The 144,179-nt window shown below is 47.1% G+C and overlaps 1 protein-coding gene across 1 annotated transcript; it reads left to right on the top strand.

Moving 5' to 3' along the window:
- Window positions 1–41,932: 41,932 nt before the first annotated feature.
- Window positions 41,933–139,325, top strand: LOC126535904 (glucose dehydrogenase [FAD, quinone]-like; the record flags this gene model as incomplete). The annotated part of the gene is made up of 11 exons (XM_055072245.2): window positions 41,933–42,145; window positions 56,368–56,557; window positions 70,178–70,309; window positions 77,944–78,068; window positions 78,974–78,994; window positions 84,199–84,366; window positions 90,087–90,231; window positions 92,968–93,131; window positions 100,670–100,847; window positions 109,584–109,800; window positions 136,839–139,325. Coding segments are annotated over 11 exons (1,866 nt in total), but the record flags the coding sequence as incomplete, so codon positions are not given.
- Window positions 139,326–144,179: the final 4,854 nt, after the last annotated feature.

Raw genomic sequence — 144,179 nt, 5'->3', positions numbered from 1 at the left:
CTGTGGAGGCGCCGGCCATATTTCGCGTCATTGCTGGCATCGTGACACATCATTTCGACCTCTTCGTCCGTGGTCCAATGGTCGACGTGCAAATGACGACGCCATGCTACGCCGCAAGGACGCTGCTTTTCAGGGACCCCCAATAGCGCACCCGAATGACGAATCCATGCCCAATTATCGGTCCGATTTCGGCCGTCGGTCGCGCTCTCCAACCCCTCCACGTTAGATGGCTTCATCTACTGGACGTACTTTTTCAGAGCTCCGAGGACGAAGGTCGCCCAGCGTCCGTCGGGGTAACTGAAGGCGGCGACCTCTGGGGGCAAGGTTGTACGCCCGCCGCAAGACACTAAAAAGCCCCCAACATTCTCGCTGCAGAACGACGTGAAGCCGATAAACACTGAAGAAATTTTGAGCGCCGACATTGATGTTTTCGTGGATGGGCAGCCAGTGACAGCGTTAGTCGACACTGGTGCCGACTTCTCTATAATGAGTCAGGAACTCGTCCTCCGCCTGAAGAAAGTAAAGACGCCATGGACGGGACCCCACATAAGGACGGCAGGCGGCCAATTTCTGATGCCTACTGGAAGATGTACTGCTAGAGTTAACATCGGGGATTCTTCTTTTGTGGCCGCTTACATCGTCCTTCCTGTATGCTGCAAAGATTTGATTATTGGAATGGACTTCCTAAAAGAATATGGCGCCGTAATTAACATCCCGGACCGCATGGTGACGTTTTATAAGAGCTCCGGTTTAGTCCATTGCTTATCGCCGCAACACAACTCATTTCGTCTAGCAGAAGACGACGTCGTCATTCCACCTCGATCGTGTGCCCTTGTTTTGGTAGCATGTGACATACCGTTCCGTTGCGAAGGAGTCGCCGACCAAATAACCACGTTGTTGTTTTCTCACGGTATCTCGGTCGCACGAGGAATCGTGAATGTCACTGACGGGCGCACAAACCTGTTGCTAACAAATTTTAGCACAGAGCGACGGCACCTTCTCAAGGGCACGGCTGTGGCTTATTTTGACGCCGTTGCGGATGCTCGTGGCTGCTGTTCGAAGAAGCGCCTACGCCAGACCCAGCTCCCGTACTTGACGTTAGCACTGCTTTGTCGCAGCACGAACGAGAGCGCCTTCCTACGCTATTGGCCAAGTTCAACGACTGCTTTGCGTCGACGATCAGCGTCGGTCGGACGCCTCTAACAAAGCACGGAATAATTACTGAGGATACGGCAAGACCAATTCACCAAAATCCATATCGTGTGGCTCCTAGAGAATGTGAAGCCATACAACAAGTGACAAAAATGCTTGAAGATGACGTGATTCAACCATCAACGAGTCCCTGGGCATCTCCTGTAGTTCTGGTCAAGAAAAAAAAACAGCAGCTTGCGTTTCTGTGTGGACTACCGAAAGCTAAATAAGGTGACAAAGAAAGACGTATACCCGCTTCCCCGTATAGATGATTCACTCGACAGCCTTCGACAGGCACGTTACTTCTCTTCAATGGACTTAAAAAGCGGATATTGGCAAATCGAGGTAGACCCGAGAGATCGTGAAAAAACTGCTTTCGTGACGCCAGACGGCCTATACGAATTTAAAGTCTTGCCTTTCGACTTGTGTTCTGCCCCTGCTACGTTCCAACGCCTCATGGATACTGTACTTTCGGGTCTGAAGTGGAAAACCTGCTTAGAGTATCTCGACGACGTCATCGTGTTCTCCGCAACGTTTTAAGAACACCTCGAATGGCTTGAAGCCGTTCTGCAGTCCATACGGTGCACCGGCCTCACCCTGAAGCCGCAGAAGTGCCACTTTGGCTTCGTGGAACTGCAGTTTCTCGGTCACGTCGTCAGCCACGCAGGCGTCCGGCTGGATCCTGAAAAAATTGCAGCCGTCGCACAGTTTCCTGTACCATCCGATAAAAAGGCTGTCAGGCGCTTCCTCAGCCTCTGTGCCTATTACCGGCGGTTTATTGCAGACTTTGCACGCATTGGGTCGCCGTTAACTCACCTGATGAAAGACGACGTTGCATTTGTATGGGGCGACGAAGAGCAAGGTGCATTCAACGACTTGCGGCAAGGTCTCCAGACAGCTCCAGTGCTTGCTCACGTTGATGAGACCGCTCCTACATTGCTCCACACTGATGCCAGCAATGTTGGCTTGGGAGCTGTTCTTGTGCAGCGGCAAGACGACACAGAAACAGTGCTTGCCTATGCAAGTAGAACACTCTCACGTAGAGAGGCTAATTACTCCACAACTGAGAAAGAATGCCTTGCTGTGGTATAGGCGGTTATAAAATTTCGCCCATATTTGTATGGCCGCCACTTCACAGTTATCAGCGACCACCATTCGCTATGTTGGTTGACAAACCTTAAAGATCCTTCTGGACGATTGGCGCATTGGAGCCTAAGGCTGCAAGAGTTTGGCATGACTGTCTCGTACAAGTCGGGGAAACGACATACGGATGCTGACTGCTTGTCTCGATCGCCGATACAGTCACCTGCTCCGCCCGAAGAAGAAGACTCAGCATTTCTTTGTGTTATGGACACATCCGCCATCGCGCAACAACAACGGAACGACCCTCAGTTGCTTGAACTAATCAGTTACCTGGAGGGAAGATCTCCGAAACTACCTAGAGTTTTCACAAGAGGACTGTTGTCGTTTTGTTTACGGGCCAAGGTCCTTTACAAAAAAAACTTTTCTTCGACCGTGTCCCCCTATCTGCTTGTCATTCCTGCAGCTATTCGTACGGAAGTACTTCAAGCTTGCCACAACGAGGTGACTTCTGGTCACTTAAGCTACACGAGAACATTAGCCAGAGTGCAGCAAAGGTACTACTGGCCGAGACTTACCACCGCCGTGAAACATCACGTTCGCACTTGTCTCGACTGCCAGAGGCGCAGTCGCCTCCGACGAAATCAGCCGGCCTCCTACAACCCGTCCAGGTCCCTCCAAGACCATTTGATGAAATTGGAATGGGTATTTTGGGCCCACTTCCTACATCTACTGCAGGCAATCGCTTTGTTATCGTCGCAACCGACTATCTCACACTTTACGCTGAAACAAAGGCAAACCAGAGTAGTACAGCAGCCGAGGTGGCGCGCATTTTCATTGAGCATGTGGTGTTGCGAAACGGCGCGCCAACCGTCGTAATAACAGACCGAGGAACCGCATTTACGGCTGCACTTTTAGATCACGTCTTACTACTAAGTGGAACGGCCCATCGAAAGTCAACCGCCTACCATCAACAAACCAATGGGTTAACAGAGCGCCTAAACAAAACCATTGAAGACATGCTATCAATGTACGTGGATGTCGAACATAAAAATTGGGTCGACATCCTACCGTATATCACCTTTGCATATAGCACGGCGAAACAAGAGACGACGCGGATGACTCCGTTCACCCTTGTTCACGGACGAGATGTACGAACGATACTGGATGCGATGCTTCCACGCGACTTTGACGACACTGATACGCACGCCGATGTGTTTACGCAACGCGCAGAAGAAGCACGGCAGCTCGCGCGCTTACGGATCTGCCAGCAGCGAGATTACGACGCAGGCCGCTACGATCTTCACCGTAGAATAGTTACCTATAAAGTCGGCGACAGAGTATGGGTTTGGACACCCATACGGAAACGAGGCCTCTCCCAGAAACTGTTAAGGCGATACTTCGACCATATCGGGTATTGCGGCGACTCAGTGATGTCACCTACGAGGTCGTTCCCGATAATCCCAACTGTACGCGGCGCCGCACACACCGTCCTGAACTTGTCCACGTTGTCCGCATGAAGCCGTATGTGACCGAATAACTATGCTAGCGGCCTTTATTTCCGCAACTGACATTTCTTGTCTAGCATCGGGACGATGCTCTCGTAGGCAGGGACAAATGACGCGTGTATTCTATGCAGATGAAGACGACCATGAGGGCACTAACGGACTCCGCCTAGTGGGTCAGAGTGAGATTGGGTGATGACGAAGAAGATGTGTCTCTGCTCTGTTTGGTTTTGAACAGATTGTCCTGTTGTTCGTGAAGAACGTCTCCCTGTGTTCTGCCTGCGCTGTACCGCGACAATATTTAACTAGATTCAACAACTACATTAAAACGATTTTTTCCGAAGTGGCGAAGCTTAATCCACATCCACTTAATTTCTTGCCTGTGGATGCAACCTTTTGCTATGCTAAATTGAGCCTATGGCGCGTCCCTTGTTTATGCGAAAGGTATAAACAACTGTTCTGCTTCAAGCTGACTTTAAAAGGTTTTCCTCCACATGCAAACATCGACAACAGCGACGTCTTTTGTGACTGAAGACCTACAGCGACATCAAAAGGCTGCTGACAATGACGAAGTGTGTTGAAAGTGATGTGGAGAACATAGGGAGGAAGGTAAGACAAGGACCATTATTTGTGTAGCCCCCAGAAGTGAGAAAGACAACAATCACCATCATCAACCAACGTTGACGACGTAGAGGAAACATGTAATTCTCATGCCAGCTTACTTATAATTTTTTTATGGCTGTTATATTGAACTACCAGGTTCTCGGCCAATCCCGCAGAGTGGGTATGTGCCACTATACAGAATCTACGTCTAGCTTCCGCGTCTGACTTAATATTTTGTCATTTTTACCCTGCTTATGCAATGATGAAAATAAGTACCTTGGAGCGGGAAGTGGCCGCGGCTGAATGAAGGTCTCCGTGCCTATTTCGTATAAAAGAGCCAATGCCGTTTATAAAAGACGTGGTATAGAAGGAGACAAATGCAATATCTCTCGGCGTTCACTTCTGCATAGCAGGTGCGAATAATACGTCGAAAACAAACAGGAAATAAAGGTGCAGATCTATCAAATATATAGACAATGTAAGCGAAGAATTTCAGTCTGCATGGTGCTGGACGCAAAAAAAAGGAGTCGTGCGTTGCTAAGAGAACATTATCAGGGATGCACCAAGAGATCTCGCTTTTTGGGCAATACTTAATATTTAAGCTCGACTGTGGCAGATGACATAATTCGAACCCTTGTGCTAGACCACTGGAAGCCGAGGACATAACCTGCACAAGAAATTGAAAATCAAAATGCATAATCAACTTACTACAAGTTCACCAATTAAACTTTTTAAATAATAACTTCATGGCACATATTGCAATTTACGCATTTCAGCCAGTGAATTCTTGGAAGAAATTTTAACGATGATATCAGTTTCGGCCTATTCATTCCTACACTGTCCAGCGCAATAAATGGGCGTTCCAGTTACTCATGTGCTGCAATTCGTAAAACTGCGGTTTGTTAGAAAAGTAAGTGGAACAATGGTGTACTTTTACCCCAAGTTTCACGCTGCATATCTCGAAACCCATGCGATACCTAAAGTTTGTTTCGAGTATATACGTCGTGCAAACACACCAGTTGAAATTATTAACTTCCGACACCCGCCATAAAATAATCAAATAACAAATTAGTGAAGTCTTCTTAATTAGTCGATTATGCATTTCAGTGTCTTGTGCGAACAATGCCTGCTGCTTAATTAGGGAATAAGATTACGATACCTGCCGCAGCCAAGCTTTAAAGATTCTGAGTGATCTAAAGAACACATCGCATTTTTTTCAGCAAGAATGCTTTGGCGAAGGCCAAAACGTTCGTGAAACCCAGTGCACTTAACATGCACGTTGAACAGGTCCAAGCACGCAGTATCTGTTACCATTTTTGAATGTCTTCGGCATTCACTAACGGGTGGAAGTGTGTGCAAACAAAATATTTCCTGCGAAATTTTAATTTCACACAGGACATTATCTTTTTCGGACATATATAGTTTACGCTCTTATCAGCTTCTGGGGAAAAACAAGCTCCCCGACGCCGTATTTCCCGAACGTCTAATCACGCACAACAGGACTTAAGAGATTTGTGTAGGATGTAGACTCTGTGCATCTCGCCAGTCAAGGTGTCCTTTGGCTTAGAATCCTTCGCGAATTCTCTGATGGCCTGCTTAATTCCTCAAAATGCGTGGAAAATTATTTATCTGATGAGGGAACCTCATGGAACAAAAAATGAGAATTTCCGAAGATCGTTTTAGACGGTCATGGCAACACTTTGGTGTAACGCATGAACACACAGCACAACCTTTGTTTATGGCCTGGGTACCTGAGGTACATGTTTTGACGACGTAACTTTATCTTGGAGACAGCTTGTGTTTTGCTATTAAAATATGACGAAAACCGCTTCTCGCCTAAAACAATCCTTTAGCGAGTCATGATCAAACGTACATATTTTAATGAACACAAAACTACAGCACCTCATCACTGTGCAAATTTTGTGCATGCACCGAAAAATTAAAAACAAGTATACATATATAGAAGCAAGAAATCATTGCAATATCTAAAGAAATCAAAATATCCAGTGAGGAAAAGGGAGTCAAATGTATGCGACTAGCTGTAAGATCCCTCATAAGGGACTGATTGGGTGCGACGCAGCCATTCTCCAAACAAGTCTTTCAGTAGTAAAACTCTTGCTTGGGCTAGTTAGTTCATGCTTGAATTAGTAAAGGCAAGGCGCAGAAGACCAGGACTCAAGAAGAAGAACACAAACGACAGATCCTGTCGTTTGTGTCCTTCTTGAGTCCTGGTCTTCTGCGCCTTGCCTTCACTAATTCAAGTCTTGCAGAGCCAACGTAATTCAGGTGAGGAACGCATGAATATATCACACTGTGGAAGGCATTCGCTTTTTCCACTTCGATTCCTCCATCAGTACAACTTAAGAAAAATGGAATGTGCATTTTCGCCGGAGAGATGTACACTTAAAGTTACAGATGTTGAAGTTCTCGCTAATTTTCGATGACTTAATGAAAGCCTTGGTAGCATGACCATATCGCCAATCAATAAATTTCTATTGCTTAAGTTATGCTAAAAACATTTTGAAACTAGTTTAGTAATTGTTCAGTGAAATCATGGACGTCGTGAATAGGCACTGCATTTCGCTAAGAACATTGACTATCTTCGAGACATGTTGTCGTGTGTTTGCGTAACCTATGCATTTTCTTAGTAGCATTGCCCATGAGACGTGATTATACATTAGATTATGGGGTTTTACGTGCCGAAACCACGATCTGATATATGAGGCATGTCGTAGTGGGGGATGCCGGAAATTTAGAGCAGCTGGAGTTCTTTAACGCGCACCTCAATCTAAATCCATGTGCACGTTAGAGAACTCCAGCTGCTCTAAATTTCGCATTTCGCCACCATCGAAATGCGGCCAGCGTGGCCGGGATTTGATCCCGTGACCTCGTACTTAGCAGCCAAACAACACAGCCATGAAAAGTAATGGTTATTTAAATGCAAAATAATGGTTGGTATTATAGATTTTAAGAAAAAAACGCGTAACTTATTATAATGTGAGCCGTGAAAGGAATTCTGCAATAAATAATTGAAACACACTGTTATCTAACACTTCCTGAGTAGATAAAGATGTTGAAAAATTTGGTAACAGCGACATCTCTGGCTCAAATCCTGACAGAAGCCAGTCCGGTCGAGATGATACATAGTAAAAAGAAAGAGGCCATGACAAAGACCAAAATATATAAAAAAGCTTTAATCTTCCGGTTCTCCCACGGGAGTCTTGTTCACAGTGAGCGAAAACCGGCACAATGCGCCATTCTGACGTACGGCGCCTGGTATGATTAATGCATCTGGCATACAGAGGTGGAGATTGCCTTCATTGCGATTATAGGTGCATGCAACGGTTTGGATGAATGACTCCACATAAAGGCATGAAGATTTATTCTTGTCCTTGGCAGTCAGAGGTTATTCTGCCTAGCTGATAGTGTGTGACGTAGTTGAGTAGGTGTCAGCGATGGCATTCGACACTGCGTGTTGATTATTGACGTCGTTCATGTGCTGTTCGCGCCATGTCCTGAAATTGTCTGGTTTGCCTATTTAAGCATACAGGCAATCCGACCATGGTAGGAGGCAAACAACGCCTGGTAACTTGTCCGTGTCGGTCACGTTGACGAGCTCGTGTCTTAGTTCCCGGCCCGGAACGTGAGCTGTCTGCGCGTCATGTGATCGCAGCACCCGTGTCAGGGTCTCACTGACGCCTGGGACGTGCGGGATTGCGGCCAGTGTTTTGTTGCATCTATACTGAGCAGGTGCTTCACGAGCTAGCTGGCGTCCAATATAGAGTCAATAAAGTCAATTACAGAAGCAGCTACATTACAGACTGTTTAGCCACAAAGGATAAGCTCGAACCATCTACGACCTACAGAAAAAAGACAAGCCCGACATTCCGTTACACCCCATAAATTACTTCCCCCGGTCTCCGCTTCACAAGGTGTCAGATTGTGCACGTAAGGTCATCTCGCCACTCATAGGCAAAGGTTCTACCTATATCCGCGACGGTCTTCTGTGAGAAAATTAAACATAGAAGGGTCAATCCCTATGGCGCCTTAGTTTTGTTTAATGTAATATCACTTTTTTCAAGTGATATTGCTGATAGACCTGGCTGTGGAAGTTGGCGTAACCGCTCTCGACAAATTAAGATACCACGCTGCCAGAAAGATCCGTCATCGAGGTGCACGGTCTAGGTAGGCTGCTCAAGTTTTACTGATCGCGCACAGATTTCATATTCGAGCCGTTGTTTTACCGGCAAATTCACGGTGCGGCAATGGGAGCGTCAATTTCGGTAACGGCCGCTAACCTAATGATGGAGGCTATCGAAGCTCAGACGTCGTTCTTAGTTCGCACCAACGCCAAAAATATTTCTTCGGTACATTGGCAAATGTTACAGCATTCTGTTTACCTATTTACGGCTCACTTGAACAGCATACATGCAGCTATAAAAGTCACCATGGAAGCGGAATCTAATAGCCAGCTACCGTTCTTGGACATTTTCGTGATACGCTATGGGCCTTTTTTTGCTCTGTTTTATTTTCGAAAGCCGACTCCCACTGGGATTCTGCTTTCCTCCTGCGGTCCCACTGGGAGAAGACGGCTCACAATGGACACCATCTTCACTAAAATTCGGTTCACTAAATTCTGCAACAGCAAAAGAAAAGTATCGGTTGTTGGCTCACTTCTTCGTCGGGCAGACAAAGTGTGCAGAAGAGCGGAAGTCATCGTGACAGACTCATACGGCAGAAACTACCAGCTTTTGGGTACCGTGGATACTTAATTATCTACTCTATTTGCAGGCTTCGAGTGACACCTGCCACCGGCGAAAGATGCCGAGGGCAAGTGGGGCTATACTAATCCAGGTAGAAACAAATTAGGAAGGCCTACAAAGCTTCAACAGCACACTCCCTCACCAGAACAGGATTTGCCCTCTGTGGTGCAGTATTCGGCCACCCCCTCCCAAATGGCTCACTCAATTACCCAATGGCCCTCAGTCCCCAATAGCTGCGCAGCACCTGACCAAGGCGGTTGTCAGACCTGTAACGCTGCAGAGGGTGCAAAGAATCTCTCGGTCCGGACAGGCCGCCAATGGAAACTGACGCTTGTAACGTTTAACAACGGAACCCTCTCGAGTGAGGCTAGCTTAGCAGGACTCGCTGAGGAAATATCAGACGTTGTTTGGGCTATCATCGGCATTAGTGGGATTAGAAGAACTGGTGAATTGCTGAATAACGGACATGTCCTCTGCTATAGAGGTGTCCCTGATAAGGAGCATAAGGAGTAGGATTCCTAATTCATAAGGACATAGCGGGCAACATTGACGAATTCTACAGCATTAATGAGGAGGTAGCTGTAGTCGTAATAAAACTTATTAAGAGGTATAGATTAAAGGTAGCCCGAGTCTAGGCTACAACATCCTGTCATGATGATGAGGAAGTAGAATAGTTCTATCAAGATGTTGAATTAGCAAAGAGAAAAGTGCAAACTCAGTATACTGTAGTAATGATTGACTTCAATGCATAAGTGGGAAAAAAGCAGGTTCGTGAACAAGCAATTGGCAACTACGACGTCGATTCTAGGAACGCTAGAGAGATGCTGGTAGAATTCGCAGAAAGGAATAAGCTTCGAATAATGAAAACCTTTTATAGGAAGCGTAACAACAGAAAGTGGACCTGGAGAAGCCCTAAGGGTGAAACAAGAAAGAAAGTTGACTTCATACTTATTGCTAATCCCAGCATAGTGCCGGATGTAGAAGTAATAGGTAGGGTAAAGTGCAGTGATCATAGGTTAGTGAGGGCTAGGATTAACCTCAATTTGAAGAGAGAAAGAGAAAAATTTGTCAAGAAGAAACCGGTCAACCTAGAGGCAGTAAGGGTAAAAGCAGACAAATTCAGGCTGGTACTTGCAAACAAATATGCAGCCTTGTAAAAGAGAGATGATGATGACATAGAGCTCATGAGTGAAACCGTAAGTAGGTTGGCTTCAGAGGCAGCAATTGAAGTGGGAGGCAAGGCACCAAGGCAACCAGTAGGTAAGCTCACCCAAATAACAAAGGACCTAATAAAGAAACTACAAAAAATTAAAGTGTCCAACTCAAGAGATAAGATAGAATTGGTGGAACCGTGAAAAATCAACACGGCGAAAATAAGTGATAGTCGAAACTATAACCTGAGAAACACTGAAGAAGGCGTAAAAAATGGACGCAGCGTGAAATCAGTGAGAAAAAAAGTTGGCATAAGACAAACCAAAATGTATGCACTGAATGATAAGCAGGGTAATATCATCAGCAAATCTCGAAGATATAGCAAAAGCAGCGGAAGAATTCTATACTGAACTCTACAGTACCCAGAGGAGTCAGGATTCTTCGATTAGAAACAGTAATGAACAGGATACAGAAACTCCTCCTGTAACTATCGAAGAGGTAAGGACAGCCTTGCAATATATGAAACGAGGACGAGGGGCAGCAGAAGATGGAATAACAGTCGATTTAATCAAAGATGGAGGAGACATAATGCTTGGAAAACTGGCGGCGCTTTATAGGATGTGTCTATCGACTGCAAGGGTCCCAGAAAACTGGAAGAAAGCAAACATTATCAATTCATCATGACCATCAGCCTGGTTACGCCCACTGCAGGGCAAAGGCCTCTCCCATACTTCTCCAACTACCCCTGTCATGTGCTAATTGTGGCCATGTTGTCCCTGCAAACTTCTTGATCTCATCCGCCCACCGCACTTTCTGCCGTCCCCTGCTACGCTTCCTTTCCCTTGGAATCCAGTTCGTAACCCTTAATGACCATCGGTTATCTTCCCTCCTCATTACATGCCCTGCCCAAGCCCATTTCTTTTTTTGATTTCAACAAGGATGTCATTAACTCGCGTTTGTTGCCTCACTCAATCTGCTCTTTTCTTATCCCTTAACGTTACACCTATCATTCTTCTGTCCATAGCTCCTTGCGTCGTCCTCAATTTAAGTAGAACCCTCTTAGTAAGCCTCCAGGTTTCTGCCCCGTACGCGAGTACTGGTAAGACGCAGCTGTTGTACACTTTTTGCAAACGTTATACTAATCCCCAAAAAGGTAGACGTTAAAGAATTGAAAAATTATACGACCATTAGCTTACTCCCAGTATTATATAAAAGATTTACCAAAATAATCTCCAATAGAATAAGGGCAACACGGGACTTTAGTCAACCAAGGGAACAGGTTGGCTTCAGGAAGGGATACTCTACAATAGATGACATCTATGTCATTAATGAGGTTATACAGAAATGCGCAGAGTAAAATGAGCTTCTCTATATGGTTTTCATAGATTACGAAAAGGCATTTGATTCAGTAGAGATACCAACAGTCATAGCGGCATTACATAATCAATGTAAGGTAAAGTTCAAAGTTCAAGTTCTCGAAGTTTGCGGAGAAATGCAAAAGGCAAGGAGTACAGAACGCTTACGTAAATACCTTGGAAAATATCTACAGAGGTTTTACAGCTACCTTAATTCTACACAAGAAAAGCAGGAACATACCTATAAAAAAAGGGGTCCGACAGGGAGACACAATCTCTCTAATGCTATTCACTGCGCGCTTGGGATTATTCAAGCTATTAAAGTGAGAAGGCTTAGGAGTGAAGATCGATGGCAAATATCTCAACAACCTAGTTCAACGTAGTCTAAGGTCCAGGTATTGTAGTTCATCGTCTTTTGGTTGCTCCGAGGTTGAAAGGAAGGTGTACAATCAGTGTATTTTACCAGTGCTGACATATGAGGCAGAGATTTCGAGACTGACAAAGAAGCTTGAGAACAAGTTAAGGGCCGCGCAAAGAGCTATGGAACGAAGATTGCTAGGCATAACGTTAAGAGACAGAAAGAGAGCGGTTTGGATCAGAGAGCAAACTAGTATAGACGATATTCTAATTGACATCAAAAGAAAAAAATCGAGCTGGGCAGGTGGCCTAATGCACTGGTTAGATAACCGCTGGACCCTTAGGGTTACAGCATGGGTACCAAAAGAAAAGAAACGCAATCGATGACGACAGAAGACTAGGTGGAGTGATGAAATTAGGAAATTCGCGGGCGCTAGTTGGAATCGGTTGACAAAGGGCAGGGGTAATTGGAGATCGCCGGGAGAGACCGTCGTCCTGCAGTGGACATAAAGCAGGCTGATTATGATGATGATGATGATGACACTTTATTGACTCTGTTCGAAGGCAGCTGGCTCGCGAAGTATCTGCGCAGCTGTCCAGCAAGAAAGGGACCGCCATCCCGTACGTCCGGGGCGTACAAGGCACGGGTGCGGTGATCATACGACGTGCTGAAACCACACGTTGTGTCCCGTTAACTCAGACACAAGCTAGTCAACGTGAGGGACCGCCTCAACAAGGACACTTTCCCAGGCATCGTATACGTCATACCGTGTGGACATTGACCGTGCGCGTGAATAAGCGAGACCGACAACATCATTCCCCACTTAGAGAAACAACACGCAACATGGAATACCCTGGGACTGCGCAACTACGTAATATGCTATCAAGTGTACTCCGTTTCATACACATGGGCAACGCTGTGGAAGCTACGCAAGAAACAAATGCGGTCACCAAAATTGATCCCTCTGCGTGTTCCATCTATGCTTCGCGGCAAGCCAGGAGGCGTTTGCTCGGGTGAGCATGCACGTGAGGCTGTCACGACGTGCTGCAAATAATAATAAAAAACAAAGCAAATTGACACAACACAAATAATTAGCAGTCATATGAATACATGGATTGTTCGTTTCTAAGGGTAAACTCTTTTTTTTTCATTCACAAATAAGCTTATATAAAGAACATTTTCACAAGACTCACTGAAAAAAATTGGCTGTGACTTAGCTCAACTAACCCTCGATATGCAAATCGAAAGCTTGGTTTAGCCTGATTAAGTCTTGGTTTCAATTCGTTAAGCTTTCATTTAGCAGTAATTAATATGCTTAAGTATACAATCATCGTTAATCTAGATATGACGCAGTGCCTCGGTCGGTGGCTAGAGAGGACTGTGATTAGGCTTGGGTAGACACGCATCGTTCAAAGGTGCGACGCTTGTTCTGCCACAGGGAAAGTGCAAGTGCTAGACATGCAAAGAGACGCCGCGAACATGCATAGCGTCGAAGCACAAGCGCACAGGGCACGAACGCGGTGGCCACATTGATCTCGACGCTGCGACACCTGTGATATCCGCTGGGTGGTCAGGCGCCGCTTGGCGACGACGACTCAAAGCCTCCCGCTCCCGTGCAACGCTCAGAATAGACGCCCTCGCCGTCATCTATGGCCAAGCCAATGGCCAAGCTCGCGCCGACTAGGCGAGTGCGGCGCTACTTTTAGGAAGGCGCGCGGCGAGTCACGTGGTCAAGTGGCGACCCAGCTACGGAGAGCGCATGCGCCGAGCTGGCGGCGGGGGCGGTGGAGCTCGGCGCTGCTAGTCACGCGGTGCGTTTTCAAGGCTGCGGCGCAGCCGCGGCCAAATGAAGGTGAAATTGCTGGTGACGGCGAAGTTCGGCTCGACGCGGCTAGTAAAGCTTTCGCTTTAAAAGATCTAAATATTTCCAAGTATGAACGCAGCCACTGCAAGAAAGTATATCTAGCCTCCATATCCTCGGAAGTGATGTATGAAACGGAGTATAAGGAGAAGAACGTGTGATGACCAAAGAGAAACATCTATCCTCACGCCTTTATCTGGAATAATTTTTCATCAAGGCCATGCCGCACACCTTTAATCGCAGCGACGACAATCTTCTACCCATTTATGCTATACGCCCTAATTATGTCACGCACCGTACATAAGAAATCACGCAGTTTTCCGTTTTTTTTTTTCAAGGCTCACGTGAGGGAGCCGAAACGTTGGAGCGCTTTCAGACCTTTTTGGCATGTGTGCTGGCCCCTTTCTTTTTAATATTTCTCTGGCTCAGTGCAAAAATAATATCGGTACACTTGAATAGAACTCACGGGAGAGGGTGGCTTTGACCGGAATATTCTTTTTCAAATCTATGTGGAGTGGAGAGTACCTGCAATTAGGCTACAAGTTGGCCTAGTGGAACGAACTCTCTCGCTATTTAAAAAAAGTGTCCGACGATTGCGGTGCTCCTTAATGCCAAATTTGAGCGCAGATCGATACATACTCTTATTTCGCGATATATTGTGGCAAAGAATGTGAGGCTGAAATCACCGCACCAACTGGCAGTGGGCCAGTGCCGTCAGCGCCATTACAGTGGGAGGGGCGGTATGCGAACGCTGGCATGAAGAGCGGCCTCGGAGCCAGTGCAGCCCCCGCACACTCTCAAGTTCAACAAATGGCCACAGTGGGCGAAAAAATCGACCGCGCGCTGCTGCTAACAAAACCAGCATAGTAGAATCACTTCGGGATGCTTACGTTAGTTTCAAAATTTTTCGCTAAAGGCGCCGTGATAAGCGCAATTTTATCTTACAAGCTTTCTCTCACAATTACCGAAGCATGTTTATTACATAAAGAAGAGGGAAAAATTATCATTGCTAATTAGATATTGTACTCTTTGTAAGTAAGTTTATTGTTTCTTTGTCACTATAAACGCAAATAGCGTTCAGCATCATCGATCTCTCACGTGACCTATTGCCTGGATTTAAAATTTTTACCGGTATTTTCAAGTGCATGGCGGCACGGATTCATTCGTTCGCGCACTCAGTCTAGTTGCTTCTGTTTTGCTAAAACTAGTTTAGTGCGCTTCGATGTCTCGCGTTATATAACCTGTGGTGGAGTACGTGTTTGCAAGCGGACATGTGGGCCCGAAAGTTGGGTTTCGGTCGTGAGCCATTCGGAACACGTCTGCATCGAAACTGGAGCAGGATTCTGCTACGGCTGACAACGGCATTAACGGTGAGTCGTTTAACACCGATGCTTGAATCTTTATATAATATTCGTCTCATTACCTTCCAGGCGGAGACAAGTTAACGAACTAGATCCTGCACAACATACGGCAGTCGGGATCCTCCGTTGCTGTTTCCTAAATAAACCGTTACTTGCGAGGCTGTCATTATACACGCACAATCGGGAAAGAAAGAGTGATATCGGAACGCGCGTCTCGTTTTTTTTATCTTATTGTAGCCGTGGCCATAGGTGACTGGATAGCCTTAACAATATACATATAAAGCTGTTTTTTTTTTTTATTCCGCCGGCAACTTCTTTCGTCCACAAAACCGAACAATCATTTGGTAAAATGATGTGAAAGTGCAGAGTTTAATGTATTAAACAGTTGCAAGCGTGATAATTCACTCATATTTCCTATTTCTTGGTTCCAAATGTTGTTGCTGTTCAGTTTGGTTTACCGTAGGGCATTTATTTTTACACTAGTGAAGCAGTGCATCACGTTCGTGCAAAAAATAATGCAACAGTTCTAATAGCTTCATGACGTTCATGCATTTGCTTGTGGAACCAGCAGTGTGATCTCTTCCAGTGTATAAATGAACGCAAAAATGTTTTCATTTGTGATCTTAATAATACTTAAGCTGTTTAATGCATTGTATAGTTAGGCAGACATAAATTTTATGGACAACAGCAATATTTATTTAACGTGCTGCTTAAGCCCCTTCGAACAGACGGTGTACATTTGCATGTGTTCTGTAGTCGCAAACCATTACAATATATATGTCACACCTTTTTGCATTTCATATTGCAAAATTGTGCTTTTTCAATTTCTGATTCAGCAAAATTTCTGTTCCAGACATGCAGTAATGAGGATGGCACCAGTATAAAGCAACACACTCTACGCACTAAACAGAAGCTGATGCCTGCTACAACAAGGCCATTGTGTGGACGTCGGCTGCTACAAGGTAAACAACACGTGGTTCAGAAATAAATATGCCTGATATATACTGTATTGGCTTGCTAGTCTTGAGATACATGTCATTTGTTTGCAGCAGGAATGAATGTTTGTTCATGTTTATGGTTCAGTATAATTGATTCGAACATAAAAGAAAACACACATGAGTTTGGCTAATCTGTGCTGTATCTCATGTGTCACCGTTCTGCCCCAACAGTCCATGCCAAGCATATCTTGGTCATCACAGGAGTCCTATCCACACCAACAGAAAGGGGCTGGAGCCGTATTTGCAAGGCTTTTACACCACGAACAAAGAAGTGCATGCAGAAGAATTTGCATGAGATATCAAGTCTGCAGAGGACTGTGTCAAGACTGAAAAGGGTTCAGCCACCATTCCACCAGCACGGACAAATTGGCTGAGTCATCCAGGTAACTCAAAAAGGACTTTATGGAAATTCTTCTTCTTCAAATGCAGCTGCACTTTCTGCTCAAGCACGGACGACGCTGGCCAAAAGAGTTCCGTCAGTTTGCCCTTAATCAGCTTCCTGGCCATATCAATTCTATTTGTGCCAAGTGTAATTTTTCTTCTATAAATGCAACCTTTTTCATTGCCGATTCTCGTTAGAGATCATTCATCCTCATCCAAACGTAAAGGTCAACCGATTCTTCGCTGATACTTAATACCAGTCTGTACATATCTGTGATACATATCTGTAGCAGTACCTCTTAGTGTATGTTGTCACGCACAATTCCTCTCCTGAAATAGCTGATGCAACATCGACATGTGTCTTGCATTAACCTACGCACCGTTTGCTCTGCACCATTTTATTTTCTTGATGTTTTTAGCCTTCAATGCTTGCGGAGCAGAGTGGCTTGTCACTTGAATGCAAGCTTTCTCATTTTCCATATTGCTAGTCTCGTTGATGATTGCTCTTCTTCCTCGATAGGCTGGGTCTTTGCGCAAGCTACACTGAATGATTGATTGTAGAATCTGGTTTTTCTGCCCCACTTGGTTGTGGTCGCCGTGTTACATTTCTCAGATGTGGGGGCCTGGTCAGTTGCATTGGTAAGCAGTCTCTCGAGGTAAGCATTTGCTCGTGCAGTCCGCACAGCGACATAGACTCCCAGTATACACGCACCGTAGCTGGTGCTCCCGTTCGTTCTTTCCTGCTGCAGCCATGGGCAAATTGTACTTGTGGCCTACCTCGGCCATGATTTGCTCAGAACGGAGACCAGCATATGTGCTTACATGGTTCGAAGTGTATGAAGTTGATAGCCACATGGGTGGAAAGGCCCGCAAAAATTGCTTCCGAAGGTGATGCCCACGAAAGCGACTTGTCCATATTGAGACAAAGTGGGACACCAAATGTGAGCCACACATTAGCGGCCCTCGACAGAAAAGAAACGTGCAGGTTGGAAATGAGTTAACGCTAAAATGCTGGATAGTCCAGTTCGCTGTGCTGGTTGCGGTAGCAGATGCCTGAATCACCTGATTGCTTCGCAGTGGAAGTTGCTCATCTTCAACGGCAACTGTCGGTTCAAACAGGTGCGACGCTCTGTCCAATCTGTTTGTACTGCTGGTTGTCACTCATTACCAGACCACCACATGCAACGAAGGCAAGCATTATGCCTGTAAGTACGCGGCTGAATGTATCGTAAGAGACCCGTCGATGTGAATGCTGACTGTTGCCATATGGTTCGTAGCCAATGTATAATGTATTCTCTGAACCTCATGCATTGATTGAGTGCCGTTTAATTTCGCTGTTATCTTACTTGGTTATGGTCGCCGTGTAATGTTTTTCGAATATGGCGGCCAGGTCAGTTGTATTGGGAAGCAGTCTCTCGAAGTAAGCATTTGCTCGTCCAGTCCACACAGCGACAGTGGCTCCCAATTTAAACACACCGTGATTCGTGCTCCCCGTTCAGCCTTTCCAGCTGCAGCCATGGACAAATTGTGCCTGTGGCCTTTCCCGGCCGCGATTAAGCACGAACGGAGACCAGCATACCGGCTTACATGGTCCGACGTGTGTGAAGTTGGGTGCAAAGACCCGCAATAGTGGCTGATGGAGGTTATGCCCAGGATAGCGACATGTCCATATTGAGACAATGTGGGAAACCAAATGTGAGCCACACATTAGCGGCACTCGACAGAAAAGAAACGTGCAGGTTGGAAATGAGTTAACTCTAAAATGCTGGATAGTCCAGTTCGCTGTGCTGGTTGCGGCAGCAGATGCCTGCATCACCTGATTGCTTCGCAGTGGAAGTTGCTCATCTTCAACAGCAACTGTCGGTTCAAACAGGTGCGACGCTCTGTCCAATCTGCTTGTACTGCTGGTTGTCGCGTGTTACCAGACCACCACATGCGACGAAGGCAAGCATTATGCCTTAAGTAGGCGGGTGAATGTATCCTAAGAGACCCCCGTGTATGTGAATACTCACTGTTGCCATATGGTTCGTAACCAATGTATAATGTATTGTCTCAACACTATGTGGTGAATGATTGCCGTTTATTTTTGATGTTATCTCACTTGGTTACGGTAGCCGTGTTATGCTTATCGGATGTGGCGGCCTGGTCAGTTGCATTGCAAAGCAGTCTCTCGAAGCAAGCATTTGCTCCTGCAATCTGCACAGCGACACAGACTCCTAATTTACACACCGTGATTCGTGCCCCCCGTTCACCCTTTCCTGCTGCAGCTATCGGAAAATTGCGCCTGTGGCCTTTCTTGGCTGCGATTAAGCATGAACGGAGACCAGCATACGTGCTTACATGGTCTGACGTGCATGAAGCTGGGTGGAAAGGCCCGCAAAATGGCTGCCCAAGGTGATGTCCACGAAAGCGACTTGTCTGTATTGAGACAATGTGGGACACCATGTGCGAGCCACACATTAGCGGCCCCCGAAAGAAAAGTAATGTGCAGGTTGGAAAGACGTTGACACTAAAATGCCGGGTAGTCCATGCCGCTGTGTTGGCTGCGGCAGCAGATGCCTGGTTCACCCGATTGCTTCGCAATGCAAGTTGCACATCTTTAACGGCGGCTGCCGCTGCAAACAGGTGCGGCGCTCTGTCCAATCTGCTTGCGCCGGTGTTTCTCGCTCGTTACTAGACCGCCATGTGCGACGACGACGGTGAGCCGTTTACGAGCTAGCGTCAAAGATTCCAGCGTATCTCGACATACAAATTTTATTTCTGCTATTGCACGAGAATGTACACTGCTTGTCTTCTGCCAATAAAGTCGCACGTTCTGTTGACTCACTTGTGGCTTGTTTGTATGGGCGTCGGCAGAGGCTCTTTGGTCTCCTGGCAATTAGAACGCACCGGCTACGCGTCAGCCGAGGCATCGCGGCATGCCGCAGGATGGACGTTGAATCCAGGATGGACGCTGTGGAAGGAGAAGTTATTACTCAAGAAGAGGCATGCGACGCGGGATGGAAGGTGGCGTACGACCGCCGGCCCGGCAGGCGCAGGGAAGAATATTCTTCGGCTCAAGACGGTGGAAATACGAGTGGCAGACGGAGGGATGGCGACCGCACCGCCGCATCACGCGACACGATACAACGCGTCACCGCTGCTTCCAGGCTGCCTCACTGCGGAGGGGACACTTTTCGCATCATTGTCAGACCACGCGACGGCCTGAATGTAAACAAGGTCAGTAAAATACGCTTTGAGCAAGCCTTGGCCATGGCGGCATCCTTGGCTCCGGCCGCAATCGAAGAGGACACGATGTGTCCCAATGGAGTTCAGAACATTTTTGTGGTGTGTACTCCTCACGAGAAAAACGCGGACGCGTACGCCCGAGTGCAACAAATCAGGCTCAGTGAAGGCACGTTTGGGGTGGCAGCGTAACTGGCCCCACCCGAGAATACGTGTAGAGGTGTCATAAGAGGAGTCGACGTGGAAGTCAGCGAGGCTCAACTCGGGGCGAGAATTGTTAATCATCGGAATCCGGGTGCTTTGGAGGCCAGGCGGATCAAGAACACTACAGCGGTGGTGGTACTTTTCGAGGGAAAGAGGGTGCCAAACTACGTGGCATGCGACGCGTGTATATTTCGCTGCACACTTTACCGACACCACACGGAAGTCTGCTACGCTTGAGGAGTACTGGGACACCGGGCTGACGTGAGTCCCAACCCGGGAAGCAAGTGGTGTCGCACCTGCGGCAAACGATCGCCGGCGGAAGATAGCCAAGCCAAAATAGCCAAGCACTCTCCTCTGATAGTTGCCGGGGGCTTTAACGCCCCTCATAATGCATGGGGCTACGTAAGACGGACTGCAAAAGGAGAGAACCTGGCGAGGATCCTCGATGATCTCGCGTTTTCCGTAAACACGAACCCAGGGTTCCCCACTAGGCTGGGCACGTCAGTTACGCGAGACACAGCACCTGATTTGGCTTGTGTAAGAAATGTAGGTAACGTAACGTGGGCCAATAAGCAGGAGAACCTGGGCAGTGACCACTTCATAGTAGCAGTATCTTTAAGTGTGTACGCCCGACCGGCCAGGGTATTTCGAGTCGCGGACTGGGAGGAGTTCAGGAAACTTAGGAAGGAGCGAACGAGCACATTTTCCTCGTTTGGCGAGGCCATCGAATCGCTAACGGAGGACGTCGAGAGGGCTACTAAGGTAGCACAAACGGAAGCGGAGGTCCTAAGAATGGATCCGCACCTAGCGCACCTGTTGGAGGCGAAATCGTCAATTCTGATCAGGTGGAAAACAATGGTTAAATCGCAGGCTGAGAAAAAAGGTTCCGGAGCTTAAAAGAGAGATCGAGAGATATTGCGCGGAGCTCAATAGGCTACAATGTGACGAGGTCTGCGGGGCAGTAGACGCGTCCATGAGCTCAGGAGGGAAGTGGAACCTCCTCAAGCACCTCCTGGGTGACGCACAGACAAAGCATAATCAAACGCAAACACTTAGTAAAGTCATACACCGGCCCAAACTGGAGGGAGGTACTGAAGAGTCACTTTTGAATGCGATCGCGGATAGATACCTTCCTATAGGGCTGACGCAGGAAGAGGATTATCCGCAAATGGAGTGTGCGACGGTAGAGGAACTGAACGCGCACTTCACAGAATCGGAGATCAGGGAGTGCTTTACAATATAAACAGCAAATCAGCTCCGGGTCCGAATAAAGTTTCTAACAGGCTATTACGAAACCTGGAAGATAAGGCAGTGGTACTAACTAAGGAGGTCAGCAGGGTATGGGAGACAGGCCAGGTGCCTGACGGATGGAGCTCGGCTATAGTGACACTCATCCCTAAACCAGGAAAACCCCTTCATTTGGACAACATGAGGTCAATATCACTAACCTCGTGCATAGGCAAGGTAGCTGAGCACGCAACCTTGATGAGGGTTTCCGGGTAGATAGAGCGCAGAGACCTCTTCCCACATAATATGGTCGTTTCCGGCCCGGCCTACAGACGCAGAAGGTTATGCTAATGCTAAGGAAGGAAATCTTCGATAGTGGCACCCGGGACGTGAGAGGGATTCTCGCCCTGGATCTCACTAAGGCGTTCGATACAGTGTTACATAGATACATTCTGCAGGCCACGGCCGGCATAGGCCTGGGAGTCAAATTCCAGGCTTTTGTCAGGTTCTTTCTCATGAATAGAACTGCTACTATTCAGGTGGGGCAGATTCAGTCGAGCGTGTACAGATTGGGTGCTCGGGATACCCCTCAGGGATCAGTCATATCGCCACTGCACTTCAATATATTCATGAAGGGTCTATCATACAGGCTGGGCGGCCTCAGGGCATAGGTCACGCACTTTACGCAGATGACATCATGATCTGGTGCCAAGGGGGCTCCCTAGCTGAAATGAAGCAAGCTCTACAAGCGGCCTTGAACGAGACGGAGGCTTACAAAAAAAATTATGGGGTTTTACGTGCCAAAACCACTTTCTGATTATGAGGCACGCCGTAGTGGAGGACTCCGGAAATTTCGACCACCTGGGGTTCTTTAACGTGCACCTAAATCTAAGTACACGGGTGTTTTTCGCATTTCGCCCCCATCGAAATGCGGCCGCCGTGGCCGGGATTCGATCCCGCGACCTCGCGCTCAGCAGCCCAAGACCATAGCCAGTGAGCAACCACGGCGGGTACGGAGGCTTACCTCGCGGACACGGGTCTCAAGCTGTCTACGAGTACATCGGAGCTGTTACCTTTACAGACCCGCAAGGCAAGGGGTTAGGGGTCTGACACCCCTCAACTAGCTACCCGTGGTATTATACGCGAATAATGGGCAGAAAATTCCTAGAGTTGACTCAGTTAACATCCTTGGCCTGCTCATAGACGCGAGGGGCTGTAATGCCAGAACAATTACCCACGTTACACCCAAGACGAAGAATGTGTTGCGGTTAATTGCTAGGGTGTCCAGCCGAAAGAAGGTGTTACGTGAAGACAACCTCCTTCGGATGTACAACGCGTTTCTCATGAGTCATATTAACTATGTGGCGTCAGCTCTAGTATGGACAAAAACGGAAAAGACCAAATTAAATACACTCAAGCCTGTTTCACATGATGCGATTTTCGTCGCACCGCAAGTGCGATTTCCGTCATTTGCGATGAAAATCGCAGTCGCAGTGCCGACCCCCCGATTTTCGGCTGCGACCAACCGGTTGGTCGCACAGTCGCACCGTCGCACCGATCGCTGCGATTTTCCGTCGAAATTGCGCGGAGAGCTGTCAACGAAGCTATTTCGCTGGTTTGTTTTGGAAAATGGCCTCTCGCACAAGTGCAATGCACGGAGACGTGGATTGTCGAACTCGGTACGTACGCGAAGGGAGAATAAAAAACTTGTACCGCATATTCGATTCTCCCATTTATGTACATTTGTCGACACGGTACGGAGCAAATAAAGTGCATTTTCACATTTGCTTCGTACGCCTTTGTGAGTTGTCAGTGCTAGGAGGCGTTCGATCCCCAGCAGACGACGAGGTCGTCACAATTTTCTTTTGTTGAGTAGCATGCAAAAATCGCGCTTACGGAGCAGCTTGAATTATTTCAACCTCGGCAAGGGCAAATGACAAGACAGCAAAGTACCCGAAGTTTCAACGTTGCGCTGAACGCGGTACCGTTCAGTTGCATTTTCTTGTCGGTTTTCAAGCATGAATTTCCCGATGCATCTTGAAAGCTTATCTTGCCTCTTATTAAATTTGACAGAGCAAAAGTGTAAGCTATCGTAATGAATTTGCTACGATAGCATTAAATCCGTGGCTTGAATAAAATATTACATGCGCGTTAAGTTGCACCTCTACTCTTGAGAATTTCTTTTTCTTGCACAGAAACCAATAAACATTGACTATGTTGCGGACTTTGTATCCTTACTGCATCTGTATGAACACTTGCTCTGCAACGTAATTAACTGTACACCTAGTAGATTAAGTAAATTGCTTGCTATAGTGGCACAGTGACAACGTACCCTCCTGCAGAATCATGTAGAACTTGTGCAACAATGCGAAAACCAGGCAAACGGCCTGTTCTTGTGGGGATAAAACAGTATAAAACGACACCCTGAGGAAAAGTAAATCAAAAGTGTGCAGTGAAGTCAGCCAGTAGAAGCAGTATTCGCACGTTCACAGCTGATCAACTGTGCAGAAACATTCATGCCTTACATGTTTCTAGTAAGTTTCTAATAAGTTTGTGATCACATATATTAGTGTGTAAACCCATGTAACGATATCCGCTGCGATTACTATCTTTATAAGTAATAAAATACCATGCTACTTGCAAGAACATATATCACCCGAGGATTTTAGAACAAATGTCTGCATTTTAACTATACACAATATGTGGTTTATTCAATAAAAGACCACAAACTGGACTTTTTTGCAATGACAAACTTATTCCAAACTTTACTTACATACAGGCAAGAAAAAAAATTATAGACAGACATATCGTTCTTCAATTTGTTCACCTGCCACTGTGGCTAAGCATTCTGCTGCTAACACAAGGCGAGGGGTTGATTTGCCAGCCATGGAAGTTGCATTTCGATGGGAGTCATAGGTGAAAAAAAAGCTCTTGCACTTAGATTTATATCATCACCTTTTATTGAACCCTTACACTTCGAAATACTATTGTAGGGGGGCATGCTTATGCACCAATAGAAATCAAAGGGCAGAATTGTAAAACAACCATCTTTCGTGATAATTCGAGTGTGTAAATATTCATTGGATCTATATGTATTGTTCAACAGCACTGCACAAATAAGTATGATGAGGTATAGCAAGTAGGAAGCTGGTTCTACAGATGTATAAATGTCAAGGCATGAATGCTCATACTACGTCGCACACATAGCACGAAGAAACCCTTTTTCAAGAGTTGTCCCTTCTCGCAGATATGAGTGGGCCATAAGCAGCAGAAACTTTTTTGCAGGACATTGTGTAATACCGCTTATGAAGGAATGAAGAGAGTGAGGAGGCTTTTAACAGCAGTACCTCATGCTACTCTAATAAGAAGAACGATGAGCAAAACCATTTCTGGTAGAGCACTTAAACAGTAACTTTCTGAAAGACAGAAAATTCCAGGTGAGAGTTGGAGGTACATTTGGCCCACACACGCCAATAACGCGGGCATACTACAAGAAACACTACAGCCTATGGTGTATTACAGTCTGTGGGAAAGCCATCTTATACAGAAATCAAGAATGATGCAACAAGCCCTCAACAAAACTGCAGACTTTCTTGGCCAGTCTGGCCTCTCGCACTGATAAGTCAGCTCATATCGACGGCGGGAAAAAGAAGACTAGAAACAAGAACTGCCCCAGATTACACATTGTGATCCACATAGCTGGACCAATATGCCTGCAAGTCAACATCCACAAATCCTCAGCTAGTGTAAGCCCATGACGGCAGAGCCAACACGTGGGTGAAACAATTATGCAATGCCTGGACGCAACTTCCACACCTGGTGAAAAAAATAATCTCGAAATAATGGGGGTGTACGAGTGGATACTATGGAAAATCACAGATGCTGTGCTTGTGTCCAAGGTATAGTACGCTATGAATTACCGGCAGCACACAAAAAAGACAACTCATCGAATACAGGCATCAGGTAGTAATAATAGGTCTTTCCAACTTTACCATGCTTGAACACCTTTATGAGAAAGACCTAACGAACAAGCACCTAGACAGGGTAGAGTTGCAGCCTGCAGCAAAATTCTTTGTCTGAAGAGCTCAGAACCTCGTCCCAACATACTATGCCAACTATCATATGAGATGCAAAGATGACTACCCCTCCCTTCAGAAACACAACCTCGGGAGTACCTGAACTTGAAACACAACAGGCCCATACCGTGAAATATGGGGGCAAAAAATTAGGCCAGGAGACTATATGCAACTGCCAAACACACAGAGGAGGTTGCTAATCATGAAGATGCAAGCAAACATAAGGCACATATACACTGATCTGGCAATAGCAGTGTAACAGTAGTATGGCACTACATAAAACTAAACCACATATAAGTGAGTACCATTCCAGGTCATCGTACACCTAGAAAAGCTGAACTGAAAGCAATCAAAGCAGCACTTGTAGTGCAGATTACACCCTGTACAACACCCTGCATGGATTTACCAGAAACTGTCTGGGCCTGCACATCACACAAGATTGTCAGGAAAATCAGGAGATTGTCACGCGACTTGCAAGCACATGGCCAGAAATTAGATTACAGGATACATAGCCATGCAGATATTCCAGGACACAAGCGGGCTTATAAGCCCGACATGATAACTGAAAACTAGATGAGTTTGTGTGTATTTATTATTAACTAAAGTTCAACAGATTTCCCCAGAAAAAGAAATACATCTTTGAAGGATAGATAAAAATTGGTGCTTGATGCAGCCAAACATAAATAAAAATGCTACAGAAAGAAAATAGAGAAAAATTCCAAGTGCAATAAATATCACTACAATTGCCAATCCTGCATGCCAGCACCTTTCAAGAAACACTGTTGTTATTCCAATAGACAGACTGACAGCTTGCTGATGCAAGCACATTCTTCCAGTTCCATGCCATTGGGAAAAAAAATGAGTTTCCTGGAAGGTAGCCACATGCACACTTGGTGATCACAATGTTTTTTTTTTCACTGGACTTGTATATCTATATGTATTTTCTCCCTTTCCTGCTCTTATGTTTGGCTTCATCAAGCACTAGTCTTTATCAGGTTTTATTGCTGTACTGCTTTGTGGTAGCCTTTATAGATCACTGCATTTTCACAGTAAACCTTTTAATTAGAAGTTAACGTAGCCTGTTATTACTGCTTCACACTGTACAGTCTTGCTACATTGGCCAAATAAAGGATTTTATAAGGTATCATGATGGCCATTAAAGTGACTCGTTGCAGTCTAAAAGAAATATGAATAGCCTGGCTGCAAATGGCACCAGAGAACACATAGGACGAACAAGAAAACCGAGGTGATCTAACAACCAAAAGTTTAATGTACACACCGAGTAAATGCTCGCTGACAAGCAATAGACTGAACATACACAAAAAGGAGAAGCAAAAATTCATGTGCGTTTCCTGACAGGAAATGCATCCATTTCTAACGGAGGCCGTGCTGACAAGATTAACCCAGCATTTTTAGATCTACAGCTTCCGTAATTTCTCTAAGCAGCCGATCTGCACAGAATGCTAGCTTCTTCCTCTACAATGCACGCTCAGATGTGGAGAGTGCATTGTAAAGGAAGAAGCTAGCATTCTGTGGAGATCGGCTGCCCAGAGAAATCATGGAAGCTGTAGATGCAAAGACGCTGGGAGAATCTTGTGTCAGCATGGCCGCTGTTACACTTTCAGAGATGGATGCGTTTCCTGTTGGGATCTGTATGGACACACATCAGATCTTGCTTCTGCTTTTTGTGTAAATTCGATTCATTGCTTGTCGACCAGCATTTACTCGGCATGTTCAATAAATTTTCATTGGTTAATACACCTCATGATTGTCTTGGTCTCTAGCAGAAAGGTGTTCATTCTTTTTACAGTGAAGCTGTATATGCCTAGGCGAAACACTAGTGGTCCGATCCCAAAAACCCTACTGTAGGGGTATGAGCCATTGTTTAAAGGGGTGTGAGCCATTGTTTTCGCCTTGCATGATGGACAGAGAAATTTCTTGTTGGGTAGACATAGAAATGCTTATGCATTTCAAACATACATTTATCTACGTATTATTGCAGGGAAGGGACACAGAGGGGGATGGGGTTAAGACAAGATCATGATGTCATTATTATCTCGCAGCATAGGTATGGTGGGCCATTGGCTAGACCGATAGTGACGTCGTTTCTCTCTAGCAACACAGCGTGCGTGCAGCAGTCTCTCTCCGACTTCCCAATAGGTTCGAAAATGTGTCCCTGTATTTAATTAAATGAAATGTGCAGCCCCGGTTTTCACTTGGTAACTACAGTGCATAACTGAGTCATAAACATTATGATTAACGCATTACAAAACACAAGTGCGTAACATAATTCAGAAAGACTTTGATGGGCCCGCTGGATTAACACAATGAACCACTCATTGCACTTTCCATGATGGTGATCTTGCAAAGTGCAATGTGTGGCATTCCAAATAAACAATGTGATAAACCCAAGACAAACATGTGCATAACCTCATTAAGAAACACAGACATAACCAATAATATAGAAAGACTGAATAAACCATTGGAATTAACCCAGTGATAAACACCGGGGCCGCACATTTCAGCTTCGCTGGTTTACCGTCTGTACAGGGTGCATGGGCAGTAACTTTTTCTGTCTTTGGTTGTTAAGTATTGTATAAAGTTGTGCCAGTAAAACACGTTGGGCTAGTTGGTGCAATGTATTGGTACTGCTTTTATTGCTGTTTTTTTTTCTTAATGTTGTGCCCTTCTTCCTTTTGTAACAACTTTTTTATTCCCGCTTGCATAATACTCCAACCTTGCAGCCTGCGAGGTATATAAATAAATAAGTACACAAGCACGTCATTCATTCATCTGCATACACCTCGCACCATTCCTTGCTCAACAAACGTCACTGTGTTGACGTCTCGCAGCGGGCATGTACATTAACTGCCGTTTGCATTTCGGTATGGTTTGTGAACAGTGTAATGCATAAAGATTACATGACATTAAGGTTGTGACCTATGCGGTGCATAAGCAAACCTTGCAAAAGATGACATGTTGGATGTTGAAAATAAGACAAATTGTATATATTGACACGTGTACTTGTCTTTATCGGGCGACACGTTTTGCCGCCTAACAAATGTTATCGCACAGCGCGGGACGCGCATGCATGTATCCGAAGTTTCTGGAAAGTTATCGATGCTTCTATCTGCTGTCTGTTGTCGCCGAACCTTGTGTTATCTGATTTCATCGCTTGACACGAATGGTGTGGATCTTTGTAGAAGGCATGCGGGTCCCAACGCTTAGTCTGGAACATTCGATGACTGCTCTATAAAAGCCGACGCGCTTGACCCGCTGATCAGATTTTCGACGATCACCGACCGTGTTCGCTGCTATCGTTGTACTATAAGTGTAGCCTCTTTTGTGGGCACAGGTTCGCCCAATAAAAGTTAGTTTTGTGTTCCACAGTATTGCTATTGTGTTCTTTGACGTCACGACCACGTGACATCTGGTGGAGGTGCTTTACCTTCATGTACCGGACGCCCCCGACAAGCCGTAACTCAAGCCCGGACCGCAAAGACAACACCAGCGCCGTCCCGGAACATCGAGCAAGCCGCCGTCTTCAACAGCTGCCCCCGGAGCACGGACTGTTACCTGAGACCAACAAGATTGTGCCCAAGGCAACTCCAATGGCAACCCCAGCGTCCCCCATCGTGCTGCAGCAGCCCAGGGAACCACAGACGTTCCGCGGTTCCACATTTGAGGACCCGGAAAGCTGGCTGGAAACGTATGAAAGGGTTGCTACGTTTAACAACTGGGCAAGCGACGACAAGCTACGACATGTCTATTTCGCATTGGAGGACGCCGCCAGGACGTGGTTCGAGAATCGAGAAGCCACCTTGACGACGTGGGACCTCTTCCGAAGCGGCTTCCTGCAAACATTTACAAGCGTCGTGCGAAAAGAGCGAGCCCAAGCTCTACTGGAGACCAGAGCGCAGCTGCCGAATGAGACGATCGCGATCTTCACTGAGGAAATGAATCGTCTGTTCCACCACGCCGACCCGGAAATGTCCGAGGAGAAGAAAGTCCGCCTGCTGATGCGTGGTGTAAAGGAGGAACTTTTCGGCGCAATGATACGAAGCCCACCGACGACCGTAGAAGAGTTCCTTCGCGAGGCCACGAGCATTGAGAAGACACTCGAAATGCGGAACCGGCAATTCAACCGCCGCACGAGCTCGACAAACTACGCCGGAATTCAGTCACTGGCCACCGACGACCTGCGCGAGACCATCAGGGCAGTCGTACGAGAGGAGCTTCAAAGGATCTTCCCTTCATCGCAACCTCAAGTGGCCACAGTCGCCGAAATTGTCAAAGAAGAAGTTCAGCGATCGCTCGGAGTTCCCGAGTTACAACCACAATCATCGCAGCCCCAGCCAGAAGCGATGACCTACGCCGCTGTCGCCCGCCGTCAAGGTCCCCCTCCACGACCGCGGCAGGGTCCTGCAACGCCGCAATTCCGTCGACCACCGCCGCCGCCGCCAGCGCGCCCACCCGTCGCCCAGCGCAGCTACGCGAGAAAGACAGACATTTGGCGAGCCCCCGACCACCGCCCACTCTGCTATCACTGCGGAGAAGCCGGCCATGTGTATCGCCGATGCCCATACCGCGACTTGGGACTGAGAGGGTTCGCCGTCAACGCGCCGCGTCCACAGCTTGGAGAGCGCCCACGTGACATCGCCGACTACCTCGCCGCTACTCAATGTAGCCCTCGACGACCGTCCCGTTCGCCGTCACCAGGCCGCTACCTGTCGCCGCAGCGCCGACCATACACTGGCCCAGCCCGGGGTCGTTCTGCGAGCCCATATCCGGTAAACTAAAAGCAGCAACCGATGGAGGTGCGGTTGCTGTTCGTCGAACTGACGAAGATCCTCCGCCGCCGACGAAGACGACGAAGAAACCATCTCGACGACCTAATGACGACACGCCGCCGTCCCGAAGAAGTCGGGAAGCCAAGACTACACCGACGAAAGACGACTTCACGACGCGACGTTCCAGCTTCAGTTCAACGCGACGCAGCCGTGATCCGACGCCAAGACCCAACTGCAACGCCAGACAAAGAACCACCGACCTCGACGTGCTTCTCGACGGCCACGCAGTCACTCCCTTAGTCGACACAGGGGCCGATTACTCCGTAATGAGTGGACATATCGCCGCCCAGTTGAAGAAGGTGAAGACTGCATGGGAGGGACCCCAAATTCGGACCGCTGGAGGACACCTCATTACGCCGACTGGAATCTGCACGGCAAGAATTACCGTTCATGACCGGACTTACCCTGCCACCTTCGTTATCCTCCAACAGTGTTCGCGAGACGTCATTCTCGGCATGGACTTCCTGAACCAACACGGCGCAATCATTGACCTCAAGTCGAAGTCCATAACGCTGTCGGAAGATCGAGCGATATCGTCGGAGAGCTCTAGTAGTCACCGTGATTTAAGTGTGCTCGAAAGTCAAGTCAGCATCCTGCCTCGCTCCAGCATTGTCATTTCCGTAGGCACCAAAACGCCTGCCGACGTAGAAGGCGTCATCGAGGGTGACCAACGTCTACTGCTAGACCGTGAAATTTGCGTCGCAAGAGGGATCGCTCGACTGCATGGAGGGAAAACTGAAGTGTTGCTGACAAACTTCAGCCAGGAGTTCAAGCACATCAACAAGGGCACGACGATCGCGTACATCGAGGAAATTCTGGAAACCAGTAATGCGTTTGTCCTCTCGGATTCCGCCGCATCTACCCCGACGACCATGGTTTCGAACCAGACTACGACATTAATCCAAGTCTCTCCGTAATTAAGCAACAGCAGCTCAAAAGTCTGCTCCAACGATACAAAGGCTGCTTTTCGACGTCATCGAGGATTCGACAAACACCAGTCGCCAAGCATCGCATAATAACCGAGGAGAGCGCTCGACCACTCCGCCAGAGCCCTTACCGAGTTTCGCCGCAAGAACGTGAAGCTATACGACAACAAGTCGACGAAATGCTGCGGGACGACATCATCCAGCCGTCGAAAAGCCCGTGGGCATCCCCTGTTGTCTTGGTGAAGAAAAAGGACGGCACCTTACGTTTCTGCGTCGATTATCGTCGACTGAACAAAATCACAAAGAAGGATGTATACCCCCTACCACGGATAGACGACGCATTAGATCGGCTCTGCAACGCAAAATACTTCTCCTCGATGGATCTCAAGTCTGGCTACTGGCAAATAGAAGTCGACGAGAGAGATCGCGAAAAGACCGCCTTCATCACGCCAGACAGCCTCTACGAGTTCAAGGTCATGCCATTCGGACTCTGCTCGGCGCCTGCAACATTCCAGCGCGTCATGGACACGGTGTTAGCAGGATTGAAGTGGCAAACCTGTCTCGTTTACTTGGATGACGTCGTCGTCTTCGCCGAAAATTTCGACGATGACCTTAGGCGGCTTGCGACAGTACTAGAGGCCATCAAGTCATCAGGGCTCACTCTGAAGCCAGAAAAGTGCCGCTTCGCTTACGATGAGCTTCTGTTCCTAGGCCACGTCATCAGCAAGTCTGGAGTTCGCCCCGACCCGCAGAAGACAGCTGCCATTGCAAAGTTCCCGCAGCCCATCGACAAGAAGGCAGTGCGTAGATTTCTTGGCATGTGTGCCTACTACAGGCGATTTGTCAAGGACTTTTCACGTATCGCTGAGCCGCTGACACAGCTAACTAAATTTGACGTCGAGTTCAAGTGGGAAACGCCGCAGGCCGACGCATTTCAAGAACTCAAACGACGCATGCAGACGCCGCCCGTACTTGCGCACTTCGACGAGCACGCCGATACTGAAATCCACACTGACGCCAGTAGCCTAGGCCTCGGTGCCGTGCTAGTCCAGAGAAAAGATGGTCATGAACACGTGATAGCTTACGCTAGCCGGTCGTTGTCAAAGGCGGAAGGCAATTATTCTACAACCGAAAAGGAATGCCTCGCCATCGTTTGGACTACAGCGAAATTTCGCCCGTACCTATATGGCAGGCCATTCAAAGTCGTCAGCGACCATCACGCTTTGTGTTGGCTAGCGAATTTAAAGGATCCTTCAGGACGGCTAGCGCGGTGGAGCCTAAGACTGCAAGAATATGATATCACTGTAACCTATGAGTCCGGACGAAAACACTCAGATGCCGATTGCCTATCACGCGCCCCCATTGACTCGCCGCCGCAAGATGACGAAGATGACGACGCCTTCCTCGGCATTTTAAGCGCAGAAGACTTCGCTGAACAGCAGCGAGCAGACCCGGAGTTGATGAAAAACCTCATCGAGTATTTGGAAGGGCACACCGACGTTGTCCCTAGGGCATTTAAGCGAGGGTTACCTTCGTTCTCGCTTCAAAACAACCTACTCGTAAAGAAGAACTTCTCACCAGTGCGCGCCAACTACCTTCTTGTTGTCCCGTCAGGACTGTGTCCAGAAGTATTGCACGCCCTACACGACGATCCAACGGCTGGGCACCTTGGATTCTCCCGGACGCTGTCGAGGATACAGGAAAGGTATTATTGGCCGCGCCTGACCGCCGACGTCGCCCGTTATGTCAGAACATGCCGAGACTGTCAGCGACGCAAGACACCACCGACAAGACCAGCCGGATTACTACAGCCAATCGAGGCTCCTTGCCGACCATTCCTGCAGATCGGGATGGACCTGTTGGGACCCTTTCCGACGTCAACAACCGGAAATAAGTGGATCGTCGTGGCGACGGACTACCTTACGCGCTTCGCTGAAACTAAAGCACTGCCGAAAGGTAGCGCCGCCGAAGTAGCGAAATTCTTTGTCGAAAATATCCTGCTGCGACATGGCGCCCCAGAAGTCCTCATCACCGACAGAGGAACGGCCTTTACAGCGGAGCTCACGCAGGCCATTCTGCAATACAGTCAGACAAGGCACAGGAGGACAACTGCCTACCACCCACAGACGAATGATCTTACGGAGCGGCTGAATAAGACCCTCGCCGACATGCTAGCAATGTACGTCGACGTCGAACACAAGACCTGGGATGCCGTCCTGCCGTACGTAACATTCGCTTACAACACGGCGGTGCAAGAAACAACACAGATCACGCCGTTCAAGTTGGTTTACGGCAGGAACCCGACGACGACGCTCGACGCCATGCTGCCGCACGTAACTGACGAAGAGAATCTTGACGTCGCTACCTATCTCCAGCGCGCCGAAGAAGCCCGACAGCTCGCCCGCCTGCGAATCAAGAACCAGCAGAGGACCGACAGCCGACACTACAACCTCCGACGACCCTTCGTCGAGTACCAGCCCGGCGACCGTGTTTGGGTATGGACCCCGATACGCCGACGAGGACTCAGTGAGAAACTACTGCGACGCTATTTCGGGCCCTACAAGGTCATCCGACGTATTGGCGCACTGGACTATGAGGTCGTGCCAGACGGCATTTCCCATTCACAGCGACGTCGCGCACGACCTGAAGTGGTCCACGTGGTGCGTCTTAAACCGTTTTACGGACGCTAACGAACTTTCCTTATTTTTTTTTTCTTTGCTACGAGTGCTTATTTATTACTTTCGTTTGTTTGCAGCATCGGGTCGATGCTTTTTAAGTGGGGGGTATTGACACGTGTACTTGTCTTTATCGGGCGACACGTTTTGCCGCCTAACAAATGTTATCGCACAGCGCGGGACGCGCATGCATGTATCCGAAGTTTCTGGAAAGTTATCGATGCTTCTATCCGCTGCCTGTTGTCGCCGAACCTTGTGTTATCTGATTTCATCGCTTGACACGAATTGTGTGGATCTTTGTAGAAGGCATGCGGGTCCCAACGCTTAGTCTGGAACATTCGATGACTGCTCTATAAAAGCCGACGCGCTTGACCCGTTGATCAGATTTTCGACGATCGCCGACCGTGTTCGCCGCTATCGTTGTACTATAAGTGTAGCCTCTTTTGTGGGCACAGGTTCGCCCAATAAAAGTTAGTTTTGTGTTCCACAGTATTGCTATTGTGTTCTTTGACGTCACGACCACGTGACAATATTGCAGTTACTTTAACAGCATTTAATTGACCACTTGACAAAAACTTCACTTCGCATAGATTCCAACACGTACACTGCATCTGCAGTTCTTTTTTTTTTTGCTTATTAATGTGATCGTTACTGCATGGCCACTTGCAGATTTGAAAACAAAGGTAAATAAATTTGTTGCAATATAACAATATGCGTAGATCACTGCGATTGCAAAACCAGAACTTGATACAAACATGCACACTATAGGATGCAGACAAATGCCCAGGACAAACTCCAGAATGTTTGCATCCTGATACTTATGAAAGTGAACAGTTTCATTCCATGGCTGTCAATGAGAGGGAGACAGAAAACTTAATTGTGTTGGTGGAACAAAAACGCATTGATAAGCTTAGAGATATAGTAATTGCTTAACACTCTCGAAATGAATAATTATAGCTTGCTATCGACTTTGAATCAGCCTTTCAACAGCACGAAAAGGAATCAGTTTTTCCAGCTCTGAACATTGAATTGCAGGAAGTGCAAGCAGGCATAAAATTCTGCCACTATAATCTGTTTAGGAATATTAAATTGGAATAAACATTGAGACTTGCATTTGTACTTTCTCTGGCTGAGCAACCTAGTTTGAAATGACTCCCATAAGCATGTCGTAACAATGTTGATCTAATACATGTTAAATGCATGACTAGCTTAAGAAATCTGGATGATTGCTATAAATTACAGCGAAGCAACTATAATGTTTTATAACATTAATAATATAATAATAATATTTATTTCCACAAAACAGGCTAACCGTGAGCGGCGTGCGAGGCTGAGCAGAAAGCCGAAAAATTCTACGGCAAGTGCGCCTGCCGTGGGCCTACGATCCTGCATTGTGAATACCGCGTATTGATATGGTCTTCTTGTTAGAAGTTCCGAGTATACTACCAGCGCGAGACAAAAAGTGGACGAGAAGCGTGTCTTTTATAATGCTGTGTTACAACGTACAATTTCCTGTCGGTCATTTTTCTACATTCAAATACAGGCATCGGTGCCTGCATTTCGCAGCCCACAATGAACAGCGCTACAGTGGGGGTGAATTTTACGACGTGCACCGCAAAGACATTGCACTTGGCCGTGTGTTTGCGAGCACTTCGTCTCGGTGCTCGTGAAACCCGTGCCCAGTGGCACAACGGTTATGGTCAAACATTGCGCATACACACGACAAAAAGTGCTTTCTGTCTTTATGGTTATTCACTGCCCTAGGCTTTACATTGAGCGTTCTCGCAGTATTTTTTCAACCTTTACATGGTGTTCCACATTTGATCTTATGAGACGCGATAACAATTTTTCTGATAAGCGAGTGTTGGAGGGCTAGTTTTGGTGCATTTGTATGTGCAAAAGTTTGTCTCGCCTAGCTTTCTTTTGCGATAGCTGTCATCCCATATTACGAGCCTTCTTGCAATGTTAACCTGGTCAAATTTCCTTTCAAGGTCTTTTTATTGGGGGCTTATTCTACATGTTTATATTTCCATTGCTTTCTCACTGTCCGTTCTTCTGAAGATTATTTGTTCACAGTGTGGCGAAAAAGTTGTACAGAGATTTAATACCAATGTTGTTCCCGCTGCCGTTTTAGTGATCAGTATACAGGGTGGTTTAACGAACACCAAAAAAAAAGTTTAAAGGATAAAAAAAATTTATTTATGGGGTTTTACGTGCCAAAACCACTTTCTGATTATGTGGCACGCCGTAGTGGAGGAGTCCTGAAATTTCGACCAGCTGGGGTTCTTTAACGTGCACCTAAGTCTAAGTACACGGGTGCTTTCGCATTTCGCCTCCATCAAAATGCGGCCGCCGTGGCCGGGATTCGATCCCGCGACCTCGTGCTCAGCAGCCCAACACCATAGCCACTGAGCAACCACGGCGGGTAAGTTTAAAGGTTGCCTCTCAGAGATAGCATCATTCCAGTTCGTGAGCTGGTCTGCTCTAAGAGGTGGACATTACTTTCACAAAAAAATATGCATAATCGCCTAATTTGAAATTACCTTAACTAATTACCTTATGGCTCATATTGCAATTTGCAAATTCAAGCCGAGCTATTCGCAAGGTGGATCCACCTGTACCGAATTCTCAGGATGACACCAGTTTCGAGACATTAATTCCCGAACTTTGCGCAGAAATGCACTGGCGTTCTATTTACTTCCTTAAGAAAACGTCGTTGCACGCATTGAAGCACAAAAGTGGAACGCCAATGCTTCTCTCCGCAAAATCATTGAAATAGCATCTCAAAAGAGGCGTCATCCTGAGAAATTGTTCTAAGTCGATTCGCCTTGCGAATCATAAAAACCTCATAAGTTAATTTCTGTTAATTAGTTGATAATATATTTCACTTTTGTAAGAAATGTTCGCCTCTTCGAGTCGACTAGCTCATAAACTCGAATACTGCTATCTGCCGCATGCAACCTATACACATTTTTCAAAGTGTGCGCTGAGACAACCAGTATGTCAGATTATGCGAACATAACGTACATGCAAAATGCCTATTCCCCCTTCTACAAAATCCTTGCTTTTTTATGAATTGCACACTGAAACCTTGCCAGTTGGGACAATACTTGATTGATAGAGTTTCACGTGCCGAAACCACGATATGATAAGGGACGCCGTAGCGCAGGACTAGGGAATAATGAGGACCACCTGAGGTTTTTTAACGTGCACCAAATGTACGGAACAGGGACATTTAGCACCTATCAGAATGCGGCCGCCGCATCCCGCGTGCTCGGGCTTAGCAGCGCTACGAAAATGCACTACGCGCCCACAGCGGCTATTTAGAATACGTCTTCGCAAAAAGGCCATTTTCGTTTCTTCAACTGAATGTTGCCTTTAACGTCATTGAACCTAGGGAATACTGCTTTATTGATTGTAAAGATATTATTTCATACTGGGGTATTTTTCATAAAAATGCGCAGAAAGACTCTGATCTAATTTTCAGTATCCGATATCTCGCTTTGCCGCGTGAACACTTACCATTCTATATGTTTTTGCTGATAGGCCTTGCATAGCCTACACAAAGCTTGTACGCAAGACCGAAATGCCGAAAATCTAGTTCCCTCAAGTGTACATTCTCCTGAGGTGATTATGCAAACGAAGGAAATTTACGATCAATATGAGAGACAGATTGATAGACACTTTCTTTGTCCGTTTAAGCTTTTGTTGGGATTGTGACACCCCCTTGTGGGGTCTTTAAGGAAATAAAGTGAAGTGAAGTGAAGTGAAGGTGTCGGTTTGTATGCGCTGGTCGTTGTCCTGTAATTGGTTATGACCATGTGGTGCTGATTATACTTTAAATAGTTTCTGCACATACACCATTTCATTTATTGAAGTAAGCACTATCAAGACAATTTGGCGATTCCCTTGTGCTCAGTGTGCTCGTCTTCTAATTGCATACTGCTTCATTAGCGTGGCTTCGAATCTCGCTGGAATGAAGGAGCTTTGTTTTTCTCTACGCTGTGGGAGAAACGATGGCGGGAATCGCGAGGTTGCCTAGAGACGACGAAAGAATCTGTTGTGTGTCATCGATGACGACAAGAATCATTTGCAAGGTGCAATAGGGAACTTAGGCAGCGTAACCGCGACCGAAAAGCCTCAAACATTTTGCTGAGCTTGTTTTTTTAACTCTCTTGACCTTCCGCGAGAGAAAAACGCATGAAGGCAAGAGGGAGAACCTAGTCTCAGTTCTTTGGACATGGAAAAATTATAGCACTTTCACTTCACGGTAAAGCATTGTTAGCGATTGCAACACGAGCGTTTATATGGTCAGCCATAATTAAATTGTTTAGCGCAAAACAACGGACACAAGAAAGACGGCAGGACCAGGCGCTACTCTCAACTGACATAATTTCATTGCCTCACTCCTTTATAGAGAGCAAAATCTACAAGAACATGCGCAGTGAGCACCATGTGCAGGAACCACTAACCACTACCACCACCAACCACGATATTGAAAAAGAGCCGTGATACCACTGCTCAAGAATTATCGGGAGTCCTATCTGTCTGCTTCTGGTCTCTGTCCGTGTCACTTCGCGCTACAATCCAAGACCATGTTACCGTACCAACTCGCCCAACTCTCTATCCTTTTGAATTATCGGAAGCTTTCTTCATACAGTCATTGGGGTCACAATGCATTAGTGTGCCTTCTTTAACCTTGTACAGTGCTGAACATGTTTTTTTTTTGGATTCTGTCGCATGAGTGCGCTCTGGTGATCGGATGTTGGTGGTTCCTGCACATGGTGCTCACTTGCCTACACTTGCTTCGACATATGTATGTCTTTCGTATGCCTTGAAGGTAAAATCCGCTGTGGGTCATCCATGTCATTAAAATATTCACAACTCCTCCACGGCCAGGCCGTTCCGTAACCGCCCAGGTGTACGGCCTCCTCTGTCCCTCCAGTTGGAAGCACTCAGAAAAAAACAGGGGTCCCTCTTTTAGAGAATGTCTTAATGGCTCCCACTCGGCTTCTAACGCCTTGGGAGTGTCAAACTATCCAATGCAACATATCTCTCTTAGAAATATCGAAACGAGCACCTGAGGCTAACATACAATCACATTTTCTTGAACCTAAAGAGAAGTATTCTTGTGACAAATTTTACACAGATGCTTCGAAGTGTACTGAGGGTGTTGCTTACGCAGCTCTCGACCCTCATTTTCAACATTTGGGGCATTAAGCCGACACATACGCTGTACTTTCGGCTAGTAAACACATAGGGCCCATAAATATCGCCAAGGCGGTTGTCTTTACAGACTCATTAAGTGTCGTGAGAGCCCTAATTAGCTTACGAAAGCATAAGAATTCCGTTTTGAATTAGCTGTATAGCTTGTTGTGCTCCGCATATATGTGCAACCAAGCGATTATCCTATGCTGGGTACCTTGCCATAAAGGTATAAAAGGCAACGTAGCTGCTGGCAAAAACACTACGTCATTGAGTTTTAGCGACACAGATGGAAATATCCCCATCCCTGCCACATACCTATAGCCCTTTCTCGGCCGTAAATTGAGGAATCATTGGCAAGCAGAGCGGGATACACAAACATTGAATAAGTTACGCATTATAAAACGAAAACTGCGGAATTGGGTAAGTGAGAAAACAGCATGGTACAAGGAGTACTTCTTTGCCAATTAAGAATAGGACACACTTACAGTACTCACTCCTACATCTTGACTGGGGGGGGGGGGGGGGATTCTTTTACTTGTTGTAGCTACGGCGATAGCCTGACAGTCCTCCATGGTCTTATCCAGTGCCCTGCAATAGAAACAGAGAGGAAAAATGATTTCCCTTCTGCACCTCGGCTCAGCATGGGTTCCGCTCTGGTTTTTCGTGCGTAACACAACTAGCCGAATTCACTCACGACATTGCACTCGGCCTGGACCATGGTGAACAAAGATTCACTCTTCTTAATCTGCGGAAAGCATCTGATGTCGTCCCGCACCATCTACTTTGCTTAAAATTATCATTCCTAGGCATTCCTGAACGTATTATCGGCTCGATAAAGGATAATTTGCACCTGCGCAAATAGCAAGTTGTTCTTAATGGGGTGCCATCGGCTCCAATGCACGTGCTATCGGGAGTGCCGCAGGGCTCTGTGCTTGGGCCACTTTTGTTCCTTGTTTATATTAATGATTTAGTAGTAGGCCTTAAATTAAGCATTAGACTGTATGCCGACTGCGTAGTGTATCGTACAGTGAAATGTCATGCCGATACGTCTGTCTTACAGGACGACCTTGAAAAAGTGTCTATCTGGTGCAAGCGGTGGCAGATGACACTGAATACTGGTAAATGCTACCACGTGCAGTTTACAAAGAAAAAGAAAAAATTCCCCAGTTCCTATTTCGTAAATAATATTGCACTCAGTACCGCTAAGGATGTTAAGTCCATCGGAGTTACGTTTTCTGAAACACTTGACTGGACTAATCATATTAACTCAATAAGCGCGAAAGCTTACCGTCTTCTTCACTTTCTCCGACGAAATTTTAAGCATTCTCCTTCATCACTGAAGGCAACCTTGTATTTACCAAACGTCAGACTTATTCTAGAATATGCATCCGTTACCTGGGATCCATACACTAAAAACCTCACAGACAAAACAGAACGCGTCCAGAAAAAAGCAGCACGCTTCGAAACAGGAAACTATAATTTTACTACCAGAGAATCCGGAATAACGCGAAGGGTTGGGTTGGAAAACTCTTTCTTCACGTAGAAAAATCTTAAGATTGAAATTCCTTTACAATATATATAAAAGTAAAACTGGTATCGACAAAGCACTGTTCATCAAGGAGCCCCATTACGTTTCATCTAGGAGAGACCACGCTAACAAAATTAGAGCTTATCAGTGCCGTACCAATTTGTTTAAGTATTCCTATTTTCCTAACACGATTAGCATTGGAATGAGCTCCCTAATGAAGTGTTGGCAGCGTATATTATTGAAAATGCTATTGAGAGCCATATTCTTTGATTGTTCTGTTATTCATCTCTACACATACGCTACTTCTTTTTTGCTAGTTACTTTGTTAGTTACTTTGTCACTTTCTTTGTTTGGTACTTTGTTAGTTTGTCTTCCGCTTTTGCGAAGTTCAGTGCTTAAACAATGTTGTATTTACTGATGTATTCTTTTGATGTTGCTGAATGTGTTTCCATTGGGACCACCTGTATTTTAACCCCCCCCCCCCTACGATAATGCCGCGGAGGCGATATAGGTATACCGAATAAATATCGGGAAAACGTACATCTTCACGCTCAATTTTTTCTTAGCGATCGACCTATTCTTAAACTGTAAATAGTCTTAGATTTCTTAGCCGAAACCGACACTGTGAAAATAATTTGGCCAGGAAATTTTAGCACCTGATTACCAGCCCTTGTATTCGAGGACCGTCTTCATGCTCTAGTGTAACTGTTGTGTTGTTTTCGTATATTTTTTACCAAGCCCAATTGTCATCGTCCACGCCCATAGCTAATCAGTGTCATTATTTTAGTAGCTATATATTCTACGCCATATACAGCGAAAATTTTTAGGCCCTTATACAGCTGTGTCACATCTACCGTGATGAATTCACTGTCCACGCTATTCACAATAAATTCTTAAAATTGCCATTTGTCATGGCGCTCTTCGGCCATAACTGGCCCTCGCGCCATTAAAGAACCGCACATCGTCAGGTACAGCTATTCTTTTATTGTGTAGTTCCGTAGACAACAAAAGCGGTCACCAGAACGCCTGCAGGGTAAGCGCAGATGTCAATGAAGACTGATTGATTGGTACCGCAACGGCTGCGTCATTTACTCGGTGAGAAGCGCACTCACACACGCCGAACCTCTCACTGTCACAACATGTCTATAGCACATCAGCTGATCTTAAGCCAGAACCACTATTGCCAATAAACAAGCCGAAAAAAAGTATTAAATGAGCTATCGCTTAATATTTGATCCAGAGCATCTAACCCTGCTCCTCTGTTGGTTTGGTATATATGGTAAAATGTTCCAATAACTGCCGGGCTCTGCCCTTCAAATGTTTGTTTTGCTTTGGCATAGCTGTGCTGTGTAAAGTATTTGGCTTGACAATAAAATTTCATCGCTCGTATTAACTACACAATTTTCTTCTCGCAGTGGGCGGTGGCTCAGCAGGCTCTGTGTTGGCCAACCGCCTGTCGCAAGACCCCTCGCACCGGGTCCTGTTGCTTGAGGCCGGCGGCGTCGAGGACTCGGTGACGGACGTGCCTATGCTGGCCTCCGTCAGCCACCACACGGACATCGACTGGAGCTTCGTCGCCGAGCCGCAAGAGGGCTGCTCGTTCGCACTCAGGGAACAGGTGGGCGCACCTGCTCCTCCAGCATTCGTCGGTGGCGGGGGATACTAAGCCATATTTTTGAATAAAGGAAATTAACGATGACAGGCGATAATGCTGACGAAATTTCAGCGAAATAGAATGTCATTATTCTTTTATTTCTGCGCAAGAACTGCAATTTTCGACGCTCTGCAAATGTTTTATTTCGAATATATTTGGCTGGACGCTCAAAAAGTTGCAAATTATGGAGAGAAAGTATTGTGAATAGAGTTGTCTTCTAAAAGACGCGTAAAAATTTACAAAGGCGGCCCTATCTTCGAACTTGCTGTACAAAAACCAAGTTTGTCATGTGTTTGTTTTTTCGTCGCACACTTTAAACTGAATTTAATTTATTTCTATTGACAATGTTCACAGTTACCGGTATAAAAATTATGAAAGCATGATTGCGATGTTTTCCCTTCGGGCCGCTTTAGTAAAATCTTGTTGCCAACGAATAAAAGAAACCTTTGCCATCAGGTAACAAGATTAGCTTCAGTGGGATTCCCGGAACGCATTATAGTCAGAGCGTCCGAAAAGGTAATAAGAATAGTAAAGGGTGTATAACCCACACATTCAAGGAACAGGCTTAGCACGAACAAAAAGCGCCTTGCAGTTGTACCTTACGCCCATCATTTTTACCATGGGCTAAGGAATGTTGCCAGCCGGTATGGTGTTGAAGTGGTTTTCAGCGCTCCTAACGAGGTGCAAAAACTCTGCCAAGCTATTTCAAATAAGTTTGACAATAGGGCAAAAAAATGCAGCTGCCGTCTTAAAGAAGATCAAAACTTCACAAAATACAGAATAGGTGTTGTGTACCGGCTTCCATTAACCTGTGGCAGCGTGTGCATAAGACGAACCGGTCGGTGCATAAACACACGCCTAAAGGAACATGAGCGTTCTCTTGGTAAAGGAAACTATTCGCACTTGTCGAACCACTGTAATCTATGTCATTGTGATCCGGTATTTTTTGGCACTGGCATTTTGTTTCCAGATAAAAACAAACACGTGAAATCACAGAAGTGTTTCATATCAAAAAGTGTGCTGAAAAATGCATAAGCCAACCATCGGTTGCAATCACTGAAAATGAATTTGCCTTTTTAAATACTGATTGAACCTTCTTAATCTGTTTTTAATCTGTTTCTCTTTTACTGACGACTCTTGTTGCCCATGCTCAGAGCTGATAGCTGGCGTATATGTTCGGTAACTTTCCGCAAATAAAACAGTTGTGAGTAAGCGCTCGTGCGGCCCCCTTCACTGTGTCCTTGTCAATTGTGCGCGCAAAATATTTCACTTTGAAGACAGGACCCCTGGGCTGCCGCCAGAAGAGGCACGCTTGTGAAGACGTCAACGGGGCAAGAGAGCAACCACCACTATCCACAACCAGACGCCATTTCTACGAACTGTCAAGCTCTACAGGAGAACTTCCGCGAACCAACGGTGACGGACGTGCCTATGCTGCTAGAAGAAAGGATCAAGCCGCCCCTCCCGGACCTACAGGCTCACTGAAAGTGAGAGCCGCTGCAAAGCCACGACGAGGGCTTACCTCGTCAACTGGGAGAATAGACCAGGCGCCCTTTCCGCGAACTAAAGACGCCTAGAAGAAAGGAAAAACGCCTCCGATAGCGAACCTGGGGGCTTGGTAACTGCGGAGGCGGGCCCGTACCGGCTCACTGAATGTGGGAGACGCCCATTCACAAACCAGACTCAGTGCCTGGCACGTGACGTTGACGTGAGCAAGATCGCGCCTACGATTTTAGAGAGCCCATTTAAAGGGGCTCTGCAAAGTACTTTTACACTTCATCCTCTTATCATCTCTCACCAACCTTTGAATGAACAGTGCAAGTTTCGCACTAGAAGTCGTCTCGTCCTTGCCTGGTCGCCATGGTCTACCGTATGCCTGCAGCCTGACGACAACGGCAGGCTTACCCAATAGTAACGTCGGTGCAGCTTCGATAAACAGATGTCGCAACAACTGATCGGCAGCGGTGAGGTACAGTACCCTGCGATACGCACAAACTCGTGGACAACTTTCTGCGGCTATGAAGTTAAAACTGCGGACGCGTGGCTGCTGCTCATGTGTTCCGTGCCAAGTAATCCGGCAGAGTTTTACAGTGCTTTCGATTGCTCGGAACCAAGTCTTAAAGCTTGTTTGCTCGGAAGAGAAGCAGAATCGATGTAGCTTCCACGTGCGGCAGTTTCGCGTTTCCCCAGAGGCGGAAGGGAAAAGCCGCAAAATGAGTAAACCTTTACACTCTGTGATGCGTTCAGTCTTAATTAACTGATGCTAATTATTTGTTTACGTTTTCTCTTCTCTAGCCGAAAATAACGTGTAGTAAAGCGCGGGACTCTTCGGAGAAACGCTCTCACTTGTGAGTGCTTTGTCTCCGTAGCTTTGCCTTCATTTCCCTAGAATGTTGTCCGCGAGTATAACAAAATTAACAAGCATGGTGTCACGCGTGCACAAGCCAACATGAACACATCTCACTCGATGACTGAGGAAACTCGCTGTGAAAACGATGCAGTGAGTAAACCCGGCAGCAGCAGCGAGCGCATTGACCTTCGTGCAGCCGCTCGCATCAACGCGCACTGCGCCTTGAAAACACAGCGCGGACTCCTGTAGCAGATGCCCATCGCAGATTGCTTTCAAGACACAGCGTCGGGGGCACGCGGCTATCGGGACGCATTTTTACAACGGCTAGTAGGTACAGCGAAGCGTGGTATTTCTCGCCGCGATTGAAGTTTCTGCGCAGGCGCAAGTAAGAGCAGGTGCGAGACAGAAAGTCTGGGGGCCTTTGTTCCTTGAATATGTGACTCTGCCTAGGCACTACGGTGGAGAGGTTTCCTTGCGCGCGTAGCGTGCGTTTGTCCTAAGCGGGCCGGCATGGCGGAGGGCGGTCGAGTTTGTTTGCGCTCGGACGCTGGCTGCCGGCGCGGTGAAACAGGTGAACCAGTGCGCACTGACAACCCATTTGGTGATCGCTGTGTCTAAAGGTACGACGGAGAGATTTTGCGCACTTACTGCGCTGGTGTTCAGTCAGTCATGCCGGATCATAAGTTGGTCGCGCCTTACGGCACTCTACCGTCAAAAAAAGGAGAAAAAGAAGAACACTCATCTTCCCGAGGGAGCTATAGGGGCCGTAGCAGAGGCCGGGCCTGCTCTCCTGGATTTTTCAGGAGCATTTTTTAGTGGTCCCCTTTGAATGAAAGAAACGCACAGCGCCTTAGCAACCACGGTTTAACACGATTGCCTGATGTCACGCTGTGAAGATTATTGACCTTGCGTCTCGTCCACGTTAGGTTCGGTCAGCTTAGGTTTAGGTTAGGTTAGCGTGGCGCAATGTATTGTCACAGCGGTTACGCCGCGCGTATTATTGTCTTTGCGTCTCAGCCACGTTATGTTACGTTAAGCTAGGTTAACGTTGGTTAGGTTAGCGTAAAACGCGTTAAGGGGCGTGGCGTATTTTTATAACGGACGGTATACAAATTTAAACAAACCATTTAAAGCCATTTAAACACAACAGCACTTGTCTGTGTCGTGTCTCCCTCCTTGACCCTGTCAAAATGCGCTGTTGGAATCTCGGCGCTGACACCCGTTGTTGCAAATGGGTCGCAAGCCCCAAGGGTAGCGTTGGCCTGGCGGCCTGGGGCACAACTGGAAGCATCCGAAGGTCCCGGCAAAGCATGAGTCGACTGGTAACAGAACTTGTTTATTATAGCATCGCAAAAGAGCAACCGGTCAGGTCGACCGAAGTGGAGAGACGGGAGTGCACGTTACTCAACAGAAGAAATCGGAGCCTCTCTCTTGGCGTCCGGGGGCAGCTGCTCTTATACTCTCGGAGTTGAGGGCAAGAGGGAACGTCTCAGGAAGAGGCCACGTGACTGCGGGGCACGGACACGCTGAGAGACACGTTGGGACGAGTGTAGTGACGCATCCGCCTGGCGGGCGCCGGTCAGACCTCCTCGCTTCACACTTGGGGAGCTCCCCTCCCCGGCTGCCGCGCTTTGACAAGCGTGGGCACCAACATGCACACACACACACACACGCACACACGAAGACACGTGGCATTGAAACACGCCTGGACGCGCTTGGCGGGGAGGCGTTGCGGCGGCGTCGAACGGGCCAAAATGTCCGCCGCTTTGAACGAAGCCCCGGCGTCCGTTGCATCCGCGCCGGCTATACCGCGCGTCGTAGGCGAAACGTAACAGACCGCCCCGCCGGGGGAAGGAGATCCCGATGGTCAGGGGACTGCATCCGCTGTCCGGAGGGATCTCGCTCGATGATGCTCATAACCGAAGTCGGTCGTCCCTCGGCGTTTCTTGAGCGCAGCGCACAGAGATGGCCTCGTTCTCTCGTTCAGGTTCACACAGGACACTGCAAAGTGACTTCGGGAGAGTTGACATATTTGTTCTCGTTCCCGGCAAGCGTTAGAACTACGCCGAAACTCAACCGCTCAGTCAGCAAGCACGAAACAACCCTCACCAAGTCCTGCCAGGCTCTTTCCCCTTTTATACCACTGCCTAGTTCCTTACAGTAGTCTAGCAGCACTCGGAACTCTTTCCCGTTCACGAGGAGGTCTCGCATGTAAGGCTCGAGAAGCTTCATGTTCTCGTCAGTGCTGCATAATGACAAAAACACGACTTTTGTTTTTGTTTCTGGACACTGCGCCGAAAAGTGACCCGGCTTCTGACACGCATAACACACGCGCACTTGCCTCGTCTCGAACCGCTTTCTGCGTTCGGCTTCGGCTGCCGCCGTCTCCTTACGTTTGGTCGGACTGCTTTCACTCGCATCCGCACTACGTGTGTCCCCCTTTGCTCTCATGGGCGTGAACTTCGGCCTCTCAAACTTGGAGCCAAATTCACCCTTTTGACCGTCCTTAGCTCCACGAGCCCGACGCGTCACAAACTCTTCGGCTAGCTCAGCGGCTCTAGCCACCGTACTAACGTCTGGCCTATCCAAGACCCAGTACCGCACGTTCTCAGGTAACCGACTATAAAACTGTTCCAGCCCGAAACACTGCAGAACTTTCTCGTGGTCACCAAACGCTTTCTCTTCTTTGAGCCACTCCTGCATGTTTGACATAAGCCTGTAGGCAAACTCTGTATATGACTCACTTTTACCTTTCTCATTTTCCCGAAACTTCCGACGGAACGCCTCCGCTGACAGCCTGTACTTTTTTAGCAGACTCGATTTCACTTTGTCGAAATCCTCTGCCTCTTCTCTATTCAAGCGAGCGACTACGTCGGCCGCCTCGCCGGGTAACAAAGTGAGCAAGCGCTGTGGCCACGTTTCCCGAGAGAACCCCTGCTTCTCGCACGTTCGCTCAAAGTTCACCAGGAACAAACCAATGTCCTCTCCAAGCTTAAACGGCCGCATCAGGTCAGTCATTTTGAACAATACTCGTTCTCCTGCACCGTGTGCCTGACTTCCATTACGAGCGCGTTCCATCTCTAACTCGAGACGCTTCATTTCCAAAGCGTGTTGACGGTCGCGCTCTCTTTCTTTCTCTTGTTGCTCTCGTTCTATCTGTTCTTTACGTTCACGCTCTTGTCTTTTTGCCGTCTCCCTCTCCTCAATGGTCTCAAGGCATTCCGACAGCTCGTCATCCTCAGCTTCTAACTCAAGAATAGCCCTTAGCAGTTCTGGTTTTCTGAGTTTGTCTGAGACATCCAGACCCAACTCTCTTGCAAGCTCCAGCAATTTCGGTTTGCGCAACGACTTCAAATCCATGGCTGCTATGAATGCTGCTTTCTCTACTGCCTACTATTGTCTTGCCGCAAACTAACCCGGCAGCAATGACAACCGCAATTACCAGCTCTGTTTATGACACTAACAAAAGCCTGGCAAAACTCAGAAGAAGAAAGTCCCGCACTCACCAAACCTCGCAGCCAAGAATTCAGCGCAGTCGTTCCGCTGCAGGCAACCAGTCATCACACAGGGCTCGTTGCGCTGCTCCCGGATGGTCGTTGTGCTGCTCAGCATACAGTCAACTGCATATCTTCGCTGCTGGCCTCCGTTGTCGCGATCTCACCGCTGGCAGACAGTTGTTGGAATCTCGGCGCTGACACCCGTTGTTGCAAATGGGTCGCAAGCCCCAAGGGTAGCGTTGGCCTGGCGGCCTGGGGCACAACTGGAAGCATCCGAAGGTCCCGGCAAAGCATGAGTCGACTGGTAACAGAACAACTTGTTTATTCTAGCATCGCAAAAGAGCGGCCGGTCAGGTCGACCGAAGTGGAGAGACGGGAGTGCACGTTACTCAACAGAAGAAATCGGAGCCTCTCTCTTGGCGTCCGGGGGCAGCTGCTCTTATACTCTCGGAGTTGAGGGCAAGAGGGAACGTCTCAGGAAGAGGCCACGTGACTGCGGGGCACGGACACGCTGAGAGACACGTTGGGACGAGTGTAGTGACGCATCCGCCTGGCGGGCGCCGGTCAGACCTCCTCGCTTCACACTTGGGGAGCTCCCCTCCCCGGCTGCCGCGCTTTGACAAGCGTGGGCACCAACATGCACACACACACACACACACGCACACACGAAGACACGTGGCATTGAAACACGCCTGGACGCGCTTGGCGGGGAGGCGTTGCGGCGGCGTCGAACGGGCCAAAATGTCCGCCGCTTTGAACGAAGCCCCGGCGTCCGTTGCATCCGCGCCGGCTATACCGCACGTCGTAGGCGAAACGTAACAGCGCCCTGTTCTGTTTAAAAAGAAACGTATTCTTATAGCGGTTGCGGGGCCGTTGAATGTCGCCGACACCCTTTCAGCCGCTCGCGTTCAACCGCAGTTGCTAAGACGCTGTGCCTTCTGCATTTTCAATATATGCGAATTGGCATCTTCCACGGTCCCTACTTTCCCACGGAAAGATCTGGGATGTTATCACCTGTTTCACCACGCCGGCAGCCAGCGCCCAAGCGTAAACGAACTCGATCCCACTTCACGACGCCGGCATGCCTATGGACAAACGCATACAGCAGGCGCTAAGAAACTCCTCCGTAGTGCCTAGGCACACTCATACATTCAAGGAGCAAAAGCCCCCATATTTTCTCTCTCGCACCCACTCTTACTCGCGCACGCGCGCCAGCGTCCGGCGCCTCCGCAAGTGCGACGCCCCGCTGTACCTACTAGAAATTGTAAATATACGTGCCCGGGTCGCCTGAGTAGAAAGCATGCCCCTCCCCCCCGCTACCCTTCCCACGAGGCCTTGCGCGCGACGAAAGCCGGCGAGTTTTCTGGATGCTTTCTGCCGTTGCGTACGCGAGAGCTGTGATCGCCAGCTCACCCTCGCATGCTTTCACTCGCACATACACCATACGGCGCGTGGCGACGAATTTATCACTCATGGACTTTATACGGAGCCTCACGGCGACACCTACGCCGACAACAGAAATGCGCCTTGAGTGTCCATTTAATTGCTACGGCAATAAAAGCAGTTCACACTCGAGCGTTCTCTGCTAACCGAGCCTTGTGGCGTTATCAATCACGAGTAAGGAGACTGTCTTTTCCGTTTTGGTCAGCGCACTCTAATTAAGCTGGTTAAGAGAATAATCATCGGTCTGAGCCTAGAAAATGGTCATAAGAAATTGTGGGGCCACTTCCTCATGGAGGCCCTCTAAAGTCAGTCTTCTCGTCTTTCAGAAACGTACTATCCTTTGCGAATTCAGGTGTCATTCGTAGAAGGTCTGATTAGCAAGTATCCCTACCATCATCAGGTAAACTTTCCGAGAAGTGTGGACGACGGGAAGAAAATATTTTGTGCCATACTCGCAGAAAACTCGCACAACTTAATAAGTCTCGCAGAAAGCGCATACGATAACCACCGTGGTTGTTCAGTGGCTTTAGTGTTGCACTGCTATGCACCAGGTCGCGGGAACAAATCCCGGACGCCGTGGAAGCATTTCCATGGAGACGAAATGTTAAAAGGCCCGTGTAGCGTGCATTGGGTATGCTTTAAAGATCCACAGGCGGTAAGGATTGATCAGTAGTCCTCCATTACGACGTGCCTCGCAATTAGATTTCTAGTTTTGGCGCGTAAAACCTCAGAGTTACTCATGCGTACCCCCGGGAACAGCGACACTCAAGCTTGAAGCACTAGGAGTCCATAATACTATAAGAGAAATTATAGACGCCCACCTCACAAGCCAACGAGAACGACTAGCCCTCACGCCAACAGGAAGAACAGTCCTAGCGCGCCTAGGCTACCCCACACACAGCAAAGGCCACGAACAAGCAATTCATCTGGCCCCCAACTTCCGAGAGCACATCAAGGTAGCCCCTATCCCCAGAAGCATGCACCCGGAACATCATGCCGATCGTCGCCAAGCTCGCGCAAAAGCTCTACAGACAAGATATGGCAGTCTCCCTACCACACTATACACAGATGCCGCGCAGTACCCCCAAAAAGCAGCCATGACGGCCAGCGTTGTCGACTATAATCTACAAGAGGTGGTCTCGATGACTGTCCGCACTGCCAGCGCCCTCGTAGCGGAGGAGACAGCCATCGCCTTGGCCATCACCTCTAGTCTGACCAACGAGTACATCACAATTATTACCGACTCCCAGGCAGCTTGCCGTAGCTACGCGAGAGGTCGAATATCTTCAATCGCCCACCGACTCCTCAAACAGGCCTCCGCATTCCCGGACGTTGAAATAGTGTGGACTCCAGGACACGAGTCCCTCCGTGGAAATCAGCGTGCGCACGCTGTAGCCCGAGCTCATGCCTCCCGGGCGCCACAAGAGAGGGATACGGACGCATTCATGGAACCCGTACCTTTACAATACAACGCCATACTACAACACCACAGATTGAACAGACGACAATACCCACCTCCACACAAGACTCTCTCACGTGAAGACGCCGTAACATGGAGACAACTACAAACCAATACATACCCACATTTAAGCAGATTACACGCAATCCACCCTACACTATATTCATACAAATGTTCCCTTTGTAATGATTACGCCTCCCTATATCACACCACATGGGCGTGCCCCAACGTGAAGGCGGCCCCGCAAGTACCCAACCCCACACCCGAGCAGTGGGAGGCCGTGCTGACTAGTTCGGACCCTCGTAACCAGCAGCAACTGGTGCGGCGGGCCCGGGAGACAGCAAGAGCCGCAGGAGCCCTGGACTAAGGGTGCCTCCCGCACAAGCAGAAAGACACCTGCTTGTCCTTTCTTTTTTTTTTAAATAAATGTTTCTCCTCCTCCTCATTTAGCGCGCTAACGTTGAAGTAGTTTTCTCAGTCAGTCTCATGCAAGTTGAAATATATTTATAAGATGCCAAATCCGACACTGGATAAGATGAACGCCTGCATAAAGCGTCATAGGACGTAATTTGTGAACTACAGGTAAGCAGGTGCGTAACAGACACATCTTTCCTGCAGTAACGTAATATCTCGGGCAGACGAGCCGCTGCGGGATTGGCAGATTAACAGAGCATTGTAATAATATCAGGAAGGAACGCGATGTGTGGCTGCCATTATATTGTAGCATATGTAGATGCGAACCATCTTTGTCAAAAGGCCCTGGTTTTATCGACATATCTCTATGTGTCGAGCTAACAAGATTATTAATAGAAGAAACAAAAAGTAAATTTGGGCACTGAGCGTGCAAGGACTCCGGTCCTTCTCTTTGTTCGAAGTAGAAATACCATTTGTGAATACATCCTTGTGTGCATTTCATAGTGTGACAGGGTTTGTGTGAATGTATAAATTTGTTAAAGGCCGAAAGGAGGCCATAAATCTGCGCCAGGTATTTTTGATAGCGCGTGGGTGTCGTCAATGTGCCTCCGCTTGAAATAAACCATCTGCCGACAGTTACAACTCGTCCTTTTGAAATGCTTTACGTTTGTTGCTCTGCTATGACAACTACTTTAGAACGTTCGAATAGGCTCGGTTCAGACCGATCGAGTGATCTTAGCTTTTTTATAAAATTTTCGTTGAAATGAAAAATAGACGGGGCCCCTGTGTTTTCTTTACACACACTCCTTTACACTTTGCTATTTTTCAACAATACAAAAGAAAACACGTTCACATTTTCACCAATTAACCTGCCTACTGACGGTAACGCACGTGTTACAACATAGGAACTAAAGGTGTATATCCATGAAGTCACGACTTTTTTCAGGAATTCTAGCCCCATTTTCCACACAGGGTGTGTTACAGGCTATACTTTTTTTTTTACAAAAAGGGTATTGGCATGGCAAATGTATCGTTTATACAAATGTGTTCCTAGGCAAGCCGAACCTAATTTACTGCGAATAACGTATTTTTAGAAGGCTATTTACAAAATAGTATTTGATTTTCTTTTATTAGAACATTGGCGCAGTTCTTTATGCAGCAAGATTGGAGGCAATCACATTCTATACACATCAATATTTAAAATAAGGTTGAAAGTTGCTCCTGGTATCCGATATTCACCATTGAATTTCAACGCCTAATGAAAGAAATCTCGATACCTAGTGTGATGGTCTGATGGAAACATCCTGGGACGAAGCCTGTGATGAAGTTTCAACGATACGACTCACGGCGAACACAGCCGGTCGCGGCAGATAGGCAGCACGTGCCGTGACCAGCCCCGACGTCCACTTTCAACGCGCTTTTCGTCACGACACGTTTCCGTCTGACATGTTGCTCCTGGCGAGTTGACTTCGATAATGGCGGAACTGAGCGTAAAAATTGATGATGAATTCTCGAGTTACGTGAGATTTTCAACATAAAATCTGTCGGTGCAATAAAAGTTGCCGCCTCCAACTTATAAATTTGAATAACTGCACTCCCCCCCCCCCCCCCTCGCATCCCTATTGTTATAATAAAATGCTTAATGAACAATCTTGTGTTTATATTACTCTGAAATTCATATTAGTGTGGCACACTATGTCCGCTTCGCCGAGGAACTTCTCTGCAATATCGGCGCGTTCGCTACACTTAAGGCTTTGCATAAAAAGTACATTCTGAGAAAAAAAAGACAACCTGTACTTCGTCACCAGAACGTGCTACGGAGTATACAGACGTTTACAGTTAATATTGTCTCAATAGCTTCCCTTCACACAATACGGGGAAACATTATTTGAGACATTAGTGAACTATGTAGGGAAATTTCTTCACAGATATCTCGAGAATGGCGTGAATCTATTCATTTCACTTGAATCAATTTGACTTTATTGCAACGCGGCTGAAATCAGACATTCGCTAGATTTCATTTACGCGGGAAAAAAAAAGACAAGCTATCTTAAAGGCATCTTGTTGCTGCTGGAGGTGGAGTTTGGGTCGGTAATCCACCAAGCCCGTTGACGAGTCATGGTAAACGTCTAAACAGAATGCGCATCGCCGTGTTGAGACGTAAAAATGTTCCCGTGGCGGGTTTGCTCGAGTAACAGCATTTTTCGCGGTAGAAAAATGTGTGCGAGCCAGGACGCTATTTTTCCAGCTCGGCTGTTTTCTCCTGATTTCCGCGTACACCTCTGGACAGCCACCGTGGTTCGTAGGGCGGATGCAAGTAGACGTCCCTGTGCCTCTGCCGGGGATGTAGACTTTCGCGACGGCTGCGTCTAGGAAGCGGACCGGCGTCCAGAGCGACATCGACGTAAACGACATCATTGTCTTCTCGCTCAGCAGTGAGGACTTCTCCGATGGCACCTTTAAGCCTATGCGGAGCCGCAAGGCGAAACGAAGACACTCCACCAGGGCATCCATGTATTCGAGCACTCCACCGGTAGCATAAACTCGGAATACCGCAGTCAGTACGATTCTATTTGTACCAGAACTATCTACCCACAACATGAAATGACCCAATAGACAGTCGGTCTCGGTGCAACTTGAAGCGATGGCGCCAAAGCAAGTTAAAGATGTCACAGTCACCTCACGAAAAATATTTTGGCTGTTGGCACGGCGCTGGGTACTTTGAGTAAACTTACAGAATTTGCTGGCTTGAAGGTCCGCTCGCATATTCCTCTGGACAGTGGCACAACTACTGGTGTCATCTACGACGTGGACGTCTCCATCTCCAACGCTGACTTGCCGATTCTGGTGAAACCAGTCATTGATGGCGTCACCATAACCCGTGTCTCGCCTCGGCACATCGCGCTGTGTGAAAATAATTTTCGAGGGCGAGTCTCCCTCTGCGACCATTTATTCCAAGGCCACTCCGATGCCGAAATTGTGTGAGGGTGGGAAACGTGAGCGCCGTGTGCGAGAACACAAGAGTTTGCTCACGCGGCAGCGAGCCCCGCGCGGCAAACTCCTCTGCAGTCACGGTTCTCAAATGCACCTGTTGCCTCGGGTATCATCACGCTTCCTCGAAGGACTGTCTCAAAATGAAGGAAAAGGCAGTCTCGAAGCCAATCACTAGAGACCATTCGTCTCGTTGGGAATCTGTTGCGGCAATTAAACGCTGATGCCAACGCCGCTTTACAGAGTAAACCACATCCGACGCCTCCTCCTCTCTCCCTTAGGCCTGGCGGAATTCAATCTAAATCTGACAGCAAGGTCATGGCGGAGAACGATACAACTTGGTCCGCACTACTAAAACCACAGCCAGAGCCACAGCGGAAGTCACAACTGAAGTCAACACCGAAGCCACAGCTGATGCCACAGCCGGAGACGGAGCCGCGTTGTGACAGACCGCACCACCGTAGAATGCATAGCACGGGTTCAGGACAAATTGCCCGAAGGCCGGCAAGTGGTTATCTGATGAATACTTTATGAATGCTCTTGAACAGCCTTCATAGTCCGTCAACGCGAAGTGCGGTGCAAGTGCTGGACGCTCTCAATTTAGTGCTTGCTACTCTTGAGTAAGCATCATCGTTCACACGCAGCATTTTATTGGCACTGAAGTCAAAAAGGCCACGGTTTACAATAGCAATATACTGCCACGTACTGTAGCGTAGTGCTAACGACCACTGGCTCCATGATCCTCCCATATGACCAACGCACATCACCAGCTCTGGGAAAGCACCAAGATTAGCGAGGTACTGCACAATACCGACCGTCCAATGCATCGGCGGGACACTTACCTGGGCAGGAATGATTTCAAGGCACTTTGATGCGTGTACACACTGTTCACTCTCTCCCGTTTTCCTCTTTCTATTCCCTCTTTCCCTTCCGCCAAAGTAGGGTAGCAAACTGGATGCTCATCTGTTTGACCTCCCTGGCATTCTTACACTTTCTTTTCTATCTGTGCACTCTAAAATGAGCAACATTGCGCAGTACTTTTTGTGTAATTTCATAGTATTCTTTGGTTTCGTGATAGCTGCTTGAGACCGAATCACGGTTTTAAAATCTGTTACGACGCCTCAGTACTGCGTGTATGATAAACTTAAGAGCATGAGTCAAGTCAGACAAACGAGCGTTAAGGAGTGAAGTGATGGGGAAGGGGCAGGTTCTCGTAAGCTGTAACCGGGCTGTGTGCGAAAATTTGCGACGGCACAATTATATATTTAACATCTACATAAAATGAGTCTAGTTGTGAGAGTTAGTCTAATAATGAAAGTTCAGTACAGTATTGACTCAATTAGCCATATGCCACCCTAGTGCACATCATGATGAATGTTTTATCACAACACTTTGAGTCACTTTGCTCAGAATTTATAAAGAAAGCCAGTCAGCTGCCCTTTTGTGCACAAACATCTGAGTCATATTGAAATCTTATAGTTTGTTGCATGGATAATGACGAGCTTCCCTTAAGTGGGAGCCATAAAATAAAATAGCAACTAAAGGGTGCAATCCAGAAGCCTACGCTCAGCGCTTAAAAAAAAAAGACACACCTGCCCACCAGATCACGTGCGCACACTAGCCAGCGCGTGATAAAAAAAAGGCAGGGAAGAGTTTGATAGCACCGGATCCGTTGCCGGCATAAGTAACTGTAGAAGGTAGATATATGTGTTTTAAGAATGAGAGAAATGATTAAGGAGCGGTAGGTGAAATACTATATTGATAGTATGCACATATTACCTGATTAGTGCAAGCAGGGTAGGTGACTATGTGTCACGGCCCTATTGTCGTCATCAGCGGCAGAATCTTACAGCTCTACATGATTAACACAGCAGATACATGAATGCAGAAAGCTGCTCACAGAAACTCAGGAAGGGTATAAAGAGAATGTGCACACATGCATGCAAACGATGCAGTGAAATCATTTCCTAGACGAATTTTAACAAAATGAGCTACTATTTTCTTCTACCTAATTTTTACCCACGGTGTGCAGAAACCTGTGTGGACTCAGGGCAAAGTTCTGGGGGGCAGCAGCGTGCTCAACTTCATGATCTACAACCGAGGCAACCGGCGCGACTACGACACTTGGGCGGCAGGCGGAGCCACCGGTTGGTCATACGACGAGGTGCTGCCCTACTTCAAGAAGTCCGAAGACAATACCAATGCCAGCTATGTGGCTAACGGTACGAGTTCACTGCATCAGCTGTCGGTAGGCGCCATGTGACCCTTTTTCATCAAAGTAATTTAAAGGGTTGTAGTATCTTTCTTCCTAATCTCACTCGACTTCCTGCGAGACGAATTCACAGGTGCATGTTCAACTAATAAAAATCAGAGCACCCGTTCTTCTAGCTAACAAGACACAAAATCTTTACACCAGAAATAGTAAGTGGAGCCGGATTGTAGCTTTGACCCCCACTAGCAGCTTTTCTTAAATAAAAGAATTACGGAGCAGGAGCACACATCATAGGATCTTGGTGAGTAAACGGACAGCTAGTTGAACTGTTGGTAACATTAAGCTGAAAGTGACCAGCCGTCCGTACAATGCATCATGCAATAAATAATTTCTGTGTTCGATGCATCGACAGAGCCAGCGACGAATGCGCAATTCAAGGCACACAATATAAAAGACGCATGTGTGTGCTACGTGGGAGCAAAAACGAGTCGAACCACGGCAATAAGTTGGTAGTCAGCGCCCGTGTCATGTGTTTCATTCAGGAGGAGTGGCTGTTGGTCTAGCGGCTGTTTACTTAACGACATGCTGTAGCGCGAAGGCAAAATCACATGGACACAGTGCCTGTGACGTTGCGCCTGTGACACGTGTATCCTCTTTGTGATTGTGCATTCGGGCTGCAATATGTCGTTATGTGCTCCCTTAGTCTTATCCGCCTTCGCTATGGTGTTTGTAGTAGCATGTCGTCTAATCAACAAGCTCGGATAACCAGCTTTTTGAACCAGGGCATTGAGGCTGCTACATAGGAGAGTGGAAACACCGTGAAAGAAATGGACACAGGAAGAAGGAAAACGACGAAGGGCTCTGCCGTTTCGTGCTCTTGCTGTGTTCAGTTCGTCCGTGGTGTTCCAGTTCCGAAAGTGAAACGCTATCTTGAAAAGTTTGTGTGCTCGACATGGCATTTCCTGAGGAGCCACATTGTATTGGAAGGGAAAGCACAGAGATGGAACCTGCTATGGTTTCAGCTTGTATACAAAAGCCAGTACGAACTACTAAACGTCATTCTTCATAAAGGACACAATCACTTCTTGCGATGTGCATCCTGGAGTGGCATGGACCCTAGAGAAAATAATTTTCATCGAAACTCTCAGCAGTCATCATTGTTTGGTTTAAGGAGTCGCTTACAGGCTATGATTTTTTCTTTTTTTTTGCTCACGACCACTCTTCTGTAATTTCCGTAAATAAGGAATCAACAGTATAGTTGCAGCAAATAACTAACTGCTTGAATGCTCGAGAGTCAATGCATCGTTTCTTGCAGAAAAGCTAGCGGGACGCGGCGTCGATTACGTTCCAACTGGAAGTTGGCACGAGGCCAATGGCCTTGTCGTCACCCTTTACGGGGCATAGGCACGTTATCAACAATGGAAAGTTTTGGCGCTGGTATCTTTGCGAGAATACAGTATATGCACGACATGGTGCATCCAGGAAACGACCTCTAGCCTTGCCGACTTGATTACTCCGAGGAAAGTACGAGCGTGAACCTTGCGTGGCTCGCTGTAGCGCTCCACGCAATCTGCACGTTTTCCTCCACATGCAGAATGTGCGACTTGTGAGTGCAGCTACCAGCTAGTTCCAGGGGGTTAGCACTATGAACAAAAGGAAGAGGCTATACAGGCTGCTTTGGTGAACACTGAATATTTTTCAAAGTGGCCTGCGGCAGATAGCAGAATTCTAGTACATCAGGCGGTCTACTCGAACAGGCGGACATTACTTGCAGAATGCATAATCGACTAATTAAAACATCCCTAATTAAGGTAATAACTAATAACGTTATGGTACATACTGCAATTTACAAATTCTATCCGGTGAGACTACAAGGCATATCAACTTGAAGATATTGTGTGGGTGACTTCATTTACGGGATACGCGCTGTCAAACTCGCGGTAAAAAGCCCTGCCGTTCCACTTCCGTAAGAAAATGTCGTTTTATGTGTTGAAGCACCAAAGTAGCTGGAACGCCGGTCTCAGCAAAGTTGGGAAATTAATATCGCGGGGCTAGTGTCATCCAGAGCATTTGTGCCAAGTGAATCCGTCTTGCGGACTTCCCAGATATAATTTGTAATATGTGCCATAAGGTGATCAGCTAAAATTTGGTGAATTTTTGATAACTAGTCGACTATGCATGTCATTTTGTTTTGTGAAAGTAATGTCCACCTCATCTGTAGACCAGCCCACGGACTACAATTGAGCTATGTGCCAAAGGCAATTTTTAAAGATTTCTTAAAGTGTTTGCTAAAACGTCCGGCATGTAACTCGCGCGTCGTAGAATCACAATCGCGGCTGAAGCTCAGTGGCTGACAAAGAAGGCAGAACGCTGAATGCTATAAGAAGAATAGAAAGGAAATAGACTTATCCGTGAAATACGGTCACAGATGACCATCGCAGTATCCAACACTATATATTTATGTACTATAGCTAGGAAGAAGAAGATGAAAACTGAGGGGTTCGATTTTAGTTAGCTACAGTCATGCGAAGCCAAGAAATAATGAAGGCAATAAAAGCACACAATAAAAGATTTCTAGTTTTCAGTTCAAGTGTATAAATGCTATGCGAAAGGGAAATTAAAGTGGGCGAAACAAATAGTTTGTCGTCGCATTTGGAGGGTGTGGATTCGTAGTCAAGATGCGCTGCTTTACCGAGTACCGTCCAGCCACGTACCACGCAACCTAATCGAACCGGTCCACCTTGCTTTCTTGAGGAAGCGCAGTTGCTTTTGTAACGTTTTGCGGGAGCAACAGCCTAAACCGATACTAAAGGAAGCAAGCGCTGCGTTTCGAGTGGACCCGGAGTAATGTGCGTCAAGGTATCGAGCTGGATGGCGTTGTGGCACTTTTGCTTTCGTGTGCACAGTAGTATCGACTACAGATTAGCGAGAAAACACTTGAAATTGATGGCGCCGTTAGGATTATTTGTCGTAATTTCCGAACAACACATGTACAACTTCACAATGGCAGAGTGAAACGCGTTGAACAGTGAGCGCTGAGTGCAATCGAAAGAAAACTCTAGAGCGCCTCAAGGTTGTAGTGGCCGCAGACGCGGGAGGAGATGCACGGCGGATATGCCAAGGTTTTTCGAACACTGTGCCCCTCAATGTGAGAACACGCAGCGAGCTGAGTATACGGACTGTGTCGCCCACGACGCCTCTATTGAGGCGCAAGCCTTAGACTGCTCATGGGACGAAAATTTGACCGTCCGGCGTTGCGCAGCCCGGCTTATGTGGCGTCAAAATTCAATTGCACCGGAATCGGGGTCAACTCGACCTTTGGTGGGAGTCTAACCATGGACCTTTAGTGTTAATTAGGGCACAGTGAATGAGGGCACAATTCTTTATAATAGAGTAAATTAAGGCACAACACCGAGTACCTGTGCTATTTGGCGTTAGGGCGAAGTTAAATAAGGGACATTTAATTAATACAGTTAATCAAGATACTAGAATGCGTTGTTTATTAAGCTAAATCTAATAAAGACACTGTTAATTAAGACATAGTTATTTGAGGCCTTTGTACCCACGGCATATTGTGCCAATTAGGGTGATGATAATTAAGGGAGTTAATATAGATATAGTAAATTAAGGCACTCGGACCCACGCCCTTTGCCGTTGATTAAGACGAAGTTAATTAAGGGACAAATAATTAAGATACAGTTAAATAATATAGTCGAACCCATGACCCGTGGATTAATGCGCAGTTAAGACATGTTATTTAAGATAATGTGAATTAAGGCGCTAGAACCCACGGCCTTTAGTGGGAGTCAAACCCTCGACATTTGGTGGGAGTCTAACCCGCGATTTTTGATGGTTATTAAGGCGAAGTTGATTAAGGCACTTAAACCCACGACCCAACATGGAGATATATGGGCGAACCAGCCATGTCTACAAGTTTAATTGCAATGACATCGTGAAGGCAGAGTGTCGAACCCACTACCTTTGGGGCTATAAGGTGAAGTTAATAATGTACATTTAATTAAGATATAGTTAATTAAAGTTCTCGTACCTACAATTAACCTATGGTAGTAGTCGAACCCACTTGGAGATAGGAGCCACCCGGCCATATCCAAGTTGGAATCTAAGTTGAATTCTAATTTACATCGTGAAGGTAGAGAGCCAAACCCACTACATTTGGCGTTAATTGAGGGCGAAGTGAATTAAGGCACGGTTAATTAAGATGGTGTTAATTAAGGCACTCTAACTCACGACTATGGTGGGAGTTGAGCCCGTGGGACATTCTGTGTTAATTAGGCTGTACTTAATGAAGGCACGTTTAATCAAAGATAGAGTTAATTAAGGCAATTATACCCAGGAACATTGATGGCAGAAAACCAGCAATAGGAAGTAACAACGCCTTAAAGTGAAAATGTCAAGCAATGTAATTAATGTCTCGTGATCGGGTAGACTTTGGCCTTCATCGTCTTTAACGTAAGCTAAAGTGGCTGTCAACTTTTAAGCACGTCACCTTGGCAGCTTTTGGGCATTTACAGTCGCTTCCACATTGCGGTGCGCTGGTGGTTTGGGCTCAGCACTCATTCAACAAAGCGTGTGAGTCTGTGAAGCGGTGAATTGAGGGATTGCGATGGCTCGCCGCTTCGGTGGAGTCACGTATCACTGTTCTCTCATCGATTTGGGCGTACCAGGGGCCATAACATAAGACTAACATTCTTCGGCTCTTGCATCAATGATCAGCGCCGCTGTTTTCGTGCGCTTCAAGCCAGCGGCTTAGTTCCTGAGGAACGCCATTTCGGCATTGCATAGAAAGGTCGCTGCTGAAATTGGTCAGCCGCGGCTGTTTAGATGCGGCAGGCACCATTAGCGCGTGTCCTTTTTGTCTTTGCCCCAAGGAAAGCCTGGCTAATTTATTTTTGCCTTTGTTCGCGCTTGCAGGGTCATGCTGCCGGTCCCGCGGTGCTCCGTGACCTGTCAACGCAAGCAAGCGCGCCCGCGTTCTCCGTTAGCGCTCGGCACTCGCGTTGACCTCGACGAACGGCTGTGCAGCCTTGTCCCGTTACGCCTCGGTCCCCGGCGGCCCCCTTTGGCTCACGGGCTCAATTAAGTACGCCGGCTGTACACGCGCGAGAGATTATCAAGCCTGAATCCTTCTAAAACGCATCAAGACAAAGAACCTGCACACGCTTCCCCATGAGAACAGCGTAAAACGACAGCGCAAGTTCCTCACTCAGTGTTACCCTTTGTACGAAGCGCATCTCTCTAGCCGTACTTGCTATTTTTTTCTGCGCACATTATTTTGAATTAGAATGCAATGCCTTTACAATCAAGCGCTACGAAGAATTACGCGACAACGCCTCGCGTTAGTTTTTCCGCCAGTGTTGTTTCCAAGTGAACTTCGGTAGATGGCTTGTGCTGAGAATGCGGCCCTTCTCTCGCCGTCCAAGAATAGCAGTGGGTGACACGAGCAGCGTATTTGACGGTCTAATGCATCGTGGCGACAAGCACAAGCGCCGCTTCTGGAATACAGGAAGGGGTGCTTTCTTCATCTTTGCTGATGATATGGCGAAAGCATGAATTAAATTCCCTTAAAATGTGGGAGTTCTAATCCGAAACCGTTTACATATATATTTTAAAAATATAGGACGACGCTTTACGCACTCCCGCCCCGTGTCAAGCGCCCTGCGAGAGCTTGTAAATTTGTGCAAAATAACAACGTGTGAGTTATTATTGATGTTTATTGATATTGTTGGTATTTACCAGCAATGATATTTAGGAATATTATTGATATTTGCTGATGTGTCTGGTATTTTATACATAACTTGGTATTCATTGCACTCAATTTGACCTGGTGCCTCATTCTCAATCGAACATTTTTCCTTTTCATTCTGTTGCCCGAGTCCTATCGTTGCGCTCTTTCATTTTTCACCTGCACTCAATAACCATAGTGCCGTCATTTTCAATTTGTATTTTTAAGAAACACGTATTTCAGCTGTTGTCTAGGGTACTTCTCTTTTGTCAGTCTGGACACCTCGAGTAGCTTTTCTATATTTTCCTCTAACAATACGGTATATTTGATCTGACTAGAAACTGTTGAATATTTCATTGATTGATTCATTCAGTCATACGATTTTTAACACTGAAATAAATCAGCGTAATCTATAAACTGTAATGAGTAGCCTTTAATATTTCAATATATCGAGAGTTAAAATAGAGCAAAAAACTTTGAAACTAGGCTAATTATAAATAACCCACGAAATATTTTGATCTACTTCATCTGAACAACTTTATAGTATTACAAGCACACACAGGCGTTCCATCACAGTGGAGCAGCTGATTGATTTGATTGATTCCGTTATTTTAGGTAACTAAGCCGTTATATAATTATTAGGCAGCCCGCAGAGGGGGACTCCGCAATAATTTTGACCACCTTCGGTTCTTTAACGTGCACATAAATATAAGTGCAAAGGCATTTTCGCAGTTCACCCCCAACGAAATGCTTCCGCCGTACTATGGATCGAACCCACAACCTCAAGCTCAGGAGCACCAGGCCGTAGCCAACAAGATACCGCAGTATGTAGCGAGGAGCAGCGTTGCATTATTTGACCTTTCTCTGAAGAAATGACTGCGCACGTAAAAATCTATTGAAGAATGAAGCCACACGTATTCAAGGATGCCTATCACTCTACAAGAGAGTAGGATAGGGAAGAATGGCGTGCCTTCCCTGAATGACATCCACAGCACTGTAGGAACAAAGGCAGCGTTATCAACCCTCATTGCTTATCCGGCATCTGTTTGCGAGAGAGAGATAACTTAATTGAAAGAAGGCAGAGAGGTCGGCCTGAGCTAAGGCGCTCTAGCCTGCTACTCTGCACAGGGGGAGGGGGAACGGGGACATAAAGGTGTGATCAGGGATGATGATGGCATAGAAAGAGGGATGTGTAACGGTGAAAGCAAGTTCAACACTCTGGTGGTAAACTTTCACAAATGTCATCCATGAAGCCACTATCAGGTTTCGTATGAAGTCTGTAGCCACGAATTCGAGTGAACTTAAAAATAGAGGCGCTAGGACGAAGCTGGTGTGTGGGCCTCCCCTGCGTGAACAGCACAAGCGCCAAACAAAATCTTTATAGCATATACAGAGCAGCGATAAGCGGCTCTAGCACGGCGAACACTTGTAGAGCACTTTTAGCGGCCGGAGTCTCGAGACCGCCGAGAATCACGCGCATTGACTCTACTAGGTGCTTCAGCATTTTTTGTACACTCTCCTTCTCATTGTGTGAATCTCCTTGCTTGCCCGTAGTGTCACCGGTTTCATTGGCCCTATAATTCTTGGCTTCATGGCGCAGAGTACCACTAGTGCCCACTGGCATGGCCGTGGGCCTAGAGGGCAGTAAAGACCATTGCGTGTCTGTATGAGCCGGTGGAGGTGAATGTTTGTCGCGTGCTCTCGTCGAGCTTGAATTGTCAGTAGACGCCGTTACCGTCCTCGAAGCACGCACAGGCAGAGGTGTTCGTGGAACCTGTGCCACGCTAGGTAGTTCTCCTGAAATGGTTTTCTGATGCTTCTGCCGCGAGCGTTGGCGACTTTGACGAACAGATTGAGCCGCCTCTTTACGTGAAGATCGGTCTCTTGCCATTTTTCGAAAGAGTTGCCGTCACCTCCAATGAAATAGATGGCCGCTGGGCGCATGTACCGCAAATGTGAATTTTTCTTGAGAGGCCAACGTCTCTGAATGATGAAGCTAAATATGGCTTAAGGAGCCACTCCTGCAAAAATTTAGGGTTATACCCCGTTTTCTCGATCGTCTAGCTCAGGGCCTGAGGTGGTTACACCGCGCGAAGGCATATTGACAGACAACTTGTAAATGAAATAAAAAATTTGACTCGCCATCCCGGCCCCGCGAAAGTGTATATGCAGCGAAGTTGTTGAAAAGCACCACTACAAATGCGGACGATGACGACCACCACCACCATCACCATCATCATCATCATCATCGCATTATATCTCTACTGAAAGACGAAGGCCTCTGTCTGAAATCTCCAATTACCCCAGTCCTGCGCCAACAGATTCAAACTTGTGCGCACAAATTTCACCAATTTCCTCACCCTACGTAGTTTTCTGCCATCCACGGCTGCGTTTCCCTTCTTTGGCACCCATTTTGTAACCCTAATGGTCCACCGGTTATCTACCTACTCATTACATGGGCTGCCCAGCTCCATTTTTTCACTTAATGTCAATTAGAATATCGGCTATCCCATTTACTCTCTGATCCACGCCGCTCTCTTTATGTCTCTTAACGTTATGCCTAACATTCTTCATTCCATCGCTCTTTGTGCGGCGCTGAACTTGTTCTCAAGCTTCTTTGTCAGTGTGCAAGTCTCGGCCCACTATATGATACCACCAGTAGAATGCATTGATTGGACACCCTTTATTTTTCAATGATAGCGTTAAACTTCCAGTCAGGATTGGGCAATGTGTACCGTGTGTGCTCAAACTCATTTTTATTCTTCTGTAAATTTCGTGCTCATGATCAGAGTCCCCTATGAGTAATTCGCCAAGGTAAATGTACTCCTTCACAGACTCTAGAGGCTGACTGGCGATCCTGAACTCTTCTTGCCTTGCCCGGCTAATGATCATTACCTTTGTTTCGTCTTCATATTAATCTTCAACGCCACACTTACACTCTCTATGTTAAGGTCCTTAATAATTTGTTGTAACTCATCTCCAGTGTTGCTGAACAGGACAATGTGACCTGCAAACCGAAAGTAGGGTAAAATGCAGTGATCATAGGTTAGTGAGATCTTGGATTCACCTCGATTTTAGGAAAGAAAGAGCCAAATTGACCTAGAAGAAGACCAACCTAGGCTCAGTAAGGGTAAAAAAAGTTCAGTCGAGGCTGGAACTTGCATGCAAATAAACAGCCTTAGAACCGAGAGATGAAGATAACAGAAGCAATAAATGAAACCGTAACTAGGCTGGCTTCTGAAGAAGCAATTGAAGTAGGATGTAACGCACCAAGGCAACCAGTAGGTAAGCTCTCCCAAGTAACAAATTACCTAATAAAGAACTTTATAAGGTGGAAGCTTGGGCGAGTTGGTGATTCAATATTTACATGTTTGCACAGCGTAAAAGACGAGGACTGAAAAAAGAACAACGTCTGATTTGTGTTCTTCCTTCAGTCCTCGTATTTTGCACTGTCCAAACATGTCGATACTACTAGAGAAACAACCAAGAATCAAAGTGTACATCTTAAGACATCAGATAGAATTCGCGGCACTGTCTAAACTAATCAACAAGGAGAAAGTAAGGGTTATTCGGAATTATAACGTGAGAAAGACTGAGGAAGAAGCAAAAAATGGACACAGCCTGAAATCAGTGAGAAGGAAACTTGGCATCGGTCAAACCAAGATATATGCAATGAAAGATGAGCCGGTTAATATCATCAGCAATCTTGAAGGTATAGTAAGAGCAGCGGAAGAGTTCTATGCTGACCTATGCTGTACCCAAAGCAGCCACGATACCTGCATTCGAAGTAGTAAAGAACAGGTTACAGAGGCTCCTTCAATAACTAACAAAGAAGTTAGAAGCGCCTTGCTAGACACGAAACGGGGAAATGCGACAGGAGAAGATGGAATACCAGTTGATTTACTCAAAGATAGAGGAGACCTATTGCTTCAAAAACTGGAGTCCCTTAACATGAACTGCCAATTGACTTCAATGATCCCAGAGAACTGGAAAAATGCCTAAATTACACTAATCTACAAAAAGGGAGACGTTATAGAATTGAAAAGTTATAGGCCCATTAGCTTATTTCCAGTAGTATATAAGATATTCACCAAGGTAATCTCCAATAAAATAAGGGCAACACTGGACTTTAGTCCACCAAGGCAAAAAGCAGGTTTCAGGAAGGGATACTCCTCAATTGACCACATCCATGTAATCAATCATGTAATCGAGAAATCCGCAGGGTACAATCAGCTTCTCTGTGTGGCTTTCATAGATTACGAAAAAACTTTTCATTCAGTAGAGATACCAGCAGTCATAGAGGACCGCATTATACCCGCTAACAGCTTAAGTTATCACTTGGCGCAAGACACGCCTGCATGATTTGCAACTTACTCGAATGTTATCGTTGATGCCATCTGTTGTATATGTTCTCGGTAAGCCTTTTACAAACAGATTGTATGCTCGACACCAATTGTCTCGCACTTTCTGGAACACATGCGGGCATCAGTGATTACTCTAGAACCATCGACGACTTACGTGGAAAAGCTGACGTGCTTGACCCGCTGATCAGATTTTGACGATGGCCGACTGTGTTCGCCGCTGCCGTTGTGCATTGAGTGTAGCTTGGTTTTGTGGGCACAGTATCGCCGAATAAATAGTTAGTTTCGTCATTTAAAGTCTTACTCCTGTGTTCTTCACCGTAACTTCAACGTAACAGTACGACACAGAGCGATTGGTCACTCAGATAAAAGACACGCGCCTTTCAGGAAGCATTGAACATTGAGGCTTACCCCTTGGTAAGGCATCGACACCTGCACAGTACAGTGTCTCGCCTTTTTCCTCGGTGTGATTCCCACCATGAGAATAAATTTTTTTTTCGTTTAGGGTGATACCAGGCCTCGCTCGGGACACTGTTTTGGATAATAAACGTTTCTTTCTCGTTCGAACTTGCTGCTTCCACGTGATCTTTATCGTGGCGTGCGTAAGGTGTGGCGTGGTTTTGAAAATAATGACAGTCGTTGCTATTAGCGTCACGTGTGTGTATTCTTTGTTCTTGCGTCATTGTCCCATGTCCGCACTCCTACTCGCTTGTTTTAAGATCAACAACCAACAAGCCTACAACGCGTGTGTCATTTCGCTCAGATTTCGAAGTATCTCATGCTGGCCGTTTTTCAGAATGTACACAAATGCAAAAATAACTGATTGTTTGACGCTCAAGTTTAACCCGCCCCTCTTTACTGGTCAGTGCTTAGAAAATAAGGTCTCCATCACACCACCGCCGTCTCCTGATAAATGGCCTTCAGCGCGCATTTCAGGCGCGTTTCAGCGCCGTCGTTGTAGCTTTCCACAATGTGGCGTTATATTTAACTGCCGTCACAGATTTAGGTTGTCGCCGCTAATGAGTTCGCTGCGTCCTCACGTTCGCACACTAGAACCATTTATGAGGTCCTATGCTCACATCGCAACGAATTTTCTTCTCACAGAAGGTCACAGAGCAATTTCTGGGCGATTTAGTTACACTCGCATGCGCTCACGCGCACACAAAAACACACATACACATAGGCAACACAAAATTATTTAGAAATAAATAAAGGTACCGCGAGGACGTAAATCTATCTGCGTGTTCGGTCACAGAACAATTACCCAGGACGCTTCGACAGCGCACTCCCAAGATGGAGTTGATTGCATCAATCTAGTGAGGAACAAATTTGGACCATTTTGTCCTTTTAACGCAGCAGACAGTGACTCAATAACTCAGCACTAAAGATATCCTCCATACTTTAAGAGGGTTTTATCAATCAGTTTTTTTTTTTTGCAACCATCACAGATGTGCTATACACGTCGTAATGCCGCTAAAAATGGCAGAGCCGGCTCCTCACACTTTGGCCGAGTAGCTTTTTGTAAGCGTCAAAGCGCTCTTTCTCACATGCTTGCGCAGAAGTTTCCCGTGTTAAATAGCGTTTTTTGGATTGGTGCTTGGAAAGTTTATCTTCGCTTATCGAATGAAAACTGTCGCACGGAACTGTTCGGCTAAGGCTAGTGGTACGAGGAAACGTCAGCTATTAGGTACAAAACCACTATCTACAGAACAGAAAGACTTTCAAATTATTGTCTCTACGGAAGACTCCTTTAGACTTGGAACGTAAACTACAGTTAAAACTCGATCTAACGAAACTCGATTTAGCAAAGTTCCCGATCTAACGAAGAAATTTCCATTCTGCGGCAGGTACCCATATGGTTCATTCTTGTTATCAACCCCAATTAACGAAACTAACTTGGCCGAACTCGATTTAACAAAGTTTTTTCTGAAGTAATAAAGTAAAAAAGCGGTGATTTCTTTCTAATTCTAAAACAGATAGGTTTTTCTTAGAGCGTGCGGTCTAAAGCTAACGCGTTAAAACATCTAGATTTCCTAGTCGCGGCTCTAGCTTTAATTTGACGAGGCTGCTCGCCGCGCCCATGCACGGAACTAACACCGCCACTGTAGGATCGGTTGTGATTGCTTTCGCTATTTTCTGGTTAATGCAACAGATGGCTGAGTTAGCGGCAAATACGATGCCGCAGTAACTTTTGCGTGTCACTCCGTTGCAATTTTCGATTTCGAAGGACCGAAAATTTCCTTTCTCAAATTTAAGAACTCCCCAATTTAACGAAATAATTTTAGCGTGCTCATCACTTCGGTAAATCGAGTTCCAACTGTTTATTTTAAGGACTCGCTGCTGTCCAGTGCGCGCAGATTTCTGTAATAATTTTGGTTTGTCCGATAGTTAGGGCTGCAATATTCGCGAGAAATGATCGCTACTACGCGAATTTTTAGCGCTAAGATTATTTCCCCTGTATTGTCCAAACTTTACTTAAGAACTGCTGATATACACGCAAGACCTAGATAAGTAACCGTAAAGGTATGTTTTTATTTTAAAAGGCTCCTCACCAGGTGTGACTATTTTGAGCTGACAAGTGCAGAGCACACATTGCGCGATAGCAGTGATGCCTGCAAACTATTACATCGCTACGCGCCGCGTAAGGGTCTGAAATTTCAAACCGAACGCCGTTTTCCCTTCCCCTGGCTGCCCCCGCGCTCCAAGCCGGAGGATGACGTATACGTGCACCTACGTGACTCGTCGCTCGTGGTGACGCGTGACTTGGAGAATTATTCAAGGCAACATCTGTTATTTGCTTGAATAGATGACCTAAAGCTTGGAGAAATAATGAAACACACAAACCAAATATTTGCATGTTTTTCTTTTACTTCGTACCGCAGCAGAGAGATGTACTTCCGTTTCGTCTGCTTGTTCTCACATCGTGCAGTGGTGCACGCAGACACCGAAACTATGTCATTTTCTATTGTGTTCCAGCGCGGAATCATGCTCTGTCATCCACTTGTGTCCGCCTCAGTATTCGTCTCGCACTGCATTATACAGCTAGTCAGGTGTCTTCGTGCACAGCGCACAAATTCGTGCGCTGCGCGGAACGAGGCAATCACAACAGCTCGCGCGCCATGCCGTCAGCGGAAGTGTGCCGCGCCGGAAAAAAAGCCAGGAGCGATTCTCGAGCTCGGGTATGGGAGAACGCAGGGAAGGAATTTCGCTTGCGGAGGCTAGACGGGGCGAGTGGAGAGAGGGTCTCACTTGGCAGTGGAGCTCGCCTGCTGCAATCATGGGATCGCGGCACTGAAATATATTTCTATCTCGGATATTAATGAGCCGATTTAAAACAATTTTTGGTCAGAACTCTCCGTAGAGGACACGTAACAAATTCCAGCGCAGAATCAAGATTTGCTGTGGGGCCTGGTGAGGGGCCCTTTAATTTTAAATATTGGTTTCCTGGTGCGTGGCCTGGCTCTATAGTTTCTTTGTTCAACGGCCGGGACATATAAGAGCCCTTTATTTTTTGTTCTGCTCTCAGGCTTCCACGGCACCGGCGGCGAGTTGACGGTCAGTTCGGCCGAGTACCAAACGTACGTGCTGGAGGCATTCCTGAAGGCGGGACAGGAACTGGGCTACAACGTGGTGGACGCCAACGCAGGGCAGCAAACAGGTGACAGAATCTGCTCTCACTGAGCATCTCGTTTTACGTGTAGCGTTGCGTAATTATTTGCTGCACGGACGACAGCTGATACGTGATACTTTGAGCTCGCCTCCAAATCATGGTATGTTCACGAACACTGGCGCATGTGGACAATTGCAACGGAGTAAATTTCTGACATCCACCTTTTGCGGTGTGCCGCAACCTGTACCTGTGCGTTCACGCATCGCGTTAACTACGCTGTTACCACGGCAGAAATATCTTTTGCGGGCGTATATGCGTCTGGTTGACCTACCTGCCTTTCCTGTCTTTGCGCTCTCTCTCTCTTTATCGCTCCTACCATGATAAGCCCTGATCGCTCTATTAGCACCTTATCCATCCGCGTCGAACCGCTATCAGCCATGACGAGACTCATATAAACGCTCGCCATTCCTCATCAACTCTGACCGCCTATTCCTTCGTGTTGCGGGACGCGAAGCGCGTGAGTGCCTACAGATCGGCGATATTTCGGTCCGTGGAGGAATGTCCCAAAGGAAGCCGCATCTCACAACCACCGAAACGCATCGGGGCCCACGTGACATGTCTGGCATCATTTTCGCTAAATAAGAATTTTCCCGATGTCTACAATGCTGCAAGTCGGCTCCACATGTGCTCCTGGATATGCATGGCTTTTCTTCGACCATTACTAAATCTTTCAACAAAGGCTTCATACAAACAGATACAAACTGAATGTATTGTACCGGCTGTGCAACACATTCATGTGGTTCAGATATATTCACTAACTGTAAGTGTCGGTATTTAGCTCAGTGGGTAAGTCAATAGTCTTTGTGCGTGGGTCGTAGTTTCGAAGACCACCACCGCCTACGTTTTTCCTTTCCAATTTATTCAGTCTTGTTTTATACAATAATTTCTTTATAGCGGTTCGTCTTACGTGACCGATGGACTACGGGCGGACGGACAAGTTTCCTCGTTCGGCAGGCATGCAAATGCGTACGCATTCAAAATATTTTGAGATTCTTGCGGCGTGAATTTCGTCCGCATGCAATATTGTTAGAAGTTCTGAAAACATGCGGTGCCTCGCAAACAAAAGCGGCCACGCGAAGAGGCGCGCGCAAGTGTTCCGCGTTCGCGCTTCCCGCGCCACGTGCGCGCCGCGAGCATCGCGTAGCGCAGCGCCTGAGCGGCAGGTGTGGCGGATCTCATCTGAGCGGGAGTGTTAGAGACGGCGCAGTTCGTCCGGTGTAAGTCTGGAGGTCTCTTGCTTGATGGGAGAGCGTAGCACTTTGCTGTACGGCCCCTCAGCAGGCTTACAGATTTAGCGGCTCGCCGTGATCTATCTCTGTCATCCTTTGACGCTCCCTCAGGTACACTGTCAAATTGCAACGGGAGTCTGATTACTTTGCTACTCAATGCGTCTCCACTTATGTTTAGTTTCTGCCTCACAAACCACATAGCCCTCTAATACGAGATATTTTACATTATTTAGGCTTAAACTACGACATCAAAAATGCTTTTATATAAATAATTCTCACGTAGCCCTATGTGTTGCCAGCTTACATTTGCGCAGGTTTGCAGCCTAAAAGTGCTCCCCGTCGTAGACAGCGCAGCGAAGAATTGAACGCGAGGAAGAGCAGACGCACTGTTCCCCTGCATTTGGCCTGAGTTATAGCTCAGGCCGACCTCTCTGCCTTTCTGTAAATATATTTCTCTCTCTCTGCATTTGGAGTTTTACAGGACGCAGAGTTTAACAGGACTGCATTTCCTGTCGTGAAAATGTACATCACACAGGTCAGCTACAAAAAAACAAAGGAGTATATGTTTATCTGCTACCAGTAACTTTTGAGTTGCAAGTAAGCTTCAGTGTGTGTGTGAAAACGTTTATTGTAATGAGGTCCGGAGGCTCGACTTCTCAAGCCAAGGCGGGCCGCTCCCACGTTGGCACTGTCAGGCCAAGCCTTTCAGCGACATCATGGGCCCTCTGGACTGCCCTTAGTTGGTCCTGAAACAATGGGCTTTGAATCCTTTTCTCCCACTGTGTCCATTCTTCAACGAGGTTGGGGAGAGTCGCGGGACACCCCGCCAGCATATGTCTGATTCCAATGATGCCATTACAATCATTGCAGTCCATCTTAATCTCCCTCTCTGGATATATCCTATTAATGGTGTACGGTGTGGGATATGTACCCGTTTGCAATAAGCGCACTGAGACTGCCTGAGCCCTGTTCAGTTTTGAATGTGGCAATGGGAATTGTCTGCGTCCTAAATAGTAGTGTTTGGTAACATCATTGTATGTTATTAAATTATCTCTAGATTCCCTGCCTTGATGGTGAACGGCTCGGTTGTGACTGTCACGGTTAGCAAGCCCTCGTGCCAAGTCATGAGCAACCTCATTGAGGTTTACCTGAGTCTCGTCCACTTTCCCCATATGCGCAGGAAACCATCGGATTTCAGTTGTCATAATCACAATGTTTTCAAAAAGTTTAGCTGCAACTCCAGTTACGTAGCCTTTATCAAAACACTTTACAGCGGATTTCGAATCACTGTAAATGAAGGCCCACTTATTACTCCTGATGGCTAGAGCAATTGCCGCTTGTTCCGCCACCGCGGGGTCCTTGGTAAAAATAGTGAGAGCGTCTTGCACCTTCCCTTGATAATTTGATACAATGGCCGTATAGGCTTCTTTACCTTTCACCCAGGCAGCATCAACTATAGCTGCCAGTTGGTTCTGCTGCTCTATTTCCTTCAACCGTGCTTTAGCTCTTGCCTTTCTCCTTTCGACATTATATTCTGGATGCATATTTCTGGGGAGAGGGTTGGTTCTGATCTTGCTCCTAACTTCAGTCCTTAATTCTACTTCAGCCTCTATTGGGCTCCTTGATGTATTAAGTTCTGCACCTATTGCCTGTAATATGTTCCTGCCAGCTCGTGACTTTGTCAATCTTTCGTGTTGCACTAGCTGTTGGGCCTCCTCAATTTCTTCCATTGTATTGTGCACCTCTAGACTCATGAGTTTGTCGGTTGCAGCGTTACTGGGTATCCCTAGGGCTACATTACCGAGCTTCCCGAGCATCACATTAAGTTGTTTAAGTTCTGCCTGCTTCCATTTGAATAATCCAGCCACATAAGTGAAGTGACAGAGAGCAGTGGCATGTATTAGCCTCAAAGCGATGTCTTCTTCTAGGCCTCTGTGTCTATTGGTAATTCTCCTTAGTAACCTAATGACTTCTTCTGTTTTGTTCGAGGTATGTTGTATCGTTCTATAGTTAGTATTGTTTCCGTCTATGTGATACCCAAGAACCTTGATTTTTTCAACTAGCCTGATTGCGGAACCTTCATGAGTGTATAAGCACACTCTTGGCTCATCTTCCGGAATGTAACCTCTTGGTTTACGACCTTTTCTGCAATGTTTAATGACTAAGAGTTCTGATTTGGCTGCCGAGCATTTCAACCCCATGTCTTTCAGTGTGTTCTCTACAACGTATAAACTTTCCTGTAATCTGGTCTCTCTCTGTCCTACATTGCCCTTGGCACTCCATATGGTTATGTCGTCGGCATATATCACATAATGTATACCCTCAATTTTCTCCAGATTTCTTGCAACCTTGGACATTGGTAAATTGAATAGCATGGGTGAGAGCACAGCCCCTTGTGGAGTGCCCCTATTTCCCAAATTCTTAGCTTCTAATTTAAGCTCACCCAGCATAAGTTGTGCAGTTCTATTTCTAAGAAAGTCTTTAATCATGTTAAAAAGTTTCTTACCTAAACCCATCTCAGAGAGAACGTGAAGTATTGCCTTATGCTTTGTACGATCAAAAGCTTTTTCCACATCCAATCCCAAAAGAGCTTTCGTATGCGCTGGGCTGGCCTGTATAAGTTGATGTTTAATCAGCAGCATAGCATCCCGAGTTGACAGCCCTGGACGAAAGCCGATCAAGTTCTATGAGAGGATCTCGTTCGGCTCAACGTATTTCTTGAGTCGATTTAGGATGACATGTTCCATAGCTTTGCCTAGACACGACGCTAAGGAAATAGGACGGAGGTTGTCTAGAGTGAGTTGTTTGCCTGGCTTTGGTATGAGGATAGTATTGGCCACCCTCCATTCCTCTGAGTAGACCCCTTTTCTCCAACATTCATTGAAGTGTTCAGTTAGATAATAGATTGATTCATCATCCAGATTACTTAATATCTTGTTAGTTATTCCGTCAGGTCCAGCCGCCGATCTACCATTAAGACTGTGAAGAGCCGCCCTCACTTCACTCTCAGTGAAGTCCCGGTCAAGTTCTTCACATATGCCTCCCGTATTGTCGGGGCTCTCGTCTCCTTCGTTTGGTTGTTTAAGTGGGAGATATTTGGCTGCGAGACTATCCATGATATCCCTCTCTGTGTTATCTTGGCTTTCCTGATGAACCAACTTTGCTGTAGCTGTTCTCTTGCTTGTCCTTGTTTCATTTTCGTTGAGCAAGTGCTTGAGGAGGTTCCAGCTACCTCCATGTTTGAGTCTACCATCAGCCGAATTATAGATCTCATCCCCTGTTGCTTCACGAGGGTCTTCGAATGATCATCAATTTCTCTGTTTATTTGCGCTATTTTTTCCTTAGCCTTCTGTTAAGTCTCTGCGTTTTCCATCTCTGTAATATAGCCTGTTTGGCCTCAATCAAATGCGCCAGCCTGCTGTCCATAGCTTCAATATTTTCCTCTGTCCTGATTTCTTTAGTGGCCTCCTTTACGTCCTCTCTGAGCTGGATGACCCATGTCTGAAGGGGCTCCTGCTCGGCATCTAGAGGCCCCACTTTCCCTCTCTTCGCCCTAATTTTTCTGAAGTGATCCCAATCAGTGAATTTGAAGATTCTTGTTTCCTGTCTCGGTATGGGTATGGTTATGTGTATGATGTAATGATCACTTCCGAGATCTAAGTTTGAATTTTCCCAATTGGCTCCTCTTGAATTGTTTACAAAAGTAAGATCTGGCGTGGAGTCCCTGCTTGTGGAAGTGCCACAACGGGTGGGATACGCAGGATGAGTAATCAAGCATAACCCCAGATCCATGGCAAGACTCCATAGCTCCTCTCCCTTCTTTGTGTTCCAAGCGTATCCCCATGTGTGATAGGGAGCATTAAAGTCCCCTCCAATAATGAGAGGGGAGTTTTTGGCAACCGAAAGCACCTTGTTGAAGAGTGCTCTAAACCTCTGTCTCATGTCGTTAGGACTGCTGTAAATTTTCAAGCAGAAAATGCTTTGCGTCTTACCTGTGTTCCTTTTAAGTATAATCTCAACTAGAATAAATTCAAACCTGGAATGTCTAAGGTGAATCTCATGGTCAATGTATGACAACTTTTTGTCAATGAGCGTCGCCAACCCCCTCCCCATTTTTTGTCTCTACTTATAACTTTGTACCCAGTGAGCATAATTTCGTCCGCTAAGGTTTCCTGCAGCATAATTACCTTTGGCCTGGCCTCAGATGACCTGATAACCTGTTGCAGTGCTGCTTTTTTGTGTTGGAACCCACGACAATTCCATTGTCACACGTTAAATCCATGATTACTGTCCATTGTTATTAGGTGAGGCTGCCTTTCTATTACCTGCTATTTTCCTCTTTGTGATGGCTCCCGACAATCCAGGAATGGACTTTACACTATCCGCCTCCGATGGCAGATACTCATCGTCATCATCCCGTCGCGCCTCCATTTTCCTAAGTCTTTTCTCCGCCGTTAGCCTCCATTTCCACATTTTGTCCACTTTAAAGTTGGTCGTTTCCACTGTCTTTCTTATCGCTTTAATTGCCTCTTTTATTTCACTGAGGGCTGAGAAGACTGAATCACCCTCGGAACTCACCGCTCTCTTTTTAGGGGCAGGGGAGCTGGATTCCCCGGGATCGTTGCTTTTGCTCACAGGTCTATCTATCTCTACTCTAGCAGGGCTTGACTACTCTTTTTTACGAAGCTCTACTACCTGCCTGGTCAATTCTTCATTAGTTTTTCTTAAACAGGCAACTTCTTTAAGTAATGGCTCTATTCTGGCATCATTGTTATCACCCACAGCCGCCGAGGCGCCCCCAGCAACCCTCGCCATACCTTTGACTTTGTCAGCCCAGGTGGTTCCTGGCGTCGTCTTCTCGCCAGGGATTGAGTCTCTTTGCACGAAGTGCACCTGCGCTTCCCTTGACTTGGAGCGCCTTCTCTCCATGGATAGCGAACGACGCCTGGATCTGGTGCGACTCCTGGAGCGCGAGTGCTCCCTGTCCTCGGGGCGATGGTTGGGCGCCAGCTGTTGCGCTTCCGACTGCACTCTTGTTGACGACCGAGTCCTGTTGCGCTCTCTTCGACGGAGTCGTACGACGTAAGGGACTTGAAATCTTTTCTTACAAAACTTGTCGCTGGTAGGGTGATCGCCGTCACAAATATTGCACCTAGGTACACACACATGTTCATCTCCTGGGTTGCGAGTTCCACAACCCCTGCACTGAACAAAGTCAGGTGTTGCACACATATCAGAGCGGTGCCCGACCCTTCCGCAGGTGAAGCAGACGTCGAATTGCTTCCTGTAAAGGTAGCATCTCACTAGTGTGGATCCATACCTGACAAAATTGGGCACTTTGAGTCCATCGAAAAGTACTATGACCGATTCCGACGTCTTCATGCGCTTAGCAGCCAGCGCAAGCGGGTTCAAGTCATGCACGATATTTCTTGTTATCATAGCTTGGGAGTCTCTGATGTCCACTCTTCGGATGACGCCTTTGCATGTGGCATGTGGTGCCGCTTCGTATGCATTTACCTCGTATTCCGCTTCCATGATCTTGAAATACTTGATTCTGACGTACTTCGCAGCATGTTCGGGCTTAGGTGTGCTGACTACGATGATATTTTGAGTGAAGTTTGGGCAGACAACATCTTCACGGGCCTCGTCTTCCGTTAGGCCAGACGCCTCGACGACTGCAGTACTAATCGTGGTGGTGCTCACCTTGTTCAAATTGAGCCCTCCTCGAGGCCGTATAATGATCTTGCTGTGCTCCTCAGGCAGTTGAGGCATTCTCGAAGCTCTGATAACCCGATTCTTAACCATTCCACCGACGGCGGTTTTCTTGACGCCATGCTCTCGCTGATTACGTGGCATTGTGCTCTCCTCATCCACAGCCTTTCTGCTAGCTTGTGATTTTCGGCCAGCCACGACTTGCCAGCCGAAGTCGTCCTGAGCATTGTTTCTTTCAATTCCAGAAAAATCTTCATCTTCCATGCTTGTATCCGCCATGCCTGCGGGCAGGTGGGCTTACTAGGCCCAACAAAGGCCCTACTCCTCACTAAGCTTAGCTCCGCTAAGCTCAAGTCGGCGTCTAGGAGCAGAAAAGGTTCTGAAAAATTGTGAAAATAGGAGCCCCACCTCGAATCTTGGTGTCAGTCGATTCGCCGTCGCTTCGCGGATCCAGTGGTGTGCTTCTTTTCGTTGTCCTCTCGAAAGTGGCGAGCGGAGCATGGAAAAAAACACGGAGCCGATGCTTCCACGTCTGCACTGCTCGGCGCTTCTTCTTCTTCCAAGTAAGCTTCAGCGTCTTCTTCTCGCTTGTTCAATTAATGTAAAGCTTGCGCGGTTGTGGTGTCAGAACATAGACACAGCCAGAGGTTGGAATGTCAGACACAAGCACTTCCATTGCAGGTTTCTGTCCCAACCAGTTCACTATGCGAGGCAAAGAACGCTGGTCGACATCCAAAGCGTTCGTGATTCCTGTCGCCGGAGAGCGTCCGAACTTGCAGATCTCCCTTTTCTCTATGACCACAAGGGTGAGTTTACAGGCTGGGTAACGGCGACTATGGTATACCAGTATGATGTATATATATATATATACATATATATATATATATATATATATATATATATATATATATATATATATATATATATATATATACGTTTTCTCTACGATACCGGTTGTGATATGCTAAGCAATTTTATTGCCTCGTCGTTCAACTACTCAATACACTGTTTCATCCACCAGCAAGTTCCCTGGTGGGATGTCCCATTTGATAGAAAGTATGAGTTTCTTCTTGAGGAGGTGCGGATGTAATTAACATAAAGGTGTTGAAAAGTACCATGACTAATAATTCTGTATATCTTCTTTTTTTTTGCTGAACTTCTCTTGGCCGTCACCGAGTTCCGGTCTGACTTATAATTGAAAATCAGGGAAAGTGTTTCCCTTACACAAGTCGGGCAACACACATTTAGTCACCCCCCCCCCCCCCTATTTCTTGAGTCTAATTCATTCCTTTCAATATGCCAGCATGGTTTACGATGAATTTCTCGTGCTAGACTCAGTTGCCTGCCTTGCTAATCATATTTTCCATGCTATACAAGTTATTTATTCATTAACGTTTTTTTTTAACTTTGTAAAATCATTTGGCAGGGTGCCTTACCAAGTACCGCGACTTAGGACGTTCAGGCTTAATATTAACCGCAACGTTCTGGGCAGCATTATATCGTGGATGTCTAAAGTTTTTCAATACGTACTACTAATAATTCTTACTCTTTCTCTGTTAGTGTCATATCTGGCGTCCTCCAGGGCTCCGTTTTACGACCTTTGGTGTTTATTTGCATTACCCACTTACACCTTGGCATTAATTAAACCATTAGGAACTTCGCTGATTGTCTTTTCCATTTTGTGATTAAACATATGTCTGATCCCTCACAGCTACAGTCCGATATCAACAAGGTAACTGAATGTGTAACGTTTGACAAATAGCACTAAAAATGATTTCATGTAAAGTAATGATAGTACCTCGTTTTCCATCATATGCTTAATTATCTTTGTTTATACAGTAAACAAGACAACGCTAACCACTTCATATTCCTGAAAATATCTAAATGTCCCTATTGCCCACGATGTTTCTTGAAATTTGTATGTAAATTACATTCCTAATAACGCTAACCGCGTGTTAGGATATGTGCGCCGAAAATTTTCCACTGTCCCTTGCAACCTTAGGCTTCGCGAGCCCGTTGCGCTATTTAAATTATGCACGCGTCTTCTATATGGGATCCCACTAGCATCACTATAATTAATACTCTTGAAGCAGTGTAAAAAAGAAAAGATGCCGGCGTCTTACTTACGAAGTTTTGCCATACTGAGAGTGTTTGTTTAATTAGCTTTTCCGTTCAGTCAACGTGCCGTAAGCGTTCCAGTTTGTCTCTTAAGCAGGGTTTATTACGCTAATTTCACTTTGAAAGAACTCCTACTTCGATAAGACCACATGTGATCTCGTGGTGATTATTACTTCAAAGGGGGTGTTGTCACATGTCGCACCAGCATACACTATTTCATCACCCAGATCAGGAGTGACTAGAGCCCCTTTGCTTCTTGCACTGCTCCCAGCACTGATGCCGTTGCCTTCAATAAAGGCTGTTGCTACTCCACTCCTCTCTGTGATGTTTTCGGGCACTGATAATTTGAAAATAAATAAATAAATCAATCAATCAAGATAAATATATATATATATATATATATATATATATATAAATAAATAGCAGTTGCACTTGCTTTATTGGATGCAGTGGGGTATTTAGGGATGTAGTAGGGGACGTAGGCATCAGATGTAACGGGCCGCATTGGGAAGTGAACAGCTCTCTCAGTAAAAGAAGGAACATGCAGTAGCACACGGGAGAAGGTAAAAGAGGGTGATGTGATTACTAGCTTCACGGATCTAGCGCCGGCATGGTTGGTGCAGTAGGCAGGGGCCGGTGTCGAACTTGACTAGGCGGATATTGACACGATGTAAACTGCGCACCTTGTGCTCAGACATCGTTTTACATCGGCGAGAATAGTCGTCGATTGTCGCAAATTTTATCTGTGGAACAAGCGCGTCGGCATACGACTCGCATGCGCTCACACGTCATGTAGAAGCGGGGATTGATGAGACAACAAATAGATAAGTATATTACGAGCCATTCTGCTTTGTGATGGGGGATGAGCAGCGAGGCTGTGTCGCACACGACAGAGAGGTGACACAAAATTTTGAACAAATGTACGAACACATTTATTGTCTTGATCGGTGGTCACTGCGACGAAAAGTACGCACACACATTTATTTTTATACATCCGCGTTCATTCATGTTATACATTTTTTACATACATTGACGTTTTAATTTGGCGATATATTGAGGCAAATAATTTGAGACTGAAATCACTCCACCTACTGGCAGTAGGCCAGTGCCGTAAGCGCCTTCGCAGAGGAAGGGGCAATATGGGAACGCTGGCGTGTTAAGCGGCAACGGAGCCATCTGTGAAGACGACGACGATGAACGTACGAGCAATGGCACGAGCTATTGGTGATGATAGTTTTTCCTCAACCCGCCGTGGTTGCTCAGTGGCTATGGTGTTGGGCTGCTGAGCACGAGGTCGCGGGATCGAATCCCGGCCACGGCGGCCGCATTTCGATGGGGGCGAAATGCGAAAACACCCGTGTGCTTAGATTTAGGTGCACGTTAAAGAACCCCAGGTGGTCGAAATTTCCGGAGTCCTCCACTACGGCGTGCCTCATAATCAGAAAGTGGTTTTGGCACGTAAAACCCCACAATTTAACTTAGTTTTTCCTCACACAGATTTGTTGTCGGACACGAAAAGTGCACGGAACCCTAGCCAAAAACAGCTTCGGTGTAAAACATAAGCGATTGAAAGTGAAGGTATTATAATATATACCTGTAATAAATCATCGTTATGCGATAATTCTTGCGAAAGTGGCAAGCCGCCCGACCTGCGACGCATGCTGTGAAGAGTACTAATATTGCTACAAAAGCACGTATAGCTAATAGCGTGAAATGTAATGGGAAATGAATAACCAATATAAAAGCATCATGTTGCCAGCTCGCTAAAAACCTTTGCTGCCCTACACACCAAACCGTGATGTACGCACTAAGTTTTTTCGTAGAAAATACGTCACACGTACAACACTTAAAACATGCAACCACCAGTGTCTTAGCCGCTGGAGATGTCGAACAGCCGGTACACGCAGGTCACGGCACTTCGCAGTCAGCATAGCGTGATGTCGCCTTTTAGGTCACAGAGAGATTACAAAGGATGGTGCCTCGGTATGTCCTCGAGGCAAATATGCTTATTAAAAAAAAAATTGCCACCCATTGTTTCCATTCCTGCACAACGATACTGTCGGTATTTCCTTTTCTCAAATGAGCTCCTATTGCAATATGCCTCAGACACGTCAAGGCGGCCGAGTTATGCTTCAGTTTAAGCTTCAATGTTTGCCCAAGTGAAATCATTCTCGCGAAAGACAACACCCTGATTGAAGAAACGGACGCAGGTGCAACAATAAAGCACTGACCAAATTGGCCAGATCTTTAAATTGGCGGTGTTTGTTTGAAGCCGCGAAGCATCCTATACATCGCTAAAGTTGTTCTTGTTCAATCACTAAAGGTGGTCGCCCTTCGTCTTCTATTCTTTACACAGCTATTCCTCACAATGTTGAGAATGACAGCTCACAAACAAACGTCATGAAAAAAATATCGACGGCGCATGCCTTTTGTGTTGAATCTTCTCAAATTGAAATATTAAAAGTGCGAAACAATAACAACAGATCAGCGCACACAAGAATCCGCGTTCCTATCAGAAAGCTCGTCTTCGTGCATAGCGTTGGCCACCAGCGTTTCCCGGTAAGCGTTATGGTTATATAAGCTGAAGTTCCCGGGAAGGTTGAGAAGCAGTTAGGGATCTTTGAATGCTGTCGGGCGTTTCGCTTTTAAAGGCGAAGCTCAAACGTCCTATTCTCGTCTCTATATATAACTTCCGGGTAGCGGCATAGACGCGGCCATTTTACGCGCAAGCGTAACTGATCAGCTTATGAAAGTGGCGGTGTCTGTGTGAAGCTGCCAAGCAAGCGACGGAGGAAGGCGCCTGGAGGTAACGAGGATCGTGCGCCGTGGAGAGCACGAAGAATGAGGAATGCAACGTCGAATGAATTGGGGATGGAGAAGCGGGGCGTCGAGGAGGAGGCGCGCACGCGCTGCGCTCCTCGGGCAGAAGATTTTCTGTGCGAAAGATCTGACTCGCCTGCCGTGCGCTGTGTGTGAGCCGACGAGAAGGAGATTCTTGATGATGGGAAGGAAAGGTTGGGGTAAAGTGCAGCGCAGTAACTGTCTCTCAGCAGAGGACACCTCAACCGCGCTGCACAGGGGGTAGGGAATGAAAGTAGGGGGAGAGAAAGAGCACCAGAAACAGCAGCACGCCGCGGAAATGGGATGGAGCTAAAGGCGGTCGGCGAGGCCGACAGGCTCGGCGAATGTCAGGAGCGCACGTAGAAGTGTCCTGTGTCGTGAAGGGCAGCCCGAGGGGTGCAGGAGTTCAGTCACGGTGTCGCACGGCAGGCCGTGCCCCCGGTAAACACGGGCAAGGGACGCGCGCGCGAGCGGAATGTTGGGGCACTCACATAGCAGGTGCTGGAGTGTCTCGATCGCGCCGCAGTCGCCGCAAAGGGCAGAGGGGGCCCCACGCAGTCGATGCCGCCGCTCGGCGGGCCACACAGAACCGGCACGAAGGGCGAGGAGGAAGGCGCACTCGCGCCTAGTGAATCCGGTCTGCGGGAGATAGCGCGGTGGGCGCCCCTGCGCAACTCGGTCGTCGGGATGGCGGAGCGCGAGCTCCCGTCTCAAGTGGAGTCGCGCTGTATCCAGCGAGCTCACCCGGTCTGTCAGCGCGGTCGACCAGCTGGCCAGGCGCGCACACGACCCGTCGACCGCGCTGTGAGCCGACGATGCGAGCTCAATCTCACATGCGCAAGGGAAGGAAGGATTCCGTCGCGCGCACCGGGCGAGGAGAGAGAGGCACTGCGGTCGCGCACGGTCACGCGGGCTTTGTCTTGAAAGCCACGTGCTTTGGGGGCACAGGTGGGCCGGCGGCTCGTAGCTTTTGGTGCGCTTTTTCACCGCTCAGTTTGCGTTGAAGCGATAAACAGCGCCACGGTCATTACGTTCGCTACTGCTGCCCCGATTCATCACGCCATCCTCTTGACAGGGAGTGTCCGTGGTCACCGCTTGTGAAGTGTTTTTGTTTGCATGTGCACGCTAACACCATGTTAGGTTATGTAGATAGCAAGCGAACGCAAGCCGTTCGACTCCGGCGGCTGTTGCGGATGGCGCGGCCGCGCGAGCTCTGTCTTGAACAGGATCTGAGATGCGGTTTCTAGCAGCACCGAGGGTCGATAGCGTCGTGTGCGCTATAGCACCAATGCGCTTTCGCGTCATCTGCGTTCACGAAGTGAAACGTGACTGCAACTTTTTTTGATTCACCGCTGTGTTCGGGTAGCGTAAAACTTAAGCGCCTGACTTTTTGACCAATGTTTTTAGCTCGGCATGTCAGAATAATGCAGCAAATGACAGCTGTGCTCCCTCCAATATAACCTAACTGTGATTCCAGGTCACCTTGGCGCAGCCAAAGAACGCACGGAATGCGTAACCGCTCAATTTTCCTGCTCTTCCAGCGCGACCTAAACACCAGCACACATTGCTTGTTTCAAGTACTCCCTCACGGGTGAAGACCTCGTGCTGCCGCACTGACTGATTTTTCATTGGTCGTGCTCTAAATAAGCTTCCGAGTTGCGTCAAAGATTGCACGAAAAGTCTTCAAACCCAAGTTAAATGCCCAAGGCCTTGAGTGATGATACGTGGTTGGCGTTTCGATAGCGCCTGCCATGCAGGTAAATCTACGCGTGGCGACAAATCCCGATGGCCTCCGGATACTAGGAGAGTGCTGCTACCTGCTATAGCTAATCGAGCATGTCAGCAGACGAAATATTACAAGCGGAAGCGGAAGGAAGAGAAGAAGCTATGCCTGCCACGTAAAGCTTTCGTATAGAGAAAACGTTGAAGAGATATTGCAACTGGAAATGCAACGCTTGCTGACTTTGTTTTGCATAGGTCCTCTTCGAAGAAAAGCGTGCCGTGGGCGTGACATTCCTGAAGGACGGTGTCGAGCAAACCGCGCTGGCCACAAGAGAAGTCATCCTGTCCGCGGGAGTTGCGAATTCACCAAAGCTGCTCATGCTGTCCGGTGTCGGACCGAAGGACCACCTCAACGAACTCAAGGTATGCTTGGGCTGCTAGCAGCAGAAAAAGGCTTTCTGGCTTAGAATACATTCCCTGGACAGTGTGTCTGTTTCAACATAGTTGTTGTTAGATTTGCAAAATTTATGTTTTATTTTCGTGTTATGGAGTTCTGCACTCACAAAAGAAGTGCAGACGCTGGCACTGATTCTAGAATTACCAGCAACACCCTTCCCTACATGTTCAGTATCTAGTTTATGGGGCCTAAATGTTGTGAATCAATGAATCAATCAGTGAATCAATTAATCAAGTGTGCTTTTCGGCGTGAACCCCAGGATAAAGGTTTTTCTACAGTGACTATATATAACGTCAAAATTTTCTTAGTGTGCTGGCATGCATTTTGTATAGCTGGTACAATACTACAGCTTTTACTTAACATGCGCAAGCCTTCTACACTCGTTAATATTGTAAATATTGTCTGTTTGCGCTCAAAAAGTTTTTAAATGATGAATCTGTTCCAACTGTGACCAATGATCTGTGACCAATGATGAGAATCTAATGGAAAAGATAAATGATGTAGCAAAATCTGTGAATTTACCAGAGCTCACTTCGAACGACGTCGATGTTGTGCACAGACTTCCTTCAAAGCCAGGAAAGGTACCCGGGATTATTGTACGGTTTTCAAAGCTCTTAACTCGTGAAATGTGGTTTCAAAAGCGGACAGCCTTAAGAGATGCTCAATCGGATGTTTCAGTCACTGAAAACATGACGCGTCAAAGCCGTGAGCTGTTGCGCTATGCAAAGGCTTGGGCAGGTGAAAATGAGTACCAGTATGCTTGGCACCGGAATGGAAAAGTGTTCATTAGAAGGAAACAATACGATCCTGCGGTTGTCATTCGTTGTGCAGCAGATTTAGACCAGTTGTGAGGCCAGTAATGTGCGGTAGTACGCGGCACTCTTTCTTCAATGTCTCTTTTTACTGAATTAGTTCCTCTTTCTGACCTCCATAGTTCCATTAAGCTTGATAATCCTCATTGCTGCTCTTGTATTCACGTTAATCTCAGATCTGGCCGAAATAAGCAAGAAGAACTTGACTGTTTTTTCGGCGAAGTGGAAACTCGTTTCAATGTTGTTATGTTTTCGGAAACGTGGTTTACTTGTGAAGGTGACGTTTATGTTGTACCGACGTATAAGTGTTTCTATATGAACCGATCCATAAGAAGGGGAGGTGGTGTTGCAATGTTAGTTTCGAATCTTATGGAATCGGAAATGCTGCCTGAATTTTCTTGTATCACGCCCCATTACGAAGTCTTGGCAGTCAAGTCTGGCACAAGGATATTTTGTGTCTGCTATCGTCCACCGGGTAGCAGTTCTGCTGAGCTTTTTTTATTTCTTGATTCATTCCTAGAATTTGTTAACATGAACCAATATGAGTTAATTTTAGGTGGCGATTTTAACATTGACATGCTGGCCAATAATAACACAACAATCGAGTTCAATACTTTACTTAACGTTCACTCCTGTGAAAATGTCATCATGTCACCTACACGGATTACGACAGAATCAGAAACACTTTTAGATCTCTTCACAACAAACTTCAAAACAGATAGCTTGAAATCTGGCACCATCGCTTATGCTCTGAGTGATCACATGCCAATTTTCATATCTGTCAATCTCACTCCGAATTCCCAACGACAACCAGACCAAACGTCATTTTATCGAGTTATAAAGGATCAGACGTTATGCGAGTTCAAGGAACGCTTATCTATTCTTAACTGAGAACATGTTTTTGAGGAAACCGACCCTGATGAAGCATACGAAAAATTTTTAGAGATATTTACTGACATTTATAATGCTTCCTTTCGACTGAAGAAATTCTCCCAATCAAAGAAAAGTAGAAAACCATGGGTCGACAAAGATATGTTGCAATTGATAAGAAAACGGGATAAACTTTACAGACTGTTTTTAAAAAGTAGGTGTCCTGAAGCGCTCAAAAAATTTAGGAACTTCGTTACAAAGCAACTTCGCATCGCTAAAAAGCAATATATTTATAACCGATTCAATTCAACTGGTGGACAGTCCGAAAAAGTTTGGAAGGTTTTAAAATCTATCTTTGGTAATTCTTCCGAACCGACCACAAAAATTATTCATGAAGGGATTGAATCAAAAGGTGCTGACCTAGCAGATGCCTTTAATGACTACTTTCTTTTTGCGGACACATCAAACGGCGATGTAAATCTGTCTAATATGAGTGCCCGAAATAGCGAAACAATATTTCTAATGCCGGTTACAGTAAATGAAGTAATTACAGAATTTTTATCACTCAATAATAGTAAAGCTACAGATGCGTCAGGTTTCCAGATACAGCCCATAAAATTTACTATCGACATTCTTGCACCTTGCCTTGCCCATATCTTCAACTTATCTTTAGTTTCCGGCGTTTTCCCGCGTCTTATGCAAAGGGCTAAAGTTATAGTAATATATAAAAAAGGGAACAAAAATGTAGTGGGAAACTATCGCCCGATATCCATCTTACCTGTGTTTTCTAAAGGCCTCGAAAAAGTTGTTCTTAAACGGCTATCTTGTTTTAGTGAAAGATACAACATTATCACTACAGCTCAATATGGCTTTCGTAAAAACAGATCTACTGAGTTAGCTCTCCTTGCTCAAAAAGAATTCATACTAAAAAATTTTGAATCAAAAAACATGGTACTAGGATTATTTCTAGATTTTTCAAAGGCGTTCGACCTTCTTAATCACTCTGTGCTGCTTAAAAAATTGGATCATTACGGTATTAGAGGCATAGCCCATATGCTGATTGCCTCATACTTGCGACATAGGTCTCAGTTTGTTAGTATTGCCGGTGAATGCTCCCAGTTGAAAGCGGTAGCTTCCGGCGTTCCGCAAGGGAGCATTTTGGGTCCGTTTCTTTTTGTTCTTTATGTCAATGATATTGTCTACATCGACAGCACTGCTAAGTACATAATTTACGCAGATGACACCAGCTTGTTTTTTTCGGGTACTTCAACTGCTGATCTCGCAAATCGAGCTAATAAAACCTTAAAAGAAATAAATACTTGGGCGGCTGATAATCACTTAAGAATTAACGTTAGCAAAACTGCAGCAGTCATGTTTCACCCACGTCACAAACACTTTGAACCTCCTCTAATTGAATTAAACAATACCAGAATAGAATTTGTGCAGTCTGTGAAAACTCTGGGCGTTTACTTTGCAGCAGATATGTCGTGGAATGATCATATTAATTACGTAGTTCAGAAACTTTCCAGAACATTTGGTATCATGCGCCGCAATTGCTTTTATTTTCCTACATCAGTTAACTTGTTACTTTACCACTCTTTGTTCTCTTCCATAGCCAACTACGGATGTATGGTGTGGGCAACAACAACAGCTGGAAACATTAACAAACTCACTGTCTTACAAAAACGTATTATACGCATTGCATGTAAAGTGCCGTATTTCTTCCACACTGCTGGCCTTTTCCATCAACACAACATTATACAGATGAAGTCCATGTATAACTACAGACTGTGCTATAAATATAAACTCGCCATGATGAAAAATGATGACTCCTTGCTTAGACTTGCTGGGTTAGAGCAGAGCAGAACTGTGTATGATACCCGCACAACAGAACCTTGGAATGTTAAGAAATGCCGCACAAACTATGGCAAACAAATGTTGCAGCATACCTTACCGACACTTCTGAACCATTTGTACTGCTACGAGAATATTGATTTATCTAATATTTCTCTGAAAGAATTGCCCCAAATGTTCGCGTAGTTTTGTACTGTACAAGTACAATGTACTGCGTACTGAAAGTGTATGTCTCATTCCCTGTACCGAACGTACGTGTTTTTTTGCTTTTTTTGTTTTTCTCCTCACGTTTTGTCTGTTGTTGTACTCCGCCGCCGTCAATGCTGCACTGTAAGAGGAAGCCAGGACCTCTCAAGCTGTCTATACAGCTTTTTCCCTGGCTGTCCTCGCAACACCAGTTGCGGAAATAAACCTTCAAACCTTCAAACCAAACTAGGCCGACTCGCAGTTATGCTTCAGTTAGTTGATATTGTTTATCATTTTTACGCCTGATCTACAAGTCAAGTCGCAGTTGTAATGCAAAGCTTCATAGCCACCTCCTCGTTTCTTAATTATGGTGACGCATGCTATCTTCGCCGTTTAATGTGCGAGCTATCCCAATATCATAGCCAAAGAAAAGAAGAAAAGCAGAGAGTGAGGGAGCTAGAAAAATAGACAATGAAATGTCGAAACACTTGGGAGACAATTCCATAAGCAAAAGAAGAATAAAAACGAAAGGAAATAGACAACAGCAATATGTGTAGCCACGCACGCCGCCAAGAGCGGGTCGTCTAGCAGGCGTTATTAGAGTTGTCGGACGGTTCTACCGCTGTCGACCAGATGTAGGAGTCGTCGGACTATCTCGCCGCTGCCACCATTTGAAGGAGATGAAGGTCGTAGACAGGAACTCGGTGAACAGGATTTATTTACATATTAACAGTTTAAGCAGGATACATTGGCAGACTAGCGCGACTCCCATATGGAGCCCGCAAAACTAACATACAGCAAACAGTTTACGAGCACACAGCTCACTACTGCATTTCGAGCATGACAGAGCACTCAGCTCCCGACAACGATCACGACACGAGCACACCCTAGCAGCCGGCAAACGCTGCTTATAAGCTCTCCGCTTGACGTCATAGTTCGACGTCATCGTTCGGCGGGGACGGAGCAGGAATGGTCGGGAAGGTTCGTCCAAGCTTTGTAAACTTGCCGCCGCCCCGCACTAAGGTTTACGCCCACACACACGCAAACACACAGGTGCGAAAGTCTGGAGCCGACGACAGAGGGGTTCGTAGAACTGTGCTCCGTCTCGGGTGGCGCGGCAAAGTACCACATTCCTGAGCTGACCGCGCGCCACGTGGCTGCCGGTCATCCGCAGTTCTCGGTACCACCCAGCTTTCAGTGCCGACGTCAGACGGCTTCGTAGAACTGCTTTGTCCCGGGTGGCTCGGCCAAGTACCAATTTCCGGAGTTGATCACGCGCCTCGTGGCTGCCGGCCGTTCGCAGCTCTCGGAAGGGCGCAACGACTGGTGGGCTTGGAACACGTGCAGCGGGCTGAAAGCTGGCACGTACGGCCATTCTTAACAGCGTGCGAAGCGGCCGCCAGGTACTCCTGCGCGTGAGACGGCCGCTGCGCGCTAACACGCGTCCTGCACGACCTTCAATAAGGCTTATCCAATCCAATACACGCCGCTCGCATGCACCTCACACTGAATCTGGAAATTCAAGACGTTCTGAACTTCTGTTTCTTAGTTCAAAAAGAAGAACAGAATACCCCTAGCTAAGTATGAGAGTAAAGAAACGCGCACAGGGACACACACACACATTTTCATTTATTTTTACCCGGTTATTTCCAGCGTCCAATAGAAATAACAACTACTTTCCCTCTGCGTTCCTTGGCATCTATCTCTTGGCTTCATACAAAAAATGGCGCCCTTGGTTCCCCTTCTTCTTTTTCAATGAATAAATTTGGAAGCAGAAAAACATTCCGTCGCTCTTCGCGCAGATATTTTACCGGGTCACATTGTGCGTTCTGTGTACCGTTAGCGCGCGTGGTGTCCTATTCTTTGGATTGTCCGTGTTTCTTTCCGCTGCAACGGCTTCAATATGTGTAAACCAACTCGTTCAGGAAGAACTTTACTGTTGATGGGTTTTCATGCGCATGCAGATCCCCATCGTTGCTGACCTGCCGGTGGGCAGCGATCTTCAGGACCACGTGATAGTTGGCGGTATCGGCGTGCACCTGCGAGATCCATACAACATTGGAGTGTCGGGAGTCAAGGCAGCACTGGACTACTACCGCTACAACACAGGTGGACGGAGTGCAAAAGGAGAAAATGGCGTTGCATTCACGTCGTCTGAGCATTCCTCGCGTTGTTACGCTAGCGGTGTACAAACATTTAAGAGAAGCCTTTCTGGAAAGTCGACACTTAAGATGGAGCGTGCACCAATATACGGTCCTATAAAAGGAGCATGTATTCGTGCTTTGAAGCAACGTTCACTGCAGAACTTTAGCATTGGCCCTCGCCTCCTCATAACTGCCAAGTAGTTCTCCTGTTCTTGATTTCAAACGCAACTTGTACGTAAAGAATTACATGCCAATAATTACTTTCAATCAATTAGGTTTTGATAAGTTATCGTAACTAAAGTATTTACTAGTAATTGCTAGTAATTACAGTAACTTATAGGTCACATTGTTTACTCGGTAATGCTTCTTGTAATTGAGTTACTTTTTTCACTGATTACATGTAGCCAGTTATACTTTTGATGAAATGAGCTCTGACAGGCAACGCAGCCTTGAGAACTTAGCGGGACCTACAGATCAAAAGGGATGAAAACATGTACATCACTTACATTCTTCCAACAATCAGCATGCTACAGGTACGCATGGATCACCTGAACATGGCAGGTTTGCAGATTTGCACACTTATCTTGGAGGTCCGCATTCTGAGCTTTTATTGTATAATCAATTTCTCTCTTTCTCATGGAACCCTCTACAGGCGGCCTCCATAGGTGACAATAGCTGCTGCTGAATTCTTCGATTAGTGTTGTCTATGACTCCCTTGGTATAGACAGAACTTTCTGGCAGGTAAACTTATGACTTTATATCTCTTCTATATTACGTGACTCGTACACACGTATTTCTGATTCAGGAGTAGGGAAACTGAGGGGCTCGGTTTTCGCTAAGCACTACCATATAAAGCTCGCAGGCAATGAAGCCAAGCACAGCGTAGAGGTAATTAGCTATGGTTTAAATCGCAAAATGTAAAAAAAGTTAATGGAGAAATGAGGAACAGAAAGTGAACAAAAGATTGTCGCCAGTGGGAACTTAACCCACAAGCTTCGCTTAATGCGAAAGTTGTGCGTGTGATGGAAACTGCAGGAAAACGCAAATCTGAAATCCTTAGCGGGAACCCATGTGGGACGTGATTGTTGGCGCTTCACCGGCAGTCACGCTTGTAGCTAGCGAGATCATAGTCAGACGCTCGCTTCATGCTCGTCCGACTGTGAAGCGTAAACACTGGCGTCACCCATGCACGTACACCTGTGGCGTATTGCAAGTTTTGCATTAGGACAAGTCGTCTTCTTTTTCTGTTAAAAAGCTATTTTCACCTAGCTTTGAAAATTTATTATACAATTGGTACGGCGAGTTATTTCAAGGTGTGTCCCTCTCTGATGTGATCAATTCTGCTAAAATCGCTAATAAGTAGTGCATCTTTCGTACGCTGCAGAATGTAGCAACTTCAGCGTTTCGCAGGTCTTTAACACCTTATGAGCTCCTCGGGTGTCAGTCTTTAGGTGTTCAAAATTAAGAGTGGGGTTGGCAGACGGGGAGTAGCGCACTGTGGCATAAAGGTTATAAACAGGGAAAAGGTGTTTCAGAAAGGCTAACCTTTTTATAGATAGGAGAACCTATCTTCGTCAAAGGCGGCCTCGTATCCTCGGCAGGTTAGTTTTAACTGGTTAGTAGAGTGACGTCACGTGCAGTTGTCAGGTGGCGGCTGACTGTAAATGGAGAGATTGCAAAGAAAATAAATAAATATAATCAGCGCTGTCGCCTGAAGGCTCTAAGCGTGGTTTCGAAGACGAGGGGACAAGAGCGGGAGAGTGGGAGAAGAGCGGGGGAGCAAGAGGACAAAAAGAACAAAAAAGATGGGCATATAGAAAGGCGTTGGGGGAGCCAGAGGTTTGGGAGCCTTTAGAGGTGTCGTTGGCGGCATGCTTTCGTGGCTTTAGAAGAGCCGGTCAGCCGGTCAGCGCGCGAGTAACAAAGAAGACTAAAAAGACATCAGGCGAAAGAATAATTTTCAACTGATGCAGCAATGCGTCAGGAAATTTTGAAGGTGCTAGGATCGCGACCACGAGTCTGACGGCAATGGATCGGGTAGCTGGAGGGCAGTGGCTTGGTCTTTCAAGGGTGTTAGCCTGAGTCGCTGAACGTAGGCGTCTCCACGGCAGTATACAAAGAAGTGTTGCCCCTCCCTTTTCTTTCCCTCCCCGCCTTCCCACTCTCCCGCTCTTATCTCCTCGTCTTAGAAACCACGTTTAGAGATGTCAGGTGAAAGCGTTCATTTTCTTTGCAGTCTCTCCCTTTAGAGCTAGCCGCCACTTAAAACTGCTGGTGATGTCACTCTACTAACCCGTTAAAAGTAACCTGCGGAGAATGACGAGGCCGCCTTTGACGAAGATAGATCCTTCTATCGAACCGTTTACCAGCCTTTCTTAGGCACCTTCTCGATGCTTATGAGCTTTATACCACAGTCTTCAGGTTTAATATTTCGATCATTCGTCAGCCAACATAAGTTAAATAGTTATTTAGTCTTATTTTTATTACTTCTCCGCTAACTACCACAAATATACTAACAATGAAAATCGCACTATAACTGCCACACTATCGACTTCTGACCCTGCTAACCATACAGCTTCGAGGCGGTAAGCACTATAACGTTTTCATTTCATTTAGATTTGATGGACGGTGGCCAGGGAATGAATGGCTGGGCCTCAAATAGTTTACCCGACGGTGCATATCAGAGTGCTATCCCGTTCAGGTGCGTGGACACTTCCTGGTGGAGCAGAGGCTGTGGCTTTCGTCAAGACGAAGTACGCAAACGCGAGCGACGACTATCCAGACGTGGAGATCATGCTGATCGGCGTGCCGCCGAGCTCTTCCTTCGTCGAGACGTACCTGACCGGACAGGGGCTCAAGCAGGAGGTAGGACACGGAACAATCGTTGGACACGCATGCCTTTTGGGAATCGCGCTATTTTGTGAACTTTTGCAAGGCTCACGCAGCCACTTCACAGGAACTGAATATAACATAATAGTTTCATCCGCTCCCAAGACGTTGTAAGGTACGTTTGACACGTTAACTGTGATTTTGTTGCTAAGTTAACTTTAAATTTTGCCGCCTTAGTCTCCAATATATTCTGCCATTTTCTCATACCTTCCTGACTTTGAGCATAAGAATCGCAACATTCCTTTTATTAGTCACTAGAAAAATCGTGAGCTATTCTACTCTGTGAAGATGAATGACCAGCAGGGCTGTGTATCACACAACAAAGAGGTGACACAGAATTCGGAACAAATGTACGAACACATTTATTGTCTTCACCGGTGGTCATCGAGACACAAGCTGCGCGCACAGATTCATTTTGCAGCGAAGCTGTTATGGAGACCCTGTGCCGTCGTTGTCGGACTTCGCTAAAACTATCACCATCAGCAATGACTCAAGCATCGTCGTCTTCTTCCACAGTTGGCTCCGTTGACGCTCGTAATTCCAGCGTAGAATTTCGCTTCTGTCGTCGTAATGGGGAGGCCGCGTTTACGGAGGTATGAGTCATTGCTTAAGGACGTGGAGCCATTCATTGTCTTACGTGACGGACAGATTTATTTGGAAGCATTTTGATTTTGAAGAATCGCAAGTGGCAATGCCAGGCGGATGATGCTAACCACGCCACCGAGCAAACTCGAGACATCGAACGCAAGGAACCTTGCGCCCAATATACGGAGCTTTGGATTAGTGCTTCCGCACATTCCGTCCCAGCTACAACTATGGGAAAACCACAATTAGTGCGCACTCCTGAGGAAGAAGCTGCCTACCGCGGGCATCAGCGAGAGTCGGTTCGTGAACGGGCTCGTCGTCGTCGGGCCCAGTCCGAGCTGCGCGCTAGAAATACCGAGTTTAAATGGCGCCGCCGGTTGGCCGATTCCGGATCGCGCTCCCGAGGTGCGGAGGCGCTACATCGAGCACGGCTAAACACAGACAGAAATCTCGCGTGCAAGAAAAGAAAAAAGAAAAAAAGAAAGAGAAATCGGCGGACACCAGCCACCATCAAGTGAGTGTCATATTTACTGATTTCTGCAACGGCCGCACAGCCGCCTGGCTAAGGCCAACGCCGAACGAGCTGCTGTAACCCCGTGGCACGTGCTCTCGCCACTCGAGCGTATCTGCGAACATAGCACAGGCGCCGGCCCACGCAGCGACTAAGAGCTCTCGAGATGAGCGAAGCAGCAGTAGAAGCAATCAACATACCAAGAGAACAACTGCAAGGTACAAACACAATGCAGATGGACCCGACTGAAGTAAACAACACAGAAACTGCCTGGAATTATGACACAAGCATCGGAAGAACTATTGAACGCGAAAGCATCTGGATTACGAGGGGCAGAAAAGGCAAGAAGGACACACAGAATCAAACGACACAAGAAAGCGACCCAGACAAGCAACAAACTAATGGAAAGCCACATCCACCGCAACAGCGATGACCCCGACTGCCGCCTCTACCAGTCGACGACTACAACGTCGTATTCCGCCCATAAGCAGGCCTCGAGGTTGCAAAGTGGAACAATGTTTCCTTTATGCACGCCATCGGAAGAGCCTGCGGTTTCTCGCAGCAAGACTTCGGCGAAAAAGTGTGTGTTTAAGTGAAGAGAATCGAGAACCTGATTATTGCAAGCACGACTGACTGGGAAGACGCGAATAAACTCGCAAATATCAGCAGAATACAACTTGGCGGCACTTTCTTCACTGTAAAAGGCAACACGAGAACCCCGGATGATGTATCCAGAGGCGTAATAAGCGGACTCTTGCCCGGCACGAGTGAAGAAGAACTGAAGGCAAGTCTTCGCGCACCAGTGAGGTACAGCGTCTTCCGCGCTCGTATGCGCGAGCAATCGTCCGCGGCCGTGATCTTTTTTCAAGGACCAAGGACGTCCGCTCCCAGAGTCTCGACTTTCGATGCCGACCCTACCGCAAGTCAGTCCAATACTGCGGGACATGTGGCAACATGGGACACCGCGAGGATATCTGCCCAAGACCATTGCCAGCCTTCTGCTCTAAATATGGCACAACCAATCAACTACCCGACCACGAGTGCAAACCCGCATGCAAGTTATGTGGAGAAGGGGCACAAAACCGCAAACAAAGATTACAAGAAACGACTGGAACAGAACCCACCACCGTTCAACATACGACAGCAACGCATCGACAGGCTCAAAATGAGAGACAGTCGCTGGAGCTCAGGCAGTGAAGAATTCCCACAATTAGGAAGTTCAACCACTTGCTTGAGGGGCAGTGATGGCAGCACCCCCAAACGAAGTAGATGTAGATCTATACTCCGATCACCTTCCCGATCACGCTCACGCTCGCACTCGCCCAAACGCGTGAGCTACTCGGATGTGGTAAGCGGATCGAGTGGATCGAGAACCACCAGCAGCTCCAAATTCTTCTCGGCCGAAACTGCGACCCTTCAGGCTCTCGAAAATAATGTGCGAATTCAACAAAACACGTTGCATAATCAAAACAGTCAACTACAAAGCCAAGAAGCCCTCATCGACTAGCTAATCTAATGTCAACAAATACAGCAAGACAACATAATAAGGCTTCTACAGAAGTGCGAGGAGCAAAAAGATCTCATTGATAAGCTGCAACAGATATGTGCGAAAGTCCAAGAGAACATTGCACAGCCGCGACCCTCACTTCCCGACGTAGATGTTGAACCCGTAGTTGAAGCAAGGTTCCAAATCCTCCAAGAAACTCTCATGAAAAGTACCCACATCACAATTGAGAAAATCGTTGAGGCAGCAATAACGAATTTCGCCGCAAGTATAGCCAATAAGGTTACCACGCTAGACGCCAAGGTCGATGGACTTGCAGCGCAACCAAACAACTTCATAGCCAACATCAAGAAGACCTACGAACCAAAACAGCACCTCAACACGTCACTAAATAACATTGAGCCCGACAGAAAGCAACCGCGAGCAAATGGCCGAAGTGCCTCTCGTTCATTTTCACCTACCCGCGATCGCCGGCCGGGAAAAGAAACAATCGAAGGTGGCAGTCCCTAATCACAGGACAACAAATGCGCTCTCGACGCTCCGCATATGGCAGTGGAACTGTCGTTGCTATCGACCACGGCATGCTAACTTACAAGAATTTGTTAAACAAGACCCACCCGACCTCATAGCGCTGCAAGAAACAAATACACAAAACGTCCGGCTACAACGGTACAGCGCCCACGTACAAACAAAACGCACGGCTATTCTCACTAAGAAGAATCTCACTGTACAGGATTCGGAACCCGTCATAACACCGATCGAACACACCTCAATCGAAATCATACCGGTGAGGAAATTGTTTAAGAGCGTATTCGTAGTGAGCGTGTACAGCCCTCCCAGAGACCCCCTTTCATACTTTGACCACCTTGTCCGAGAAATTAAGAAACGCACCGATGGCCGTCAAGTCCTTATAGTAGGGGACTTCAACGCCTCACACACGGCCTGGGGATACCAGACCACGAAGAAAGGAGCCCGAGTGCACGACACTGCACAACAGCACAGACTCACCATGTGGAATGAGCCACTCCAAACAACGAGGATAGGCAATAGTGTCTCCAGAGACACCAACCCGGATTTCACCTACACGATAAACGTGCCCTCGGGAGAATGGAACCGACTCCGAGAAACACTGGGCAGCGATCACCACATCCTCCATCTAACCATGGCTCACACTCGCATGCCCGCTAGGCTTGGAACGGCCCGGGTATCGGAGTGGAAGTCATTGAGAGACGTGCTACATGTCGAGGCCACCATCGAGAACATAGATGACTGGCTGAAGAATGTCCTCGACACAGCAGAACGGTACACGTAAACAATACAGCTGAATGAAGCAGTGCCAGCCGTCGACACGCAACTCCTCCACCTTGTGGGAAGCCAGAAGAGCTCTCCTCAAGAGATGGAAGAGACAGAAGCTAAACAAGAAATTAAAGAAGCAAATTGCCCTCCTCACCGAGCAAGCACAAGCATACGCGAAAAGATTAGGAAGACAAAACCAGCACGCATTTTCCGATAAACTCCAGGGAACCCTGAGCACAAAGACGACGTGGCATCTCCTGCGCGCTCTTCTCGACAACGACCCTACGAAGACGCAACAGCGACAGCACCTCTGTAGGCTCGTGCACAACCACGCCGGATCGGAAGAGAACCTCCTCCGAGAAATTCAGAAGCTGTGCGGCGACCCACCCGCTATACGACGACACATGACAAAATATATGGTGGGAAACCAAACCCCGACCTTCACCAACCCTTTACGCGTGCTAACTGTCTGCAGGACTATCGACGCTCACCAGAAACACCATCCCGGGCAAAGATCGGATCATCAACAAGCATCTCCGGAACCTTCCGCGACAGGCTACCGCAGCCCTGCTCCAGTACTTCAATGCATGCCGGGAGAAAGAAGAGCTACCAGCTGCCCTGAAGGACTCGGAGATCACCATGATCCCCAAACCATATAAACAGGTCAGCGTCGACAACTTGCGCCCAATTTCCCTTTCCTCGTGCGTAGGGAAACTTTTCGAGCAGATGATACACAACCGGCTAACCTCATACCTCGAAGACAACGGATATTTTCCAAACACTATGTTCGGTTTCAGGCAGAACCTGTCAACGCAAGATGTCTTCCTTCTACTCAAGGAAGACCTCATCGACCACCTGAGTACCAGAAGCAAATCATCGATTTTAGCCATCGACGTAAAGGGAGCTTTTGACAACGTCAGTCACGAAGCTATCCTCTGCAACCTCGAAAACTGGGCTGCGGGTCTCGGACATATGACTAGGTCAAGAATTTCCTCACGAAGGGCACGCACACAGTTGGAATATACATCCTGCGCAGCGACAGCTTCCGACTACCGCGCAAAGGCACCCTGCAGGGTTCGGTCATATCGCCGTTGCTCTTCAACGTCGCAATGATCAAACAACCCAGCCTCCTCGACGCGATATCAGACGTAAGACACGCTTTCTATGCAGACGATATCATGTTATGGACAAGGGCCTCAAACACTGCAACACAAGAAACACGCCTACAGGAAGCAGTAGATACCATCGAGAGCTACTTTCACAAATGCGGCCTCCGCTGTTATCCCGAGAAGTCGGAACACCTCGTCCTCAAGTCAAGAACGAGAGGCAGACCACCCGGCTATGATGAACCCGATCCCAACGTCACCCTCAATGGAACGCCCATTCCAAAAGTGGAAAGTTCAAGGGCTACACATAGACAAAGACAGGTCTGGGGCGGCCACCCTCCCGCGACTACAGCGAACGCTATCACAGCTCACACATCTCGTCAGGAGAGTTGCAAGGCCTAGAAGGGGATTTAAAGAACATGACACGTTACGCGTGATGCAAGCACTCCTCACCAGTCGAAAATCATACGACACGCCCTACCTCGCGCTGAAGAACGCAGAGGTAGAAAAAATTAACATTCAAATACGCAAAGCCATCAAAATCGCCCTGGGCCTACCATCTACGGCTTCGACTAGGGGACTTCTCAAGATGGGCGTACACAACACCTGGCAAGAACTAGCTGAATCTCATAAAGCCAGTCCATTAGAACGACTGAAGCTCACGCCCACCGGAAGATCAGTGCTGCAACGGCTCAGCTATGGTGGAACCTTTATAGCCTTTATACCCACCACCGACCGAAAAGAAAGAATTCCTTGAAACCTCCGCGAATCCCTGTGCATAGCCCCAATTCCACAAAACATGCACCCCACGTGCCACAAGGAACGAAGAGAAGCCCGAGTGGATGCTCTACGGCGAAGACACAGGCAAAATCCGGACGCCAGATGCACCGACGCAGCCAAATACCCGCAAACAAACGCTTACGTCCTGAGCGTCGTAGATTCTCAGGGCAAAGAGCTAGCGTCTGCCACTGTCCGTGCACAAAACCCCGAGACTGCAGAAGAGATGGCGATCGCCCTAGCAACTACCACGTGCATGGACGCAGCTGTCATCTTCTCCGATTCTGAAGCAGCTTTCCGGAACTACGCTAAGGGTCGCGTGTCGACAGAAGCACTGAAGATATTGAAACACCGCAGTACTCCGACAACCTACACCTGCGTGACATGGGTTCCTGGGCACAAGGGGCTGGAGGTGAACGAAACGGCACACGCCGCGGCCCGAGGCCGCACCTGCCGGGCCAATCCTTCCTACTCTCGAAACGCCCAGTCTGCGTCAGCGGAGGCATAGACCGTACCCATTACCTACTCAGGGATCCTGCAACGTCACAGGCTGGAACGCAGGGTGTACCCACCACCTCACCCAAAGCTCAACAAAGAAAAAAAGCACTACACTCAGAAGACTGGAAAGTAATACTTACATCCACGGAATCCTCATGCATAGACTATACCCAACGCTACAAGGATACCACTGCCCAATGTGCGGCGTACCAGACACCTTAGCGCACCTGTTCCTCGAATGTCCATGGCATCTAGACAAAGACGCATTGACTTTACCGAGAGACTGTTGCAACGCCAGACAAGAAAGCGAAGACCTCATAGAAACGTGGGAGGCCAAGCTCATCTCCGAGGACTTGGAACAACAACGACGCCTCGTCGCCAGGGCCAAGGAGGCCGCGAAGGCCAGAGGGTTCCTGGAATGAGGAGACCTCCCACCGAGAATAGAACCGGGGCTTTCCCGGCGATATTGTTTCAAAAATAAAAGTTTATTCTTCCTCCTGGGAAAACCGCAAAACAAAAGAAAAAACACTCCTAAAGCATGCTTACCATGCGAAGCACGCAAAAGCGAAAATGAGGTGAAATAACGGTGAAACAAAAGATTTGCAATATAGGCTGCTTGGGAAGTTCTGCTTGCATGGTGTAACACTGGGTTTAACTAACACAGCTTCGCTGTCCGTCTTCACAGACTTGAAAGGGTAGTAATTTTTTATACATCCGCGTTCATTCGTGTCAAATATTCTATATACATTAATGTTTTCATTTCGCGATATACTGAGGCAAAGAATTTGAAACCGAAATCGCCGCACCGACTGGCAGCGGGCCAGTGCCGTCAGTACCTCGACAGAGGGAGGGGCATTATGGGAAGGCTAGCATGATGAGCGGCATCGGAGCCAGCTGTGGTAGGAGACGATGACGAACTCGTGAGCAGTGGCACGAGCCATGGCTGATGAACATAGTATTTTCTCACAGATTTGTGGACGGACACAAAAAATGCACGGAACCCTAGCCACAAACAGCTTCGCTGCAATATCGCGTCCTTATATCAGGTGCGACAAAGTACGCCACACTGTTTCTTGATTGTGTGGATTCTTGGTTTCCGGTCTGTTTGAGTAGTGATATTCTCAAACTCAGGCTCAGTTTATGGAGAACGTAACCCCATGCCGACCGAGACGCAGCCCTGTTACGTTCGTTTCGAGCCCTAAAGACGCAACGTGAGCGATCGAGGCTTGCCGTGCAGGTGTACGACCAGTACTACAAGCCTTTCCGAGGCGAGCCGTCCTTCCAGATGATCCCGATGGTGATGCGGCCCAAGTCGCGGGGATTCGTCAAGCTGCGTTCGGCCGACCCCTTCGACGCGCCGGTCATTGACCCGCGCTACTACAGCCACCCAGATGATGTGGACGTCATTGTGGAAGGTTGATCATTCATTCTTTGGTTCGATTTCTCATAATGGAATGAAATTTCTCATAAGGCGTCTCCTGGTCACTTCTCGAGTGACAAACTGCAAGTAGAAAAGCTAATATTCTGTGCACAATGTTAGCACAAAGAGAATAGCATAGTAATGCTGATAACTCTGGTGTATACACATGTTATCAAGTAAGTGGTTACGTTATACATTAATTGTGAGCAGGCGACTAAGGATTACGTGTGACTTCGTAATTAAGATTCAGCTTAAGTATCAAGTCTGCAGCTGTTACGACGCCAGCGCGACACGAAAGCTGATCTGAATTCTCCGATGGCTGCACTAGTCCATAGGACTTGAAGCATACCTTGAATAAAGAAGGTATTCACGAAAGGACATTATTAGCAAAATCCTGCTCTGTGTTTTGAAGAACTTTAGTATAGCACGTGTGAGAACGTATGGCTCAATACTTGGAGCCGCAAACGATATCAGCAACACTGGTGGCGCAATATTCTGGCGCTAGGCTAAAGCAAAACGAGTTGAATACTCCTTTCAAAAAGGTTGCGTTTCCCACCGACCGGCTGGCATTATACTGTCTTAGTGGTAACGTGATGACGGAGTTATATGTGTTTATTTTTTTTTCGAGCTAGGAGAGTGACTCATTACCAACGTTTCAAACTTAATGTGTTTGGCTACTACCTCTGCTGTTTTCTATTTATATATTCCAGTCTTATGGTGTACGCCAACGCTGTCCTGTCACTCGGGTATATGGAAGTAATAAAACGTCATAAAGAATTTGTGATTGTACTTGTAACTATACGTAAAATCTGTTGACGTAATATATAATTGAGACCTCAATCGTCACGAGACACATCCGACCGGCCTCAATTTTCAGCAAGCCACACATTATCTGTGTTACAAATTAAATTAAATTCTAGGGTAGTACGTTAGTGGAAACGTCATAACCTGATTAGGAGGTACGCCGAAAGTACAAGACTCCGGATTAATCTTTGCCCCCCGGAGTTGTTTAGCATGCCCCGAAATATACGTGCTCGACCCTTTTTTGCATATTACCCCCCTTGAAATGTGGCCGCTGCTGCTGGGGTAAAACCGACGGCCTCGCGGTGAACAGCTCAACGCCATAACAACTGCACAAGATGGCAGGACTGTTAGCAATGTGCGCGCCCTTGTCGCATCACCGCTGTTCGTACATTTGCTTTGTACGCGACGCGCAAGCGTTAGAACGATCATGGCTCGCAGCTCCGCGGTGGAATTCGAGGGCCACTGCTCAACAATGACGCCATCTGGATAGAAAGGAGCACCACTAGGTTAGTACGGCAACTGTACGACGGCGCCTATGGCTATGGTATGCCAGCGAATACTGTACATTGATGGCTAACTGCGCACAAATAGCCAAAGAGCCTGTCGAGCATTACACAAAAAATTCCTGAGACTCATTCTTTAGAGCTTCGACACGTAGACACGGATCACTAGTAGAGCACGTACACTCAACGTGTCACGATGGAAAACCGAGTGTGTGTATATAATACATGTCAATGTCCAAAGGGGGTATGCTAAAGGTAGCCTTTTCAACAAACCTTACAAATATTGTTGGCGTCCATGTGTTTCATTTTTGTGTTATTGCGTTCCTGCCTAATCACCGTTACTTAGATGTGTTTATTGCATATGTGTCCTCAGTTGCAGCAAATACTTTAGTTCCATTGTTGCTTTCTTACGTAAACGTAATCGGTTGGCTACTTAAATGCGTTTATTACAGCCACAGTTGCAGTCACACACACCGAGATTCGGAGGTCGTTTTTCGGTCAGTTGTGAAAAGGACCGCCATAACGCGCACAGAATCTCTAAAATGTGCCCAATATATAACATATACGTCATGAGGAATGCAACAGGCGAGTTTCACGATCCAAAGGTATCGTGTTAATCTTCTAGAACGTATAAAACTTCCGCAACAACGGAAAACGGGCTTTAGGTGAGAAGTGCGTAGTTTGGCAGTGTACACTGTGCCAAAATAACAATTGTTCCACTACAAAAAATTTGCAATTTTTGAACTCATTAGACACTTGAAATAGTAGCTGACTTTATGTACACCAACTGCAAGAAGCACGCACTAATTCTACGTTACTTCATTTGACGGTGACTAGCGAGTAACAGAGCAAGGGAACGCACTCACCCGTGCATCCCACGACGAGTGTTTGAATGCCTTTTGTAATGACGAACTCGCGGGGTAGTTCTCGCCAAATACCTGCACGGTTGCGATGCCATCGATAGACGGCAAGTAGCGTGTGCATGATACATTACAACGTTTCAATGATGCCAGTAGTCTCAAACTGGCTGGAGAGGCGACACAAGCTCTACATTTTCAGCCATAACTGACGTCAAGAGGATCACTTTGTTTGCCTTGGTTTTGTATCATTCGAGAAAGTGGGCTGTTTGTTTGTGAGTTGGATATTGCAAAGAAGCCCTGAGACGCCACAACAATTCTTCTATTTAGTCGCTCCATTCAGGGAGCTGCATTACATGAGCATATTTTCAAAAACCAGGACAAAGTGCAACCTCCTCATGTGTTGCACAACCACTGTGGAACCGTAACTCACGAAATAATTTGTGAAATCTAGAAGCCGAAGCTCGAAAGTAGCTTGCATTCTTTGTAGGAAAAAGAAAGAAAGAGATCTGGAACGGATGTAATGGAATGGAATGTTTCTTCAGCGGATTTCAAAAAAATCTTGCTTTGGCATTGTGGTTCTTCTTGGATACGAAAAGAATTGAGCATGCGATACGTGAATACTGAGTGTATGTTGCATACTCTTGCTATGATTTGTCAATTTGTGTTTTCTAACGTGAACGAATACAGGCATTGCCTTTCGTCCTGGGGCTAGTATCCCGCCAGGTGTTTAACCATTTGCGCCTGTTTACTGCACAAATATGTCATTGCACTTTTAAATAAAGAAGCACGGCTTCGATTTTATTTGAATACGATCTGCGTACAACTTTAAACTGCCTTTTGAGTGGCATATTTCTCAGGCAGCACTACCATGTGAAAAAAAGAACTACCCAAGAGCGAGCTCAAAAGCCGTCCTCATATGCTTTGCTGTGGAAGTGCGCAAGGGTGCCGTAAATATTAATTTATCAGTGATCGGAAGAGACAGACGGTAAAAAGTGTGCGCTCAGATGCCTACGCGCCAAAAAGGCTGCTACCATGAGAATCGCCAGTTAGCGAGCCGTCCACTGTAGCCTAGTTGACGTGTGAATCGCATCTACAGCATTAGCAGGATTGACGCCAGTGCATCGCTGACAGGTTCACGTGGTCGTACAAGAGTGGTAGGGAACTCCATTGGACGGCGCCCGAACGAGCTTTACTGTGAAGCAGGTTGTTACGATAGCCTATTTTCACGGTGGTCATTCATTTATGGGCACAGACAGAAAGCACGAAGTCAGCCAAAGGACCTTTCGCATGCTATGTTGCGAAGCGGGCACAGGAAATGGGAGGCAAAAAACAGAAAGCCAGATGTCGCAAATTGTTCTAAAATATTTATTTATCTTATTTATTTTATTTAGTACATACTGCAGACCTTTCGATCCAAGTAGAGGGGCAATATAATGCATACAAATATAAAGCCAACAAATTAGGAACAAGCAAATACCAATTTATACAATATTTAGTCACATTGTGTCTGTAAACTGTCGTTCCAGTGTGATAATGTTCTGGGAAAAAAAAAAGAAAATTTAAGCGTGTCAATTCGAGCATAATAAGGTGTTAGTGAGTCCGGATGATGCATTCTTGTGTGCCGTGTTATTGCAGGCGTTATGTAAGTCGATGGCTTAATTTCAAGCCTATTGTTGAGAAGAAGGAAAATGAATTCAATCCTTAGCAGCTTTCGGCGTGATTCAAGAGTGGGTATGGAATTTTCTGTCATAATTTTTTGAGGTAGAGTCCAGTCTTGTGAATTCATGAAATATAAACCTAACTGCCTTTCTTTGCATGTTTTCAAGACGCGCGATATTTGACTTAGTGTAAGGATCCCATGATATACATGCCTACTCTAACTTTGGTCTAATAAATGTAATATAACACAGTAATTTCACATTAGGAGGGGCATTTTTCAGTTTGCGTCTGAGGAAACAGAGTTTGCGGAAAGCAGAAGAACAAATATCATTAACGTGTATGTTCCACGACAATGTGGAAGTCAAAGTAATACCTAAGTATTTGTAATTGTTAGTCTCACGCAGAGCTGAAGAACCTAGGGTATAAGAAAAGGTTAGTGGTTTTTTTTACGAGTAATACGAAGAAATGCGGATTTATCAACGTTAATAAACATACCCCATTCATTACAGCACTTCAATATGTTATTTAAGTTCTTCTCAAGGACAGTCTCATCATTCTGACAAGTTATGTCACAGTACAAAATACAATCATCGGCAAACAGTCTAATTTGCACACCAGGAGTTATGGTTTTAACAATGTCATTTATATACATTAAAAACAGTAAAGGCCAATTCACCAATTCACCAGTACGTTCACCAATTGTAACGTACTGAGTGCGTTTGCTCAAGTAAGCAATAATCCAGTTTATGTAAATGTCAGGTATGCCAATAATTCTAAGTTTGAAGATTAATTTGTCGTGCGGAACCTTATCGAAGGCTTTTCTGAAATCTAGGAATATTAAATCCATTTGGCCATTCTTGTCTCGAGATAAAGCAAACGAATGAATCACCGATACCAATTGCGTTGCAGTCGAATAACCCTTTCTGAAGCCATGCTGAAACTCCGGGAGCAGATTGTTTACTGCCAAGAATTATTTTCGATAGTTTGCCACGATGCGCTACAAGATATATATATATATATATATATATATATATATATATATATATATATATATATATATATATATATATATATATATATATATATATATATATATATATGCGTGCGTGTGTGTGTACAGGGGTGCTGTGCAGCAATTCTAGTCACGCAACTTACCCGTACTATCTATGCCATTTTGCACAGTTATCTAAAGCGTTACAAAGAACGACCACAAAGTTGAAAGGATAGGAGAGATGAATAACTACTAACGTGTTATAGATTACGTCACTACACTAACGCAATAAAGATTAAATGAACACTTTTTCTCGTTAAGTTAAGGGATCGACAACTTTATTGTCTGTTGAAACTCTCCGTAGGTTCGACATTCTTTTTTTCCACTGAACTGAGCCGTGTGGCGTTCATTCTTTCCTACTTTCCTTTATTCATTGTCCTATTTCGCTGTATACAGTACAACCTCGTTCATACGTTTTGGAAGAAACCGGGCGAAGTAACGTATTTACCGGAAGAACGTACGATCCGAAGCAACCAAAAAGAAATAGCAGTTCGGCCCGAAAGGCGAAGCACCGATTGCGATACCAAATTAGCATATAGCTGAAGCAAGGATATTAGTTTTATCGGCCGTATAAACTTGTAGACAGTCGCTTACTAACTAAATTAACAATTATAGAATACGTAAGCGTGATTCAATGAGGACGTAGAAAGGAACAGACACACAGAGGGGGCGCTCTCTTTGTGTGTCTGATTCTTTCTACGTCCTTCTTCATTCGCGCCTACACATTCTATTATGGATTCAAACCAACCAGCCCGCCAACACGTTTTAAGTAAATTAACTAGTACCGTGTCAAGCGCGTCCAGTAAACATGGACACATCTAGTTTGATGAGCGCGGAAACTCGCTGTCAAAATTCTGGAGTGAGGAATCGCGGCAGCAGCAAGTGAATTAACCTTGATGCATCTCTCGCTTCAACGCGACCGAAACGACGAAAGGAAAGCGCATACCAAGCTATCGGCACTGCGCGCACTCTGCAAACATCGCAGATCGCTTTGAAGATGAGGCCCGCGCAGGTGCGCACTTTGGCCACGTCGCAGATCGCTTTCAGGACACACGAGCGCCGACAACGCTTACCTATGGTATCCGCCAAAGGCGCCTACCACAGCGTCCATGATTCGCGTGGACAACGCCATAGTAGACGCCGCAGTTGTCTCCACTCTGTACGGAGCGTTGGGCGGAGTCTGGGCACTCAAGCAGCCGTCCCCGAATAACGCCACTCCCTCCTCGGTTGACCCCCTGTCTCGCGCGACAGGAGAGGGCACGCGTCCAGGCCGTGTTCCTCGCTCGCGCACGAGAGATTGAACCGCGTTCGCCGACTCACCCTCAGACGCTTTCACTCATACGGAACCCCACGGCAACACAGACGGCAGAAATGCGCCTGGAGTGTTCATATAATCGCTAGCGCGATAAAATTCGACAAGCTCAAATATTATTGACGTCTACGTAATGCGAAGCGTCGGGCGGATCGTTCCGGCGCGAGAAGCCGACGCGTCCCGACGGCCCGAGACGCGATGTGTTGTTTTCTATTCGCAGCTGTCGATTGCCGGAGAGCCACCACACGGAAACCGCCGAAAGCAGTCATCTGGTGACAGGACGAATACATGCCTGGCAAAAATGCGCGAGCTGTGCTTCGTCGTCGTTGTCTTTCGCGACTTCTTGCGCGTGGGGAAAGTGAATAACGAACGATATTTTCGGGACATCGCCGTGGAAGTTTCACGTTTCAAAAATGGGAACCAAGTAGAACAGCATGTACTTGGTTCCTGAGAATGGGCTCTGAGCCGCAGCGCTGAAACCGCACCGTAAAAGAGGTCGTAAGCCGGCATAATTTTCCTTCAGACAAGCGACAAAAGAAAATCAATGCGCGGTGAAACGCTGCATTGGAAACTCTATTTTGGAATGTAAAACCCCCGAATTAACCTCACTAGATCGCCCGTTAAACAGACGTTGACATACGTGTGACCAGGATGTCTGCAAAGGAAGAATGCTCGTATTCTTCGTTCGTATAATTCAGGCTCTTAATTGTTGCTGCTGAGGAGAACCACTCGCTTTCGAGGCATTCTACGCCGATCGGTGTCAACCGTAAGTGCCCCGTCTGATCGGTGTCGTACGGACGCTTAGGATCGCGATCAAGCCCGATTGCGATCAAATCCCTCGATCGCGACTGGCTCGTTTGCGAAAGCTGCAGAAAGGAGCCATTTGGGATATAAATTAGATCACAGGCGGGCTCGATGGCGATCGAAAGTGAACACGTGCGTGGCTCAATGTGTCATTGATGTCTAAGGATATACTGACTACGAGGCACCGCATTCGTCACCCTCTCGGCGCTTGTGACATTATGCACTCAAGCGCGAGCTGCTTCCTGAACGGGAAGTGCAATACCATGCAAAATGGTTCGATAGTGGGCAAGTGCTGGCAACCAGCGACAAAAGGTACACAGGCGGCGATGTCTCCGTGCAGGTGATCACCGGATCGGCAGCCATTTTGGATAGCGTATAGCCAGTGAAAGTTGCGAATACGTCTTGCGGCTTTAGATGTGAATGCGGCGCGCGAGGACCCGGGCGGATATTTCCCGGTACAGGAATAAGAAACTGTGCGCGCCGTCGTTTCCACGTGAGACCGGCGGCTATATAGCGTTCTTGATCACGCGTGCCTTTACTTGTTCACATTGAATCTAGCGGCCGGAAAACGTATAGGACCGGAGTCTGTAGCAGGGAACGGCGGCGCGTTTCGGTCATCGCTGTGAAAAGCGCGCGCTACGCTTGCGACAGCACGACGCGCTGCAAGGCGAAGGTGCGTATCGTTAGCGGCTGCCGCATGCGACGACCCCGGAGAAGATTCGCTGGTACCGAAATGGGAAATTCAGTGCGCACCGGCGCTTTCACGGGAGACGGGCGGCCGAGTATTGCAGTGAAGCTCCCGCGGCGCGCAGCGATACGCTGTGTACCGAACGTTGGTGCCGAATAGTTGTGTTTTCCCGGAACGTATGAACCGGCAAAGAAAATGAGCATGTTTCTATTAGGTCATTTTTTGTGTTCTCGATTGCGAACATTGCCACCGGGAAAACGTACGTAACGGAAACGTATCATAGAGGTTTCACTGTATACTGTGCCCTTCTTTGTCAATGCCAGCCTTTCTGAGTGCGATGTTTTCCCTCTATAAGTTATACCAATTATTTAGCTCAAGTTCAGGCACTGTTGCAGTTTCTCCTTGCACGCAGGCTGGGGGCGTACAAGATGGTAGAAATGGAGCACAATATGCTAGGGTAAACCTTGTTTCATGCCGTGCGTTTGCACGGGTTTTCGCCATAATGATTCCAAGAGCGCAAGCTCCCACAAGCTCATGCTTTCAAAGTGGCCGATCGGTTACCAGAGAAAACACCGAGTCAATTCAAAGACCATGGTTCGCATTCAGATAATTTGCAGACAACGGGCGAAATCAAACCTGAAGTCCCACATTCCAGATAGTTTTCCTTATTTTCACGGCCTAACTCACGCAGATATTGACGAATAGGCTCTTGTTAGCTCAAGAAAAAATAATAAGATGGAGCGGTTTCCCGATTGAAAAGTTGTACTGCACATTTCTATGACGTTGCTCATTGTACGCTTTGTGGAACTTTTGTGCCAGAGGCGCAATCTGTGGAACATTGAACAGCCATCGCTGTAATAGAGGAGAACCTCATTTGTACAGTTTCAATCTGCCCGCTCGTTTCGCTTTCGGTGAAAGGACGCTTAACTCTTTGTTTCTAACAAGCGTTCCATCCAGCTCTACACTTGACAGTGATGCACTGCCGGAAAGCTTTACTTCTGGCACCGGTGCGTCTAGAGTTGCATCCCGAAACGTGGCCCGCCGATGCAGGGCTTAAAGTGTGCAAGCAGATCGCCGACTCCGAGGCATTCCGTGCGCACGGCGGCAAGTTCTGGACGGTCCCGTTCCCGGGCTGCGAGCAGCACCTGCAGTTCAGCGACGAGTACTGGCGCTGCCTGGCGCTGTCCTTCGCGGCCACTGCGGCGCATCCGGCGGGCACGTGTCGCATGGGCAGCGACCCCCTCGCCGTCGTCGACCCTCGACTCAGGTACGGCATCTGCAGAGGCACCCTGCAGTGGTCTATTGGCGCCGCGATGCTGATAATAATGCGAAAGCATTATATGCCCCATTACGCGAAAATCCGGCGTTGTAGCCGGCAGCGTGACCGAATGATGGTACCAAAAATGGCCGACGGCAAAGAGCTACCTTTCAATACTCGACTTGTCAAACTTCTGATGCAGGTTCCTGTAAACAAAGTAAATTAATACCTTTGAAGAAATTATTGGGTAAACTTGAATCTGGGCTTCGGGGCTGCGAGACGAGCAGGCTTCCCCGACGCCACGCCGGCTCCTCGGTGTCGACCGAGTGCATGCGTCGTTGCGCGCGTCACGTCGCCAGTGGTTAGGGTGCCACATCGTGGCGGCATGCAATAGAAAGCATTAATGCCAAACAGAATGCCGGTCCTTCGAGTTACGAGCTCCTCGATGGGCAAGCGAGCGCGTTGATCTCCTTTGACTTTACACCGAGGGGCAGTGGAAACGCAGGCTTGCGCGGGTTAGGAACGCGCAGAAAAAGAAAAACAGCATTCACCAAAGTTATTCGAGTAAATATCGCATTCCCACACGTGAGCAGTTTCAAGTGTCTCTGCAGAATTTTTAATTGCCCATCGCGAACAATATAGCAATTTCAGCTACAAAAAAAAAAATTGCACGATGTGCCCAAAAATGTGCGCATGCTTGATTGGTTGTCAGAATGACAAGTGCTGCATTTTCCCAAGCCAGAGCTTGGAAATGCTTTCCGTTTTCTTTCGAAGATACGCACGCGGCCTTATGTTTCGCGCATTCAACACTGAAAGGGCGTGGATTTCACCTACCTTCCCCTAAAAAAATTCCAACGTCGAAAGCTAGAGGTCTACATAATCCTGCCTGCGCACAGTTTAATCGGGTGCAACTTAAGAAGTCAGCAACATTTGCCTTGCAATGGCGGATGTCCACGAACGTCCACCAATGGGCGCAGACTTCAGACTGGCGGTGGTTAAGGATATTGCGGCAGTGCTTTTCCCAATCGGACTTGAATCCGTATGTGCAGAAAATAATTTGCCTAATCGCAAAAAAAAAAATAAAACGAGACACAATTTGTTCGATCAACAAATGCGACAGACCTAGCCCACCACTGCGGGCTGAACGAAACAAACTGGTTCTGCTTATCCTCTCCCAACTAGAAGCCCATATGAATACGGCAAAAACATGGTGCATTTTTTTGCACACTTGAACGACACATTGATAAGACCTGCAAAACATACCACACTTTCACTACTAAAAGAAGGTTGCACACCGAAGCACCTCCAAAGATTGATAAATCTCGACCATGCCAATCCTTTGCTTTTTCAGTCATTCTATCATTTATAGTGCTCGAGTGGCACACCCAAATGCTTAGCTGGCGTTGCTGACCACCGGATATTTGTAAAATGAGCAGCTTGAATGTCCCAATGCCCAATATACCGATGATCTTTTCCCAATTGATCTGAGATCCACATTGTTCACAATATTTCTTTACAAGACGTACAACTTTAAGAACGCTCAGAAGACTACGATGTCATCAACGTATACCAGTACTTTGACTTCAAAAAGCTGTGGCTTAAATCATCGAATGTTGCTATTGCGTAGCACTGCCAAACAGAAAGGTGGGACGTACAATGCAAAAAGCAATGGGCTTAGAGGACAGCTTTGTCTGAGAGATCTCAGTGAAAGCTTAGCGCTGAGAAATTTATTAATTTTAATCTGCGTCGTGCATTGGTCGTAGGCCATTCTGACACCATCTAAAAGACCTTTTCCGACATTACCTTACTTCAAAAAAAAAAAAAAAAAAGAAGAGCTTCGTGGGACACGCGGTCGAAGGTCGAGCTGCAACAAAAGCAACCCGTCTAGCGAAAGCGTCGCTACACTTGAGAACACTTCGCGCTACGCGGCTGTCTGTGGTAATGGTGCGCCCTTTTATGCCGCAAGTCTGAAGCGGATCGACAAGATTTGTAATTACTGTTTGAATTCTCTTTGCCAGCACCTTCATGGGTATTTTATAATCGGCATTTGTAAGGCTAATTGGCCTGTATGCGCCAAACGATAAAAGCGCCTGGTGATCATCGGTTTTCGGTATTAAAACCATGTATGCACTTCTGAAAGAAGGCGGCGGTAGCATATTTTCATATGCCTCAGTGAGTACATGCTTCAACACTTGAGCAAGCCCAGGTGCAAATGCCTTATAAAACGCGGCTCCCAAGACGTCGGTACCGGGTGATTTGCCTGCAGGGAGTTAATCGATCGCCTGTTATATTTCTCGCGCGCTTATCAGTTCCTCGTGACTGGCTTTTACCTCGTCATCAACACGTGGCATAACATTTACGAAACATGCTTCGAACTCAGCTGCCACGTGGAGCGGGACACCGCACAGTTTGCGGTAATGTTCCTTAAAGGCCTGATCAATCATATTCATGTAACCTGATGTAACAGTGTGATGTAACCAGATTCATGTAACCAGTAACCTGATCACGATAATTAATGTCTTATTTCATTTTTCATTGCGTAGCTCTTTTCCCTGGCAATAGCGCGTTTATTCGGCGTTCCATCATCCCACAGCCTTTCTACCCGTGTCCGAATAACAGCTGCTCCATATGTTTCCGTGTTGGTACTTTCCATCGTGCTTTTAACTGTTCTCATTTCCTCACGAAATTTTCCATGTTCCGTGCTGTCCATGAAAATCAGAAAATTGAGTTCCTTCTGTAGCTCAGTTTCTTTTATTTTTTCATTGTATCGTCTAATAGTTACTATTTCAATTGTGAATATTTTCCACGCGAACCTTGAAGTCCTTCCAACGTGCACTCTTATTACTCAAGAAATTTTTAATCTCGAGCTTTACGTCGTTTACAAATCTGTCATCACTCAAGTGTTTTTCGTTAAATTTTCGAAGTGCCCAATCGAAACCCGGCTTCTTTTTCTTGGCACCGAGTGTAAACCACACTATACTGTTATCGCTAAAGGACACCGGTTGCACAACATAGTTATTGCACAGAGGCACAAGATCCAACGAGATATAAGCTCTGTCCAGTCGTGCCTGGCTATCTCGCTGATAGCGTTGAAACTGCGGCTGCAAAGCACTGGTCGCGTCCATTGCTTCGTTATCAGCTGCTGCCGTAGTCGAGACGTCAGGCGTGTCTTTAGTCGTGGTGTCCTGCTTATGTGCAGCGACGGCCGAGTCCTTGCTCACATGTCGCGAATGCGTTCCTGCAACACCCCCCGCTCCGGCAGTCGTTTACCTCTGCAGTTTCGCTGGCTGTGTCGCTGCAGCCTTCGCCTCGTTGGTGCTTCTAGCAGAGGCTTCCTCGGCATCCACTTTATCCATAAGAAGTCCACCGCTTTCATCCGCAGCCATCGGCCCCGTCACGCTTGCGTATGTCCTCACACACTGCGACTCTTCATGGCCGTGACGACGGCAATGTGCGCAGCGCAGGACGCGGCAGTCACGCGCGATGTGTCCTGTGTAGCGGCAACGAAGGCAGAGTGGTGCTCTTCCAGGAATCCCCGCGAGAGCTTCCTCAACGACTATCCGTAACAGATGAGGCACGTCGTCCGCCCGCAGGCCCTTCCTCGGTATTAGGTAACCAGGCGCGTTGAAGAAGTTTTACCTTGCAGGCCATGCACCCGCCACCGCTCTCTCACCACGTCCGTGACTCAGCCGTAAGGCGCCAGGGCTTCACGAATGTCCTCGTCCGGCATGTTGCGCAGCATCCAATGTAGCTTGAGGTGCATTGCATCATTCCCAGGGTCGATGACGATGCATGGTCTGTCCTTCACCTTCAAGTCCTTTGCCTGTAGCAATTATTTAACTCTGTCGCCACTTTTGAAAGTTGCAGCCCACACGTGGCTCATTCGATACGCCCCTAGGGGCAGACAACGTCAGACAGCAGCTCCATGCCTGACAGCATGTCCGGGAAGTTTCCCGCCCAGCATGGCCTTTCCACGCACATCAGCATGCAAAAATAAAGTATTGGTAACAAGTCGTCCTGTTCGTAGTAGCACCCGATAATCTGAATCCTCGTTGGCAAAAAATCTAGAACCGCAGCCCTGCTGGGCCGCTGATGGCGCTGCGACAGCGTTCATGCCAACCACCCCCGTACACTAAGGTGGCCGGAAATGGAATGCGCCACTGAGGTTTGAGTGCAGCAGATAACCTAAGTGAGCATATGTCTGGTAGCAATGGATCAATAACGGTGCGCGCGTATGATGACTTATTTTGTGAATGGTTATTATAAAGAAGCATTCCCCAGGTGAGGCTCGAACTCACAACCCCGGCATGGGTCACGAGCACTGTCGTATGAGTATCGTGCACTAACCAGTTGAGCCACTGAGGATTTTTTTTTTGCCAGTTCTCGACATTTTCACATACTCTTACATCTTATCAGCAACATAAACAAGAACAAACAAAATGAAGAAATTATTCCACGCATCATGGAGGAAAAGAAACATGCTGTTATACAGCGGCCAGCGCGACTTGGCTGACTTTGTCTATTAAAATTCTTTTAGGTGTGCCAGTGCTTCTATCCTCGGTAGGCACTCAGGTACAGCAACTTGTCCTTTTTGTACTTCAATAGAGCGGGACATGTGTTCACTGAAATGCAGACGCACACGCCGTGTGTCTGGGCCACAAAAGAAGCCTTCCATTCGGGCGCGCCATAAACCGTAGAGGCCTGTCAGCATGACGAGGTCAAATGGGACCCGTCCTCATTTTCTAAGGGTAGAAATCTGATGGCAGGCGGATCTAACGGGAAATCTTTCTTTATGGTTCTTTGGAGGACGTGCAAAAAGAACACTCCCTCCCAACATTGCAGGAAAAGATGGTCAACTGTTTCTGGTTTTCCTTTTTTGCAAATCAAACACGTGGAACCCCACGGCACCTAAACCCGCGTTCTTCCAAAAACGATCTGTCAGAGTTCCAGTCTGAAGCTTGAGGGAAAAATATTTCACTCCTGGCTGCACGTGCATTCTTTTTATGTGTTTTAAAATGTCATTACTATGACCTCTACTGTATCATCATCATCATTATCATCATCATCATCGTCGTCGTCGTCGTCGTCGTCGTAATCGTCGTCGTCGTAATCGTCGTCACCATCAGCAGCAGCAGCCGCAACAGCAGCCGGGTTAAGCCGACTGCAGGGCAAAGGCCTCTCCCATACTTCTTCCAACTACCCCAGTCACGTGCTAATTGTGGCCATGTTGTCCCTGCAAACTCCTTAATCTCATCCGCTCACCTAACTTTCTGCCGCCCCCTGCAACGCTTCCCTACCCTTGGAATCCAGTCCGTAACCCTTAATGACCATCTTCCCTTCTGATTACATGTCCTGCCCATGCCCATTTCTTTTCTTGATTTCAACTAAGATGCCATTAGCTCGCGTTTGTTCCCCCCCCCCCCCCCCCCAATGTGCTCTTTTCTTATCCCTTAACGTTAAACCCATCATTCTTCTTTCCATAGCTCGTTGCGTCGTCCTCAATTTAAGTAGAACCCTTTTTCGTAAGACTCCAGGTTTCTGCCCCGTACGTGAGTACTGGTAAGACACAGCTGTTATACAGTTTTCTCTTGAGGGATAATGGCAACGTTATGTTCATCATCTGAGAATGCCTGCTGAACGCACCCCAGCCCATTTTTATTCTTCTGATTATTTCAGTCTCATGATCCGGATCCGCGGTCACTACCTGTCCTAAGTAGATGTATTCCCTTACCACTTCCAGTGCCTCGCTACCTATCGTAAACTGCTGTTCTCTTCCGAGACTATTAAACATTACTTTAGTTTTCTGCAGAATAATGTTTAGATCCACCCTTCTGCTTGGCCTCTCCAGGTCAGTGAGCATGCATTGCAATATGTCCCCTGAGTTAATAAGCAAGGCAATATCAACAGCGAATCGCAAGATACTAAGGTATTCTCCGTTAACTCTCATCCCCAATTATTCCGAATCCAAGTCTCCGAATACGTCCTGTAAATACGCTGTGAATAGCATTGGAGAGATCGTATGTCCCTGCCTGACGCCTTTTTTTATTGGGATTCTGTTGCTTTCTTTATGGAGCACTACGGCGGCTGTGGAGCCGCTATAGATACCTTTCCATATTTTTACATACGGGTCATCTACACCCTGATTCTGTAATGCCTCCATGACTGCTGAGGTTTCAACTGAATCAAACGCTTTCTCGTTATCAATGAAAGGTATATATAAGGGTTGGTTATATTCTGCACATTTCTCTATCACTTGATTGACAGTGTGAATATGGTCTATTGTTGAGTAGCCTTTACAAAATCCTGCCTGGTCCTTTGTTTGAAAGAAGTCTAAGGTGTTCCTGATTCTATTTGCTTAGTAAACACTTTGTAAATACTGTATATGTTTCTGTAAATCGGCATGGAAAAATAACATCACACAGGTCACTGTATAATTTCGTTGTTTTTGTACTGAACAGATAATCATTAGAAAACCGTACTGACACAAAACGGACTTAAAAAATCTATTCACAATCTGTCACACGATATGGTGTGCCAAACCCAGGCCCCCTTCTATCACTCGCCGAAAAAGATTCGTGCGGCTGCAGCGTTCCCAGCTGGACGCCCAAATAAAGACAGCAAACACTCGATGCAACTTCTGCACATACAATCGCGAACTATACAACACTTGCATAATATACTATAATTTACTTACAAAAAATAAATTGCACACTGTAGCTCTGGCGAAAATCGAGAGGTGTGTACCCTTCCACCTCTCCGCCCTTTTTCATGTTGCTTTCGCATTTCCTAGCCATAAATCATCAGTTTTCTCGTAATATTCAAGGGGAACGCCGAGGTACTTTACTGGGGTCTCAACTCGTTTCACGTTAGCAAATGTGTCGGGGGCTGACGGCCACTCGCCATGCCAGAACCCCAGGCACTTTCCCCAATTCACAAAGCTCCCCCTCACCTCTCCAAACCTTCTTAAAACTGCAACACTCTCCAGCAGACACTCTTTTTCTGTGCAGCACACAGCTATATCATCAGCGCACACCAAGAGCTACCTCCGACGCCTGTAATCGGAAGCCATGAACCCGATCATTTTCGATTATTGCTAGGTATAACGTTTCAATATTAATACAAAATAAGAGCGGACTCCCTGGGCACCCTTGACGCACACTCCGCTGGACCTCAGTGCCCCCCCCCCCCCCCCCCAATATGTTATTGACTATGAGGCGCGTTGCGCAGTTTTGATACGTTGCACTCTAAGAAGAAAAAGAGGAAGTGGGTTATCGAGTTTGCTCCTTTAGGGGAGGAACTGATCTGCCACAACCATTCCCCCTTTAGGAGGTAAGTACGAGGGGATGACTTGTTACTCCCCATATGGTTACTCCTTCGAGGACTAGGATCATTTAACGTTTCTACTGGGGAGTGATGAGTTGTGGGTTTGCATGCCTCATGCGTGATACGTGCCACGCCCTTTTACTTTCGATGTCGAACAGTTGTTCTTTTCTGATGCTCTTCAAGGGAGTACCATTCATTCTTTCCGTTGCTCCTCAACGGTGGAAGTAATGAAACCCTGATATAAAAATTACTAAGCTGAAAAAAAAAAGAAATCTCCAGGAAGAGGATTCGAACCCAAGTCCTCACGTTCACAAGTCATGTACTCTAACCACTTCACCCCGGTGGGTCAGTTTGCAGGGCAGGATACTGGCACAGGGTTAAGCTTCGGAAAGCAGGTGCGGCAGTGTAAAATCGGCTCGGCATTTTGTGTATGCTATGCGGGGAGAGAATAACGTTGAGTGTACTTGCAACCATAAGCTACTGCAAAGAGAGATCTGCCCGATTATTCTTAGGGTGATATAAACTGTTACACTGCGTGATGTACACGTGCAGCGAGCTCAAACAGGGCACCCAAGACGACAAAGAAGGCCAATTTCTCTGTCACTTAGCGTGTCCCGTTCGAGCTTCAGTTACGTTTGTAATCTCCTTGGAACGGAACGGTACTATTGACCAAGAATATCTAGCAGTCTATCAATGACTTGCGCGTTTAATTTGTATCGCTCACTTATGGTGTGCGCACGAAGGGCATGGCTCTTCACATTCCATCTTTTAAGTTTCACGCCCTTTTCTCACAAAGAGGCAAAGTGCTACTTTGCATGCAGTTCACTAGAGAGTGCACGAACTCCGAACTATTCATGATTTATAGACAATACTGTTTTCGCACCATCACTCCACGACACGGAAGAGCAGGGTGCATCAAGGGTAATTGTCGTTCGTCCTCCCGTTGCTCTCTTACCGACCAGGGACTAACCACTTACTCTCCAAAATTCACACACGGCATGCACATTCGTGCAGTTAGTCTCTTGAGGGCCCAAAGCGCCCATTGCCATTTTCCCCGGGCTTTTTCTTAGAGTGTATGGATATTCCGTTCGTGTTTATTGAGCCTAAATTAACATATTGAAGTATAGCAAACAAAATGACATGAGGTACACAATCCAATGCCTTTTCTAGGTCAAGCTGAAGGACTGCGATAGCCGACCGATAGGCATCACAAAGCTCAAGCACACACCTCACAGAATGAATATCAGTAAAAATGGAGCGACCCTAAATACCACAGGCTTGATGGGATGCCACAATCTGCGTCATAACTGTCTGTAGTCTACTAGCCAATATATTAAAATCACAGTTAGTTAATGAAATTGGTCTGTATGAGGTCACAAGTCTTAGCTTACCTTTTTGTTCTGTTTTTGGAATGAGCAGGTGTGTGCTTGGGAGAATGACAGGGGCAACGATCCCAACTCAAATGCCTTATCGAAAAGATCACTAAACTCAGAGGAAAGGTTATGTTTGAATACTTTGTAGAATGCCGCGCTCAGACCATCTGGCCCGGGCGACTTGTCAGGGTTAAGATCTTCTATCGAATTTTATATTTGTGCTCTTGATATCGGTGCTTCGAGAGCCGCTTTTATTTCTTCTGACAGCCGCGGCATGCGTTCCAAGAAGATTGTTTTAAAACCTTCTACATCTACTGATTTATGGGTAAATAGCCTTTCGCCGAGCGGACCTCCGCTCCGCCTTCACTGCTTCTGCGCCACGATGCGACGTCACACCATCCACTTCCCCTTGTTTTGGAGCCCGCCCCCGCCCGCGACAAACCTGTCCGCTAGCAGCTTGCCGTCGACCCCAAGCGAGAGGTATCGAAGCAGCGTGCGTTGCGAGCATTCTGTCGTAGCGCCAAACGTGTCTGGTATTTCGGTAAACACGCACTACCTGAATATTTCGACGGAACGGTAGAGGCATAAACTAAAGCTGATGAAGGAACTTTAGCGTACACGTACGTCAGTTGCCTGATCGGTATCCACGGTCCAGCCACCCGTTGGCGCAGAGCTAAACCAGCCAAAGAAAGAGCTAATATTGCTCTAACCGAGTCTAAAACATTTTAAACATTTACAAAAACAACGTCTTAACGATTACACTCCTGCGAAAAATGTGCAACAGCAAAGAATACATTTCGTTTCTGCTACTGTGTATGGTTGAGCTCTGTGCCACCAGGTGGCTGCACCGTGCAGACCATTCATATTTGCGCGTCTGTTCAAGTTCATCCCCTGAAACGACACGCAAGGGGACACGGCCAGGCCCTATCCCCTTGCGCTTGCGTTTACCCTAATAGAGAGTTTTAGCCCAGCGGGTTTACGGCCAGCGGAGCGGAGCGGGCGAGCGGAGACGCGACTGCGCATGCGCACCACGCGGAGGCGGCCAGCGGTTTTACGGAGCAGCGTTTACGCCCGCTGGAAAGCACTCCCCAGCGGAGGGTATACGCAGCGCGCGAGCGTGCGTAAGCGCGCGCGGGCGTGTATGGGAAATGCAAGAAGGCAGCCGCGAACATGAACGCCGGTAGTTCTGCATCGACGACGGCGACTGCGGCGCTGACCCGTACATTAGTACTCAGTACATTATTAACAAATAATGTACTGAGAACATGTAATATATCTTTATTCAACATTTCTTGCATAATAAAAGCAAGCGTAATTCAAATTCATTTCTCAGTAACTCCTATTCGGACCACTAGGTGGGGCAGCAGAGCGCCCCGCTCTTTACCCCGCTCGAGCGGGTGAGTGATCCGCCCAGCTAAAATTCTTTTTTCGCGAGCCTTTTTCGCTCCGCTGGCGCAACGGTGGAGACCGTGAGCGGAGCGTAGCGTAAACCCGCTGAGCTAAAAGTCTCTAATACCGGACTCGCGAAACGCTATTGCGTTAGTAATCTTCCGGTGTAAAGTGACGGCCACAATTGCACAAATCCTGGCGCCGATCGGATAGCGGCAGTCCGATGCGCTGCAGCCAGTCCGCTCGTCTACTGGCTTGCAGAGGGACATGATGTCGCAGCTTGACATATTGCCAGTCGCTACGTTTGAAGCCCACAACGCAACAAAGTCGAATCATAGCGCTCGCGAAAAGACAAACCGACACTGACGGCGCAGCACTCGTCAAAGACAGAGCACGTTGTAACACAAGCAGACGACACTTGCTGTGTGCCAGAACTGCTTAAGTTTACTGAAAGATTGTTCTTGTGCATTCTCTTCATGTTACTTTCTTTTTATCAAAACAAATTAACTAGCATTCCAACTATTACGAACATCATTTGTTTACCATAAAGTTGGAAAAATTGTCCATCACGCGCCCTGGTCAGCCAATCGGATAGCTCGCCCCACTGACGCCATATGGGTAGGGGCGGCCTAAAATTCCGCCGAGCAGTGTGCTGCGATCAGCAGCGATGTGCATTTTTAAAACCTTATAATAAATTAACGCTTTACGCGGGGCACTTAGATGTGTCAATTAATGATCAGAAAGACCTACTCTAACGACTCAATACGTTTTTAGAAAATCGTCAAAATCGTTTCAGCGTCCCTTTAAGGACGTCCTGTCCTGGCCCTCCACTGTATATGGCTCTGTATAACGGCACTGGGAACACAATGTCGCACACATTTTTATACCGTGTTTTCCTTTTCACGTGACACAGATAATCGTTTGAAAAACGAACTGAAAGGAAACGCACACTGTCGACCACTTCCTTAAAATAACCACGAAGTGTTCCGGTCATGCTTGCCGTACTAACAACGTATGCAGGCAATGCGTCGCTCAACCTGAGCTGACATATGGTGCGCAAAAAAGGATGGCGCACATCGCGAAAAACCATAAAGCGGTTGACAAGCTGTCGCACAAAAAGCTGCGCCATGCCCAGCCCCCCTTCCTTCACGTGCCTGAACAGATTTGTTCGGCTACACTTTTCCCAGGTAGAGCCCCAGATAAAAACCGCGAACACTCTGTGCAGCTTTTGCACGTTTACCCTTGAACAGTACAACGTCTGCATGACATACCACAACTTCGTAATAAAAAACATGTTACACACAGTTGCCTTTGCGAAAATGGACAGGTTGATGCCTTTCCACCTTTCCGCTTTTTCTCGAGTTTCTTTTGCTTGGTTCATTCAGTATTCGTCGTTATTTTTGTAACTGTCCATCGGAGCTCCTAGATACTTTGTCGTGGTTTTTATCCAGTTCACATTTGCAAAATTGTCCGGGGCCGCAGGCCACTCTCCGTGCCACAAACCGAGGGACTTCCCCCAGTTCACTCTACTGCCCGTCACAACGCAAAAAAATTTCACAACGCTTATCGTTTCCGTTACACTTTGTTTGCTTGTGCAACAAACTGGGATTTCATCTGCATATGGCAAGTGCTTGACTTCTCTGTCTGCCAAGCTATAACCGCGTATTTGATCATTTTCAATTATGGCCAAACACATATTTTCTATGTAAATTCCAAACAAAAGAGGACTGAGGAGGCAGCCCTGACGCACAGAACGCATGACGTTAATGGGGGCCCCCAATGATTTATTCACAATTAAGCGTGTTGTGCAGTTCTGGTACGCCAACGCCACTCCCTCAGCGATGATGGACCCAATATTAACATGATCCAAAATGGCAAACAAAATATCATGCGAGACACAATCAAAGGCTTTCTCGAGGTCGAGCTGAAGCACTGCGACTCCGCCCAAGGTGCCGTCACAGCGCTCGAGCACGCACCGCATCGAGTGAATATTCGAAAAAATCGACCTTCCTTTGATTCAACACGTTTGGTGATCTGCGACAATTTCCTTTATTACACTTTGAAGTCTCGCTGCCAAAACCTTCACGCAAATTTTATAATCTACATTGGTTAAAGATATCGGCCTGTAAGATGTCACTAGCCTAGGTTTCTCCACTTGATCACTCTTAGGGAGGAGTATGGTATGCGCTTTGCCAAAAGAAGGCGGCAAAGCTTTGTTCTCAAACGCATCATTAAACAGCTGTGTTAGCAACGGCGACAGTTCCTTCTTGAAAGCTTTATATAACCAAGAGCCCAGACCGTCAGGTCCAGGCGATTTGCCTGGATTCAAATCATCAATTGCCTTTTCAACTTCGCTTTCTGTTATTTTCTCTTCCAATAGTTCATTTGTGTCGTCACTCAATCGCGGCATGCGACCGAAGAAGACCTTTTTAAACTCGTCTACGTTCGCTTCTTGAAACGCAAAGAGGGACTGGTAATACTCTGCAAACGCTTGGCCTATACTCTTACTGTCGTCGGCAGTTGTGCCGTTCCACAAAATCTTATCGACGTGATTCCTTCGACCTTGCGCTTTTTCAAGTCCAAGCGCCCTTTTAGTGGGCGTCTCCCCAGCTACTAATGCATTTGCTTTTGCGCGCACGATCGCACCTTGATACCGTTCTTTGTCGAGCTGCTCGATTTTTTCTTTAATGGTTTGCACATCTTGTTTATACGCCCCTGGCTCTTCGCACTCAAGCGCTATCAGCTGCTTAAGTGTCTTTCGGAAGCCCCTTTTTTTCATTTCCTTCTCAAACTTTAAGCGGCTCGATCTTTACAAAGCTTTCATTTTTACGTTTTGTTTGAACCCTTCCCATTTCTCTGCTGTTCTTTGACTATTTTCCTCACAAACCTCACCAACGGCCTCATGTACTGCATCTACAAATGGTTGGTCTTTTAGTAGTAAGGCGTTCATTGTCCATAGGTCCCAGTTAAAAGCTTTTCTCTTCCTCTCGGTGCCTATGTGACATTTCACCAAGCAGTGATCTGAGAACGATACTGGTGCCACAGAATAACTATGGCACTTTTGAATCATGTCCTGCGATATGTACATGCGGTCTTACCTCGCGTGACTACTACCTTGAAATCGCGTGTACATTACTTGCCGCTCCCCCTCCAGACACTCGCAAACATCGTCCAGTTCATTTTCAATAATTAGTTTAGTCAACACACTGCTGCTTCTATCACGAATACCGGCATTATTGGTTCTATCCTGAGCACTCAAAATACAATTAAAATCCCCCAATGAAATCATGCACTTATCGCAGCAAATATACTGAAAAAGGTTATGAAAAAATAAGGTGCGCTCTTCTACGCTATTCTGCGGGAAAATAAACGGGTGCTCCTTGTCTTCGTCGGTAAGCCTATTTCCACGGCCAAAAGTGGCCGCTGTCGCTGCTCCACTGGAGCCCATGATTCTACTGACCGTTCAGCTCGGCTGCCGGAAGCAGAATGCACCACTAGAGATTGAGTGCAGCCGAAACTTATGTGAGCATATATCGGGTAACAATGGAATGATAAACTGGCGTGCGTATGAGGACTTTTTTTTTCGTATGTCGAATATAAAAGAATATTCCCCAGGTGAGGCTCGAACTCACAACTCCGGCATTGCTCACGAGAACTGTCATATAAGTACCGTGCGCTAAACAATTGCACCACAGGTAATTTTTTTTCTTTATTACCGGTAATCAATAGTACATCAGAAGGGCAACATAAAGAAAATATATACACAGACAGACGAACTTCTCATCCGTTAAAACAAATTAATAAGTAAAAGCCGGCTGTTATATGCGAGCTGGCATTGTTTAAGATCCTTTACGATTAGCCAGGGGTTCTATCCTGGCCTCCCAAGGCGGAGGACAATAATGCGTAGCAAGCTCAATTAAGAAAACGTGTCATTTCTTCTCGAAAAAGACAAACATGGGCTGGTCTTGCATCGGGATCGCAATAGAAGCCTGCCATGCGGGCTCGTCATATACAGTAGAGGCCAGTTAAGATTATCTGATCGAAAGGTGTTCCGTCCTCGTCATCTATCGGTAGATATCTTATGCCCTGTTGGTCAATGGGAAATTGTTTCTTTATTGTTCGCTGTAGTACCTCCCAGAAGAAAACTGCCGCCCATCAGCGTAAAAAACATGGTCTATTGTCTCTGGTTGTTTGCATATGAAGCAATGTGAGCCCCATGGCATGTAAAAGCCCCTTTCTTCTATAAAAGTTGCAACTGAGAGTGTACCTGTGTGTAGTTGGAAAAAGAAAGTTTTTATACCAGGCGGTACCTGCATTTTTTTAACGCGTTTCAAAACATTCTGGCCTGGGCCTCGACTGTATATAGTTCGGTACCGAGGTGGGGAAAAAGGCTGTCCAATAGATCATTGCGCAGCCTTTTTCTTGTTACCGTAAACAAATATTCTTTGGAAAACCGTACTGCAAAAAAACGAACACTCAGCACAATTTACTTATAGAAACCGGACACTACCCCCGCTACACTTTGAGAGCATATAATAAACTCTGGTAACAAATGCGCAAGTCTAGCCTTGCAAACTGATTGAAGGAATGGATCATCATTTTTCCTGAAGAAAAAGAACCGTCCAACTAATTGCCTCACAAACGGGTGGGCCAGCCCTAACTCGTCTGAACAGATTGTTGCGGCTGCATCTCTCCCATCCAGAACCCCACACAAACACGGCAAAGACTCTGTGCAATTTCTGTACATTGGCTCTGTTACAAAAGAATGAATTGCATAACCTACCATAGCTTGGCTACGAAAAACAAATTGGAGACAGTAGCCCTGGCAAATACTGAAAGGTGTTTGGCTTTCCATGCCTCAGCCTTATCTTCAACCCTTTTAAGCTCGCACTGCCAGTATTCATCGCTCTGTTTATAAGCTTCAAGTTGTCCACCCAAGTATTTTGCTGGCGTTGTCGACCACGTGACACTCGCAAAAAAAGCGGGGGTGTTAGGCCACTCGCCATGCCAAATACCGTGACACTTGCTCCAGTTTACTCTACTTCCAGTGATTTCACCAAATTTTTTGACAACATTTATCGTTTGCAAAACGCTCTCCTTGTCTTTGCAACACACGGCTGCGTCATCAGCATAGGCCAGGAGTTTACTTTTGATGCTTGCATTGTAAACCCATGAATACATTTGTTCGCAATCACTGCCAAACACAGAGTCTCTAGATAAATACAGAACAGGAGTGGGCTGGCTGGGCAGCCCTGACGCACGGAACGTTGAATGCTGATGGGGGCCCCCAGTGACCTGTTATTTATAAGCTTAGTGCTGCCGTTCCGGTACGCCATGGCCACCCCGTCAGTAATTATGGACCCGACATTTATATGCTTTAGAATGGCAATTAAAATAACATGAGCAACACAGTCAAAAGCTTTCTGCAAATAAAGTTGGAGAATTGCAACTCGCGACCTTAAGGCGCCACAACATTCTAGAATTGATCTCATTATGTGTATGTTTGTGCTAATGGTACGTCCCGTGATGCCGCATGTTTGGTGCCCACCTACTATGGTTTCCATTGGTGATTGTGACCTGCCAGCGATTATCTTCAAGAATACTTTGTAATCATTGTTGGTAAGTGATATTGGTCTGCACGACGTTACATGTTTAGTTTCGTAGGCTCGTCGGTCTTAGGGATGAGCACAGTGTGTGCTTCCCCGAAAGAATATGGCAATGCGTTTACTTCATACGCTTCTTTAACGACGTCAGCGAGAAGAGGCGACCAGTCTGATTTAAACTGTTTATAAAAAGCGGCGCAAAGGCCATCCGGACCAGGCCATTGTCCATTTTTTAAATTATAAATTGCCTTTTCCACTTCGTGTGCTGATATCGGTGCCTCTAGTCTGTTCTTCGTGTCGTCGGTGAGTTGCGGCATGCGTCCCAAAAACGTGGCTCTAAAGGCATCTACGTCAACAGCACTCGATGCAAACAGCTGTTGAAAGTGCTGGTAAAACACTTGTGCAACAAGGAAACACAGTCGGTTATTTCGTGATTATTTCGTGATTATCTACTTCAAGTACATCCATATGGTTACGCCGTGCACGTCTCTATTCAAGACTGGGCGGGCGTTTAGTTGGAGCCTCATCTGCTGTCAATGCCTCAGCCCTTGTGCGTATAATCGCCCCCCGATATCGCTCTTCATCGCATAGCTCCAATTTTGAATTGATGCTACGCAGATCGTCTTTGTATGCGCCCGGTTGGCTGTACTCTAAGCCTGTTAATTTTTCCATCACAGCCCTTGGTTCTTTTTCTTTAGCTCTTTCTTCGTACTTTATTTTGCAGGAACGATCGATGGCGGCTAGTTTAATTCGTTGTCTAAAATTATCCCATTTTTCGGTCACTCGCACCACGTTGTTATTCTCCACTTCTTTCAAGCATTCCTGTACATTGCTTAGAAAAAACTCGTCTTTTAACAATTTGGAATTCATTTTCCACATCTCCCACGTGAACTTGTCGTGTTTTGCTTTGCGTACAACATACGTCGTGACCAAACAGTGAGCAGTGAATGAAAGAGGCGTGACACCGTAGCTGTTACACAGGCGTATTACGTCTAGTGATGCGTACATTCTATCTAGACGAGCGTGACTATTGCCCTGGAAGTGTGTGTAATGAACCTCGCGTGTTCCAACCAGACAGTCAGCCACGTCGTCTATGTCGAACTCGGCTAATAATTCAGCAAGGACACGGCAGCTTTTGTCATTTGTTCTCCTGCCTGTTCTGTCTCAATCTCGGCGTACAGAATTAAAATCCCCCAGAATTATCACTTTTCTGTTCATGAAAATGTGCGTCCTTAACGATTTAAAAAAGATAGTGCGCTCTTCACAAACATTGGGTGTATATGCACACAAAACACGCCACGAATCATCACCAATAGTAAAGTCAGCATACACTAATCTGCCTGAAGCGCACGAATAATAATTTTTAATAGATATCCCGGGCAGTTTCCTGATAAATAAAATAATGCCTGCCGACGCTCCTTTTCATGGCTCACTACCGCGTACTACAAAGAGGTAAACCTTAGCACCATGCCCCGGGTTTCTCCTCCCCTTCGACCTTTGTCTCCTGCACGGCCAGAACATCGAGGTCTTGGTCCACCATCATCCGGTACACTTGGCTTTGTTTACGCTTGGCGGCCAGACCTCTCACGTTTAGCGTGCCTAAGGTAAGCGTAGGGTTGGTTGCCATTGCTAATACGGGAAAGTGCGAGAGGCCCGGAGCACGGGGCTCACCACAACGTCTAGCCATCCGTTAGGCGCCTCCGGGACCATCCGGTGGTCTGGTGTGGTCTGCAGACGGCTGTGGCTTGTCGGCGCCCTTCCTGTCCCGAGGAATGTTTGGAGAGAGCTTGAAGCTGGTCCTTCTCGTCATAGTTGTCTTTGCACGCGGCCCGTCGGCGTGGTTCTTTGCAGCTGTTTTCCCGTCGGTAGCGTCTAGCGGCCTCTTAAAGGTAGCGTTGCCGCTCGTATCCATAGGGTCGCGGCTTGGGCGCGGATCCCCACCTTCTGTCCCGCATACGACTTCATCAACTACTAGGCAGTTTTCCTTGCTTTTCTCCCGCTCTTCTGCTGGACCCGCTGTCGTAGCATCTTTCTTTTCGGGGGTAACAAATACACCTTCCGTATCGTTCGCTGCCTCCGATGTCACATTTGCATTGTTGGCGCTCAACTTGTCACCAGCCCCCTTGGCAGCGTCCTCGGCTTCAGCAGCATCCATCCTAAATTGCGCGACTACCTCGTTCGCTGGTGGCCCCACGGCTGCAGCGTACGTGCGTATGCATTGATCTTCTGAGTGCCCAAAGTTTCGACATCGAGCACACCGCAGCATCTTGCACTCGCGACGGGCGTATCCGACACCCTTGCATCGTAGGCACTGCATCGGCCGTCCAGGAGCTGCGACAAGGGCCAGTTCACCGGCAACTCGGATTTGGTGCGGTCATCGACTTTCAACTCGCTCTTCAACTTCAGCAGAATGGTCTGAGATGTTGAGTACTTGTCACCTACTCTGACCCGCCATCGTTCTCTCGTCTCTTCCACTACCTTGCCAAAGGTCGCCAGCGCTGCCTTTATACCTTCGTCAGCCACCCGATGCAGCAGCCAATGAAGGCGGAGGCGTACCTGTTGGTCTTGAGGGTCGACGATTACGCAGCGACGCCCCTTCACGTTGAGCTCTTTCAACGCCAGCAACTTTTTCGTCGCCTCGTCACTCGAGAAGGTGACTGCCCATACGTGGTTGATCTGGTAGGCTCCTACCAGATCTGGTAGGCTCCTAGCAATCCAGTCGGGGCGAGTGCATCTCGAAAGCCTTCGACCTTATAGGGCGTCGCTCGCATGTCGCCATGCAAAAACACGGTGTCTTTCACGACAGATCCTTTGGGCAGTGGTGGCAAAATAAACTGGTAGCTCGCTTCCTCGTTATCGTAGATTAGCCTGCTAACGCGGCCGGTGGCCGCAATAGCCGCTCCTTCGGAGCCCATGATTCACACGTCCGTACAGCTGGGCTGCCGGAAGCAGAATCTTGCGCCACTGGGGATTACGTGCAGCAGATAACCCAAGTTCGCATATATCTGGTAAAAATGGAGTAATAAATTGGCACGCGTATGATGACTTGTTCCTCGAATGGCGTTTATAGGAAGAGTATTCCCCAGGTGAGGCTGGAATTCACAATCCCGGCATGGCTCACGAGAACTGTCGTATAAGTACCGTGCACTAGAAAACTAGGCCACTGAGGATTGACAGCAGCCGATAGCCTAAGTGAGCCTATATTTGTTAAAATGGAAAGAATAACTTAAGAACCCATTGTTGAAAGTGGAAATTAACTTTGATGCTATTCTTACTGCTACGAAAGATACGTTGTTCGTGATACTGGGTGTTAGCGTCATGTTTCTTTTATAACACTTTGATATCATGAGGGACTGGGTTTGCTTTCTGTACCCGTTGTTTCCGTCACACTCTCGTTGTCATGCTACTGCAGCAGCCATGTGCTTGTAAAAAGGCCTCCCATATTTTGATAAAGAAAAAGTCATTTTTGTTTTCTTTCACGTCCTCTAATATTCAATGCCAAAAACAAGTTCTATAACAGGCTCAGAATAGACATAGCGCTCGAAGGGCTTTCTTGAAGGCAAACTTGTGCTTAGCTGCATTAGCTGTGCCTTGTCTGGATACAACAGGCGGTACTATAGCCTGCAAGGATTGCAGTGCTGGAGGCGAAAACATGCTTTTCTAGTAATAAATGAATTCAAAACGTGCGGAACATTGATATCTTCTGATGTTTTCAAACGACTAGTTGCATAGTCACTTAAATACGTAAGGAGCAACTGGATACGTTACACCCGTATATATTGCTTACACTAGAGTTCTCAAGCCTATAAACGTTTTTGATATTGGTAATTACGACACCGGCAGCCACGTGAGAAAAAAGCCCGGCGGACCTCGGGAGGTTCATCGCCGAGGGAATGTTGCCACATCTCTCTGGTGTGGGTGGCGTGTAGGATAAGTGGCAGGGGAGCGAATAATTTTGCAGCACACTCCACCGTGACATGGAATGCCATGGGGGAGCTGCTACAGCCCGGACAAGAGTCTGCATAGCGGTCAGGGTAAAATTTATGTTGGGAGGGGTGCTTGGGAAATGTGTTTGGTTGGAGTGGGCGGAGTGCCACCTCTTCCGTGCGCGAGAACGACAGCGGCGGCGGGCCCGTGGTGTGTCTAGCTCGTGTGTAGTATCTTAATAAGTCTCTGTATGTGAGTGTAGCGCCCACCTGATCGGCACTCCCATTTTTGCCATGCCGGGCAGCCCGGAGGGCACTGCATGAGCGACCACGCGTGCGCGGTCATTACGCAACAGTGATGCATGGCCAGGTGTCCAGAGCAAGTGAATGCGTTGTGGGGCACATGTCTGTGTTTGATGGCTGGTGTGGGATTGGGAGAGCCGCCTTGGAGAAGTCGCATCCCGTCCAAAAGGCGCGGCATGCTTGCTGATAATTGGTTAGGATATACACTTCCCCAGGAATCTGGAGAGCGTGTCGCACAGCAAGCGGTACTGCAAGGAGTCCTCCATTTGTAGGTGTAGAACCCCGCAAGGAGGCGGCCGTAAGATAGGTTTCAGCGCCATCCAATATTAGCGCGGAATACCCGTTGCGGTACCGAGCGACATCCGTGTATAGGGTATTTGTCTCAGGGATATCACCAAGCATGCGCACCCGGCATAGTACACGGGCACGTCGTCCTTCCGCATCATGTTCAGGATGCATGTTTGGTGGTAGTGGGTGCATCTTTAAGTCTGTACGGATCCAAGTCGGAGCAGTGATGGCGATGTCTTCATGGCCATTATGGAGAACCGGATATCCCAATCTGGAGAGCAGGTGCCGACCAATGGGTGTGAGCAAAAGACGTCTTTGACAGGCCCACGGAGCTCCCAACAACTCGCCGAAAGTGTTATGCGTCCCAAGGGATAGCAATCGTTTCGTGGCGGTGTACTGTGGTTGGCTGTGGGCAAGCTTGGCCGCCTTTCGCAGCATCGCATCGACCCCTACCTTCTCCGACTGGGTAAGGGAAGGTGGTAAGCCGTGCGACTGATCACGCAAGCCTCCACCAGACGCAGTAGGTCCCGTTCTCGTAGACCTGAGCGCCTGTTGGAGACCCGCCAAATCATGGCCATAGTATGTTCGGTTTGTCGGGACAAGAGAGAGACAGTGTAGTTCGCCTTCCCGTTCGCTTGAATGTGTAGTTCAAGAATGCGAGCACGGTACACCTGGAGTACAGGAACGCCATCTGCGTACACCGTGATCTCGGGGGGAAGGGTGATGCCACGTGCACGTCTGAGAACAAGCTCAGACTTTTGTGGAGCACAAGACAAGCTGCCCTGTCGTACGTAAGGGGTGATGATGTCGACGGCCTGCTGCAGCCGATCCTGAGTGGCCCCGTCTGACCCTCGTGTCGTCCAGATCGTGATGTAGTCTGCGTAAATCGCATATGCAACATCGGGGATCTGGTCGAGCTGCTCAGGTTGTCTTGGGAGGGCGATAATAAATAGAGTGGGGGACAGAGCTGATCCCTGTGGGGTGCCGCGACCTGTGAGACGAATTGTGTCTGACCGATGTGGCCCTATCCCAATGATGGCTCTTCTGTCGCGCAGAAAGGAACGAATGTAGTTATGCATGCGGCCACCGCATTGTGATTCAGCAAGATTTCAAAGAGTCAAGTCGTGTGCCACGTTATAAAATGCTCCTTTTAGATCAAGGGCGAGGATGGCTCTCGCATGGCACGTGACAAGGGGCCGATAACCTCTTCCTTGAGCTATAGAAGAACGTCCTGCGTGGAGAGAGGTTCCCGAAATCCCAACTGTGAGTGGGAGAAGGACTGTCGTTCGAGGAAAGATTGTAGACGCCGGAAAAGCACGTGTCACAATAAATTTCCGATGCATGAAGTAAGGCATATCGGCCGTAAGTTTTCTATGGCTCTGGGTTTGCCTGTTTAGGGTAAGAGCAAAATGTCAGCATGACGCCATGCCTGTGGGAGCATGCCCTGACGCCAATGATCATTAACTAGGTTTGTTAGATGATGTAGATCTTAATCACTGAGGTTTCGAAGGGTGGAACATCTGACATGATCTCTCCCTGGCGCCGGGTTCCGACGGAAATCTTGAAGCACCACGCGAACTTCATCGATTGTTATGTCCGCGTCGATTTCCTTGTTAGGTTCCTCTGCGTACGGGTATTCGGGATACTGTGTTGGTGGACCGGTAGGAATCAAAAGTTTTTCTAGCTTTTTAAGAAGAACAGACGGATCGTCTCGGTAGTGCATGGATCGACGAGTGCGCGAAGTATCGACCATGTTTTTTGCATTGCCTAGAGTGCCTGAGACACGTTCGAAGAAACCTCGTCAGTTGTTCGGCACGAGAGTGAGCATATTCTTGTGCCTCCTGCGAAATTTGGTCGATACGCAGGCGAAGCTTGCGATTGAGGTGCAGACATTTCCAGCGCCGCGTGAGCCCTCTACGGGCCTCCCCCATATGCAGTAAGTACGGGTCCACGTCAGGGATTGCAGTTGTGGTAACCAATGTGCGCGTACACGCGTCTAGGTCAGCACAGAGGGACTCGAGCCATCGCTCGTATCCTAACCCTTCAGGAGGTGTATGTCGACGCTCCCTGAGCAGCATCTAATCCGTGATCCGCACCTTGCGCTCGAGACAGTGTGTACTGTGCAGTGGTAGGGTAGCGGAAACGATGTAATGGTCAGTGCCTAGACGTTCGTCGGGAGGACCGTGTGCAAGCACTGGTCCTGTATTTTCGGAAAAAGTAAGGTTAGGGCATGTGTCATGTGTGACGCTGTTACCTAAACGTATTGGGTGCCATGGGTCCGCATTTAAGGTGTATCTCAAGTTTCATATGTCATCCCAGAGCCGACTTCCTTTGGCTTCAGATTTGCGGTACCCCCAAGCTATATGCGGAGCGTTGAAGTCACCGCACACGAGAAGGGTCCCGCCAAGACGTTCAAATTCTATTAGAAGGCGATGAAATGGGGGGGGGGGGGAGTGTGCGTGAGCGCGGCGAACTGTATACATTGAGCATGTAGAGACGCGACTGTTCTTGCCCTGTGTAATGATTTCGAGAATGTGGTGTGGGATGTCAATGTTTATAGTATGGTAGTTGCACGCTAAGCCTTTTGATACTAGGGCCCTCACGAGTGGAAAAGTACCCGTAAGAGTGCTGAAGCCGGATAGAGAAGGAGAGCAGTTTGGTTCTTGTAGGAGGATAATATCAGGAGGGTGCGTGGACATAGCAGTGTAATGTTGCGGGGATGCGCTTTTTTGACGGCATCCTCTGCAGTTCCACTGCCAGACTACGATCTACTGCTGGCTAAGGGCCATCATCATCTTCGTGAGAGGAAGCGGCCGGGCGTGAGTATGGGTGCGATCATGCACCTGTGAGGGGTGGTTGGGGCCATGCGGACTGGGAAGCCGGCAGCGGGGCGCCTATAAAATCCAAACGAGAGACTAACTCGGCCAACATGGCGTGTGTCCGCTCCTCTGATGCGTGTATACCGGTAATGATTTTCTGCCGTACCGCTAGAGATTCCTGCCGCGCGCTCTCTATAGCTGCCTGTAGTCTGGCATTTTTACCCTCTATTGCAGCGTCCAGCTGTGCATGCATTTGCGCGTAACGCGCCTCCATGTCACGGCGTAGCCATGAAATTTCGGGGAAAGGATCGTTGTTGGTGTTCAGTGTGAGAGTAGAGTTGGGGTGAAGAGGGGGGGGGGGGCGAGCTGTGCGGGATCCCCCGGGCAACCTACCTCCCGAGATGCCACCTTGGCATTAGTGTTCTCTATGGCCCGTAGCTGCTGACGGTCTGGAGTAGCTGCTGAAGTGACCGGCTTACTTAATAGTTCCTTCTTGTAGGGTTAGGGGGATGCATGTGATGGCAGGGCAGCGTGACGCCTCACGTGGTTGCGGGCGGAGGACGTCTGGAAGCGGGATAGCAAACGGGACTTGGATCTTTCCCGTGCCTTGGGGTGGGATCTGGACCGCGTTTTCACGCGAGACCGCTCAGCTTTCTTAAATGATGTTCCAGAAGTAGGGGTTGTCGCTGATGAAGGAGCCGCGCTGGCGGAGACCGTCAGTTGCCGCTGTTCATATTCGATGGCTTTCTTGACCCGGGCCCGGTTGAAGGGTTGTCGCTGCCGTCGCGGGCACTTCGGTTAAGTTGTAGGATGATCCCCTCCACAGGAATTACACCGTGGAGAGCATGGGTGTGATATGACATGATTATCGATGCCGCCCTACTCGTAAACGATGACGTCCGGTGTGGGGCAGTGGTCGGCTCGGTGTCCCAATTTGAGGCACGTCCTGCAGACCTGCTGGCGTGGACGGTGTGGGTAGCAGCGCAGCTCTGCCCTAAAAAATCGGACGAAGCGTGGTACACGTAGGCCCTCGAAGGTGACTAGTGCAATACTCGACTGACCCGTCATCCGGGTCTGTAGTATCTGGATACCGGATGCTTGCATCTCGTCTACCAGCGTATGTGCGGGATGCCTGGTTCCAGTCCCGGAACGATACCCTTGCACGAATCATCTGGGGCTGCTAGATATGTGGAAACCGTGTAGGAGCGTTGGCTGATTGACAGTTGCTGGATGTTCAGCAGGACGTCTGCGACGTCTGATGATGGGCGCTTATTAAGGCCATGTTTTGTTCTGGCAGGATCCTTAGGATGAGGTCTCTGCGGTCTTTCGGATTTACTCCGGCCGCATCCAAAGCGGGGCACCCAAAGTTGGCCAGGCCCATTCGTCCAATCTGAGGCCTCCGAGAGGCCGGAGTACAACTTTTCCATCTCGTAGGGGAAGAGGAGGCAGGCGCTTTGGCCCGCTCTGCTTGGGCTTGGTGGAAGGGTGCTCAGACGCGTTCTGCAGGAACCACGCTGTTTCATGGGCAGAAACGTTGCGTGTGCGTCGCTTGTTGCCGACCACCTTCCAGCAGGCATCGTTGTACTCTTCGTTCTCTTCGTTCTCAATAGCGAAAGGTGTATTGTCCTTGCACATGTTCTCCTCAGGTTGTGACTCATTCGTATGTTCTGCTACGAAAATGCTGACAACATCGTGGGCGCTCGATGCCCCGATAGTTGCTGGCTTGTCGGTTATTGGGAGCGTCTCTTCGGCGTCGCTAGACATTCTCGGTGCCATTTCCTCGTTAATCTCAGAAACGGTGCATAAAAGCGGTAACGATGCTAGACTGCCTTGTTCATGGCTGTTAAAGTCGTCAGTAAGAACGCGAGGTGGAGTGCTCCCCATCGTGAATGGCATGCATCGACGGTGCCATGCCCAGGTTGGCCAGACGCCGGTTCCTTTAGGCTTAATGGGGTGTTTGCCGCGTCGAAGTCTTTAAGGCTCGTGATTTGATGGGAAATGGACTCATTGTGACCCTAGCGCTTACGGTTAGCTCCAGTCCACTAGGTCATAGAGTTTCTTACAATAATTACTAGAGGGAACTCTGGCGCTAGTGTCTACGGGAGCTGCAGTGAGAGTGGTTGTACCAGCTTGGGAATTATGTAAATACATGGATTTGCCTAAAATTTGTTTTTTTCGCTTGCAAAGGCTTTGCGACTTTGTAAACTGGCCATTTTCAACAATGTACTACGTAATAAATAATTAAATAAACATTATTAAGATTGTCCGACGGCAGGATTCGAACACAGGAATTCTAGCACAGAAGCCTCAAATTGAAACCATTAAACCTCGGAGGCATGTATCGACAAGCGAATGAAACGCCTTTATGAATTTATCGTAGTCTTGCCAGTGCCTTCAGACGCTTGGCGCGTTTCAACTTAGCCACCTGGACAAGTTCAATCATCACAATTAATAGCAACTGTGCAAGTTCGCGGCGTCTTCTGCACATCGAAGAGTATAGATTGCGCCGAAACGTACGACAGTAATATTTCTATAGCGTAATAGAAAAAGCCACCAGAACTTCAGAATCCACAACTACGAAGATCAGACAAATTCATGTACTTCCCATAATTCCCATGGTGGTACAACGACCGCAGCGCCAGAATTCCTTCTAGTAAATATTGTATGAAAGTCTATGCACTAGGTGAGTCGTGTGGTATGGATGAATCGGGAGACCGAGTCGATGATCATCCAAAATACAGATACGAAACAGGAGCTCATGCAAAAACACGTCCGGACACCGCGGCCTCCTAGCGGGAACCACCTGCAACTATGCAGACGCGTGATAATGGAGCGGGAGAAAGCGATTGGCTCAAGCCACCGTCAAGACTTGCGTAACTTTTTACGAGTTCGACGCCGGTGTCGCATGAGCGAGAGGTGGGAGAGAAGGCGTGCTACGCGCAAGTTTGCCATGTTTGTCGCTGAACTCCATCTAGCGCTTTAAGAGGCACGTGCTCTTGGACGAGAGATATGTGGCGTCCGCGTTTTTTATGTTGTGGTTGGTGGTGGCACTGTGCCACAATTTGCGAGTTTATACCGGTCATGCTACATTTGTAATGCTGCTACGTCCTCGTGCCCTCATGTGTTTATTCGTCTATATTCCATCGTTATCAAGCTGACATGCTGTCTTCCAAAACATATCGATGATAATCTGTGTGCCATCATCAGAAGTCCTTCCCGATGTCAGCAGTGTATTTCGGAAATATTGATGTTTTGCCCTTTGTATTTCTACGGTCCGCAGGAGCTTTTACCCTACTGGGACGATCACCTGAAAAACTGTTTGCCGCAGTTTTTTTTAATTAAATTCTGACTTCCTTTTTTTTCTGGATCTTGTAATCATAGGAATGGACACACCTCGATGGAGGAGCTTTGTTATGTAGCCCACATCTTGGTGAGCTTTACGAGCACCCACTGTTCGTGCGTTCTAGGAGTGGCTTAATTCGTAGTTTCTGTTCTCTAAATTGGCGATTCAGAGTTGCTACCGCAATTGTGAGCACCATTGTCTAGGTAAGCTTTTCTTATGCCGCTACGGACGACACACGAGCACTTGAAGAAAGTGAATGACATACGACCTAAAAAGTCATTGTTCCGCAAGAATCTCCTATACTGGACACATAGTCGCCTCTGCCATGCTATAACATTTTTTTCGATAACGTGTACTTTTTTTTACTGAAGCTATAATTTCTTTCCTATTCTGCCACCAAGGCCGACGTGACCCGGAATCGGCCCTGCGAGGTCATGTCCCACAGTATAACTGCAGAGAAATCAGCCGTGGTACACGTGTGTTCGCTCCTGGCTGCTTAGCAATCAGTATGCAAGAAACACGCAAATAATGTTTGCTAAATTACCTTAATAGTCAGAATACTGCGGCCTAAAGTGCAGTACTAATTCTGCCCCTAGGTCGACCTTTTTCATTTTTCTACGTTGGTCATGCTTTTGTGATGTGACACGGGTTTCCGTCTTTATTTTTTCGTCTCTTTCTAGGGTGCGCGGAGGCGTGAGTGGACTTCGCGTAGTGGATGCCTCCGTCATACCGGACATGCTGTCAGGTCACCTGAATGCGCCGGTCATGATGATCGCCGAGAAAGCCGCTGACATGATAATGGAGGATGCCAGAAACAGCATTCAATTGGGAAGCAGAGTGGTGGCATCCAGCTTGCAGGAGGCGCCAGTCGGTGAAGGCACAGTCTTTGCTTCGGCCACAGCCTCACCCATGTGTTCTCCTATCTCGTTCTGGTTGTGTATGATGGCGTTGCTTGTGCCGCTGCTGTGTACGCATTCAATGGCGCATCGATAAGATCTCTGGGAAATTATCTGCAGTATGGACTCTCTCGCCCTGGCCTACCATAGCCGAAAAGTACAGATCAACGTATCTGTGACCACCGCATACACAGCCTTATATCGATGAACAATTCCATCTTTACTGCCATTTCAACGTCTGTCATGATTCGAAGGTGCGTAAATATTAGAGTTGAAGACAGCATATACTCGCAATGCGTGTTCGTTTGTCGAAACTTTGTCACAATCAGTGCAGGAAACTGGCCATGTAGGCACATCAGGAACCTTCATTCATGCATTGGAAAGTCCCCGTGGCACACATACTGTCGGCACGACGAGGTTACAGAGAGGGCCTTCAGTTAGAGTAATTTGCAAATAACCAGGAACGCAACCTATTACTCATTCACCGATCATATTATGGGCTTATATTATCAAAAACAACCATAAATTTTACAAACATTTGAGTGGTTGCAAATACAAATTCCTAAGCGAGCTGTCGCGGGGAAATGAACATTTTAATGAATAATTTGTCATCACATAAAGAAGTTTTAAAATATTTGTCACTTTTACTCACTTATATCTTAAACGACACCATCCGAGTGCTTTCTGCACACACCTGTACGAACATGCAGGCCTTCTTGGACACCGCTTTAATTCCGTTGTATTCAAGTAAGACGCACCATAAAAGGTAAAGTTATCAGCCCAAATAGGAGACGAACAGTGCAAAGCTCCCGCTCTTAGCATAAGCCATTTTCACTGCCATAGAGCAGTAAAGAGAGCGATATTTTTACCTTGTAACCGGTAAATAAAGAGGGCAGTTTATTCTGCTGGTGTGCGTCACTGCTTGTAGAATATTTCCGGTGGTGAAATCGAATAGCTTTCTAGAAGTGCTCGGCGATTTCCTTACATTGCCAGTCATCGTCGATGTCTTCTGCACAATTCATTTTATTCTAGAGCATGTCATTTGCTTCAGTGCACAATACAATGAAGAAAGAAGAGATAGCCGTAAGAGAAGACTGAAAGAAGACTGCAGCCTTAATTACCTACTTTGGAGCAATTGACCGCAAAAGCTGGGTAATCGGCAAAGGCTGCTCACGCTGTGCAGACCTATACGCAGTGAGAACGAAAGGGTGCGGTACGTGGTTTGTGATGTTAGAGGTTAGTATAGCAAAGCTTTTTCGAGAAAAAATTCTTGGTTTCGACAAATTTAGCAAAGTATTAGTGTCAAGAAAAAAACCTTCCTGCTTGTAGGAAGCAGATTTATCTACGTGATACACAGGAAAATAAAATCCAGCTTAGCTATGGCTAATAATTACGACAGATGTAACGTAGGTGGGAACGATTTCTCAGTAAATACAGGTGAACCAGTGTAGAGAGGTAAAGATGAGGTGGAAAGTGATGGGTGGTACTGTGTTGAGGAGCCGAGGCGAAAAGTGAGCAGCGGCGGGTACTGACGTCAAGTTCGTGGCCTTGCCCGATGTGTGTCGTTGATTGCGATTCAAGTAAATCACGCGACCTGCTCCTACACTGCAGTGTTTTGTAGCTCATATGTTAGTTTGTTAACGTAACGAGAATTAATGCGCCTAATTACAGCTCGCAATGATTTATTTAGGCTATGAGAGTCATCGGCATCTACTAGCTTTTGATTTTGCCCCAACTCACGACCAATGTCATGACCCAGCTCTGGAAATCGATTAGCCTTTTGGCATTCGTTGGAAAAAAATTTACTGCGTAAGCTCAATACCACTTATACCGCATGGTAAGGGAATTACGTATCTGTAAAAATGGTGGTTACCGTTCTTTTCGGTGGTGTGTTGTGGTGTCATTGTGCTGATATATTTTAGTCATTGATTTCGTTGTTTTGTTTTCTCGGGCTGTGTTGTTAAATTAGCTGATTGTTGTTAAATGGATTGTTGTGAGCTATAGCTGCTCGCCTTCGTTATCTGTCATGTTCGCCACGTCTCTTTCCAAATCCATACCAACTTGCTCACATTGGCTGGTTGCTGCAATATAATCAGCTCTTTGTCCTTCATGATCACAAACAACTGCTGCTGCCCATTTTCATTGTGTTGTCAACCATACGCTGAGCATTGTTGTTGCATATCAACCTCATGGAATTCATATTTACATTGCTGTTCGTGCTTCCGCAACCCTTGATACTCTGCGAAGAAAATAAAGTAAATGTCTGATGTTCGTGACTCTGCAAGTCAACATTCTTTAGCCTCATGGAGGACTATCCGTTTATTCCGTCTCGCATTAGTGATGCATGTCAGCAATATTATGTCAGTCAATTTTTCGAGTATTCCCTGGGCTGCTCAGGGAAAAACTTGTGGTGGATCTATCCTTTGGGGATGATAGGTGGTGTTAGAGCGATTAGCAATCCTATGACAGGTGTACAATAGAAAATATACCTTTTATGCTATGATTAATAATGTCAAAAGAAACACATACCTAGTGACCGCTATTCAATGATCTAAGCCGGCGTCAAAGAGGCTTATTGAAGAACAGCACATAACCAGCCGCGCATACCCACTAAGTTGGCATGAACATGTTTGTTCAAAAGCGAAACATGTCCATTGATACATACCCACTGATCTAAGTTGGCATGAAAGGAGTTCGTCGAAAACCAGCACATGTCCGGTGTCACATAGCCTGTGAAAAAAATTGGCCCGCGAGCTATGTTTTTGAGTTACATGAACACAGCAGTTCGCTTTTCTAGCCATTATAGCATGAACTACACAAGGGCCCAAGGTTGCGTGAAGGAAGTTAACCGAGTACGGACGGACGGACGGACGGACGGACAGACAGACAGACAGACAGACGGACGGACGGACGGACGGACGAACGGACGGACGGATGGACAGACAGACAGACAGACAGACAGACAGACAGACAGACAGACAGACAGACAGACAGACAGACAGACAGACAGACAGACAGACAGACAGACAGACAGACGGACGGACGGACAGACAGACCGCAAACTTGGTTAACTATCCAAAGAAAGCTAATCGCATTAAAATACGAAAGGGCACAAGAACGTGAGCGTACTGACCATTTCATTTCAATAGGTAAACTGTAAAAACCAGCTGTCAGTTTATAGGTCATTCTTTTTTCATTTTTCACAAGCCATAGATGTCGTTCTTGCAAGACGTTCCTGTCGTCGTGAAAAGAACAATGAGAGCGACGAATAGGGTACAAAAAAAAAAATCCTCGGTATAACATTCTGACTCGATCGGCTTCCATGTGTAGTACGCCGTTTTCAACGCCTTACAATATGACAGCCTGCTTTAACTATTTTCATTTGTTTAGAAAATGAGCAGCCAAAATGTTTTCCACCACTTCATACAACATTTTTTAACAACGAAGCTGTTAATGGCTAGAATGCCAGGATTTCTCCGTTACATAACGTCTGCAGAAAATTACCATGTATGGCTCATACGCCCAAAGAAAATGACAAGAAGAAGCCCAGGCACAACCTAATCTGGATCCCGGGTGACGTAGGCATAGACGGGAACGAAAGGGCAGACAGCCTAGCTCGAGGCGGAGCGTTTCGAGCAGGGCGGTCGAATGCCCCGGAGACCCACCTACAGGCTTGCGAGGGGGGATACGCAGAAACCCTGAACTTACATAGAGGAACTAGAATTCGATATCCGCCACCACACAAAGCCCTCACAAAGGAGGAAGCGACCAGCTGGCGCAGACTACAAACTCCTTCCCCAATTTACACGTGCTCAATAAGATGTTTCCAACACAATACAGGGCCACCTGCCCTTGGTGCGGTGCCACACCTGCACTCTACAACATCAGCTGGGAGTGCGAACGCAACAAAGCATTCCACAAACACGAACACCCGAGTGCGGAGCAATGGGAGAGTCGGCTCACCAGCAGCGAGCTCACGGCCCAAAGGGCCCTAGTGCAGCACGCGAGCGATGCAGCACGACTCAGTGGAGCCTTGGAATTGGGGCCCACCCTTGCTGAAGAGAAGTCTCAAGTCGCCGGCGCCAAGAAGAAGAAGACGACGGAGACCTCGTAACCGCGAAACTCTTGAAAGACTCAATAAAAGTTTTCACTCACTCACTCACACCCTAGTAAGGCAGAGGCTAAAAGCACCCAGCAAAGTGAAGCGAACAGTGCATGCATGCTTTGGAATCACGCATAGAGCATACAGAACAGCACACGTTTCAATAAAGATCACGCTCAAAGCAAACGCCCAAGCCACATAATTGATGATAAGGTGCTCCTTCGCCTACATTCAATGCGAATCACGTAGCGCTCCCCTCATACGTTTCCCGGTAAATATTAGTTTTGCGGAAGCATCCGCGGCGACACCAGCTTGTCTGTGACATACGAAACAAGGAGTGGCCAACTACACTTAGCGAATGAATTGTATTGTGACGATATGTCTTCGAACAAAATCACGTTTGTTGGCAGTACTCCCCAAGATCTTCGAAGCCATTGTTAAACTTTAAATCCAAGCATTCCAAAGTAGTAAAAAACGGAATTGCTATGTCGTGCCTTAAGTCTTCTCTCACCTGATCCTGCATACACAAAATGAGCGCCCGTTTTAATGCACAGGTCCGGCGCCTATTAGAAGCAGGTTATCCTAGCGTAACAGTGGCCACGCTGGCTGAACGCCTAAAGAAATCGGTTTCGAGGGTGACGGACGTGATTACAGAAAGCAGTAATAGCAAAAAAGTGTAGTGGCTACTCCGTACATTCATTCGGTGTCACACAGGCTTAAAAAAGTGGCAAGTAGATATGATGTTAATGTTGCTTTCATTGATCCCAATAAGCTAGGTGAGATATGCGCTGCCGTACAGAGGAAAAAGGAGCAGGTAAAAGGCAGAAAAAGAACAGATATTTGTCCAGTGAAGCACAATAAGAACAACAGTTTTACTGACTGCCGTATGGGTATGGTTTGTAATGTTCCCTTTAGCTGTGGCCAGTTCTACGTAGGGCAAATGGCGCGGTGTATCAATCAGAGGCTAATGGAACATAAAAGGTCGTTAACAGGTGGATCGCCTTCTAATCTTTCCCTACTTGCCAAGATTGTAACTGCACGCAAGGGCTAGATGAATGCGCGATATTGTACAGGCACAAGAATGAAGAAACGTGTCTTATGGTAGAGGCATGGCACATCTATAATGGTGGAAGTGCGTGCGTGAGTCAACCTTCGAATACTTTACATAAGGAAGAGATTAAGTGCTTTAACAGTTATCTCTCACTAAGGCCGGCACATGTACCCGACTGACACGTGGCGATACGATTCCAGAGCTTGCGCAGATTAGTCTTGTGTCTTCTTTCTCTTTTTGCCTCAGTGCTCCCTTCAGTTGATAGTCGGCGTTCGTGTTGTCCACGTCTCTTCTTTAGTGTTCTGTCTGCACGCCTCAACTTTTTTGCATAATGAGTGTTTCTACTCCCCCAAACAGAGCGCTTGCAGTCCTTCAGAACATAGGGCTAGTATTCTTCCCAATAATGTGAAAGCACGATGTAGATCCATGGTCACGTCAGAAGGCATTCGCAATACTTACGTGTGGGGAATACTTGATTCCTTGATAAGCAGCTCCTGCACTTATGCTTGGTGAATGGGATGTAAACTGTAGTCCTCGAGTTACTGAAACGAAACATTTTCTGTCTTTAAGGGTCGAAAACTTTATTGATCAGTCACAAGACAAACTGCATAATAATTTCAGAAACATACTGAAAAACACATAAAATCATATTACAATGATAGCTATGAACTTTGGAATACATCTTGTAATAAAACATAAGTGTATTGTCAGGAAAAGACAAATGAAGATGCACCCGGCGTCGGCGAGACGGACAGTCGTACAAGATGGCGTACACAAAACTCAAGCCGGCGTCCTCAGCCTCTACTACTACTACTTCTTCAGCGCCCACCTCTTGCCGAGCGCGCGTTCCAGCCACTTCTTTCTCAGCGCTGGCGCGTGACACCTAGAGGCAATATATATATATATATATATATATATATATATATATATATATATATATAAACGAGAAGAGAGGGGGGGTTAACCGAGGGTCCCGATTTTTATTAGTCATGTCATAAGAAGCCAACAAACACCGACACCAAGGACAACACAGGGGAAAAAACTTGTGCTTAATAAATGAAATAAAGAAACGATAAATTAATGGAAATTAAAGGGGATGAAAAAACAACTTGCAGCAGGTGGGAACCGCACCCACAACCTTCGCATTTCGCGTGTGATGCTCTACCAATTGAGCTACCGCACACACACACACAGGGGCCCTATTCTCCCGCCAAAAGAAAAGCATTGACCCCGAGTGAGTGAGTGAGCGAATAAACTTTATTGTAGGTCCGGCGAGGACGGGAACTCGTCGCGCACCCGGCTAGTCCCACGTCGGGATCGGCAGGTCCAGCCCACCGGCCCGTTCGCGGGGACGCCGGACGGCCAGGATTTGCTTTTCTAGAGCGGGGCTACGCAGAAGTGAGTCCCACTCCTCCTTGATGAACTTGGGGTATGTCGACCCTCACTCGCAGAGCATGTGAGGTAGAGTGGAGGTCTCGCCGAAGGACGGGCAGGCGTCATCGTGATACAGGTCGGAGTAAGCCTCGTGGAGAGCGGACAGACACGGATATGTGCTGGTCTGTAGAAGCCTAAGCGAAATGGCTTGCGCGCTATTCAACTTGGGGTGAGGGGGTAGAAAGACTCTTTTGGACATGTAGAAATATTTAATAATCTCGTTGTGAATAGCGGGAGCATCCCTGTGACCGTAGAGAGGAGGGGAGTCAGTGCTCCTTATAGAGGAAGCGCGGTCGGTGAGGTCACGCGCAGCCTTGTGGGCAGACTCATTGAGTTTCGTGGGAGCACCCTCGACCGATCCTACGTGAGCGGGAAACCAGTGAATTGAATGGTTTGTGAGAGCATGTGGACTCGAGCAGCTAAGAAGACGAACAGCTTCCTTGGCGATGCAACCCTTCTGAAAAGCCCTAACTGCCGTTTTCAAGTCACTATAGATTTTGGACCCACGACTGTCTAGCAGGGCGAGGGCGATGTCGAC

Source organism: Dermacentor andersoni, chromosome 3, assembly GCF_023375885.2.
Source record: "Dermacentor andersoni chromosome 3, qqDerAnde1_hic_scaffold, whole genome shotgun sequence".
Taxonomy (NCBI): domain Eukaryota; kingdom Metazoa; phylum Arthropoda; class Arachnida; order Ixodida; family Ixodidae; genus Dermacentor; species Dermacentor andersoni.
Note: the sequence above shows the minus strand (reverse complement) of the source record. Positions and strands in the feature narration are given on the sequence as shown.